This window comes from Sciurus vulgaris, assembly GCF_902686455.1.
Source record: "Sciurus vulgaris genome assembly, chromosome: 1".
Lineage (NCBI taxonomy): Eukaryota > Metazoa > Chordata > Mammalia > Rodentia > Sciuridae > Sciurus > Sciurus vulgaris.
Genome location: NC_136461.1, coordinates 53,649,817 through 53,771,712, shown reverse-complemented (window position 1 = coordinate 53,771,712; position 121,896 = coordinate 53,649,817). Strand labels below are relative to the sequence as shown.

Genomic DNA, 121,896 nt, shown 5'->3' with positions numbered 1-121,896 from the left:
GTAGAATGAAACAGACAGTATTACCCTACATATATATATGATTACATGAATGGTGTGAATATACATTGTGTACAACCATAGAAATGAAAAGCTATACCCCATTTGTATACAATGAATCAAAATGTGTCTGTAAAAATAAAAATATTTTAATAAAAAAAGGAATTAAAAAAACCCTATACACTAATTGTTTGTATCAACAGTCAAAAAGTCAAAACAACTATTAACGTGTCTATTAACTAACAAATGGATAGTCAAAATGTGGTAGAACCATACACTAAAACATTATTCAGTCATTAAGAGAAGAAAGTACTGATCCAAGCTACAACACAAATGAACCTTGAAAATATTGTATAAAGCAAAAAGAGCCAGTCACAAAGGGTCACTTATCACATATATATGAAATGTCCACAGCAGGAAAATCCATAGATAGAAAGTAGATTCATGGTTGACAGTGGCTGGGGATAGGAAAGAGGAGTTAAGAGGAACACGTAAATAGGTACAGAATTTCTTTTTTGGGTCATGAAAATGTTCTAAAATTAAATAGTAGTGATGATTGCATCCTCTTGTGAATATACTAAAGACCACTGAATAGTGCCCTTTAACAAGCTGAACTTTAGGATACATGCATTATATCTAAGAAAAAAAGAGTAGTCATACTAATGGATTAAGACACAATAAAAAATAAAAATCAATTACTCCATAGTGACACCAATTCCCATCTCTTCAAGTCTGGGAAGGGAAGTTCTTCCTTATAGAAGAATATCTAATCAATGTAGAAGGAACGTATCGTTAGAAAAAGACCATTTTGCCACTCTTCAGGTAATCATTCAGGCAAGTTATCATCAGTGGACACCAACACCTTTGAATAAAGGCTATTGGGAGAGCTGGATATTTATAACTTCTCAACATATCACCTGACAGGTGCCTCACTAATTACAAATAGGTAAACAACTTCTAAGGCAGATGTGTTTTTACGTGTGCACATACAGGAGTAGTCATACAACACATTCTGAGACAATTAGGAAAATGTAAATATGACTTGGTCAGATGATAATATTCAATTATTTTAAGCTCATTTTTCTTCATTGAGAAAATGGCATTGTGATGATATGTAATTAATAAGAAATTCATACAAAATATTTAGAAGTAAAATTTTAATTTGTCTCAGACTGGGGAACTCCTTGGACTCTGGATTTTCCTGGCTAAAATTATAGTGTTGAGCAGAGGCTTAGACATTCTAGATAAAGTGTCACGGTGTTTGTAACTTTCTTTGAAATGTTTCTCCCATAAAAGAGAAGGATGAAGACAGAAAGAAAATGCAGAAGAAATAAGTGTAGCTACTGATACTGGCTGAAGAGCCACAGGTATGATACTCTTTTAAATTTTCTGTAGATAAAAAGAAATCTAAATACTAAGTTGGGGAAAATGTCTAAGTCTAAGAAATATTATTTGATGATTTGTTAATCTCTTAAAAACATTGCAATTTCTGTACCTCGATAAATACAGTGCATGAATTCATAAAAAGATGCCTACCTTTTTAAGTCTGACACTAGACAGATGTTTGTGCTGATGTATAGATATTTATGTTTGTTATGTCCTCATTTTGGATCATGTGAAGCATGCTCCTTTATGTCAGCACTTTGGGAACCTGAATTCTACTTTCATATCAGGTTGACAACACTTTTTTTCTTACTGTTTTCATTTTCTTTGTATACTTTGCCTATCTTTCAAAATCATTTGTAGATGTGCTTGTTGCATACCTCATAGACTTGGATCTTGTTCTGAAAGACAACCTGAAAAAGCTTTCTTGCAGTAGATGATCTAAGTCCATTCACATTAATTGATAGAGTTGAGGTGCTTGGTCTTAACTCTGCTACACTGTTTTATTTTATATTTATTGTACTGATTGTATTTGGTACATTGATGTATTCTCTTTATCTCCTTTCAATTGATTTTGATATTAAGAAAGTAATATAATTTTTATTAATACTATACACAATGGCCCTATATGCTTGTTTTTACTTAGGTTTCCAGTTGGTTTGTCAGTTCTGGATGATGTCTCTCAATTTCCACTTATTACCTATGGAGCAAGTAAGTGGTTTATTCTGCTCTCTCTCCCTTCTCTAATGTTTTAATTGTGTTATTTCTACTTTTGGACATAGAACATTTGTGTACTCTTCCCATTATTCTTATTATATCTGCATTTTAGTCTCTTCAGTCAAACAAAATACCTACTCACCACAGTTCCTTGCTGTGTTTTCTTCATTTATCTGTTAGTTGGATAAGACTGGTCATCTGTACTGAAAGATTCCTAAGTAAGGGCTATCAATTAAAAGATACTCACCAGATGTGGTGGCACATATCTATAATCCCAGCTACTTGGAGGCTGAGACAGGAAGATCACAACTTTCAGGCCAGCCAGCACAACTTAGTGAGAGTATCTCAAAAATTTTTAAAAATTTTAAAAGACTGCAGATAGAACTCAGTGGTACAGTGTGCATTAAAGTTCCAATAATCCCCCCCCCCCCCCAAAATAACATACCTCAAATCTTGCATTTTTAAATTAGTTACCTATATCTTTGAAAATTGAGGACCAGCTTAGCTGGATATAAAATCCTTTGCCCATACTACCTATTCTTGAAATTATTCCTCCCCTGTTGTTTTTGATTTGTATATTCAGTCACTTGGTCCTTTGGCATAGAGGGTCAAGGAGTTTTCCTGCACATACAAGAATATGTTTACAGTTGATCATTTTAAATTAATTTTCAGAGTTCCATATTATTCTCTTCCAATATTTAGGTTCAGGATTTTTAAATAAATCTTTTGTAGGTTGTACTGAATTATAGAGTTGAATGTTAGTCTTGATTTATTTATTTTGCAGTATCAGAGATCAAACCCAAGGCCTTGTGCATGCTAGGCAAGTGCTCTACCCAGGAGCTACATTCCTAGTCCTTTTCTATTTTGAGCCACAGTCTGGCTAAGATGCTCAGACTGGACTTGAACTTACCATTCTCTTGCTTCAGCCCCCTGAGTAGCTGAGATTGTAGTTGTGTGCCCCTACTTTTTGTTTTTCTTACTTAGGGATTTCAATTATAACTCTGTTAGACCTTCTTTGTCTTCTATAGCTATTATTTCCTTTTTGAGATTTTCATTTTTTCTTTATTTTGTCTTAACTCTCTGGGAAATTTTCACTTCGCTTTTCCATGTTTTCTTTGCATATTCTATTGAATCTGTACTGTTTACTTTACAATTGAGTTTTTAGGATCACTGTCTTTCTTCACTTTCCTGTCCCCAGTGAACTCTCATTTCACATCTTGAGTGTTTTTAACAACTGAAGAATTTTGGTTCTTAATTTTTCTCCTTTTTAAAGTAATTTTTTTTTTCGTGGATATTGGCCTTTTCTGTTCATTTTCAAGACTTGAATTTTCCCAGAACCTAGTGTTTCTACAGATGTGGTTGGAAGAAGGATCAAGTAGCTCACTAGATTTCTTAGATCAAGAGCACCCTCTTCATTTGGTGCACTGAAATGCAGTTCTTAACAGTGCAGGGAGGGTAGGGAGGGAGAGTTTAATGTAATTAAGCTTCCATGAAACTTCACTAAATTCTTTTTCCCTCTTAATCACCAAATCTCCAAAAGCTGCCTCTTCCTTTTCAAGTTTCCTTGATCTCTCCGCAAAGCAGTGATTTCTCAAGACTTACCTATTAGTCAGGCATGGTGACTCAAACCTGTAATCCCAGTGACTTGGGAGGCTGAGGCAGGAGGATTACAAGTTCAAGGCCAGACTCAGCAATTTAGTGAGGCCCTAAGATACTTGGCAAGACCCTGTCTCAAAACAGAAAGTAAAAAGGACTGGCAATGTGGCTCAGGGGTAAAGCACCCTTGAGTTCAATCTCCAGTACTGAAAACAAAAAACGAAAAACAAAACAATAGTGAAAAACTATTTGAACGGATACTTCAAACTTCTTTGCTTCCCCTCCAGTGACTCCACGTCAGCATGGCTGTTCTTAGTGTTTCTCCATTTAGGGTATTGCTCTCTAGCACCTACTGTATTCTTTTATTCCCAAATAATTCCTGCCTTACTTCCATATGGGCTCCATAGCTAGTCCTACTGATTTCAGGTACATTTTGCCCACTCAAATGAAATGGGAGTTTGCAGCATTCTATTTCCTGGTTACATGGTAGATACGAGTTAATCGTAATTTTATTTACCGTCTTTGTTGATCTGCTTGGGTTTTCAGAGATGCATAGAAAGATTCAAATTTAAGTGCCCATTGTTGTCTTCAGAGTGCTCATTATCTACTCTGAATTTATAAATACCAACATTTATAAATTTTTAGATAAGACTTTCACGAGAACACTAGATAATTGACCTTTTTTATTTGTTTCATGGGAAAATGCAGAGTTTATTATACAGATCAAAAATAGAAGATGGTTCATTCAGTCTCTAGGCAACTTCCGTCAGCCTCTCTCTCTTTGACCCTGTTAGACTGACAAGCCTCCGTATTGTAGTGGATGCATATAATGAATGAATCCAAGGTGGTCGGTATGTTCAGAGTAGTCTGAGATTGTCAGTGTGGCAGGATGGTTGATGTACATGGCAGAGTGGTCAGTGCATGTGGACCAGTACTGTGAAGAGAGTGGTAAGTCTCCTCACCAATCTGGGTATGGACTATTCCCTTTGTATCCCTGATTCTTTTTGGTAAGGAAATCATATCCTCCCTCAGGGTACATGGCTCTTAATGGAGAAATGCAGGGTATTAACTCCTGATGGACTAAGAGACTGAATGTCTCCATGGGAGGTTTCCTAGGCTTTTTACAAGGACTGTCCCCAGGATAGTGGCTAGGAGAAGAGCTGAACACAAGACTGCTCAACTCCTACTCATCTCCAAGGGGCAGGGCTCCCCACCCAACTCCTTACACTCCTGACCAAGGGCTATCATATGCCAAAGTTGCTTCAATTATGATCCCTCTGGGATTGGGTAATGAAAATCAGAAGGAAAAGAACAGCTGGCTAAGCATGAGTGAGCAGTGAAGTTTTCATTCTACTGCTTACTGTGTGGGCAGTCTACACCAAATAATTTCTCTGAGTCTCAGGTTCATCATAGGTAGCTTGTGTACAATGACTGGCCTATTGTCTGACTTGAGAAAACCCTCAATAATCGTAATTATCTTTCTTTATATATGCATATGTGTATACACATGGTTTAAATACGGGATGTTTTCACTTCATTGGATGCTGACATATTCAGTGACTGACATTAATATGGGAATTACTAAATCCATTTGAACATGGAGGAAAAACTCAAGTGATTTTAAATATGAAGTGCTGATAAATTACACAGGATTCTAAAATAACTCTGCATTCTTTTGTTTTTGTCAAAGTTGGAAAATTGTCCCATCTGTAACGCTACATATCCTAACCCTTTGACTCATAGATATCTAGTCACTGAGTTTGGAAGACACAAATTGGTCTATAAGAATGTTCAGGCTTGGGGCCTGGGGTTGTGACTCAGTGGTAGAGTGCCTGTCTAGCACATGTGAGGTACTGGGTTCAATCCTCAGTATCACATAAAAATAAATAAACAAAATAAAGGTATTGTGTCAGTCTACAATTGGGAAAAAAAAAAAATTCAAAAAAAAAAATCTGTGGGATTGCCAGGTGCAGCAGCTTGGGAGGCTGAAGCAGAAGAATTGTAAGTGCAAAGCCAGCCACTGCAACTTAGTGAGGCCCTATCTCAAAATAAAAAAAATAATAAAACGGGCTGGGGATGTGGCTCAGTAGTTAAGTGCTACTGGGTTCAAAAAAAGAATCTATAGGCTTGAAGTTTAAATTACAAAATGAGATTTCACACAACACAGGTTTCTGGTTCCTCTTGGCAAACTGAATGATTGGGGCAACACTGGGTTGTCACTCCAGAGGTGGCCACTGCCAGCAGCCAGCAATGACTTGCCTTTCAGAGAAGACAGTGTGGGCCACTTGCTCACAGCCTGCCATTCCCTACTGCCTTACACTTACCTGGTCTCATCATTGTTCCTGATTTCTCTCCAGAAGGCATTTTATTTTATTTTTTACCTTCTGCTAACTTTGGCCTTCTGTTGAATTCTACCATCACAGCTTCGTTCAGATCTGTGGTAAGGCTACAATTTTGTCATGTGAATCTGATGATGTGCGTTCTGGCATGAACAAAGTTAAGACCAGGTCTTCCCCATTCAATCCTCCCTTTGTTCCCCAGTCCTGTCTCACACCAGTTGGCCTCCACTTGGCACACAAGCTCATACTTCCTTGAATGCCCCATCGCATTTGCTTAGGTTATCTTTCCAGCAGCACAGCTCAAATATCAGGTATCCCTTATTCTCTACTTGGTCAGCCAGGAGTTACTACTCTGTTGTCTCAGTGCATGGACTAATATTCAATAGTTATACACAGTTATCTAATCATACCAATCTTCCCCCAAGAGACTGAGAAAGTTAAAGGTAAAACTTGGATCTTACTTATCTTTGTATCCCTAGAGTTTAATAGGGTTTTTGAAGAGAATCAAAGCAATAACTGGAGGACAGGATCTAATGCTCCAGATGAGTGTGTTGGCCCCATGCCTATAATTCCAGTTACTTGGGAAGCTGAGGCAGGGGGATCCCAAGTTTGAGGTCAACCTGGGTAACTTACAAAGACCCCGACTCAAATATATATATGCAGCCAGGTATATAGTTCAATGGCAAAGTGGCCCTGGATTCAATCCCCAGTATCAAAAACATATACTATTCCTGAGCCTAGTTCTATCAGTCAGGTTGGACTAAATTAAGCTATGGCAACAAACTCTACCCAAATCTCAGTGCTTTATAAAATCACTTTATTTTCATACTCACTACTCCTCCATCACAGATTGGCTGCGTCTCTGCTCCAAGCCTTCATTAAGGCTCCTGATTGAAAAAGCCCATGACATTGTCAGTCTTGCTGCAGAGGTAAAGAGAATGACTGCCATGGGGCTCCTAGTGCTTCTGCTTAAAAGTGACACAATTTCAGTGCGTATTTCAATGTCCAAAGCAAATTACATATCCAAGTACAAAGCCAATGGGGCAGGGGTGTAAAATCCTCCCAAAATGGAAGAGAGTGAATGTGTGCTTTCTATTATAACATGCCCCACTACCATCAAAACCAGTTCCCCTTTTCAGGGGTGTAGAAGTTCAGAAGTCATTTCTCGGGCTCTGAGGTCAACGGACTTCTGGCTGGGTTCAGTTGATGGGAAGACCTGCCAGGGTAGAGAAAGGCCAGCGCACTCTCCCTCCCTCCCTAACTCAGGCTTCTCCTGAGTTAGGAGAAGCTGCTCATTCTGTGACTCTAGCTCCCCTATTGATCAAACCCGCATGGGTACTCTTTCTGCTGAGTAGCCCCAGAACTCTGACCTGGAGTCATAATCTGATCCCGTCTCCTATTAAAGGGATACAATCTGCTCATATCATCCAGTTGCTTCAAGAATAAAACTGAGGTATGGACACTAAAAATTGTAATGAATGAAGTGCTAGACAAACAAGGAAGTTAAGGTCATACAAATGAGGTAATATGGTATAGTAGAAAAAGAAGTGGGACTGGGAATCATAACTCTCAGTCCAGGACCTTGCCTGCCACCAACTGTGTTCCTTAATTTCCTCATTGGCAAATCGGAGATTACTGTTCATAATATGTCATGGTTGCAGAGTGGCATAAACAGAAAGCATTTGTGAAAACCAATATTGTTAAGTGTGAGCAGCTATGCAAACATTAAAGGAACTGACCAGTTATAAGCAGAAAAAAAAAAAAAAACCTTTATTTCTATCAAATTGAAAAGTATGAATCAATCTTCAAGCAAGATAACCAAAATAATCAATAGTACAATCAACAGTTAGGAGAGCATACACGGAACAGAACACAGGGTTAGATGCTCTGAGCTGAGCATAGACACCAACATTGGGGGGAACAGCTGTCACACCAAGGAGAAGCACTCTGACTCATCGTAAACACACATCTTCTGGGAAACTTGAGCTGACATTTCACCGGACAGTAAACGGAAGAGACAGGTCATTGCCGGATTAAAAACTGGCTTGAACTTGAGGGGGATCACAGTGAAATGCCATCATAACTCAACAGTCTCCCCAGAGATCTGTTCATCTCAAAAACAGGAATATATAAAAATCAGTAGTACAAATTCTCATAAAACTAGAAAAGTCCTCTGAGCCCTAATATTCCTTGGCGCATAAATAAAGACAGAGTTCATTTTTCTTCCTTCTATTCTTTTCCAAGTTAAATACACAATAGTTTGTACCCCAGGGGAATCTTCAAGGTGGGCTGCTCCTTTGAAAAATTTTTAACAGGAAACCTTTCATTTAAAGAATGACACGACACTTCCTAAAATAGCCTAATTGTTACAAGAGGAAGGAGTTCAATATGCAGGACGGGGCCTTTTTGAAAGTGTTTTCTCCTATCTCCCTCACACACATCACACACACACATACACAACAATCAAATTGAGGAATATCCTGAAGCACACTGATAATGGCATCATTCTGGCAAGAGTTGTGCAATCTGGTACAAGAAAGATAAGGTATGGCATATATGAACAATTTTACTTTTAGTATGTCTCAAATGCAGAAAACAGATGTTCTTTCATAGTTGAAATACAGCCTCACGGTTTGTCAACATCTGTGCTACATTTCTCATCTGGAAACCAGGCTGGATCAGTTACATATGGAAAGGAATGACAACTTATGACAAGACCACATTCTCATACTGAAAGAATGTCTCCATTATTGGGTTCTTTTCTGGAGACACCAAGTAGACCAGGACTTACTAAAACTGGAGGGAAAAAAGAAAGCAACTCCCAACTATGAACAGGACTTGACTTTATGAATTGCCTCTCTGGCATACACCTGCAGCAAGAAAAGACACGGTCAATTAAATGAAAGGTAAACAAATGAAATTCGTCTGGTGGACATGAATGCCTCCTGAGATCCTATAACCCAGCAGAGTACAGAGACATATGCCCTCTGCATATACAGTGTGCAACTACCGCCATGACCCACTGAGTGCAATTTTCCTGTCTCAGCATGAGAGCACCAGTATAAAACGAAGTTTCTAGGCTAGAGCATATGCATTGGTTTAGCTACTTATATGAGAATGAGGAACTTAAATTAGGGAAATGTACAGAAAAGGCCCTTTGGAATTTTCTGATAAATCTCTATAAATGTAAGTAAGCACATGTCTCAGTCTTTAAATATAAGAAGATAATCGAGATAACATGTCACATTGGGTAATTGTTGAAGATTTACTTAGATATTGCATGTAATGCACTTAGGAGGGCGGAACCGCCAAGAGTGCCTATACCCCAACACACTTGGAAATATAGTCTTTTATGATTAGCAAAGATCTCTAGTGGGTCTAAACTCTTTAGACAAATAAGTGAAGTCAAAACTGAACCCAGGTTCTAGAGAACTAAATTTTCTAAAAACTCTATCATGGATTTGTGCAGGTATCTTTTCTACCTGAAATTATGCTGTCTTAATACTACATGGCAGGAAAAACCACAATGGTAGCACCTCTAAGAAGTCATCTTTTCCCATGGCTATTCTCACCTTTTCTCCTCCCTACCAAACACAGGGGTAGGCTTTGCATGACACTGGGCCTCATTTGAGCTTCCGTGCTAGAGAGGAGCCAAAGCAGTGATCCCTGGGGAAGGAGGCCAGAACAGGATGCAAATTTCCCCTGGTTACTGCCACACTCCCTGCATGAGAAGTGGCTGACAGGCAAAGGTGTGAATTTGCATTCAGAGTCACATTAATGTGTAGCAATATAGGGATGATGGTACAAAATAGTTAAGGGTCGCCCTTAATGCTTGATCACCACTATTTCTTCCCCGAAGCACTTTCAGATGATTATTTACCATCAAGGTCTTGTTTGAGGGCAGGAGCAAGGGAGGGATTTGTTCTGATTAAAAAGAGTACATCTGGAGAGCTCCAAGGAGCTCAGGCCTGTGTGCAGGCACCATGGCCAGGGAGAGGGCTCAAGGGTGAAGGCTCCTTAGGGTCACAACACATCGGACACCAAAAGGCAGGTGAGGGCCACGAGGCTGGCTCTTCCGCCAATCAGCCTGCTTCGATCACCTTTTATTTGCACACCAGAACTCAGTGGAGTGGCCAAAGGGCTCAGACACTCCTCTGGCAGCTTCCTTTGCTTAAAAAGAAGGGTGAGGAGGAACAGCCATGCAGTCACTATAATGAATTTTACTTCTGATATAAGGCCACAAGCAGAAATCAGCAAGCTCAAGGCTCTGGGTTGCTTGGGGGCAAGACATAGGTAGCTAACATCCAGGAAAAATTTCAGACTCTCAAGTCAGGAAAATCTGGGCTTGAGTCCCTGCTAGATTGTTCACTGGCAGGGGAACATGGCAAGATGCTTCAAGCCCCTGATGCTTACCTTCTTTGTTTATAAAAGAGGGATCAGCTCTATCACATAGATTGCTAGAAAGATTCATTGAGATGTTTGTAAAGGTCCTAAAAGTGCACATTTCACTCAGTAGGACTTCAATAAATGGTACCTACTATATGTCTGCCTTCATGTTGGAAAATAAACATAGCAGCAGTTTCAGGTTCCCAGTAAGTGGGACGTCCATTGGAATAATAGAAAGCAAACTGAACTTAGAGCTGGGTAGAATCACAGAATATGGGGTCAGGTCAGGATTTTAAAGACGACTCTAACTATACAAATGTAAAGGAACTACAGGTATGGCATTGGAAGGAAATCCAAGAAAAGATGTCCCTTTAATTTTACTTTTGTCAAAATAGTTTCAACACAACTTTGATTTTATGAAATCATAGGAAAGCTAGTGCATTTATTGAAGAAAACCAGAAATAGTTGTTTTGTTGTTGTTTTAAAGGCCACTGGACATGAAACAAGCTTTGTCTTTTTAGTCTGTGGAAAATATGTTTGTCTCATTAGTCTCCCCTAGCGAAGGAACTTCAGGTACTGGGCAACCTCTCCAACAGCAAGCACTGGGGAGGCTTACTGAGCGATGGGAGAACAGCTACAACTGCCTATTTAGCTAGAAAGGAGGAAAGATAGAAGGATGGAGGAGCAGAGAACACACTCAGGGATCTCACCATTTCCAATACCTCACCCCAAACTTCTAAAGGCAATGATGACATTAGAGGGGAAGTGAAAAAAAAAAAAAAAAAAAGGGAGTTTGGAGATTTTCGTGCTTTAAGAACACCCACACTTTCCTCTTCTGAATTATCCATAACAACTTTAACTCTACTTTTCTTTTTCCTAGTTTGTGGAAATCATCTCCATGGCAAGACTAGTTTAAATTGTGCGATGTTCTCCATGTTGGACGTGTTTTTCTCTATACCTGGTTCCCCAGGAAACCTGGGCTTTACCTACATATCCAGTTTTTGCCCCTTCCCCCATCATCATCCCCAAATGCAACTCTTATAAAGTGCTCAGAGTGAACATAATAATGCACTCACATTTCATAGACCTGAACTTGGCAATTGTATTGAAGAGAAAGTAAACAATTTTATTTTTCTGTGATCAAGAGGATGAGGAGACTGGTCTGTATTTTCACTAAGGTAGCCAAGGAATATTCCTATGAAGGGACAAAAGGACACAAACCAGAAGGATTTGGGCAGTAGTATAAGGAAATGGACTAAATACCACATAGGTAGTGAACTGACTCAGGATTCACGGGACACCTTTAGAAATGACGTGTTTAAACACCAGTAAAGTGCTGGACTTAGCTTCTTTTTTTTTCCTCATCAGTATAAAGATTTAGCCAGAAGTCATTCCCAGGAATAGTAAAGGACAAGCCCTGGGAACAGGCATGGTGCATGAAGGAGGGATACACATTTTTAAGGCAGCATGAATAACTTCATTGTTCTTTCCAAAGGAGAGCAAAAATTATACAAAGTGGCCACCAAGTCTGGAAACCAGGAAAGCCTTTTAACAAAGGACTTACTGATAAAATAGTAATGTTTTTTATTTCTAGACTATATGCCCACCCCATAGACTGCATCTTTGGAATAGGGGTGGGGTACAGGGGGACTGTTTGTTTTCCCATCATTGTAAAGCTGTTAGACTTAATCTAGATACAGCTAGTGCAATATTTTCCTTAATCCCACAAGGCTCTGTTCCCTTTAAAGACTATTTATAAATCTGCTTGGATCACTCACAGGAGAAAAACACTGTCACCATCAATATTTAGCAGCATGTTCAAAATTCATTTTGTTGTCTTGAATAAAAAGCTTAACTATTCTATTAGTCCAGTAATTCCATATGGTCTTATTACTTCTATACACAAAATATGATCTTTCAACATTTCTGCAGGTTAATTTTTGAGGATTCCAAAAGATTTGATGGTGGGGTGGGGAGGGGTAATTTTTTCACAATAAAAGGAGCAGAGCCCATGAGAATCAGACCAGCATTTAAATAAGACCCTCTGCATGGCTCAGTTCCTGATGCATGAAGAGATTCAATGTAGTCCCTATCTCTCAGTTCATAGAAAGAGAAATTTGAGAGGGATAAATGCAGCAACTATCTGCATTATTTCATAATCTATATTTAATGTCCTAGGAAGAGAGAAGACAGATGTAAGAAAACAAAGTTGGTAGAAACCAAATCCTTTCATTCCAGGATGTCTGTCTGCAAAGGAGGAACTCCATGGAGCATGGCAGAACATGTATGAAAGGCATTACTCTTAGCAGAAAAAATGAATTGTGGACACACTCAAGAGAGAAACAACTACTGAGAGCAATAAAGCTTCAATTCCACTGTTACCAGGGGGAACAAAGCAGAGAACTGTGGCAAAGCCCAGATTAGAGCCCTCAGCATTCTCAGGGTTATTGGTTCTGTGTTTCAATACAGCCTTTGAAGGGGTGGGGAGAAACAGAGACCACCATCATCCCATGCAAAAAAAAAAAAAGGGCTATTATAGCAATAGCAGCTTGGCTGTCCAAACCCAGCTAGAGTGTAGGATAGACACCTGAAATCCAGCCTGTACTTGCTTGCTTGTGAAGGGCTTGACAGGTTGAGTCGCCTTCTTTTGAAAGACAGGAGGGCCTCTTCATGAGCTCTTTCTACTCACTAGTTTTTCTATCAGTTCGCCATTTAAACAGAAAAGATGCTGTAAGCTATCTCAGCTGACTTCTAATTTGGACAAAGCATCAATGCTACACACACGATTGAATGAATGACCAAATCTTCCTGGCTCTTCCACTGGGCAGGCTCAGTATGCTTCTTTGGACTCAATAGGTGTGATCTTATTGGAGAATAGTGTGTAAACATAAGGCCAGATTTTGTTAGTCTCCGTCCCAGAAAATTGGTGGAGTACCCCTCGGCTCCTGAAAAACAAAGTCCAACAAACACAAAGGCATTTTAGGATTTCTTTTAATATAATATTAACACAGATAAAGTCTGGGCATCAAAAAAAGCATGATTTTGTGGTCTTTATCACACATCACTGCCCAAGCTTCCCCGCTTCAAAATGTATGAGGCCTTTCTTGGGCAGAGCTAAACAAGGCCATTGGCTTTTGCAATTCTGGAATGTTTGGTACGATACTACCTTGTGTTTTACCCTTAAGAAAAAAAAAAAAATGTGATAGGCATAATCCCAATTTTGCCTCAAATATACTTTTCTAAAGCAGATCATGACAATCTTTGGTATTCTAAAACCCTTGCTACTTACAAAAATCAGTCATGGACCACAAAATGAATCTTAATATGATCAGAATATCCAATCTAAAGATTTGCTAAATTGGGGGGTCTACAAAGTTAAGAAATTGATTATAGCAGAAGCTGTAAACTGCTACCCCCAAAACAGTCAGCATATGGTTCAGTTTGTCTTGCAGACTGTTTTAAATTTTTTAATTTGTTCGAAGATTAAAGTTAAGATTTTTTCCCCCACACACAGAGTCATATGTCTGCTTCTTCTGAAAAATGCCACACTTGGCCTGTGTGTCCCTGTAGTGATCATTGGCTAGATCAGCCTTGGTGCTGTATAGTTCAACTGCATGGTTTGGCACATCTCCCCCGTGCTTGGGATAGAACTGAGGCCCTCACCCATGCAAGGCAAGCAGTCTATTGGTAAGCTACATCCTCATCCTTAACAAAAACCTGTCTGGCCCTTGTAGCCATCTGAATTTATAATATGGTTTTGACCTTTTTTGTTAAAAACCCTACAAACACATCTAGTCTTTATCTGGTGTCCAGATCACCTACTTCTGTGAAGGGATATCAAAGTACAGACCATTATCACAGACACTTAGAAAGGAAAATAAAAGAGCTGAGAGTGTAGCTCAGTGGCAGAATGCTTGCCTAACATGCACAGAGGCCCTGGGATCGAACCCCAGCACGGGAGCAAGGGGCGGGGGCGGGGGGGGGGGGGGTGAAAATGGGTCTTGGTACAATTTTTTTTAGTTGTATACAGACACAATACCTTTACTTTATTTCTATGTGGTACTGAGGATTGAACCCTGTGCCTCCCACATGTGAGGCAAGCACTCTACCACTGAGTTACAATCCCAGCCCCTCTAGGTGCAATTTTACAGATAGAGATGACTGAGTTTAAATTCTTGTATTATCAACAGTTCCAGGATTAAAACAACAACAACAAAAAATTCCTAGACTCTGAGACTCTATCTCCCATCTACAATTCCTGCATTGCATCCATACTCAAAGGAGACAATGGACCTTTAGAATTTATCCACCATGAGGAAACACTACTCTGTCCAGTGTCCTTTCCAGTAGTCTCCAACTACTTTTCAGTTGGTCCTTTGCCATGAAAATACTGAAGCACACTCACTTGTATAGTTCGATGACTGGTTTGGCTGCATCTTTGTACCGTCTTAGCCTGGCAGCAACCGCTTCAGGCTTATCATCCTCCTGCTGGACTAGTGGTTCACCAGTGATGTCATCAATTCCCTGAAAACACCAGAGAAACGAGTTAGTACAGTGAACCACTGGACCATTCCACAGGTCAGAATTTCCCTATGCAAAACCATGTACTCGCCTATGACTCCTACCAGACAATAAGTGGGGTTGGGAGACAGTGGGCACCGTGAAGAGAGCTGAGCGAGAGGCAGCGGATTGTACAGTGTGCTGACATTTTCTGAGAGCTGACATTGAATCTTTATTAATTGTCATATCCTTCCAAATATGGACCACTACTGTTGATAAATGGTACTTTCAATTCAATTTAAATTCCAGGCAACCTCCCCAACCAAAAAACCTTTGGACAATGTCACTCTTGCCCTCTAAATATTTAAAGTTAAGATGTCAAGTGTTGTGGTGAACTTCAGGGTTCCTTTCTGTTTCAGAACTCCTTTTTTCTTCCTACTCTAAAACTGCTTTATTTTCTAAAGCCTGAGTTTTTTTTTTTTTTTTTTTTTTTTTTTTTTTTTTTGTGGTGCTGGGGATCGAACCCAGGGCCTTGTGCTTGCAAGGCAAACACTCTACCGACTGAGCTATCTCCCCAGCCCTAAAGCCTGAGTTCTTAAAATGGAAAATAAAATGTTTTAAAGAACCAATTTGATTCATTTAGGAAAAATCCTAAATTTCTCTGAGATGACATTTTGATATCATCTCTCCCAGCTTTCAAACTACCATGGAGCCTCTCTGAAATCTATGTTGGGTTATTTTACTAGATCAAACAATGACCCAACTAAAAGCATATTAAAATAGTCATAACCCAAATAGCCAAGGTAGTCAGGTACAACATTTTTAGACCTGAAAAATTATAATTAAAAAACAAAACATTTTCAGTATTTTTAATCTCCCTAGGACACACAGCTATTTACACAGAACAAAATGGACACTTTGGAATGTTGTATGTTATGTCCATGGCTATCATTCATCAGGGGAAAGTCACAGGAAATAAATCTGTCAAAGGCAGCTGGAGCAGAACCACAAGGGTCAGGCAACTCAAATGAATAATTAGAAACTGGCCATAAATTTGAAATGCACTAAAATTCCATTACAGCTCAGGGGTTTGGGGACATGACATATGTGTATGATTTATTGGTGAGCCACATAATTATCACATGTGTATTCCATAGTTGTTAACTGACATGACAGGCGAGTTGGGGATGGGACAAGGCCGTGCATCACCCAGATGTACCCTCTTCTTCATTTTACATATAGCCACAATGCTCAAAATTCATTGAAGGATTTCAGTAAATACAACACTACTCCCAAAAAGACCAGGATGATAGTAGGTCAACAGTGTCCCTCCTTCCTGGGAATCTTGGCCATAGGGGCTGGTAGAGTTAGACAGGTTAGCACTTTACTATCTTTGGAAATATCACTGTAATAGCTTTGGAAAGTAACTCAGTGGTAAAACTGTTCACTGTTTATAGACTCTACACTAGCAGATCTGGACAAAGTTAAATGTCAAGTACTGTGGACTTCAGAGTTCATATCTGTTTCAGAACTCCTTTTTTTGTCCCACTCATTTTATTTTCCTAATTGTATGTAGGTTCTTGGAATAAAAATGAAAAATGGATCTAGCCAGGCTAGGCAGCACATGCCTATAGTCCCAGTTATTTGGGAGGCTGGGAATAGCCTGGATGATGTAGCTGGACACTTCTCTAAAATGAATGAATGCATAAGTGATGAATAAATGAAAAGGGGATCTAACAAACGAATTACAGAACTATTTACTTTTCTTTCTTTCTTTTTTTTTTTAAGAAAACTTCAAAAGGAGACTATTGCTTAACCTAAATGAACCAATTTCATTTGGGACATTACTGACACAATAGCACCCAGAAGAGGGAAAGGCATCATTAGTACCTGAAGTAATTTTCTGTAGTAATTACTACTTCCACTTATATTCAAGTCAAATCTTTTGCACAAAAATTCACCCAGTAAGACATAATGCTATTTTTTCTACCTTTGGATAATACTGTGGATAATAACAAGAAATACTACATACCAACCAAGAACAGGAGTTAGGCGCTATCAGATTGGATTAATGCATTAGTTCAATCTGTATCTGAAAGTCACATAGTTTTTAATAGAAAGATAAATTAGAAATGGTTTATATCAGGGGCTGGGGGCTTAGCTCAGTGGTAACTGTTTGCTAGCATGCAGGTGGCCCTCGGTTCAATTCCCAGTACAGAGAAGGAAAAAGTCTACATCTAAAAAATTACAGTTATGCTGGGTATGGTGGTACACACCTGTGATCCCAGAGACTTGGGGGGCCGCAGAGGGAGGATTGCAATCTCCAGGCAAAAAATAAAAAATGACCAAGTGGGGATGTAGCTCAGTGGTAAAGTGCCCCTGGGGTTCAATTCCCAGTGCAAAAAAGAGGAGGGGAGGGGAGGGGAAGAACAGGGAGGTGGGGAGAGAGAAAAAGAAGAGGAGGAGGAAGAAGAATTACTCTAAGTAAATTTGATATAGTACTATTACATTTGCCTACTTTTATACCATAGTTAATTTCAGGTAATTATATAGTAGTATATTGAGTTTCTATCAGCAGTCTTTCCATTCCTTAAGCCCTTCCCCCCTGCCCTCACACACATCAGCTTATCCCATCCCCTTATCCTGCCCACCTCCGGGCTCTTTGCCAACTTAGGGCATATCCTTCATAACTTACTCCCTGGCCTTAGAAACACAGCACATCTACACACACAGATACATGTAAACATGTAGACACAGTTTTACAAAAATGAGATCATTCTATGTGAATTTCTCATTCAATAATACTTTCAGGAAATTTCTTCCTATCAAAAAGCATAGCCAGGCATGGTGGCACATGCCTGTAATCCCAGCAGCTCAGGAGGCTGAGGCAGGAGGACCTTGAGTTCAAAGCCAATCTCAGCAATGGCGAGATGCTAAGCAACTCAGTGAGACCCTGTCCCTAAATAAAATACAAAATAGAGCAGGGTATGTGGCTCAGTGGTTGAGTGCTCCTAAATTCAATCCCTGGAACAAAAAAAGAAATATAGTGCTACTAGTTATTCTTTTGACTTTTCTTTTGGGGGGAGGGGAGACAGGGCTAGGGATCTAATTAATTCTTTTTAATGATTATTCTTTATATTCTAAGATGGTATGGATGCTTTCCAATTTATCAAACTAGTCCCCTATAGACAAACAATCTTTTTTGGGGGGTGGGGGGCACTACAAACACTGAAATAAACTTCGCTCCAAACACGACTTTACCTGTTTTAAAAAGACTTTAAAGAGTCTCTGAATATATTATCAAACAAAAAGAAAACGAGTGTTGTTTTTTCCCTGATCCCCATCAACAAGAGATGCTACTTTTTTTTTTCAATTTGCTGAGTCCAATGGATCCAAAGTGACATCCTATTTTTCACTTAAGTTTCCCGTCTCTACTACTGAATTTGAACACTCCCTTATCCCCCACCCCAGGGTACCAGGAATTTACCCAGGGGTGTTTTACCAATGAAATATATTTCTAGTCCTTGTTATTTTTTTTTATTTTGAGACATGGTCTCACTAAGTTGCCAAGGCTAGCCTCCTGCTTGCAATCCTCCTGTCTCAGCCTCCCAAGTCACTGGCAGGCACCATTACACGAGACTCATGTAGCTTTTTTAAGTTTATTCATGTCCTCTATTCACTTTTTAACTGAAAATTTTTGCCTTTTTCTTGTCATTTTGTGAAAGCACTTTGCATATTCTTACATGCACATGAGGTGGGTTGAAGTCCAAGTTATAGACCCTTCCACTAGGAGGGTGAATCCAACGTCGACTGAGTCGATCTTTAAGTGTTTCAAATGGAATGTTCAAACTGATCACTAGATCCAGGTCACAGATTTTGTTGAGGGCTTCAGCCTGTACTAATGTCCTTGGAAAACCTAAATGTTGAAAATAAAACAAATGCAAGACATGACCCACTTGGGCGTTGAAACAATGACAGAACAATCAAATCTACAAATAATCCCAAAAGGAGCTTCAACCAAGAATTTATATCTGAAAAAAAAAAAAAAAAGAATTTATATCTATCCCTATAAATTTAATATTAGAAGAAAACACACCAGTTAATGACCTCATGTCTACATAAGGAACCACATGACAAAAGTAAAAAGTGCACTAAACTAGAAATCACTAAACTAGTCTGGGCAATAGTCTCAGCTTTGCTCTTAACTACCAGTGTGACCTTAAACAAGTTATATCACCCCATTTCCTCTTCAGTTGAAGAAGAGAAAGGACAAGTGGTTATCTTGTGTCCTTTCGGCTCTAACAACCTATGTATATATTATTCTTAGGTTACCACAAAAAATTATATACATATATTCTAAAGCCTCAATCAATGAAAGTAGTGTCAGATCCTTTACCCTGACCTTAACCTGCATCTGTATTTAACCAAGGTGGGCATGTTAATGTAAAGAATGGCAATGGAGTTAAGAATTCCATATTGTATACCTGGAATATGCTGAGACCTCTTATTTTTAATTTTTTTTATTGACCTATTCTTAAGAGATGGGAATCACACTATGTTGGCCTGGCTGGCCTCAGTTTCCGGGACTCAAGTGATTCTCCTGCCATAGCTTCACAAGTAGCTGAGACAACAGACATGCCACTGCACCCATCTTATGAGAGTCATTTTAAATGTTCTCACCACACATGAAAATTGTACATACTCAAGGTTAATTATTAAGCTTCACAATGTATAACCGTAAGAAAACAATCCAGTGCATATCTTAGCTATTATTTACATTTTATTAGTCAAGTACACCTCAATAGAGCTGGGAAATGTTTTTAAATAATAATAAGAATTTAAAGTGTTATTTTTTGGGGGAAAAAAAGTAGTCTTTTAAACCATATGGAACAGGGAATGTGACTCAGTGGTGGAGCACTTGCCTAGCGTGTGAGAAGCTCTGGGTTCAATCCCCAGTACACAAAAAAGAAAAAAAACAAAAAAACTATTGAGATAACCCTTAAAGTTACAAGTCCTTCCTAACTTCCCAAATGTGGGGAAATAAGCAACAAAACTAAAATTTGGGCTCATAGACATGACTTCTTCAAATTTGGGATGAGTTATATCACATGAACCCAAACTACACTGTTGCTGCTCCTCCTTGGGATTGACTATTTCAAATGTAACTGCAGATTTGCCTGGGGTGGGAGTGCTCAGTTGTTATCCTGTATAACTCGAGTTTTCTCTAGCAAAAACCTTTCTGTATCTAATGTCACTTCTTAAAAGTCTTTGTATCCTAGTTGGGCAAAAGAACCAGATGGATGGCGAGCTGGAAGAAAATATAATAAGAGATCCAGCATCCAGCCAGGCATGGTGGCACACATCTGTAATCCCGCAACTCAGGAGGCTGAGGCAGGAGCATCACAAGTTCAAAGGCCAGTCTCAGCAATTTAGAGAGGCCCCAGTCTCAAAATAAAACATAAAAATAACCAGGGATGTAGTTCAGTGATTAAGAGTCCCTAAGTTCAATTCCCAGTAAAAAAAAAAAAAAAAAAAAAAAAAAAGACTCAATATCCAGAGAAGAAATTTCTAAATCATTTCAAATGAGGACACCAGCCCACCTCTCTAACTTTCCATCATTGGAAGTTATCAAGATTGACAACTTAAAATGGGTCCTGGTGGCTCGTGAACCACTTAAAATTCAGATAGCTCCTTTCCTTTCTGTACCAAGTTGGGTGCTCAAACATGAATATGCAGTACTCTGCACTGAAATCCCAAAGTGGTGTGAATCCAAGCTGACTTCAGAGCGCTTATTGGGCTGCATGTGACAAACGCCACACAAAGGCTGTTCCATGCCCCTGCTTTGGGCACCTGCTCTTTTGCCAGCCACTGCTGCACACTCTTTCCAATGCCCCTCCAGAGACCTCCTCACTGCCTATGAGCCATCCACACCAAGTCACGCTTTCACTGAGGGTCAGGTCCTATCTTTCCCCAGATAACCCACTCACCACTAAAACATCAAGATAACAACTGGAGCTAGAAATATGTCCACCAAAACAACCAAGATCATCTCTACACTCTTCCCAAACTCCGCCCCATCAAGGAAACATGCTTCCTAAAATAATGGCCTCAAAAGTGATCTCACATATTAGAAGTTCTATTGTAATTTTTTGTTCATTCATTCTATTTTGAGGGGTATATTTGACAGGAAATATAACACATTTGGTGACACTATGTGTACATAATTTATACCTATAATTATCCATGTATTGATCATATAAGACAAACTCATTTTTTTTAACTGGTAAGTATATATGAAGAATTTTAAAGACAACCCTTTGAAAAGATCTGAGTTCTCAACCATGGTCCCAGTCCTTTGTTCTGCTACTACTAGCTACTACCCCGACTAGAAAACATTGTTCTTTACTCCTTAGAGAGTTTGAGAGCTGAAAGGAGGTGCCAGGAAAGAATGGGAGATCTAAAAATACAGCATGACTCCCTCCGGACAAATAAAAACTCAAATCTGATTGGCTAGTCTCCCTTGTGTGAGGAAGACAGCCAGTGTCCTGCTCAGTTTCCAGTTGTTTCTGACCTCTGGGGCCCTCTGGAGGAGGAAAGCACAAGTAGGTACAAAATTAGCAGAACTCAACCCACCCAGAATTAAAAAATATGTTGAGTAGTACCTACCAATTGGGCAATGACATTCGGATCTGCTACCGACTGCAGAGAATAATTTTGAAATCTTAGAAGTCCTGTTAGGACAATGGCTCTTTATCCTGTCCTCTAAACCCAGAATAGGATTAAGTTTAAGAACAATGGGAACTACAAAAGCTTGGGAGTAGATATAATGAAAGCAACATGGAAAAGTACTGTTTTAAGATGTTAGTACCATGCAGATGCAGTATTGTAAGTATTCAGAAGGAACAACTGCAAAAACGAGTCATATTATACCTTTAAGGGTTCTCTACCTGATGGACATCAAAATCATTAGGAAAACAAATGATTATGAATGTTCACATTCTGTCCCAGGACTTCCTAGAGTGGAACACCTCAAACTGAGATAAAAACTTAAGGTATTTTTTTTTTTTTTTTTAAGTTCTTTAGGCAATTTTAATAGCTACCATTGATTGATTTAAGAAGCACCAAACTTCTCAGCAAGGCCTGGGGATATAGCTCAGTTGGTAGAGTACTTGCCTGGCATGTACAAGGCCCTGGGTCCAATTCCCAGCACCACCAAAAAAAGACAAAGAAAAAAAAAACTTTCCAGCAAGAGTACAACATTAGGGGTTGTTATCAACCCCATTTCTGGGCGGGTTGACACTAAAAAGTCTTCAGATTTACTAAGGCTCCGTTAGCTTAGTCCTGTTCAGGTCATTCCTGTCCAGAGAAACGCAAGTACTTGTGAATGCATTGCCTCTAATGAAAGCAATATAGCAGGGGAGGAGTCAAGCTAGTGAGAAGAATGAACCGGAAGTCAAAGATCTGTGAACCTGTCACTGTTTCCAACTAAGATCAGAAGATGCAGCCTTAAGCCAGACTCACTCGGGACTCAGTATGAAATGTGATTGACAGGAACAAACTTTGGAATCAGATACAGCATTCCAATCTCAGCTCTACCTGGTCCTAACTGTGAGGACTTTAGTAAGTTTCATCCCCTCTCTGATCTTTTGTGTCCTCAGATGTAAAACAAGGGTGTACCAGTTTGCTAGAGCCACCACAATAAAGTATGCCACAGAGAGGGTGGCATACAGCATGAACAGCAGAAATTTTGTTTTGCTGCAATCTGGAGGCTAAAAGTCTGAGTCCAAGGTGTGGAGGGGGTTAGTTTCTTCTGAGGTCTCCCTCCTTGACTTGCAGGCTGCTCTCATTTCCTGTATTTTCTGAATGGTCCTCTTCCCTCTGCATGTATCTGGGTCCAGATTTTCTCCTAAGGGCACCAGTCATATTGGAATGGGACCCACCCTAATGATCTCATTTTAACTGAATTACCTCTTTAAAGACCTTATCTCCAAATGTAGTCAATGGGGATAGGACTTCAACAGGAATGGGAGGAGGTGGTCCACAAAAGACCCTAACTAATGGTAATGCTGGGGGGCGCTGATGGAGTCCTGTAAAAATGTTAACCACACCACTAGTCAGCCCACAGTGAGTGCTCAGGATGTGGCTGCAGCTGCTCAGGGCAGTAGTTCTCCCAGAAGCTCACTGGGTTTCTGCATCAGTCAAAAGGTGGCAGAGGGAAAGGTCCCCATCCACCAACTCACTTATTTGATTGCTTTTCTGAGATTCTCTAAGAGTTCTGGGAATCGTCAGTGCTCTGTGCTCTCTGCCACAATTACAGCTTCACACTTGTAATCGCTGGTCAGCTCCACATTCTGGTTTCCCACCCACTTGCAAGGGAGAGCTTCGCCTGGGCACAGCATAGCTGCTACTTCCCTACGCTTCCCTCCAGAGGTTTTCTGTTTGTCCCTTTCATCCATAATTTACCTTATTTTTAAAAAGGCAAGCTCCTTGATCTCCTTTTCTGATCTAGTTCCATACCTTATCACAATGAACTTTTATTTGAATTTATCTAGACTGATAGATTCAGCACAAAGACTTTGTCCTACCTTGAGGCAACAATGTGACACAAATTCCAAGGAGTCCAAGCACATGCTTGCTGCATTAACTGTGATCAAACACCCAACTCAAGAAAGGTCCAGAGTTTTGCACTATTTTCTACTAGTAAACACCACATGTTTAGGCACATTCACACAGAGAAGTCTGCTTTGGGAGAAACTAGACTAAATTGCTTCTAAGTCCATGATTCAATAATTTAGCAGCCTTTAGGCTTCATATATATTGCAATGTCAAGACACTTCTCTCTCTTCCACCAAAAGAACACAACATCACCGTGGGATCCATATGGTCTCCGTTAACATTTGTTGAGCATCCCTGATTGTGGCAGGTACATTTTATGAAAAGGAAAGGGCCTACCCAGCAGGGCCCTGCCCATGTGACTGTGCCTTCCTGTCCATCTCTCTGTATCAGCCACGCTGATGTCCTACTGTTCTCAAACAGGCAAGCATGCTCCTGCTTGAGACATTTACAACTCATGCTTGCTCTGCTATCCACATGTCCTCAGCAACTAAATCTTGGCTCAAATGGTGGTGCCTCCTCAGTGACAGATTCTCCAACCCCCTGTCAACTGTGCCTCTAACTCCATCCAATACCTCGACAACCCTCTATTATGTTTTCTCTTTTCTTTGTAGTATTCATCATCATTTGTCAGATGATACATGATTTACTTTGTGCTTTTACTCTCACCAGAATGTAACCTAAATGAGGTCAGCACTTTTAAAGTTTTTATTTACTAGTATATCCTTTGTGGCTCATGGTGCCTGACACATAGTAGGTGGTGAATGAAGGGGTGAACAGATACTGTCCCCAAAAGTCATAATCCTAAAAGTTGGGTGTTATCCTTATTATTTCAAAACTGTGAAAACAAGGGTCAGAAAATCAAAGTGACACTTGCTCAAGATCACACATTTAATAACTGAGAGAACTAGATTTGACAAGTGCTATGGGTCTCCAGCATCACACACCATGTAGCCCACCATGCTGGCTTCCTCCTGAATAGAGGACCACAGATTGTGAGAAGCAGAGTCTCAGACAGGGAGAAATGGTCAATCCTGACTGCAGCGGTAAGCTGCAAAATGGCTTAGGAAGCTCAACTCCTGTGTGACTTCCAGGAACTGCCTGGTCCAGTGCTGTAGGCAACAACATGCCGGACCTTCCCCCGCCCTCTCACACTCACTCACACACACACACCAGACGTTCTGCACATCTAATTTGCTTCCAGACATGCTGCCGTGAATGCTACAGCACCTGACCTGGAGTACACAATTAGGGAATGTAGTTTAACAGATCAGCGTAACTGCCCAACACGGCCAGCCATGCTACTTGCTCACTTTGAGGACCCTGCCAACTTGACCTCTTAGTGCCTGTAAAACGAGGATGCTGATAGCTAATTCAAAAAGTTGTTGTAAATGGAGGATTAATATCTAGAATATATTAAAAACTCAAAACACTTTACACGAAAAAAAAAATCAAATAACTTAATTAGTAAATATGTAAATGAATTAAACAGACACTTCTCAAAAGAAAAAATACCAGTGGCCAAAAAAATATAACATCAGCAATTAGAGAAATTCAAATCAAAACTACACTGAAATTTCATTTCATACCAGTTAAAATGGCAATTGTGAAGAATACAAATAATAATAAATGCTGGAGAGGATGTGAAGGAAAAGGAACACTTTTACACTGTTGGTAGGACTGTAAATTAGTACAACCACTATGGAAATCAGTATGGAGGTTCCCCAAAAGACAAGGCATGGAACTGTCATATGACCCAGCTATCCAACTCCTGGGTGTTTATCCTGAAGAATTAAAATCATCATACTATAGTGATACATGCATACCATGTTTATAGCAGGATAATTCACAACAGCCACAAGTATGGAACCAGCTGAGGTATCCATCAATGAAAGAATGGACAAAGAAAATGTAGAATATATACACAATGAAGTTTTATTCAGTGATAAAGACAAATGAAATTGTCATCTGCAGGAAAATAGATGAAACTAGAGACCATTATATTAAGCTGAATAAGCCAAACTCAGAAGGTCAAGGGTCATGTTTTATCTTATGTGTGGAAGTTAGAGAGGAAAAAGGAAAGGTGGGGGATCTCATGAAAATCAAAGGGCGATCAGTGGGGGAAGGAGACCAAAGGGTGAGAGATTTGGAGGGAGGGAGGAAGTGCTGGGGAGTGATACTGGCCAAATTATATTATATATTGTGTGCATGTACAAATATGTAACAACAAATCCCATTCATATGTACAACTATAATGCACCAATAAAAAATTTAGCAAAAAAATAAAGGGAAGATGAAAAAAAATGTTTTGAGAAATAAGTGCATGAGTTAGTGCCAATTGTAGAATAGTGGCTAGGGCTTGGGTAAACTGCATAGGAGGGAGAAGGTACATGGGGCAGAGAGCCAATACTGGGGGAAAATGAAGGCAAAGTGAGATTAAAGGTAAAAAAGACAAACAATAGGACTGATAACCAAAAGACACAGAGTGGATAGAGACAAATTTGAGCTTTTATACAAGGACAAAAAGAGGCAGTAGGAGTCAAAACAACACCATCGCCACCATCAGGCAACATGATGTCTTATGGAAGCAGAATGAGTCTCAGTAGCCAAAGAGACAAAAAAGAAAGAAGCCTCCTAAGGGGAGATCCTGGTCTTCTTTAGGCAGATGGTACAGAGAGTGCTGAAGAGCTCTGGTCCCTGGAGAGGGGGTCTGGAAAGTTGGAAGGAAAGAGGATTCCAGCGGGCAGTGAGGGGGGGAAATCAATCAGAGAAGCAGAAGCACGTATGAGGACGCTAAGGCATGGCTTACTTAGCTTTTGGTTCATGACCAAGCATCACAAAGTCAAAAGGCAGTTAGACGTGACATGCCTTAAATAGCGTCATTTCAGGATGGGTGTGGTGTCCTGGACTCTGAATTGGTCATTAAGGCCCTGGGGGATAGGCTGGGACTCCCACTGAGGTTTGGGTTGCTGTCACAGGTCTGGGGGTTTCACAGGTCCTGGAAAGGGAGCTCTGTCACTTTGGTTGGGCATAAAGGCAAGGGCTCCAAAAGTGGGCAGCAGAATTTATCTATGAGATTCTTAAAAATATAAGAGTATTCAGCCTAGATTCTAACTTTAAAGCTTCCGGGTCTGCAATATGAAAGAGTATCCTAAATGATGGATTCTGTATGGCAATGGTGGCTTTTGCATTCTTTATGTTGATATGCTGTGTTTGAGTTGGGCTAAACAAATCACCAAAGTAGTTCACAAGTGATATTCACATCAATCAGCTGCCAAAAGCAGAATGTCAGAAAAGATGCAGCCAGACCCACACTTTTTAAACCAGTTGAGCACAGTGTCATTATCCAGCTGCTACTCCAGCTGTGGGCATGTATTGCCCTAGACATGTTGGCTTGTAGCCCCTATGAGAATTGGAAGCATTGGAGCAATATTTACTCCTGAAATACCAAGGACATAGTAAGATCCCCTGTGAGCAGGGATTAATGGCCAAGTGAAACAGATGCACACTCAAATTTTGTCAACAGGTGGCAGCATTTATAATTTTTCCATTAAGAGAGAATTATAAAGTTGTGGTGTGCTTTACATTTCTTAAAAGGACTCCTCAAAGAAAGGACTTCTATAGCACTGGGTAGCAATATTCCTTAATATTCCTTAATTAGATAGCCTATTCCAAGTAAATACACCCCATTAATAGTCCAAAAAGTGGGAAAGTCAACAGCTAAAGTAAAATAAAGACCAACTTAAACACAGAAGCTTGCCTTCCTCCCTTTAGCTGCACAGATGGGGCTGCTCCGGGGACGTCTTCATCAGAAACATGAATATCTACCTCAGGTGCCCCCATGAAGCTATCCCTATCTCTCATCCCCTAATCCAGCCTAGAAAAACTGCTCTGCCCCATCCATTCCAACAGCCAATCCAGGTTGAGAAAGCTGACATTTCATGTAGTTGAAATTTCTTCTGAATCTGTTTGCACAATTGCTAATTATGGGGTCCACTGGTTCTGTTTTATAGCTCCCCAGAGGATTTACTCAGTGCAGTAAGATGTCACTAAATTCCTGACTGGTGGTGTGTTCCCAGCAGTGCTGGCCACTGGGCCTTGGCACTTGCTCCCTCCAGCCATGCCAAAAATCTGAGGGAGGGTCAGTAAAACAGGAGGTACCACAGCAACGAACGCAGGCAGTGAGGGGAATGGAAGTGGGACGCATCTGTTTTTCTAATTTGGGACTGCATTCACTCCACGGGAAGGTGCAGAGCCAGAGTCCACTGCCACATTCCCAGGCAGCAAAACAGGCCATCCGCCTGATGGAATCAAATGGAAAAGTCCTGAAGGGCAGCATCCAACATCCGCCTGGGGTTGGCAGCTTGTGAAAAGGCCAGGCAACATCATCCCCCCTTCCTGCCTCCACTGAGGTCTGCAGCCAAAGGGCTGCTTCTGACCACCCATCTCTTCCCAGCTGTTGTGAAAGCAAGAACCAAGTTATAAATGCAAGCCAATGTTCATCACCATTAAGCACCAAACAATAAATTAAAGTTGAAAAACAGGTGGTTATTCTTCCCCATTCTTCTCTGGGCCAAGAGTTCAAACTATTCGCAACAGCCAGAATCCTTAGTTGAAGCTTAAAATTAATTGCCTCCAAACCCTGTTCATAAGGACTTTTCTCTCTCCCAACTTATCATTACCTTATCTATTTTACATGATATATTCTCATACTTGAAATTAAGACCTCCATATTCCATTTCATTCAGTTTTTATTAATAAATAGTAAAAAGAATAAGCTGCTGAGCTCTGTGGTGCCTACTGTGTGGAGTGCTCCAGGACTCACCTCCTGTTTGTTGGGAGTTTCCTGGGACATACGACCCACTCTAGGCTTTGAAACATTAGGATATGTAAGAGATTTGTAGTAAGTGAGTCCTGCCCTCGAGGAGTTTACAGGTTAATAGGAACTACTTTAAACGGGGTACAGTGGCATACATCTATAACCCCTATAATCCCAGCAACTCAACAGACTGAGACAGGAGGATTGTAAGTTCAAGGCCAGCCTAGGCAACTTAGTGAGACTTCATCTCAAAATATAAAATAAAAAGGGTTAGGGGCACAGCTCAGTGGTATAGTGCCCCCAGGGACAAATTCCTAGTACTGGGGAAAATAAAGAAAAAGTGACTCTAGATATGCATGCATGTGTACACGCTGCGTACACGCACGCATGCACACACACACACACACACACACACACACACACACACACCAGGTAGATATGACATGATCATGACTCAGTGATCAGTTGATAAACAGAAGGCAGATATCCCAGAAACTTTGATGTTCAAACCACAAGTTTGCCTCCTCAAAGTGGCTGTAAGAAATAAAGGATGAAGTCTTTGTAGGTAGGAATTCTTGAGGAGGTTCAGCACTGAGATGCCCTGGCATTGCTGTGATGACTTGTCTCTATAGGTTCAGAGATGAAATGACTACCTTACAGCTCATATTTTTAAACCAGTTACACTAGTGTCACTGCACCTTTTTCCCCATAAGGGAAGATGCACAATTCACTGAAGAAGGAGCTATTCTCTGCAAACACCTTGCTTAAAGGCTGTGGTTTAAGATTCTGCTTGCTTGTCCTTTGAACGTAAGTCTCCATTTAAAAAAACAAGGGGGGGCAGGGTGGTCCCATTGTATCTCAATTAAGATAGAAGGAATTTGCACATGATTTCACTATAGGCCCATATGTCTGCCCCAATGAAAATAATAGGCTGAGTATTTCTGGGCTTAGTTATTGGTTGGAGGTGAGATCTTTCTATAAGTGGACTACATCCATAAGCCTTTCCATGTGCCAAGTACTGCTGTAGGTACTGGCAATGCAGCCAGGAGCAAGATAGTCTTGCTTTCCTGGACCCAAGTGAGGGGTGGCAGAATGGGGGAGGGGTGTTGATCAATGTGATGTCACATGACTGCGACATTAGCATAAAGAGTGGCATGGGAAGATTAAATACTATGAGAAAGATGCTCTGAGAAGGATCTGAGTGGTGGTCTAAATCTGAAAGCAGAGCAGATGGGTGAGGAAGACCCATAGCACAGTGCATGGTACACACAGGGAGAGAATTTACGAAGTAGTTACCGAATGTAATCTTTGTTCTTTCTTGTCCTCAAGATAAAAGATCTCAATGGCTTGGGAGGCTGAGGCAGGAGGATGATGAGTTCAAAGTTAGCCTCAGAAACTTAGCAAGCCCCTAAGCAACTCAGCGAGACCCTGTCTCTAAATGAAATATTTTCTAAAAAGGGCTGGGATGTGGCTCGGTGGTTAAGCACCACTCCGTACAAAATAATAATAATAATAATAATAATAATAATAAACAATAATAATATTCTTTAAAAATAAAAGATCTAAGCATGCCTGAAGACAAAGGAAAATGAAAAACTTGAAGTATATAAAAGACAAAGAATATTCAGGTTAGTATTGAAACTAATGATGCCAATAGAATAGAAAAACTGAACAAATGGAAAACTTCCCTAAAAGCAAAGACCTGAACTTCTGATCCAAAGGACACACCATATACTGCAGAAAAATAAATAAAAAGAACCAGTATTGCGATATTCTATTTATATCAAGAATGAAGAAGCCAAGCATGGTGGTGCAGCACCTGTAATCCTAGCAGCTTGGGAGGCCAAAGCAGGCAGATTGTGAATTCAAAGCCTGACTCAGCTTAGTGAGACCCTGTCTCAAAATAAAGTATAAAAAGGGCTGGGGATGTGGCTCAGTGGGTAAGCATCCCTGGGTTCAATTCCTGGTACCCCTAACTTAATAATAATAATAATAATGAAGCAATAATTCTTCAGAAAGTCTATCGGGCGGGCACGCTGAAGGGCAGGGATCCCCTTCAACAAAGGAAAGTCAGATTGGCCTTGTGCTTCACACCAAGAACCCAGGTCAGAAAAGCAAGCAACAGTGGCCATAAAGTTCCTACAGAAACAGGACCACACAAGAATATCTGAGTCAGCGAGCTAGGCTGTTGAACGGTAAAAGACATTTCCAAACAAGAAAACTCATGAAATACCGCACTTCATCAGTGCACGGAGGGAAGGAGGAAGGGAAGCAAGGAAAATATCCAACAAAATCCAACTAACCAAGTCATGAATGGAAAAGTCATGTTAAACACTAGTGCACCTCTACTCAGATATAAAGCCCATATTGTACAAATCAACTCGTTCAGAGTGTACAGTTCAATCGTTTCTAGTATATTCAGAGATATGACCAAGAAAATAATCAAAATAAAATGAATAAGGTGGATAAAAGCACTAATACACAGAATTCATTTAAGTTTTTAAAGACGAAAAACTGGGAAATTTACTGGAAAATAATCATAATAAATTTTAACAGCAAAAGCCAACAGAAAATTCAGAGGGAGGCAGGGGAGAGGAGGTGATAGTAAGTGTAATAATCCCCTGCTATTCATTATAGAAGATACCTCCTGTCTGGGGAGTGTGTGCAGTCTGACGCCAGTACTACACATTTCTACTGGCGCTTTTCCATCATTAACATGGTTTATTTCTGGCTGGTAGGATTTCAGGAGATTGGTCACCATTCTTCGCATTTTTCCATATGAATTAAGCATTTCATTGTGATAATTTTTAGATCATTTTTATAAATACAACAGGGGAAATGATGTCAAATTACCTGCATGTGCCCACATGCTGCCTGATTCAACTGTTTCATCTCTCCAATATCTGAGTTCTCTCATATACACAGTTTTATATTGTTTTATTTTTATAGAGAAGTCTTAATGGAAGATGAGTGGTCCTATTTAGTAAGCATTGGTCCAGAGTACTTAATGAGCAGTAAATATAATAACCTTTTCATATTAGAATAATGTTTTTAAGGGCTGGGGTTATGGCTCAGTGGTAGAGCACTTGCCTAGCGTGAGGCACTGGGTTTGATTCTCAGCATCACATATACCATTGTTTTTTGGGTTTTTTTTTTCCCCCGCCGTGCTGGGGATTGAACCCAGGGCCTTGTGCTTGCGAGGCAAGCACTCTATCAACTGAGCTATCTCCCCAGCCCCATCAGCATCACATATAAATAAATAAAATAAAGGTCCATTGACAACTATAAGTATAAAAAGAATATGTTTTAAAATTTCAGTTTATAATTGGAATTTTAAATTCTAATATCTATATCAGTATCAAATTTAAATAAATTACAATAATAATAATAGCAGATCTTCCCTTTGACAATCTATATTCCAGAACTCTTAAGTTTCATACTTGTTAGCCAATCCTTGCAAACCTACAACAAAAATAGGCTTTATTTATGGATATGGGGGAAGAATCCAAAAAAGGTAACTCGGGTTCACTCAGGACAACATAGCTAGTCTACTACGGACAGATCATTTGGCTTTAATTCATGATTTTTCTTCAACATTCATGTTTTCTTATCATGGTACTTTGTGCAAAATATCTCATTATTAAACTAGTTAGGTTTGGCTCAGATGTAGCTTTGCAGTCCATTAATTAATCACATTCCCAAGATACCTGTTCCATAAATTAGGGGAGCAGGCTCCCCTAACATCTACACTTACCATTGGAAGACAGTTGTCATCCTGTGCCTTACTTTGTAGGCTCCTAATTAAGTAAGAGTGGGTTGGGAGCTTCTGAAAGTGTTTGACAGGACATGACCAAATGCAGAGAAACCATGCCCTGATGTCAAAAGTATACCTAAATTTAAAATATTTTTAAAAACCAGTTAATTTTTAAAATGTTAGTTGGAAAGAAAGTTAAAAAAATAAGTTGTTTATGCTGTCAAACCCATAAGTTTTAAAATTTTTAACTTCCTTCCAACTTAATAGTTTTTAATATTAACTCTGATGCTTATTCAACTGCCTGTTTTTGAATTTCAAGAAGTGTTTAACTTTGCCCTCACCAACTTTTCCAGCCTCCTGTGCTCATATTTTTGGCTCCAGCATTAGCCAGTGGTTAACCTGGGGTTTCCAGAACAAACAATGCTGTTTCAAGCCCCTGTAGCTTATTGTGCATGTTGCCTGTCTAAAATGTGCTTTATTTCTACCTTCAAAACATGGCTTAGTGTCGCCTTCTCCAGGAAGGCTTCCTAATTAATAGCTGTGTCCAAAAGAGAACCCCCTGCTTCCTTTTAATCCCTTCACTCAAGTCCCCACATCCTACACTGCAAGTGTTTGCACAGCCCTCCTGGACTTCACATTCAGGAAGTGTGCTATTCTTTCCTGGGACCAACCACTGCCTAGTTCATCGGGATGTACAAAAATGCATACTCGATTTGTTTCTTGATCCCTGAAACAAGCTCTTCTAGGGTGTGTTCAAATATTTGCTTAAATATGTATTCCATATGGTCCTTAATGCCTTTTTCTTGCTTTGCTTTTTTGTGCAGGAGGGGGGCAGGGGGGCAGTTCTTGGAATTGCCAGGGACACTTTACCACTGAACTACATCCCCATTCTTTTATATTTTTTATTTTGAGACAGGGTCTCCCTAAATTGCTCAGGGCCTCACTACATTGCTCAGATTGACAGGCATGCACCACTGAGACTGGCCTCTTACTACCCTTTAAAATTAAAATCTGGTAATTCTCTGAAAACACACAGAATAAACAGTCATTATTGTCCCCATTGTCCAATACTATAGTAAGATTGTACGTAGAGAGATCAATCAGAGGAAAGCCACCAGAAGTGGACACGGAGGACAGGCTGTCAGGAGAGAATTCATACCAAATGAGGAAGAAGAAGAGATCCAAGACTCTACCATGTTTTCAGTCAGCTACTCTGAGCTCATACTGCCAGCAAGGGTGCTGGCCACAGAAGAAGTCAAAAGATAAAATATGAGTTACTATGGTTTGCATTTAAATCAAAGAAATTAAAGATATTCCTTACACCTAAGGCAGTACAAAGGCTGAATCACCACTAGTACTGAATGCCAGGGAACCAAGTTCTGTCCACTGTCTTTGTTGCTCCACAGTGGTGTCCAGACACTTCACTGCACTGAGTTGGTGCTTAATGAATACTTTGTCATGCAAAAAATTACACGTATTTAGCACCAAGAAAAATTCACCGGAGCTGGGGATGGTGGTACATGCATGTAATCCCAGTGACTTAGGAGGCTAAGGCAGGAGGATTACAAGTTCATGGCCAGCCTTGGAAACTTAGCAACTACCAAGTACCTGTCTCAAAATACAAAGTAAAAAGTACTGGGAATATAGATCAGTAGTAGAGAACCCCTGAATTTAATTCCCATTACCACACACAAAAAAGGAAATTCACACAAGCACTTGCAGTCGTGAATAAGGGAACTGCAACAGCTTCAATGGAATCGGCAGCTAGATAGAAACCTTTTTAACAGTAATGCTGAAGATTGAACCCTGGCCCTTATACGTGCTAGGCAAGTGATCTACCACTGAGCTCTGCTCACAATTCTACATGCAAAATCTTCACAGGTTATACACTTTGAATAAAATATATCATAAGATAGAAGTGAACTAAAACTTTAAGTCAGGGGTCAACCAAAATATCTCTTTATAACCCCACTGAATCATGATCTATCCTGTGTAATTCTACCAACATTATTTAAAAACACAGATTAAAAGACGTACCATTATAGGGAACAGTATTTTGGCTACCTGGCTACAAAAGTATATATTTTTAATCAATAATACCCAGCTAGAGGGGCTGAGGCTGTAGCTTAGTGGCAGAGCACTTGCCTAGCATGTGTGAGGCACTGGGTTTGATCCTTATTACAAAATAAAAATAAACAAAATAAAGGCATTCTGTCCATTTACCAAAAAAAAAAAAAAAAAAAAAAAAAGAACAACAACAACAAAAAAAAAAAACAGCTAGAAGTTGCTGATCCTTCATGAAAATCAACCATATCCTAAAGAACTTAAAGAAATACCTTGATCGAACTCAACCTTCAAAGTACAAAAACAAAAACAACAATTAAAAACCATGTGCCCATAAAGAAAATGAGCTAGGCAACATTCATTTAAGGGTCATTAACAGAATTTCTTACTCAAATCACAATTCTGGATGCAGAAAAAAGTTGTCAGATATATATTTGCATTGTCTTGGGGCATGGGTGAGGTACCTGGAAATGTGGCACTAAGACTAATCTAAACACACACCCATCTTTTTTCATGCAGGTCATTTTGACTAAAAATGCCACTCCTTGCTTGTAAAAACCATTCCATTTACCTCCCAGAGCACAGATGTCACTTCACCTAACCATGGTTGGCTGCACACACATCTCCCGCCCTTCCTGTGTCTGGAGGAACTTAGTGAGCTTCCACTCCTTTTCAACAGATTTCTCCTTTCTCCTTCACTGTCAGTCAGTGTAAAGTCAGTCAGATCTGTGCTTTATTCACTATAGCAATATATCCAGGACAACTGGGCGTGGTGTTGCCCACGTGTAATCCCAGCAACTCGGGAGGCTGAGGCAGGAGGATCACAAGTTCAAAGCCAACCTCAGTAATTTAGCAAGGTCCTGTCTCAAAATAAAAAATAAAAAGGGCTGGAGATGTGGTTCGGTAGTTAGGCACCCTGGGTTCAATCCCCAGTACCAAAACAACAAGAAGTGAGACCCTTCTCAAAATAAAAAGGGCTAATAATGCAATTCAGTGGTAGCAATTCTTAGTATTGAAAAGAGAAAGAGAGAGAGATGTCTAGGACCCTCATACACACATACCCACGCACACATACAGTGGGATGAGCCTGATTCTTTTCTTTGGTGCTGGGGATAGAATTTAGGGCCTTGAGCATGCTAAGTATACCACTGAGCTACAAAGTTCTTCTCCTTTTCTTTCCTTTCCTTTTTCTTTTTAAATTTTGCAACCGGGTCTCACAAAGTTGCTAAAGATGACCTCGAACTTGCCATCCTCCTCCTTCAGCCTCCGGAGTAGCTTGGGATTATAAGTGTGTGCCACCATGCCCAGTTCTGATTCTTTTTTGCTTTTTGCTTCTTGTTGTTGTTGTTCGTTTGTTTTGTACGAGGGATTGAACCCAAGGACATTCAATCACTGACCCACATCCCCAGCTCTTTTTGTTTTATTTTGAGACAGGGTCTGGCTGGGTTGCTTAGGACCTCACTAAATTGCTGAGGGTGGCCTTGAACTTGCAATCCTCCTGCCTCAGCCTCTTGAGCCACTAAAATTATAAGTATGCACCACCACGCCTGGCTCATTTTTACTTCAAGAGAACTCTTCAGTGACCTTCCAAACATTTCTATTATACATTTTATTCTTGAAACATAACCTATGCTCACAAGGATAACAGAAAAAATGTTGCCCTTGGCATTCCGAAGAGATGCAATTCAGAATATACTGGGGTTGTTTTTTTTTTTTTCCCCTCCAGTAGACATATGCTGCCCAGTGGGATAGGACACACTTCAGAGGTCAGCTTCACAAAGAAAAATAGGAGGAGATAAGGTCAGAGCAGTTATGCAGTCTAGTATGGTAAAGCACATCTGCAAGATCAGGGCAAAATTCCTAATTCCTCATCTGTAATTTACATCCTGGATAGAGACCTCCAATGTGGAGACCAAAAGCTGACTGAACATGTACCCTGGAATATCTGATCTAAAATCTTTAACTCTCAAGGAAAACAAACACAAACACTGCATGCATTTAAGCAGTGTTAACTTCTGCATTAAAAGAAATAAAAAGAAAATTTAATTCCCTTCAGAAAGCATCAGTGAGTGTTCAATACTGTTCACACAGAAACAAAAAGATCATGGTCTAAATAAAACTACAGACCAAATGATGACTATCATACTGAAGTTATCTTTATCTCCAATTAAAAGAGTTACATTCCACTTTTAATTCCTAGTTTTAAAGCTGCTATCCATGAAACCAAATACTGATCAGGATATGGTTTTATGTGTCCTCCCAAAGGTTCACGTGTTTTAAGTTTGGTTCCCCAATGTGGCCATGTGGGAGGTGATGGTACCTTCCCAAAGGTGAAACCTAGTGGGAGGTCACTGGGAATGCTGCCCTTGGGAGGAAATAGTGTGTCCTTTTGGGGCTCCAGTTAATTCCCATGAGAGTGACTTATGAAGGGTAAAACAACAAGACTGACCCCATTCTCTGGCTTCCAGTCTCACCAGGGAATCTCCTTCTCACATGTGCTCTTGTCGTGGTGTCAACTGCGATGATATGATGTGGCCATGGTGGCCAGTACCATGCTCTTGGGCCCTCAAATCTTCAAGTTAACTAAACCTTTTCTTTTTATAAGTTAGACAGCCTTAGGTATTGTGTTACAGCAATGGAAGTGGACTAATATACCAAATTTAAAATATTTTGATGCCTTCACCTAAAAAGTTAGGGCTAAGGAGAGCACTTGCAAGTTCCTCTTTAAATGCACTGGTTGGCAGTCAAATTGAGAAATGAAGACCTGTTGAAATATACTTCCCCACTGACCTAACCTCAGTGACCTCATTTTTTAACTTTCTTTTTTGGGTACTGGTGAGTGAACCCAGGGGTGATTTACCATTGTGCTACGCCTCCAGCCTTTTTTATTATTTATTTTTGAGAGTCTCACCAAATTGCTTGGGGCCTTGTTAAATAGCTGAGGCTAGGGTTGAAGTTACAATCCTCCTCCCTCTGACTCTTGAGTTGCTAATATTACAGATGTGAGCCACTGAGCTCACTGACCACACTTTTTAAAATAAGTGAAAACCTTTCCACATTCATATTTGTTTTACTTCATGTTACTTTTATATGGTACTGGGAATGAACCCAGGACCTTGCGCATGCCAGGCGAGGGCTCTACTACTGAGCTATAACTCCAGCCATACATACATTTTAAATAGCTGATGGTTTCCTAGTTATCATTTCACCCCAGGAGTACCTAGTCAAAAATACCCTATCCGTAGAAGAAAAAGATTTTATAACAAAATTGCAAGGCTCATATATTACATCCTTTGGTAGAATGATTGAAAAAAAAAAAAAAAAAGAAGAAGAAAACTCTCCCTCCTCCTCCTCCTGTCCCTTCACCTCTCTCTCCCCCATACACACTAATAATAGATTATTTCTCCTCCAACTACTGTGAAGACAAGGTAGTGCTGAGTCCCTTAGCAAGGACAGAGCTGTCCCAACCCCAGAGCACTCGCCACCTCCCCAGCCCTGCAGTGTTCCACTGGCTTGGTTCCACTCTCCTCCTTCCACCCACCCTTAGCACAATGCCTCTCCAGCCATATGGACCTGATGATGAGTCACCCGCCACCCAGAATTCCTTCCCTGACCTTCCCACATTCAATCACCTTTAGCACGCTCAACAGGCACGTTCTCCGCGGCGCACGAGCACATGCCCTGTAACATAAGGAGTTTAAAGCCGAACGGAGAACTAGTCATTCTTCACACTCCTCACTTGGCCAAATGGATGGCTTCCAGAGCTTTAAAGAAAAATCATAACTGAAAGTGACCAGATGGGCTTTCAAAGAGAAAGAAGCAAACTAAATCAGTTAGGAGACTGACGCACTCCACTAAAAACAGGGCCGTGATGTAGAAGAACTTCAGTTATTCACCCTGAGAGGCACAAGCAAGCACTGGAAGGAGATGCAGAACTTTCCAGGGCTGTATCTGACTTTTTGACTGAATGGCTAAATATTTTTAAAATTATTTTTGAGATAATACTTCAAGTCATCACTCCCCATTCCCCCCAGAAAAATTCTGGACCTGCACACGAGCCAGTGCAGATAATAATAATGACAGATCTCATGGCACCAACTGTATGGCAAGCACCCTGCTAAGCACTTAATGTATATTCACTCACTTCATCCTTAGAACTCTTTCTTGATCCATTTTCTATGAGGAATCTGATGCACGGGTGAGGTGACCTGCCCAAGGTCAAACACAACCAGGAAAAGGCAGAGTTGGGATTCAAATTGTGCAGCCTGGTACCAGGACCCACGTGCCATGATCATCTCCAAACAAAGGTGATCACAGATGATCCTTTGCTAACATAGATCTTTAAGTTCACTGACACTACCTAAGTTCAGTTATAAGAAGAAAAGCCTAACAAAGAATTTAAACTATGGAAATGACCGTGAGGTGATGACAAAGACAGAATTCATCAGTGGTGACAAACGTTCACACAGAAAGCATTGGGGAGCTCGCCTTAGTGAGTCAAAGGCATGGCGTCTGGATAAATGAGCGTGACTTTTCAGAGGATAATGACAGCCAGACCTCAAAAAGCCCAGATGACAATGAAGAATGCCCCATAATACCACTCAGGACTCCTGTCCATCTCCCTCCTCAGTCCATTTGCCCATGTGGTGCTTCCTTTCCATCCCACGACCACTGCTTAAATTCAGGCCTAGAATATCCACTAGTCCTGCGACTCTAAGGATCTTATTTGCCTTCTAGTTGCCACTCTCCCTCCTGCTCCAGCACCCCATCTCTCCTGCACAGCTCAACAGCAAATGAACCTGATCATGTTGTACCCCTACTTAGCAACTCTTCAGTGATCACTGTGACCAGAAATTCCCGGTCCCACCCTTTTTGTACAGAATCAAAGATTTAGACTCCTGAAGATTTCCCCTGCCTCGTTCTGCTGGTAGGCTTAGGAAAATACTAGACACACACTTGTGGCCCTCTTAAACTGTACACATTGACTCTATGCAAAAAAAAAAAAAAAAAAAAAAAAAAAATCTGTTTTCCCCAACTCCCAATCACCCACCTGAGGACACTACTCATGGCTCTTTTCATAAAGTTGTTCCATATGATTTGCTTAGGAACTAATTCTTTGAACTTCTTTATACAACTGACTTCCCTCCTGGGATATAAGCCTCCCAAGAGCAGGGACAGCGTGTTACTATTTGCCAATAATGCTGAAATAAACAACCTTGAAGATGCATCTTTAGGCAGAAATACAGAACAGAGCTGTAGGATGGAAAAGGACACATGTCGCTAAACTGCCTTCCGAAGGCTGCTCATGGGATGCTCGACAGTACTTGTTTCCTACATACTCAGTACAAGGTTTGCAGATGTTCTCTCTCTGTTAATCCGCCAGGTGAAAACTAGTGACTCATAGCTGTGATTTGTGCAGCTCCTGGTAAATGAAAGAACCTCGAATTTAAGATGAGGTATACTTAAGGTGACTGAGTCATGGAAACAGAGCACCATGGAAACTGAAACAATACTAACAATCCCACAAAAGGTTGCTTCAAGTCAGGACTCTGATGACAGGGGTCTGGAAACAGAGAACTAAGAGGATTCACAGTGGGTTTCTATGTTGCCAAAATTCTAACGCTAAATGCATGACAGAAAGTTTAGAAGGAAGGAAAGCACTTTCCAATATATTCAAAATTATGGGAACATGCAAAGAAACCATAACCAGGAAATCTAGCTCACCCCCAGTCCACTCACCATCCAGTAGCCAGTGTTGGCTGCTCCTGAGCTCCAGCTCTGACATCATTAGGCGTGTGATCACATGGTCTGGAACCAAAAGACCTTTCTCCAGGTACTGCCTTGCCACGTCACCAACTTCTGTTAAAAGACAGTTAAAGAGACAGTAAGAAGGCTTCTAGAGGGGGAAAGAGCTTATGAATTCTTTTCTGACAGCTTCACCTTCTCGCTCACCCTTCCTGATATGGAGGGAAAGTTGAAGGCAATTGCTATAGTTTTCAAATCTTGGCTTCAAGAATGGCAGCCCAGTTGCTTATTTTGAACCATTTGTCTCCTGACGAATTATAAAAAGCAACTTCTAGAAATAGGCACAGCCAGAAAAAGTAGGACAAAAAGGAAAAATATGAATTGGCCAAGATAAAAAATAAGAGTAGAAAACAAAGTTGGAGTCAAGAGGGAGGATGGTACAAGAAGGCTACAGAGATGTCAGAGAGACTTCCCAGGGGTGAGGCACACACTGGACCTCGGGCCTCCCAGCACTTTGTGGTAACAAAGACAAATGATCAACCACATGGGGTATGAAGACTGAAAGAAGCTGAGAAGCTCAACCATTCTTAGAAAGACCAAAGGGAAAAATTTCTACTGGTCTTCAAAAAGATGCTGCATGACGTAACATAAACAGGTTTATTTCCTTTCATGAGCCTCAAATACGCAGATGGCACCTTGATGACGCAGTTGTAAAAGCAACTCAGCATTAGTGGGATGTCAAGCTCATAAATGGATGTGAATTTTTAAAAAACCACTTTCAGAGGAAAAAGTGCTTCCAATTGAATATGATATAAAATAACAATTTTGTATATGTAGAAACTGTGGCTTGACTTGGGCAGGACAAATTATCAGTTGAAATCTGCGTATTTCTCAGAACCAAATGTTTTTAACAAAAATTAAGACCTCCAGGGAATTGATAATGAACATTTAAGAACCACATTCTCACAAGCTAATTAAGTTCTTATAACAACACAAAGCAGAATTATATCGCTGGGAAAAAGTCCAAGAATCATCTTGACCCCACTTTTACCTTGATATTTGGTAGAGCCTTTGCTTTGCTTCCCCCAGACTGAACCTATGTTTCCTCACCAAGTTAAGTGCTGAAATATGTTCAGTAAAGGACTCCAAATCACTGAATTGCTACCACTGGACAGGCAGCTCAAAACAAGGCCAACTATACACATTCAGTAACATGCTGCAAGAAGGAGAACCCTGTATAGGAGAAAGTAGCTGAACTGGAATTTTAAGGAGCCACTTTCATTCAAAAGTATTGTTGACTGCATAGTGTGTTATCAGGTAATATTCTGGAGATGTAGCTGTGGACAAAAGTTCCAGCTTACAGATATTAAGACAGTGTAACTTGGACTAAAAGCAACAATAACCACCGTTAACTGAGCACACACTATGTCCCAGGCACTATGCTTTGGGTACTTTATAAATGTTATTTCCTTGAATCCTGGCAAGATAGTCACCTTCAGACAGCTTTTTTCACACACCATAACATTTCCATTTTAAAATGTACAACTTAGTGACTTTTAGTACATTCTCAATGCCCTGTAACATCATCGCTCCCTAATTTCAGAATATTTTTATACCCTAGGAAAAAAACTTCCTACCCATTGAGCAGGCACTCCCCTTCACCCCTCCTCCAGCACACACCTCCCTCTAAAACTACTACTTGACTTTCTACCTTTATTTGCCTATTGTGAGCATTTCTTATAAATAGAATCATATAATGCATGGTCTTTTGTTTCTGGATTCCTTCACTTATCATAATGTCTTCAAAGTTCATTCATTCTTACCAGCCATGCTGGGCTAGTATCAGTAGCGCCTTCCTTTTTAAGGTTGAATAATAGTACAAAGTCTGACTCTGCCATATTTTATACATAACAGTTAATGCACATTCGGGTTGTTTTTACTTTTTTTTTTTAATGGTGCTGGGGATCAAATTGAGGGCCTCACGATGCTAGGTAAATATGCTACCACTAAGCTACATCCTGAGCCCTTCTACTTTTTAGCTATTATGAATAATGCTCCAGTGAATGTTTACATACAGGCTTTTATGTGAACATAATACCTTTGTGATATTCACATTCCTGGACTAAACAATCACTAGCAGAAAAAAACACAGAATAACTGACAAGTTTTGTGCTGTCCTACACTGCAGTGGTCAGGCCAGTCCTTTTTTTAGTCCCATTCACCCAAGTTCAAGGTGAATATAAACAATACGTATACATCTGAGGTGAGCAACTAAGATATTAGTCCATGGTTACAGAAAGCTGCCCAGACCCCTGCCATAAAAGATTTGTTTTAAGAAAGGTGGGATCGAGACCTTAAAAAAGTCCACTGTAATCAGGCAAAATACATTAACCGGAAAGAAAGTCTTTTGGGATCAAATGTTATTAACAATTTAAGGGTCTTTTTTTTTTTTTTTTTTTTTTTTTTGCAGTGTTGGGGATTGAACCCAGGGCCTTGTGCTTGCAAGGCAAGCACTCTACTGACTGAGTTATCTCCCCAGCCCTTAAGGGTTTTTTTTTTTTTAATTTCATTTGAATATTTATCTGTCTTATCTCTCCCTTTACATTTTTCAATACTAACTCAGAAATTGCCAGCACAAAGATGACAATGTTGTGTGGCATAAAAGCAAGGACTATCACAAGCCAGAAATCAGCTTGCAATCATCCTTGCCAGCACCCCATGAGAGCTCCTGTGTCACCAGACCACTGTCTCCATCCCAAGTTGCTGCCATCACTCAGAACCACAGGCAAAACTCCTCTGAACATATCATATGTCCACACTTTTCTGCTCGACCACTGTGTGCCAGGCACCATGCAGGGCACTGCAGGTGCAAATGAGAGCATCCTCAAGAAGGTCACCAAGGAGGCGAACAGACCTGAGGATTAAGCACACACAAGTTCAATTCAGAAAATAAGCAGTTTCAAAAAGAGGGTTCCTAATCAGGCTACTGGAATCCTAAATGTCATTCTGCCTCTCTTATAAATCGCAAGACAATTTTCCCATTAAGGCTAAGCTTCAAAAGATAAGACTTAGTATTCAGTGGCTTCCTTTTAACATGATCTCTCTCCCCTCCTCCCCATCTCAAGACCTCATTTCTACCCTGGAGTCAGAGTGGTCTCACTTGCACATCTGATTACATCACACCCCTGCTTCAAAGCATTCCACAGTCCATGCAGTGGCTTCCAAGTCCCTCCAAGATCTGTCCCTGGGTACATCCACAGGGTTATTTCCTTTAGTCACATCTCCACTCTCCAGCACGAGGGCCATTCCTTCCTCTTCAGCTTCCACAAGCCCTAGGGCATCTTGCCCTCCAACCTACAGCTCTCGGCACATTTGCATTTTATTTCTCATGTCAGTCTTCCCCACCACACAGTAGGGATGGTGTCTCTCTTGTGCATCACTAATGTAGGGTGAAGAGGGTCGGATACAAAGCAGATGTGCAATAAGCACTTAAAGACTGGGCCATTCCTTCCAATTCCATTCACTTCCCCACAGGACCAGGCTAACTGGGTCTTTTATCGCCAAGGCAGCTAATCATAACAGAAAACTAGATTCATTTACAAATACTACAACCACTAACGTGTAAGCTAAATTAAAATATCACATTGGGATATGTCTTCCCCAGCTAGTACTTCATTTTCAGTTCCACTACAAAGACATATCAAAAACAATGACAAGGATGCTGTCATGACAAATGAGATTCATTGGTCTTGCTATTACAATTAAGTCATTGATTCAAAAAATATTTACTGAGCTGGGTGCTGTGGCACACGCCTGCAATCTCAGCAACTCAGAAGGATGAGGTAGGAGGATCATGAGTTCAAGCCAGCCTCAGCAACTTAGCGAGGCCCTAAGTAACTTAGACCCTGTCTCAAAATAAAATATATATTTTTTAAAAAAAGGGCTGAGAATGTGGCTCAATGGTTCAATCCTAGGTACAAAAAAAAAAAAAAAAAAAAAAAAAAAAAGACAGAAAAAAAGAAAGAGAAAGAAAGGAAGGAAGGGAGGAAGGAAGGAAGGAAGAAAAACTTACTAAGCAAATACTCTGTGCCTGGCTATGGCACATTTTGCTAAGGTCAGAGAAACCAAACCAGGGAGCATCAGAAGTTGTTACCTGTTTGTTTGTTTTTGCGGTACTGGGGATTGAACCGAGGGGCCTTGTGCTTGCAAGGCAAGCACTCTACCAACTGAGCTATACTCCCAGTCCTTTTACCTGTTTTTTGATGACTCTGGCAGGCATCAAAAATTGACAACCTGGCCTACTTTCAAATCAAAGTCAAGATAAAGTAATACGCTCCTATCCTTTACTGACACACCCAAATAAAAACAATGAAAATTCAATTCTATTTTTCTGCCTAAAAAATATACCTATTCACCAGGCACTGGGGTGCACACCTGTAATCCCAGCAGCTTAGGAGACTAAGGCAGAAGGATCACAAGTTCAAAGCCAGCCTCAGCAGCTTATTGAGGCCCTAAGCAACTTAGTGAGACCCTGTCTCTAAATAAAATATTTTAAAAGGGATGGGGATGTGACTCAGTGGTTAAGCACTCCTGGGTTCAATCCCCAGTACCCCCCCCCAAAAAAAAAAAAAAATATATATATACACACACACACACACACACATATATATCCATTCATATAAAATTCTAGAACAGACTAATTTAGTGTTATGTTGAGGGAAACACACATGTGACAAAGTATACAGTAAAGCAAGAGAACAATTACCACATGATGTAAGATGATTGGCCTGAGTGGGGAGAAGGAGAAAGGACAGATGGGGCTTCAAAGATACTGGTAATGTTTTATTTCTTGGCTGGGTGGTGGATACACAGCTGCTATCCTTTAAATCACACAAATACAAACCCATATCCTCTTTTTGTTCTGATCAAGTGAGGGTAAATTGAATATAGACGACAGAGCTAGACCATTATTCATAGAACAGCAAATTCCCAAGATGCCTGTCTAAGTGACCAGAAACAGATAATTACTCAATGTTCTTTTCATTGTTGAAGCTAGAAAATGCTGAGTGAAAGACCCCTGTAATAGAGCCCGATTCCCTCATAAGGCAGCCCTACCCTACCTATCAGACATTGTGGAGGGAATAGAGTAAAGAGAAACTGTTTCCCCAGTACCACCTCTTTTCCAAAAAGTGTTGATCATGTCAAAACACACACATACACACACCAAAAAAAAAAAAAAAAAAAAAATCAAAACCCAAGAGGCCTGATCAACAATGAACTACAGCTTTGTGATTCTGAACTGTAAGTTCTTTATTCCCCAGTCTGCGAGAATATTTTAGCACTGAAGAAATTACTTGGAAAAAAATTTTTTCCCAAGGAAAAATTCATCCTATAAACTGTTTATCCTTAATATCACTTTGATGAATCTCTCCTCATAAGAAAATATGCTTTTAAAAATCTTGGTTAAAAAACAGATGACAGGTGTGTTGGTGCACGCCTATAAACTCAGCAACTCAGAAGACTGAGGCAGGAGGATCACAAGTTCCAGGCCAGTGGAAGCAACTTTGTGATTCTCTCAGCAACTTTGGGGACCCTGTCTCAAAATAAAATAGAAAAGACCGGGGATGTCATTTAGTGGTAAAGCACCTCTTGGTTCAATTTCCAGGACAAAAATTATATATATATGAAATTATATAAATGAAATTCTTAAATTCAAGGCATTTTGGCACTTATGCAAATGAGTCATTTCAGATGTCCAAGAGCCGCCCTTCAATTGGCCTTGCTCAAAGCCAGGCTCTTTTCCTTCACACCAAAAAGGCAGTTTTAAATCTCTCCCTGACACTTACTACTGGTAATTGTGAAGGAAATTCTCAAGCTAGAGTAGTGGCTAAGAACATACATGTTAGCCTGGTGCAGTGGCACACACTTGTAATCCCAAGATTATGGAGGCTGAGCATCATTGCAAGTTTGAGGCCAGCATCACCAACTTAGCGAGGCCAATTTCATGAGACCCTGTCTCAAAATAAAAGAATTAAAAGGGCTAGGGGTGTAGCCCTGTGGTAAAGAGTCCCTGAGTTTAATCTCTGGTATCAAAAAACAAACAAACAAATAACAGACATCTTAGAGCTAGGAAGCGTGGGTTCAAATTCCAGTTCAGCCATGTAAAGGTTGAAGACTTTGGTCATATTGTAAATTTTTTGCCTCCTTCAAGATGGTACCTCAGTTTCCTTGTCTATAAAATAGGAATGATACTACCTAGTGTTGTCTTGATAGTTGTACATATGTATTCATATGTATTCGGGACTTGGAATGATGCTGCTTTGCAAATTCCTTTCAAGGACATAGAGATAATAAGTATTTCTCCTACGTGCCAAGGGCTGTTTTGGGCAGTTTATATAAATGAAGTCATTTAATCTTCACAAGCATGGATTAGGCCAGTGCTACTCATTCCCCACCTCTGAGAGGAGAAAACTAAAGCACACAGAGGTCACGTAGTTTGCCCAAATTAATTCCATAAGTGATAGAGCTGTACTTGAACTCAAGCAGTTTCGCAGAGTGTTTTCTTAACTTATTCTGCACTGTCCAAGGGGTGTGAGCGTGTCCCTGGACACAAACATTCCAAAAGTGAGTGCACTCTTCTGGGAGGCTTTGAAGCAAACACCTGTAAGGAAGGGACGGGGGTGCGGTGAGCAGTGAGCCTCCATGTGAACTGAGTATTACTGGTGGTGAAGTGCCCTGTGGGGAAATATCCGTCCTTCTCAGGTCCCTGCAGTACTGGCTCTCTGGCTTAATAAATAAGAAACTTACAGCACGTGTTCCTGGCAGCTGTGTCCTTCCAAACTAAGCACCCTGCAATCTTGCACCACCTATCGAGTCAGCCTCCTCTACTCCCTTCAAGGGTCTCTCCCTCGTCCCTGTCCACATATCTCCAACGGGGATCACAGGGATCTTCCCACAATATAAGTTGGCACAAATTACTTCTTTCCCAATACCAATGTGTTCCATAGCCTACAAAAACGACATGTCCTAGGGATGGCATTCAGAATCTCTCGGGGTTAGCCCAGAACTATTCTCAAATCTCATCTCCCATCAGTTCCTGTATGGACAACCTATGACCCTGTCTCTACCAAGTGGAAAGTCAAGCCTGCTACAGACTCAGAGGAAAGACAGAGAAGAGAAGGAGGCAGGGCTACCTGTAAGTGTGCTCCAGGCAGGGAAATAATCTGACCTCAGGTCCCAAGAAAGCTTCCAGGCCTGGAGTTGGGCTTTTGAAGAGCTAGCAAAAACATTGACTGAAGAACTACCCTTCAAGTAGGACGTGCACCAGCCCCTCATGGGCATGCATCCTCCCACCTACACACACCCACTCAGTCTCCCATTTCCCATTGGTCAGTATCACCTATGTACTCCAAGGTCATGACTGAAAAACAGCTAAGAAGCTTTCCCTGATGATTCCCTGATGACTCCTCTCCTCTTACCACAGAGCAGGAGGAATCCCTTCTTCTCCATGATCCACCAGCAACCAGGCTGAAGTTAGTGCACGCGATATATCTGTTCAGACCAGAAAGAGACTTCCCCTTGGGTAGAGAAGGCCTAGGGCGCCCCACTGGACAAGTGTGCTGTGCCCACACACACATGTCCAGAAGATGCTGTTCTTCCAGGCAGACACAGCTCTGTCCCAGAGAACACAGCTCAGTGGGCAAGACAGAACTGGCTGCAATCCCTACAATCCTGTCAGTCAAATGTTCCAACAGGTCACACATCTGCACAACCACCTGGGGAGGCACTGAACTTTCACTGGACATGTCACTCTTGTTGAATGGAGTTGTTCACAAACCCTCCATGCCATATTATACTCCCCCTGGGGCCAGAGACTACCTTATTTTAACAATCAATAAGAGCCACTCTACTTGACAGCTCTAAACTCTACACCCTTCCATTCACAGGGCCCACAAATTACTAAATGAAATTTCTTCTCATTATACCCCTTGCCATATCTATCGTATGGTCCAATAGACCTGAGGACTGACTAGTCATGACTTTAAGACAATTAAGACTCTTAAAAAGTCTTCACATTCACAAAATAAGAATCAAACATTACCTGAATAGTTTCTTTAAATGTTACATTACAGGCTAATTCTATAAGAAGCCTGGAATAACTGAGAAAAACAGGTTATTGAATTAAGCAAAGCATTCTATTACCTGATTAGACTACACACATGGACAGTTAGCACATGTTGGGCAGTGGTTCTCACAAAGACTGCTTCAGTCTATTCAAATCAATTTAGAAAGATCATTACCACTCATTGCATTTGGATATCAAGCCTGAACTCTAAACAAGAAAGGATCTGTCCCTACAAGTAGGTGCTTGCTCTTCCTAAAGTTATCTGACGTTCTTAAACACCCCAAAAATGCATATGAGTCAACCTAAAAGATTGGTGATTAAGACTCCAAAGTATTCTCCATCAGAACAGGAAGTTTAGTGTTAAGGAAGCAACTTACCATTTTCAAACTAACATGCAGCTGCCCCAAGTGAGAGTTATACTAGGTAAGAACACCAAAAAGAAGACAGCCTTTCTTCAAGCTGTCTCTTCCAGCTGCCTGTGACAGATAAACTCTATCCTAAGAGTTTCCTAATAAATCACAAATTGATAAGGACTTGTAATCTTTTTCCGCATAAAAGTTATGCATAACTTTCAAAATAACTTAAGATTTTTGGAACCATAAAGACTTTTGATTATTCACTTTTGTTCATAAGACTAAGATGCCCACGAGATCAAGACACTCACTGACCACAGGCCCCAATATCTCTCCATTAGCATTTTGCTCCACTGTAGCTCATGATGGGAAAAATTATTCTTGGCATTTAAATTTTTAATAATTTAAAAATTATTCTGAAAGTTGTTCAAATCTGCTGTGTAATTGATTATCCCCTGGGATATTCAAATATTATCTAGATCTTTGTAATCATTTATCCCCCATTTCAAAATAAGTAAAAAAATATTTTTTAACCTATGAGCCCAAATTTATGTCAAGTTCAAACATGCATCTCTTTATCACTAATCTTAAGAACTTGTGGTGTGATTCACTTTTCAACATCAGCACCTTTTCAAAAGACAATACCTTTTAACATCGGAATGGCTTTTTTTGGTTTTTTTTTTTGTTTTTTTTTGTTCCTCGACCTGCATTGGAATGGCTTTATAAGGAGGCAAAGAGCAAACATGACATGAGGAATGGCCACCAGATTGGGAGTCGGGACCTCTGGGGTATAACTCTGCTTCCAACTCACTGCTCACATGACTAAGCACATCCACGTGCTTCACTTATCACCGCTTCAAGTTCCACATCTTCATGAGAGTTGGACCCTTCTGCCTACTACCTTAGTGTGAATCTCAATTCTCTATACCTGGCCTTGGGTTCTCATATGAAAGGGTAGGGGACTATTCCCCCAGCATGCATCAAACCACAGCAATTGCTTTTCATCCACTGAGGTTCCACCTACCCTGAGAAGAGGACCATTAAAGGCTAAACAGAGTACTGGTTTTCATGAGCAGTCAACACACTGATTATGCACATCTGCGTGTCAAGTAGTCAGGACCAGAACTCAAGCCTGAACCACCTGCCTAGAGGAGTTAAGGGCCAGTGCTTCATTAGGTCTCTTTCCTCTTATCTCCCTAGCCAGACCGGCTGTTTACATTCACTTACTTTAATTTTGTATTCTGGGTCCAAAAATGTGCTGGCAGTGGGTATGTTCCTATAATAGCCAAGGTACAAAGATGCATGGACAACAGCCATAACTGTGGGCGGGGGAGGGGCTGGCGTGACTGAGAAGGAAGGTGATCCAACATCCAAGCACCAAGGATATCCAAGAGATTGTTGGAGTTTCATAAGCCAACACATTTTAGATGTCCTATGTCAGGAGTATTTTCTTGGCCCAGAATCAGAACACAAGCAGTTATAAACACACCATGAACATCTGGCGTAGTACCACACACTGCCTTACATAATCAGCAGGGGACAGAAAGGCAGATTGGGATGGAAGCAGCAGAAGTTGGGCAAAGGAACAAGTAGGGAAAAGGCAAGTAATCTGAAAGGGTTGCCAAAACTCAGAAGAATTTCAGACCCAGAGTATTTAACCATCTTTTCAGGATCACGGTCTGCAAATCGGCCGTGGTATCCACCATACCAGGCACTGGCAGCCCTGAGGAGTAGGATTACACTTCAAATCTCCTGGGCTCTCTAGATTTTCTCTGCAAAAAAAAAAAAAAAAAAAAAAAAAAACACAGAATAGCCTCCCTGTAACCTGATCACAGTCCAATTACCAGCCCTACTCAGAAGACAGGAATTTCACTTTTAAAGCAACACAAAAAGCCATCCCTCTCTGTCACAGAAGGCCCGGAGCGTGGAGCAGATGCGCCCTGCACCTTGTGGCTGCCTCCCCGAGCAGGATCTTGGCTGCAGATCAGCCGCTGTTCTCCTCCAGTGCCATCTGCTCAGACAGGATGGATGGCTGTTGCTGCCCATGACACAGCCTTTCTCTCGCTCTCATTTTCCCCTCCCTTCCCTGAACTTTCTGGCAAGGTTCTCTTGGAGAACTATATCAAGAGGACCACAAATGTGTCCGGCACCAGCCTCCCAGAGGGAGTGGGTAGTATGGAGAGCAGAGGCTGCCACACCTCCCACAGGCCTCCTCAGCTGCACCCTCCAGCCCTCAGCAAGAACAGCCACAATATCAACACTGAGGACCACAGTCACCAATCACTTAAGCAACGGAGAAGTAATTGTCAGAACCATGATGAAAGGCTATTTTTCTTGAAACTGAAGTGTTTTGTACACAAAAAGGGAAAAAATTAATCAACTTTAAAATGTGCCCGTTTTACATATTATGTATAGACTTATGTGCATAGAATGTATACGTTATGTATGTATGTAAGTATATATACTTAAGCACAAGGTTAAGCTAATTCCTGCTGTGTGGCACATTAAAAACAAACTGCTGTGCCAAGTCTTTTTCTAATCCCTAGTATGAATCGTTTCATTTAATTCTTACAGCAACCCAATAAGGAAGTGCCATTATTATTCTTAGTTTTTAGTTGCAGAAATGGAGATAGAAAATGTCTGAGTAACTTAGTTGGATGCCTTCCCAAGCAATGGGATTAAGAGTCTGTACTCTGCCCACCCTTCCCCACCATCATGATACTGGGGACTGAACCCAAGGGTGCCCCACCACTGAACCACATCCCCAGTCCTTTTTCTTTTTTATTTTGAGACAGGGTCTCGCTAAATTGTGGAATCTGAGATTCTTCTATCCCTGTCCCTGTCTCTGTCTCTGTCTCTGTGGCAGCTGGGATTACAACCCAGAGTCTATATTCTTTCAACACATGTCCTGGAGCAACTGGCTTCTCTGGCCCTGTCTCCAAGGACTTCCTAACTTCCTCAAGCAATTAGTCTCTTCCAGCTCTTCCCACGCAAGAATTCATCTATTCTTTAACTGCCTACTCTTATTTTCTAAATCAAAACACCTGAAGGGCAGGATTTGTTCAGTTGAGTGCCTTAAAGACTCACAGAGCAAAGTATTTCATCAACAGTTTTGAAGATGGAATAAACAAAAAAGAGAAAAGAAAAAAGGAAAAAAGTGTAAAATATATGAAGCAGGAAAAAAATAATAAACCCTAGCACTTGAGGACCTGGCCTAGTCAAAAGGAAATAAAATTCTATAATGATCTTCTTTCTTAGACTTGGGAGAGAATAAACTTCATCTATAATTTTAATCAGGTTAAAATAAAAAAAAACAAACCTGACGTGTCAAAGCTTTGGCCCTTGTTTTGCTCTGGGCAGGGAAAGCAACTCAATAAGTTTTCTGACCGGTAAGGATAGGATTAGGGCTGGGAATGGTGGCACTTGCCTGTAGTTCCAGTGACTCTGTCACTGAGGCAGGAGGATCTCAAGTTCAAGGCCAGCTTCAGCAACTTAGTGAAACCCTAAGCAACTGAGTCAGACCCTGTCTCAAAATTTTAAAAAAAGGGCTGGGGATGTGTCTCAGTGGTTAAGCGTTCCTGGGTTCCACCCTCAATTAAAAAAAAAAAAAAAAAAGATAAAATTGTGGTTTATTTGAGGGGTTAATAATGAAAAGAGAAATGTCTGGGTAAGAAAGTAACAGATATTGGAGGACTGAAAGATGGAGATAGTCACCAGAAGGGTGAGCAGGAAGGCCACATGCTGAGCTGGAAGCCAGGGGAGAACAGGCAGTGGCTGCAGGGTGCCCAGGGAAGGGCTGGTTCTAAGACAAAGTAGTGTCTGCTGGGCCATGCCATGATGCGGCTCATGCCAGACCGGACCCTCATCACCTCAAACCTTCAGCGCAACTTCATTATATAAATTCTTTGGGAAAAGAAGAGTAAGGGTAGTGTCTAGCACAGGATGAAGCCATGTAGAAAAGGAAAGGCCTTGCTCACAAGGAATGATCAAAAAGCAGAAGAGAATTCCAGAAGAGCGTGAAATCTGAGGACGAGGTGAGTCACGCTGTAGGTGGTGGCATGAACAGCTTTGTGACCCCAGCTTCAGGTTTCTATTTGAGAGAGTACTGGTGGACTTGGGGAGAACTGACACCCCGTTTAGCCATTATGTCCCACTGACCTACATGACAGACAAAAATTGCCCAATCTAAGTTTTTATAGGTGTTACATCTATCTATCTATATCTATGAATAGATGATGGGGCATAATGGATTACAGAAAAAAGATGTTTGTGATAAGAAAGCATCGCAGACTTAACAGGGTCACCAAACACCCCCACTGTGAGAACACATCTATTCCCACACAGCACCGTGACTATATAATACGTCACACCATGCCGCGTATCATAATGACTCAACACACTCAAATAGATTTGTGGCATGGTTTGAAAACTCAGTCCAGGCTGGCTCAGAAGCAGAAAAAGAGAGGAAGGAAAAAGGAAGCACTAGAACTCTGGAAGGATTACTTCACTAACTAATCTAAAGATGAGCTAGAACATTACCAAGAGAAAACACTGAACTCTGCCAGTTTGCTGGGTAGGACAATCTATTCCCAGTTATTTCGATCCTGATGGAGTTTTATATATCTGAGGGTGTTTCCCTAATTTAAAAAAAAAAAAAAAAAAAAACTGCCTACAAGGTAAGAGCCCCTTGATTTCAAATATTAAGCTTATTCTATGGAAATGAAGCTGAATGCTCCATCAGCTAAACCAGTTTTGGAGTAACTTCAAAATATATTCACTTTCCCACTCTGCCAAATGGAAGGAGCAAAGCAAAGCAGGTATGTAGTTCACACAGTGGCCACAGCTGTTCTCTCCTAGGTGGTATAGGAAGGTGACTTTCTCTCTCTCTCTCGTTCTCTCTCTCTCTCTCTCTCTCTCTCTCTCTCTCTCTGTGTGTACCAGAGATTGAATCCAGGGGTGCTTAACCACTGAGCCACATCCCTAGCCTTTTTTTATATTTTTATCTGGAGACAGAATCTTGTGACATTGCTGAAACTGGCTTTGAACTCGTGATCCTTCTGCTTCAGCCCCGAGCCACTGGCATTATTATAGGCATGTGCCACCCTGACATCCCTCCCGTTTTATTACAAACCAGAAGACACCTGGAGTCTCTAAAGATGATGAGTCCACTACAATAGGGCCACCTTACTGTAGGACAATGACTGACCGAAGCCAAAAAAGTAATGTTACATTTTAAATTCATTCCACCTCAAGTACATAATTAGATTCCACTACTTTGCAACTTAAAAACAAAACGTCAGAACCGTCAGGTAAATTTAAACCTAATCAAATCAGATGATAACTTCTACAGGGACCATTCATCTACTCAGCCTTATTAAGCGCAGCAATATTCAATTTATATGACTGTTTCTCCAGTATTGAGGATTGAACCCAGGGCACTCCAGCACTAAGCCAGATCCACAGCCCTTTTTATTCATTTTGAGACAGAGTCTTACTAAATTGGCCTGACTGGCCTCAACCTTATTGTCCTCCTGCCTCAGCTTCCCCAGTAGCTGGGATTATAGGCATGTACCACCACTGTGCCCAGCTCTATGACTTTTAATATTTTTTTTTTTAGTTGTCAATGGACTTTTATTTTATTTATTTATATGCAGTGCTAAGAACTGAACCCAGGTGCCTCATACATGCTAGGCATGCATTCTACCACTGAGCTACAACCCCAGTCCTACGTGACTTTTTAAGAGCAACCATATCAATGATTTTGTGCAGACAGCAACATCAGATAAATCTGTAGGAAAAATAAAAAGGAAAGACAAGACAGGAGACCACACAAAAGGGGTGACTCCTTACAGGGAGCTGCCTTGGTGGAAGCCTAAACAGAGGGCAGTTTTGCCTCTCCTTATGTGGCACTTTAACCATCAGGGCACAGCCTTAAGTTTTCATTTGTTCTTTGTTTTTATTTTTGTTTTGTATCCTGGGGACAGGACCCAGGGGTGTTTTACCACTGAGCTACATCCCCAGTTCTTTTTATTTCTTATTTTGTTACAGGGTCTCAATAAGTTGCTTAGGGCCTCGCTGAGATGCTGAGGCTGGCCTCAAACTTGTAATACTCCTGTCTCAATCTCCCAAATAGCTGGGATTACAGAGGTGAGCCACCATGCCCGGCTCTGTATCTTTTTAAAAAAATTTTTTAGACTTTCATTAAAGATGAAAGAGCCTTAAGATACCTAAAAGCAAAAAGCAGAACCAGAATTACAGAAAGAGTCTATCATCATAACTTAACTTCTAGAAGCACCACTTGCCAGCCAGTGAGTTCCTAGCTCCTATCACTTAGAACATTTCACGCCACCAGCAGCAGTTCCAGCGAGGGCGTAGCGACCGTCTCTGGCTTGTCTGTCACAATCCCAGCTAGAGAAGAAGAGCAGTGTTTTGGTGCTGCTGGGCTTGGCTAGGCTTCTCTACCCTGCTCGTGCACACATTTTTTTTATTTTCTGGGGTTTGTGCTCCTGGAGTGTTTCAAATGTGACATTAAAAACACCTCTAGTAGAAGACAAGGAAGAACACCCTCCAATATCCCAAAACTGATCCTGGATTATGAAATTTGGATTTGCTTTCTGAGTCAACTTAACAGAAATATGTATCTGGCCTTGTGTGGGGTGGGGGTTCTAGGAGGCTCTTAAAATTCATTTCCTCCAAAAAACAAATGTAAATTCATTACTAACAACAAACACCAACACAGTGACCTGGGACTAGCATGAGTTACAGGGAGATGAACTCAAAAAAGCTGAAACAAACACTAATCAAAATGTATTTTACTGCTTTTTTTTTTTTTTTTTTTTTTTTTTTTTGGACATTTGATCTCCCCATTTTGCCCAGGCTGGCTTGAGCTCCTGGGCTCAAATGATCCTTCTGCCTCAGTATCCTGAGTACCAGGGACCATAGGTATGCCCACCATACTTAGCTAGAACAGTATGTCTAAATTTTTAAAAAAAGACAAAAATTTCAAATTCAAAACAGGATCCAATCCTGCATTTGCCCAACACACTCTCTCACCCCACTCTAATCCCAATTCTGTTGCATCTGGTCTTCATTCATTTTTATAGTACTGGAGATTTGAACTCAGTGGTGCTTTACCACTGAGCTCTATCCCCAGTCCTTTTTATTTTGAGACAGGGTCTTGCTAAATTACAGAGGCTGGCCTCAAACTTATAATCCTCCTGCCTTAGCTTCTCAAGTATCTGGCATTATAGGCTTGCACACCTGGCTGGATCTGGTCTTTAAAAGTTTGGCATTTTGAACCAGGTACAGTGGTACACACCTGTAGTTCCAGCAACTCTGCACACCGAGGAGGCAGGATTGCTTGAGTTTAGAACTTTCAGACTGCCTAGGGTGCTAATGCCAGTCTGGTGTCTGGACTAAGTATCAGTTGTGGGATCACCACTGTGATTAGTACTACACTCCAGTCTAGGAAAGATATCAGATCCAGCTCTTAAAATAAAAAATAGTGCATAATGGAACACATTCCAGCTACTCGAGAGGCTGAGACAGGAGGATAGTAAGTTCCAGACCAACCTGGAACTTTTTTTTATTTTGAGATCCAATCTCAAAATAAAAAATAAAGGCTGGGGATGTAGCTCAGTTGTATAGCTCCCCTGGGTTCAATCCCTAGTACCAAAAATAAACAAAATTAATTAATTTCTGGCATTTTGTTCTTTTTTTTTTTTTTCATTAAACAACTATCTTGATTGCTGAGGTTTCTGTGCCCCCTTAGGTTTTTCACTGGGGGAGTGCCTCACTGCCTCACTCTGGTCTCAAGCCTGCCAACAACACACACTAACTTGCTTAACACTCACCAGGAAGACCTGAGGCAGCTCGGCCATAACCATCATTTATACTAGGAAACAAAATGGTTGGCTGCCTTGCCCAAGGTCGTGGAGCTATGGCGACAATTTCAGATTCCACTTCAAGCTCCAGAGTCTACATTCTTAAAGCCACACTAAACTGGCAGCTCTCATCATTTGCATCACGGAGACGCTGAACACAAATCAATATAGTTTTGGATTTAGAAAACAGCTATGTGGGAAACGACCCAAATAAACTATAATTGAAGGCAATTTGGGCAAATGTTGTGATGAATTGTTTATTGCTGACCAATCTCCTACAAAATTGAGGCTGAATGATAATTCCACCATGTTCCCAGCAGTTCCTGCCATCAATTCCACACGCCGTCCTAAGCCTCAGCATGGCGGTAGCAAAGGGTTTCTGGCCCCTGACTCAAAGGACAGAACTATAGATTCAAATAGCCCAGACTTGACAGCATCTATACTTAGGTTCTGAGGTGACACCAGTATGCACCCTTAGACATCATAGGCTTTTACAAGACTGAGTTAATGTGCACCGCAGGACAACATTCAGAAATACTACCCAAATAATGTACTGATTTAGAAAAAGCAGAAAATGGAGAGTGAACTTGCAACATGTACAGGGAGCCAGTTTGTGGGGCCCATCCTGGTGGGGTCATGGTGACTAGCTGAAAAGGAATCTAGAAACGTGATCATGGGACCAAGAGTGCATGCAACTAGGGCTGCTATTCTTGGTGGGGGAAAAAAGGCAACTTAAATTGGCAAAGTGGTGCCTTGAAACTATTTTCAATGATCTAAAGAGCTAATGGATTTAATTTATGTGACACTCACGACTGAATTGGACAAATGGATGGCAGTTTACTGAGGACAGTTTCAAAGAGTTGGCTTTCATCTCATTACAAGGGGGAAAAAATCTTCTAACAATTAGACCTGACCAGGAATAAAAGAGCCTGCTTCCAGAGGCAGCGAGTTAACTGTCGGCTGCCACAGAAGAAATCCAGGACAGAATGGCCACTTGGACAGAATGACTTGAAATCCTTTTCAATTCTAAGATGCTGAGAAATGGAAGAATTAAAACCACATTCATTGTTATGCATAGTGTTTAGTCCAAAAGAACCCTGAAAAAACAAAACTCTTGAGCTCAATGGAAATGGAGATCTTGCACCTGATCCAAGCTAGAGACTTTGTGTGGTGGGGGCGGGTAGGGTTGCAGAGGTTCCTGGGGATTGAACCCACAAGTGCTCTCCTATAGAGCTATATCCCCACACTTTTGGGGGCCTGAACTTGCAGTCCTCCCGTCTCAGCTTCCTGAGCCACTGGGATTACAGGCATGTGCCAACCACTGCCTCCTGACTCTTGATTTTTTGAAAACTAAGTTATTGGAGTTAATCCAAGTAAAAAATAAGTTCATCTTTTGAAAAAACTAAATATGTCCTGAGATAGCACTTACAGTCATCATTTAAGAAAACTGAAAAACTATACTCATATATGTAATCAATATTTTATAGCTGTCATGCAAGAACATTGGCTACTCCCATCAAGATCTTTCATCTAAGGGGAAAAAATAACAGAATGAATCAAACAACATTGCCCTATGTAAATTTATGATTTTTAATAAAAAAATTAAATTAAATTAAAAAAAAGATCTTTCATCTAAAAACTATTCAGTCAGGTACCATGGTATATGCCTGGAGGCTGAGGCAAGAGGATCATAAATTGGAGGCCAATCTCAGCAATTTAGCAAGGTCCTAAGCAACTTAGTGAGATCCTGTCTCAAAATTTAAAAATAAAAAAGGACTGATAAAAAAGGAATTGTAGTTCAGTGGTAAAGTGCCCCTGGGTTCAATCCCCAGTAACCCCCAACACCACACACACACACACACAAAGTATCAAACACTGGCTGTGTGTTAAACATTAGAGGTTTTAGGCAATGCTAGGCAAGCACTCTACCACTGAGCTATGACCCCAGTCCCTGTTCTGTGCATTTTTAAAGGATAAAATTTTACTGTGTGCAATTATACTTCAGTAAAGCTGGTATACATTAAAAAAAAAAAAAAAGCCCCCCCCCCCCCCCAAAAGAAAAAGGAACCAATGGATTTCCATCCAGTTTTAATAAAGTCCAAACTCCTGGCCATGCCTCACAAGGCCTGGTGCCTACCTAAATTTTTTTTTTTTCTTGGTATGGGGGATTGATACCAGGAGCACTTAACCTCTGAGCCACATCCCCAATCCTCTCTTACACTTTATTTAGAGACATGGTCTCACTGAGTTGCTCAGGGCCTCGCTAAATTGCTGAGGCTGGCTATGAACTCGAGATCCTCTTTCCTTCTGCTGCCCCACTCTCCCAAGCCACTGGGATTTCAGGCATGTGCCAGCACCAAGCCTGGCTCCTACCTTACTTTTACAGACTGCTGTTCTACCACCTGCTCCACATGCACAGAACTCCAAGGGGGTCTCCCAGTCTCCTCTCATTTCTGCACTTAAAGTTCCACCCCTATTACCCCTAGCTCAGCAGTGATACATACCTGTAATCTCAGCTATTCAGGAGGCTAAGGCAGGAGGATCACAAGTTCAAGGACAAGTTCATCAACTAAGCCAGACCTTGTTTCAAAATACAAAAAGGCTGGGAGTATAGCTCAGCACTAGAGCACATGCCTAGTATGTGCAAGGCTCGGGTTCAATCCCCAGTACAGGAGGGAAGGAAAGGTTGGTTCAGCACCACTTGAGGGTCTTTCCACATGCTATTCCTTCTGCCCCCAAAATGTCTGCACACCTGGTTCCTACCCTCATTCAGAGATCAGCTTAAACATCACCTCTGCAGAGAGATCTGACTTCACAATCTAAAACTAGTCTTCCTTTGGGCTGGGGACATGGCTCACTGGTTAAAGCACCCCCCCACCCCCGAGTTCATTCCCAGAAACAAAAAGAAAAACAAAACAACCTTTAGCTGCAACAGTTTTGGAAAAGCTTCATGGAAGTGAAGAAGCTGAACAGACTCCAAGAGTCACAGAAGTGTGAAAAGGCATTCCAGGCGAAAGGTACCTCAGAACAGTGTCTGCCGCCCACCTTGTGGGTGACGTCAACACACATCCCCATGGGAGCACAATGAAAACTAGAATGTGCACCCTGGGTTGTAAGTGCCTCAAGGGCAGAGAGCAAGTTTTACATCTGCATGCCTCCCTGAACCTAACGCAGGCTCAGAAACATCTGTCGAATGACTAATGAGGTAACTCGAAGCTCAGGCACTATTCCAGAACTCATGCCATCATGATGAGAAGAAATTTCTACCTCCTCACAACCACAGATGGTTTCTATTTTAGAACAGTATAAGTCCTTTTTTTGGGGGGGTGTCAATGCTTCCCTTTTTAATAGATTTGGTGTTTTTCTTAATGTTTTTGGGACAGAAGAAAAAAATAAAAACCCACATTTCACTAGCCTACCCTTAAAAAGTCTTCTGAACCTCAGCTTGGAGTTCCAAGCTGCAATGATCCTCTTCCCCGCCGTGCTCCGGCCTGAATGTGTACCCTTACAATTCAAAGGTTGGAAGTTTCCTGCCTATAATCTCAGCAACTTGGGAGGCTAAAGCAGGAGGACAGCAAGTTCAAGAGCAGCCTCAATAACTTAGTAAGGCCCTAAGCAACTCAGTGAGACCTTGTCTCAAAATAATTTTTTTTTAAAAAAGGGAGGCCAGGACCTGGGGATGTGGCTCAGTGGTTAAATGCCCCTGGGTTCAGTCCCTGGTACCAAAAATAAATAAATAAATAAATAAATAAATAAATAAATAAATAAATAAATAAATAAATAAATAAATAAATAAATAAATGTTTAAAGCCGGGGCATGAAGGTTTGTCTGTAATCCCAGCTACTCAGATGGCTGAAGCACATAGAGCACAAGCTCAAGGCCAGCTTGAGCACTTAGAGCAATCCTGTCTCAAAATTAAAAAAAAATAAAAGTGCTGGAGATGAGCTCAGCAGTAAAGCACTTACCTATCATGTGGGATGACCCTGGGTTTGATCCCCAATACTACAATTAAATAAATGAAACAGGTCAGGGGCAGTGGTGAACACCTGTAATCCTAGCAACTACAGAGGCTAAAGCAGGAAGATTTCAAGTTTGAGGCCAGCCTCAGCAAATTCGTTGAGGCCCTAAGCCACTTAGCAAGACCCTATCTAAGAAATAAAAAAAAGGCTGGGAATGTTGCTAAGTGGTAAAGGGTCCCTGGGTTCAATCACCAGTACCAAAAAAATAAAAGAACAGAAGAAAGTGGGAAAAGCTTCAAGAGGCATTTTGCCCACTCCATAATTCCCCAGGTGCCATCTGGGAAGCAAAGACCTGGCAATACCTTGATCTTGGATTCCCAAAAGCTCCCACAACCGTGAAAAATAAATTTGCTGTGTAATGACCCAGTCTTAGGCATTTTATTATAGTTGCACAAATGAACTAAGACAAACTGTATCAGTATGGCATTCGCAAGACATGAAATCAGTGTTTCAGTAGTTCCTACAGTGCCAGGAAGGGAGCAGGGAATATAGGAAGTTTAACCCTAGTTATGATTTATGGATTTCCAATCCATAAATCCTCTCACAGCATAGACCAATATACAGATATACTAGCATAATATAATGTCATTTACTTGGTAGACTTTGAAAACAACAGGCCATTCAATATGCCCTTCATAATAGACGAATTTATAACTAATATTCTGAAGCCAAATGTGCGTGAATGCTAGCTTCTGTTTAAATAACTCGTTGAGCCAGGCGCAGTGGCACACGCACCTGTAATCCCAGAGACTCAGGAGGCTAAGGCAGGAGGTTCGCAAGTTCGAGGCCAGTCTCAGAAACTTAGGCAAGGCCCTAAGCAACTTAGTGAGACGCTGTCTCAAAATAAAAAATAAAAAGTGCTAGGGTTGTGGCTCAGTGGTAAAGCACCCCTGGGTTTAACCCCTGGTACAGAAAAATAAATAAAATAAAATAACTGGTTGACATAGGACAGTGCTTAGGATTACAAAATAGTTGATGTCTAGCTTCTTAAGAATGATGATCAAGAGTAACTTTGCATTATTTCAATATCTCTCTGGCTAAGTAAGGAATGCCTGTGGTCAAACATGTTTAATAGAAGTACTCTCAGGGCTTGGAGGTCAAGCTGCTAAAATAAAACATCAACCTTCTAAACTGGACTTGGTGAAGGTGTACAAACAGGACCTTTTGTACTGTCTTAAAGGCCAACCTGAGAATTACACGTCAAGAGCAGGGTGTAGAGAGCACAGGGTAATCCTTAAAAGCCTCTACTAACTACTTACCCTTTCAAAAAATTTTAGTTTGGCAGAGCATGGTGGCACATGCCTGTAATCCCACCAGGAGGCTGAGACAGGAGGATCACAAAATTTGAGGCCAGCGACTTAGTGAGGCCCTAAGCAACTTAGCACGATCTGTCTCAAAATTAAAAAATGAAAAGGGCTGGGAATGGGGTTCAGTGGTAGAGTGCCCCTGGATTCAATCCCCAGTGGTGAAACAAAATTTCCATTTGGGTTGGGGATGTAGAGCACTTACCTAGCATGTCCAAGTAGTAGAGCACTTACCTAGCATGTCCAAGTTCAAAACCACAGAACCTGGGTTCAATCCTCAGTATCACCAAAAATAAAAATAAAAATAAAAGTTTGCCAAAGGAAATACATGGTTGAGATGTGAGACCCAATGTAAAAGAACACTATCTAAAACTCTACAAGGAAAACAATTTCCAATCCATAAATCCTCTCACAGCATAGACCAATATACAGATATACTAGCATAATATAATGCCATTTACTTGGTAGACTTTGAAAACAACAGGCCATTCAATATGCCCTTCACAATAGATGAATTTGTAACTAATATTCTGAAGCCAAATGTAAGCTTCGTGAATGATTTTGACATTACTTGACTTCTAGATAGTTTGAAGCAGAAATTTAAAACCTTCATAAATTACAATAACATTATATTTATGTGTACCTTAAAAGAAAGCACAAGCAAAGGGAGCTGACAGAGGTGACATAGAACACAGATAACAACCCTCTCCTTGGGCTAGGGGAAGTCTAGGCGGGTATAGTTCAATGTGCTTAACATTTTACAAGATCCTGGATTCAACCTTGAACACCATACACAAAAAAAAATTATAATAATAATATTCAAATAAGGTAATCCTTTCCTTTGAGAGTATAATTGGGATGAGTGAAATCTAAAATGATAATATGTAAGGTGTGCCATGACCACTAGTGTACCACAAACAGCTCTAGAGGAGGAGTTGCAGGAGACAGGAAAACCCCTAACCCTGTGGGACCAGGGGTCCTCCAACCCCCTCTTTCTCTAACTACATATCTAAGGCCAGATAATCTTCAAAACTTCGACCAGCCCAGCATTGTGGTTCATGCCTATAATCCCAGCAGCTTGGGAGGCTGAGGCAGGAGGATTGCAAGTTCAAAGTCAGCCTCAGCAACTTAGCAAGGTCCTAGGCAAGTTAGTAGACCCTGTCTCTAAACTCTAAATTAAAAAAAAAAAAAAACAAAAAAAACTTCCAAAAAAAGGACAAACTTCAAAGCCTTGTGAAGTGGCTGGCTAATGGCTACAATCACAACTACTTGGGAAGCTGAGGCAGGAGGCAGGAGAATCCTAAATCTGAGGAAAGCCCAGGCAAATTAGTGGGAACCTGTCTTGAAAGAAATATATGTTTTAAAAAGAGCCAGGAATGTAGCTCAGTGGTAGGGTGTACCCAGGCTCAATCACCAGTACTGAAAAAAAACAAAAAAAAAAAACAAAAAAAAAAAGAAAGAAAGGAAAACTAGACAAAATAATATAACACCACTGATTGAATGAAGAACCAATGAAAACCACTTTCTTCTATTAAGCCAACCATTAATGAAACTGACAATTGTACAAAAATAGCATTACTCTTCTCATTAAACTTTATTTTGGAAAAGTTTTTTCTTCTTGGGGGAGTGGTGAGGAGGGACCGGAGATGGACTCAGGAGCACTCAGCCACTGAGCCACAACCCCAGCCCTATTTTTTTTTTTTTTTTTTTTTTGGTGCTAGGAATCGAACCCATGGCCTTGTGCTTGCAAGGCAAGCACTTTACCAACTGAGCTATCTCCCCAGCCCTATTTTGTATTTTATTTAGAGACAGGGTCACTGAGTTGCTTAGCACCTCACTTTTGCTGAGGCTGGCGTTGAACTCACAATCTTTCTGCCTCAGCCTCCCATGCCTCTGGGATTACAGGCCTGTGCCACCACACTCGGCTAGAAAAGTTAGTTTTCATAGCAACACGATAACATGCTGGGTGCAGTGAGGCAGGCCTATAACTCCAGCAACTCAGGATGTAGAGGCAAGAAGATTGCAAGCTCAAGGCCAGCATCAGCAATTTAGCAAGACCCCGTCTCAAAATAAAAAACAAAAAGGAACAAGCCAGTGGTAAAAAATCTCTGGGTTCAATCCCCCAAACCAAAAAATAATAATAATAATAATTAATAACTTTATTAGTGTTATTACTGATGAATACTTTAAATTTCTCAGTTTGAATTTCTAATACATTTAGTATCTATAGGTATAACTCGTACAAACAAAATCTCTGGAATTCTTAGTTTTTAAATGTGTTAAAAGGTCCTGGGACAAAAACATTTGGGAATAGCTATTTCAAGTAACTATGGTACAATAAGAGAATGTAGTTGCCTTTTAAAAAGAAAGAATTTGATAGAAATCAATCTCTATGCTAAACTGCTAAATTTTGTTTTTGGGGTTTTGTTTTGTTTTTTTTAAGTGCAAAACAGCTGCACACTGTAGAACATTCCTATAATCCCAGGGGCTCAGGAAGATGAAGCAGGCTCGTAAGTTGAAGAATAGCCTGGGCAACTAGGGGAGACCCTGTCTCAAAATAAAAAATAAGGAGCTGAGGTGTAACTCAGTGGTTGAACACCTCTAGGTTCAATCACTAGTACCACACACACGCACAAAGTGCAAAACAAAGAATAAATTCGTACTTTTTGTTTGTATGTGTGTGTAGTGCCAAGATCAAACCCAGGACCTCCAACATGCTAGGCAAGTGCTCCCCGACTAAGTTACATTCCCAGCCTCAGTATTTTCTTCAAATAGAAAAATTGATGCTCTACCCTGAGAAAAGGATATCACTTCTATGGTATCATTTTTATTTTTCCCCATATTGGAGATTGAACCCAGGAATGCTACCACTGACCTACATCCCCAGTCCTTTTTACTTTTTACTTGAGACGGGGTCTCACTAAATTTTTCAGGCTGCACTCAAACCTGCAATCCTCCTCCCTCAGTCTCCCAACAGCTGGGATTACAGGCACGTGCCACTGTGCCCAACACGTCTATGCTATTCTTACCAGAAAAGACAATCTCAATCTAATCATGAGAAAACACCTGATAACCCAAATTGTGGCTCATTCTACAAAGAAATAAAGTAAAAATGAAAATATAAAATAAGAAACTTTTTAAAACGGTCAAAGTTATATAAGATAAAAGTAAGTTTTTTGGAGAAATTTTCACAGATTGAACATGAGAAGGACATGACACCAAATGTAATGTGGAATCCTAAATTGGATCCTGGGCAAGAAACATTGGTGGAAAAACCGGTGATGTCCAAATAATGCCAGTAGATTAGTTAATAAAATTGTATCAATGTTAATCTTATTGAATTAAGTAGTTATGAAAATAACCTATGGAAACATTTTAAACAACACAGAAAAGTGTACCATACAAGCACCCCTCCCAAAGGGGAAACTCCTCTAGGTATCCACTATCAACAGTTTCCTGTTTTTTTAAATATTTGTATAAATACTAATTGTAAAACAAAAAAATATATATTCATTTATATGAATGCAAATTCTTGGGATGAATATCCAGTAAAAGAAAAAAAGAGGTTCTTAAGAGGAACAAGAGACAAGGGTCAGAGATGGGAGGGAAACTTTCTACTTTATCCCTTGTATACTTGAAAATTTTATCATTTGCATGTATTAACCTTTTCAAAAATGAAATAACAAGTCCTATTAGAATAGCACCCAGGCATTAAGTCCATATTAAAGAATAGCACTTAATGGCTTTGGAAAATGTTAAATGTTATATTGTTAAATAAAGCAAGCAATTTTCAAAATTTACATACTGTATATAGGTGTGTGTGTGTGTTGTGTATTTCTGAAAGTCTGTAATGATACACTGTATACAAAAGTATTAGTAATTAATTGTTTATAGCAAGTTAGTGGGATACAACTGTCTTCATCTTTCCTAGTTTTTTAAATCTTTAATAACTACCAGGCACAGTGGCTCACACCTGTAATCCCAAAAACTGGGGAAGCTGAGGCAGGAGGATCCCAAGTTTAGGGTCGATCTTGGCAACTTAGTAAGAACCTGTCTCAAAATAAAAAATAAAAAGGGCTGGGGATATAGGCCAGTGATTAAGCACCCCGGGTTCAATTCCAGGTTTCTCCCCCACCTCCTCTGTGGTTTAGACCAGTAGTTAGGAATATTCCAAAGAAAGTATATGTATTCAGTAATTTACATAAAATGACATTCCTAAGAGCATTCTTTGTTGTTGTTTTGGAACCAGGGATTGAACTCAGGGTCACTCCACCACTGAGCCACATCCCCAGTTTATTTTGAATTTTATTTAGAGACAAGGTCTTACTGAGTTGCTTAGGACCTCACCAAGTTGCTGAGGCTGGCTTTGAACTCGCAATCCTTCTGCCTCGGCCTCTTAAGTCGCTGGGATTACAAGCATGTGCCACGGCTCCCGGCCATAAGAGCATTCTTAAACAGCAAATACTGCAAACACTCCATACAGAATTGATTAGACACACTCCTGTTCAACCCCCTAAGGTATATTTACCCAGGCAGATACTCAAGCCAATATCCTGGGACTCCCTCTAGACTTCTTTCTATCATCTCTCACAGTCAATTTACTGTGACCACTGGGCACTATTTCTCTCTGCCTTTGCCACAGTCCACTCTACCCATTTACACTGGGCTCCCTGGTACCACTCTTGCTCACTTGGGGTCACTTCTCTACAAAGCATTAAAAAAAGTCAACTCATTCTTATCAAAAGTCACTTCATACATCGCACTGACTTTAAACATTTCAATGGCTTTCCACTGCCCTTAGAATAAAATCCAGTCCTTACCAGGATCCCCAAAGCTCTACCACTTGCTCAAGTCTCTGATCTGACCCACTCCTGAATCCCTTCTGCTCATAAGTCTCCTTTCTCTCTGCATATTCTCATCTAAGGGCCTTTGCACTTGCTGTTCTTTCTCTCTGGAACACTCTGCTCCTACATCATCCCATGTTGGTATGAAGGGAGACATTAACCCCCTGGAGAGGCCTTCCTCAATCACACAATCTAAGACAGCCCCCCTAACCCTAGTCATTAATTCACCACCATTCCGCTTCCTTCATAACACACACCTCACCTCTCATACTACCCTATGTATTTCACAGGTACTTCTATTCCCCTTATAGATTCTCACCTCTTAAGAACAATGAGATATTTGAATAGGTAATATCTACTGAATGAATGAAATATTATAAAAACATTAAAAAGTCTTTGGACTTGGGAGGATGAGGCAAAAGGATCGCCAATTTCAAAGTCAGCCTACACAATTTAGCCAGACCCTGTCTCAAAAAAAGAAAGGGCTGGGGTGTGTGTGTGGAGTAGGGGGTTGGCTCAGAGGTAAAGCATCCTGGGCTTCAATTCCCAGTACTATACCACAAGAAAAGAAATCAAAAGCCTGGCTGAATGAAACAAGGCTATAATCCCAGCAGCTTGGGAGGCTGAGGCAGGAGGATCACAAGCTCAAAGCCAGCCTCAGCAACTTAGCAAGGCCCTAAGCAACACAGTGAGGCTCTGTCTCAAAATAAAAAGGGGGTAGAGATATGGCTCAGTGGTTAAGTGCACTTGGGTTCAATCCCCATTACCAAAAAAAAGAAAGAAAAAAGAAAAAGAAAAAGGAAAGAAAAAAAAAAAAAAAGGCTGCTTTAAAAAAATGATAATTCTGGAAGAATACAAAGATTCAGATGTGCATGAGGCTAAGGCAGACTTATTGTTTTGAAGTCAGAAATAGTCCTCTCCAAATTCTTGTGAAAATACTCAAAGAAACTAAAAATAATAAGCCAAAGTAGAGTGAGCCTGTGGACTAGAGAGAATGCTTCAAAACTGGACCAGGTCCTTGCTGGACCTGGGCTTTGTTCAGGTCTTTCCAAACTAGAAGGAAAAATGAAATACAGATAGCATGCTCCAGAGATTCTGTAATGAGCCAAGACCCTGAAGGATCTGCAAAAAGGTTAATCATTTAAAGTTAATTTAGATGCACTTTTGAACTCTGACTCTCAAGTCTAATACAACCTCTCTATTCTTCACTTCTCAGAAATTTTCACTCTTACATAACACACATTCACACTTAATAAGTACCCAAAAATCCTGAGCCCTTTGAACGAGGTCATCTTTTCAGAGAGACTCAGCCCATAGTCTAATTTGACATGTGGGTCCCATCTGCTAAACCCCAGTAAAAGCTGTAGTTAATATTAATTAAGAGCAGAAACAGGTTTGAATATCTTTTCTCTCAATCCAGTCCAACATGCTCCCAAATGGAAATCTGCCAGCTTCCCTGCACTTGAGATAGCAGATTCAGTATATAACAATGGGACTTTCTTTAGTACCACTATTTGTCCAACACCTAAACCAAGATTCTCATATCCTTCAGATACAGCAAAAGAAGTTATTGTTAAATGTCAGAATTTTTAATGATAGTCATTTTATAGTCACACCAGCCTCATGTGTCTATGTACTCATTACACGTACAACACACAAGGGGGAAAAAAAAGTAATATTCCTTGTGACAGAGAATAGGATCCAGTCCCTGGCAATCTAAGATAACTCTCCCTTTTACTTACTCATGCAGTGTGCTAAAGAAAATTCAGGTGAGCCAAAGACTGGGGGTGGGCCTCCAAAGAAGGTATTTGATAAGCCTCAGCCTGCACTGCTCCAGGCAGCCTAAGAAGGGACAGCTATCAGGAAGCTAATCTCAGATCCATCTAAGTACAAACTTTTACCATAGATCAGAGATAATTAAACAGGATGGACTCTTGCTATTTGACTTCTGGGGAAGATGTAGACAGAGTTAGTGACCCATACCTTCAACACAGATTTACTGAACCCCTTTTAGTGCACTGGGGAGTTTGCCAAACTCCAGTTTCAGAGTGGGAACTGGAACCTGGTATAGGTGGAAGTGGTGACAAGGAGCACAGGGTTATCTTGAGCTTGGGTTGGAAGTATAGTTCAGTAGTAGAAAGCTTGCCTAGCATGCAAAAGGCCTTGGTTTAGATCTCCAGCACTTGCAAAAGAAAACAATACTATTGCCCCCAGCAACCTGAACACTGTTTGACACATTCAGGCACTAAGTAAATATCTACTGGATGAATTAGTCATTTATTATGCTACCTTATAACTATATGCAGCAGCAGCAACAGAATCAACAGGTTACATATGTATAAAGGGAAGAGACGATTCTGCCAGAGCAGGTGAGGGAAGGTTTACTTCCAGAAGCAATGTCACAGTGGCCCTTTCCTGAAGAGCAGGCTTTCATCAGGGAGGGGCTGAAGGAGGAGAAAGCTATGTAGCCTGGAGTCTGCTTGAATCCAGGCTACAGCAGATGGCCTGAGCTACTTTCCAATTCAAATTCCAACAAGGTTCTATTTCCTGGGGTTTGTTGTGTTTCATCATCTCCTTCAAACCTTCAACTACAAAAGCATACATATACACAGGTTGTTGTGCTTCTCTACCAGGAAATTAGCTAAAAAGCAAACAGCAGGTAACAGAAAAATAAATACCTTGGAATGCTTTCTTATTTACCGGGTAGTGGGTCCCTAGGATTCTTAATCATCCAACCACTCAGCCTCAAGTGCTGGGACTAATAGGCATATGCCACTATGCCCAGCCTCACGTAAACCTTCTGAGTGTGAAAAATAATCTCAGGCCACAGAACCCAAGCCCACTAGAATAAGTCACTTCATAACAAATTGCTGGCCTTTATTTCTCTTCTTTCCTGGTAGTTTTTGAATGGTTTCATTAAAAAAAAAAAAAAAAAAAAAAAAACAGTACCCAGGAAAAGAAAATCTGAATTTCAAAGTCACTTCTTATTCCAAAGGAAAACAGGATTGGGGGGGGGGGGGGCAGTGTAAGAATGAATAATGAAGGTATCTGAAAGAATAAAATTCAAAAGAGAGGGAAGTTAAAATGGTATTTTTTTTACAAAAGGGAAAACAACAAGTGGAAAGTTTTCCAAACCCTTCAGAAAGCACAGAAAGAAGCCATTTCTCATCAAATGCGCTTTTAAAAAGGAAGGCCACTAGCCCAGCCCCAGGGGGTACAGTGAGAAGACCTTCATGCCAGAATGAGAAAGTCAGGTACAGCGGGTGCTCTGAATGGGCTCCGGATCACTGTGTGGTCCCTCACTCTTCTCCCCACCAAGGAGAAGCCTCACACAAAACCCTCAGGCTACTCTCCCCCCAAACCACATTCCAAATACGGAAAGAATAAGAAACATCTGAATGTGGTATTAAAATTAAAATAGGCCCGCTTGAGGTAACAATACCCACAGGAGAACATTCAAAGTGTAATCTGGTGCTCATAACGCTTCCATCGCAAACACGGGGGTGAGGGGAAGAGTGTTCTTGGGAATAAAGGCTTACTTTTACAGCCTATTTAAGAAGTAATGAATAAACTGCCTTGCAGATCCTTCTCAATTCCTTGCTTTTAAGCGTTCCTTCTGTTTTCCAGCATTGTCCTCCACCTCCTCTTCACAGTAATCTCTGCTTCTGAAATGCAGATCCCTGGATAATTAACCCATAATGGGCAATAACCGCCGAGGACGGGATGAGAACAGCCGCTATAGGACCCCGTCTGCAATAACACGTTTTCAGGAGAGTGGCTAATTATGAGTAGCGTGTATCCCAGAATGGCTGTGTACCTCGCAGCACCTCCAGCGCTCCCTCTCGTCTTTGAATGCCCATTTGTTTGGAACTGGTATGAACGTGGAGTGGGAGAAGGCAAAAGGGATGAGCTGAACCCTGTCAGTCTACCATAGGAGAGAGGTGATCGGTATCCCTAGCTCCACCACGCCAGCCGAGGGAGGCATCTCAAGAAGCCATTTCCAAGAAGGCTGGATTCAAAATGTAATTTATCAGAACGAGTCTCTCTCCAGTCTCCTGGCGGCCAGGCCCCGCTTAGCGGGTGGGGGGTGGGGAGTTGGTGGGGAGAGTTTAGCTCAGGGGGAGCGAACAGATAAGCCTTTCAAAGCCACCAAGGACTCTGCCCCGAGGCCAAGACGCCGCCGAAGGGCTGAAAGGGAGCGCGGTAGCAAGCACCGCGGTGCCAAGGGCTCCCCAGCGCGCAGCGGGGCAGGACTCCCACAGGTGGGCGGCGCTGGGCCCCAGGAGCTCGGGCTGGGGAAGCAGACGCGCGGCTCACTAGGGACCTGGGGGATGGGTCGGAGGGGGCCAAGGGGCTGGGGGACCGCTTCGCCCAAGGAGGCAGCGTGAGAGTGAAGCTCGGGGTTTTCTGCTGCCTGGCTCTGATTCCCGGAGCCCCGTAGTCACAGGCTTTTTCCCCCAAGCAGGAGGAGCCAGGAGAAAAGATGAGCTGCGGGTCCCTCCCACTATCCTCCCCAGAGCCTGTGCCTCCTCCCCGGGCGCGGTTAAGCCGCGCGGCCGCGGGCAGCCACTGCATGCTCTCCTGCACGTACGAGCCTGCACCGCCACACGCGGGCGGGGGAAGGGCGCCGGGGACCGAGAAGCCCCGGCCCCTCTCAGGCTGTGTCTCTTCCCCGCCTAATCCGATCCCGCTCGGCTCACCCCCGCCCCTCGCCCCCACAGCCCCTCACCCGTGTTGGCTTTGAGGTTCTCCCGCAATAAGTGGCCACTGGAGAGATGCTGGAGGCCAAAGTTCTGAGCGATCCTCTGGCACACGGTGCCCTTGCCCGAGCCAGGCGGCCCTAGGATGACCGCGCGCAGGAGTTTGGAAGCCATGGCCTTCGCGAGGAGGCGGGCGGCCCAACAGGCAGCCCAGACAGCGGCCCCGGAGGCAGCCCCGGGAACTTTGTTTCTTGGCCCCTGCCTCAGGCACCCTCTGCTCACGCGGGGACTCTCCAGCCGCCCCTACTGGGGAAAGGAGAGACTTTTAAGACAACCCCTCCCCTCGGCCCCGCCCTCCGCCACCTCCTCGCCCCCAGGCAGCAGTTATGGAGAACTCCAGTGCCCCCGCCCAGCTAGTCAGCCTTCGGGGCCGCGGAGGTCGGCCGGCCAGCCTCGACCCCTTCCTGTCTCACTCCCACGCCTTGTCCAAGGAGGGAGTCGTGCGGCCGGGCATCCCCAAGCCAGCCTCGGGCGAGCTAGGGAAACGGAGATAGGGGGTGACTCGAAGCGCGCCCCCGCCGCCCGACGCTCAGGCCCCTGCGCGATTCCCGCACGTGGGCAGCCTGTAGTCCGCGACTGGGCCCCTCCCGGCGGCTGTCACATTCTCTAGTCACTGTGGCCGCCGCTGCTGCCCGCCGCCCGCGCGCAATCGGACTGGCCCACCTCCGCCCAGGGTGGGCAGATGCGCTCCCCAGCCAAGGGCCCTGCGAGGAGCTGGAGCCCCGCGCCGCTCCGCCCAAAGCAAATAAACACACACCTCCGCTGAAAGTAGCGCAACCGGAGACTCCCAGCCCGGATCCCGAAGGGCGGCGCCGCCTCCGCCTGCACAGTCTCCGAGCCCCCGCCGGCCGCGCCGGACTCGCTCCTTACGTAAGCCGGGGAGACCTGCTCAGCTCTAACCACCGGCCCGCGCCCCCTCCACTTCCCCACCCCGCCTTCCCGGGCCCACGTGCTCCCCGCGACCCAGTGGGGGCTGCGGGGGCGAAGAGAGGTGGAGACCACGCAAGAGAAAGAAATCCCCTTTTTTTTGTATTGCCCAGGATCTATTGTGAAGGGAAAGGAAAAATACAACTTGTTGAGCGTCTCTTGTATGTCAAGTTCGAAGGTATGTGATTTCATTATTCAACAACCTTTCAGATACAGATGAGAAAAGGAGTCTTAGAGTGGTACCATTCATTCCTTTATTCATAATTCAGCAGAGTTTTGGTGAGCGCCTATTATGTGCCAGACACTTTTCTGGGCACTTGGGATAGAGCCATGAACCACTGAACCAATCGCTGCGCGCATAGCAATTATGTTCCAGAAGCAATTTTGAACCCTTGTCATACTCCAAAGCCCGGGAGCCTTGGGAAAGAAGGACGGAGGGGCTGTCACTCACGTGTGCTCAGGAACTTTAGAGTAATGTCAACTGATTCCAGGATTTCCGTCTAAGATGTTGGCCCCGCACCCACAACTCGCCTAGTGCAAATGGAAGCTGTCTCTGCCCGCCGCGCCCCGCACATCCCAACCCGTATTTTCTTCATTCTGCACTCGGCTTACCCAGAGCCCTCCAATTTCCCACCCCAACTAGTGCCATAAGCCCTTAAGTCTCCGTCTTTGGCGCCATTCTGTTTTCCATATAGTTGCTGGAAATATTGCTGAAGTAAAAAAATCAATGTTATATTTCCCCACTGCAGGATAAAGTTAAAAAAAAAAAAAAAAAAAAAAAAAAAAAAAACCTACAGCAAGGGCGCAGGTTCCTTCCACACGCCTTTCCATTCCGCCTAGACTCCCTCCTTCCCCTTACTTCCACAGGCTGCCTGCTCCTTGGGAATCCATTGCAGAGTTCTGTGGGCCACTACCTGTAACAGCGTGAAGAAGAACCTCCTCTAAATTCCTGGCTGCTCTGTTTCTGTTGTGGAGCAAGGGGTAGAGCTTGACCTAGTATCCTACCACATAGTCCCTCTCTTCCAAAGCACAGAATTGGCCAGACCCCATACCCAGGAAACCAACCTTTACACGAGCATTTATACCATAGACCAAAGTCCTAACATAGCTCAGAGTGTGTTGCAGACCATATACTGAGCGCCTTCAGCCCTTCACTGCATCAAAGAAAAAGAAGGGCTTCTGGGGGAGAAGGCATTGCTTACATTTTCCCTCTTCTTTCTGCTATATATAGTATAATATGTAGCAGATACTTCTGTGCACCTGTCAGACATGAGCATGCATCTGAATCACCTGGAGGGCTTGCTAACACGTTTTTGCTGCCAGAGGTGGTGGCATAAGCCGGTATTTGTAGAGATCCTGGAGGCTGAGGCAAGAGGATCCCAAGTTTGAGGCCAACCTCAGCTATTTAGCAAAGGCCCTAAGCAATTAATGACAGCCTGTCTCAAAATAAAAAATAGAAAGGCTTGGGGACCTGGGGATGTAGTCAGTGGTGAAGCACCCCTGGGTTCAATCTTTGGTACCAAAAAAACAAACAAACAAACAAACAAAAAAAAAAAAAAAAAAGAATTGATTCTGAATCAGGTACAGTGGTCCAGACCTTGCGATCCAATGATGTTGGAGATTGAAGAAGGAGAATTACAAGCTTGCAGCTAGCCTCAGCAATTTAGGAAGACCTTCAGCACCTTAGGGAGACCCTTAAAACAAATTAAAAAAGGACTGGGGTGAGGATATAGTTCAGTGGTAAAGTGTCCCTGGGTTAAATTCTCAGTACCAATAATAATAATAATAATAATAATAATAATAATAATAATTGGTTTTGGTGGAGCCTGGAACTGGTTTGGAATTTCAGCAATTTGGGAGAGTAAAGTAGGAGGATCCCAAGTTTAAGGTCAGTATGGGCAATTTAGCAAGATCCTGTCTCAAAATAAAAATATAAAGGTCTGGGGATGTAGCTCAGTGGTAGAAAACCCCCGGGTTCAATTCCATAGCACCTCCACAAACAAAATAAAACAAAAAACTTACTTTTAGCCCACGTAAACTAGATGAATCATAGCCCCTACCCTGTGCTATGACCTGGTTCTTTTGCCTGCTTTTGAAATGTCTTTATCAACATCACTTTATAATATGATGGAGCAGTACTAGCTACCTACAAGGTCCTAGGAACTTATATTTTAGGAACTTAAATTATGAAACAGAAAGAATAGTAACACATCAGAGAAACCCAGCTGACACTGGAACCTACTATCACAAAAAGGCCCTCAATGGACCACTGTGTACATAGTCACCTCTAGGTTCCTCAGCTCCACGACTGACTTGGGAGTACAGAAGAGGAAGAAACAGGCTTCTGTATCAAACACAGGTATAGGATCAAATCACTACAGCAGCCAGGCACAGTGGCGCACACCTGTATTCCCAGTGGTTTGGGAGGCTGAGGCAGGAGGATCATGAGTTCAAAGACAACCTCAGCAAAAGTGAGGCCCTAAGCAACTCAGTGAGACCCTGTCTCAAAGTACAATAAAAAAAGGGGGCGGGGGGTGTGCTGGGGATGTGGTTCAGTGGTTAAGTCCCCTGAGTTCAATCCTTGGTGCAAGAAAAAAAAAATCACTACAGCAACATTCACTAACTCCGCAAGCCTCTTGATATCTGTGAGTTTTAGTTGGCTTATCTGTAAAAGGAGAAAATATCCACATCAAAGACTTGTAGTAAGGCTTAAATGAAACCACTATATGAAGGACTAAGCAAAGTGCTGAGCATATAATCAGCATTCAATTATAAACATCATCATCACCATTAACCATGGGCCAATTATTTGACCTCTCTGAGTTTAGTTCATGAAATTCAAAAAATAAATCAGATAATAACATAACAAAGCACCCAATAGGCTCCCTGGTGCTTGGAAGGTACTTAGTAAATGAAAAGTTTTGTTTTTGTTTTTGTTTTTTGTACTGGAGATTGAACCCAGCCATGCTCTACCATTAAGCTATATACCCAGCCCTTTTTATTCTTATTTTGAGACAGGATCTCCCTAAGTCGCTGAGGCTGGTCTTGACCTTGGGATCCTCCTGCTTCAACGTTTGAAGTAGCTGGGATCACAGGCCTGAACCACTACTATGCCCAGATATCTCAATTATTTATTACAGTAAGGGAAATCTGAAAACACTCCTGTTCACACTGACTTCATCTCACTGTCTGTGGCCTCCACCAGCATGGGTAGAATGCAGGGTGTGGTGAGCTTTGAAGAGCTGGCTGCCTGCTGAACGAAGGAGGGAAGATCTTTCTCTCTTTGTTTTCCGTGAAACTTCTCAGGACAGGTAAGAGAAAGGCCAGTGACTGAAGATGCCAAAATTAAGGAAAAAAAATAATAACAATGGAATGAAGGCTGGGCACCCTGACACATCTTTAATTTCTGAGACTCCAGAGGTGGAAGCAGGAGGACAGCAAGTTCAAGGCCAGCCTGGGCAATTTAGCAAGACCCTGACTCAAAAATAAAAATAGCTGGGGATGTAACTAAATGGTGGAGTATTTTCCTAGCATGTGTGAAGAGAATTTTTTTTTTTTTTTTTTTTTTTTACGGTGGTGCTTGGGATTCAAACCCCGGACCTTGTGCATGCTAGGCAAGCCATCTACAGTATGAGCTTTATGATCTGCACCAATCACCAGTACCTCAAAAAAAAAAAAAAGGAAAAAAGGAAAAGAAAGGAGATCTGTCCTAGTGTGTGCCCATGCTCCTTCCTCCCTGTAGGCAATTAACAAATATTCAAAAACCCAAAAGGTGGTAATGAGAAGAATAAATGGTAGATAAAGGACTGATGCCTGACTTGTATTATTTGTGACCACAGTACCACAGTATGTTCTTTTCTTTCTTTCTTTTTCTTTTTTTTTGTACTGGGCATTGAACCCAGGGGCACTTCACTACTGAGCCATATTCCTAGTCTTTTTTAAAATTTGTTTTCATTTCATTTAAAAATATTTTTTAGTAGTCAGTGGACCTTTATTTATATGTGGTGCTGAGGATTGAATCCAGTGCCTCACACATGCTAGGCAAGCACTATTCCACTGAGTCACAATGCCAGATCCTTTTTTTTTTATTTTTTAAGACAGGGTCTCACTAAGTTCTTAGGACCTCACTAAATTGCTAAGGCTGGCTTTGAACTTTTGATCCTCCTGCCTCAGCCTCCCGAGTCACTGGGATTACAGGTATTTGCCACCATACCTGGTTTATAGTACATTCTTTTTTCTCTTTTAAGTTTTTGATTTGTTCTTTTTAGTTATAATATGACAGTAGAGTGTATTTTGAAATAATATACATATCACAGTACATTTTTAAAGGTAAATCATTAGCCCCAAATTTTATCAACCCATATGGTTATTAACCTACAATATCTTAGCAGTATTGAAAACAAGCAACAGCATTTATTTTACAAGTTTGTTCTCTCAGGCCAAAAACAGGAAAAAAAGTTTTTAAAAAGAACTGGGAGGAAAGAAATAAGCATTCCTCCTCATATTTACCTGGTATGGCCCATTATTCTGCATGAATAACAGACTATTTGCAAATCTTTTCAAGAAGCCAGGCACCAGTGGCATATGCCTCATCCCAGCAAGTAGGAAGGTTGAGGAGAAGGATAATAAGTTTGAAGCCAGCCTCAGAAACTTAGATAGAACCTGTCTCAATATAAAAAGTTAAAAAAAAAAAAAGTGGGGCTGGGAATGCAGCTCAGTGGTAGAGTGCCCTGGGTTTAACCCCCATTATTGAAAAAGAAAAAAGGGAGAAAGAGAGAAGAGGGGGACCCCTTCCTATACTAACTACTTGAAAGGTGCACTCTCTAAGGAACTGAAGAAGTTGAATGCCCACATTCATTCTTTTCACTGTGAAACGCTAAAAAAAAAAAAAAACTTACACATTCTTCACTCATCTTTCCAACCACGATCAATAGCAGAACTCTTTCTAGAAGTCACCTTGAGTTAGTAGACTTGCCAGGAAATCAGAGGTGTCTAGACATGTCTTTCCTCTGTGCAAAGTTAACTGCCAGGAGAAATGCAGCTTTCTTACTATCCAAGCTGGATGGAGGGACTGGAACTGAATACGAGTTTATTCTGCACAAGTCAAGCTCATTAGGGCTGGGTTGGTAAAGGAAATCCCACCTGCGGGAACCTCCTTTTAAGTTTGGCCTTCAAAAAAGGCAGTGAAAATTAAAATTAGCATTTTATCATCAATCCATCTATGGGACTCTGCCTCAACACAACAGTAATTGAATTTCTTTTTTTCCTTTTTTCATTTTTTTTTGGGGGAGGGGGGTACTGGGAATTGAACCCAGAAGGGCTCTACTACCAAGCTACTTTCCCAGGGTCTCAGTAAGTTGCCTGGAGCCAGTGCTAAATGATTGAGGCTGGCCTCTAACTTGTAATCCTCCTGCCTCAGCCTCCCAAATTTCTGAAATTATAGACATTCACCACCATACCTGGCTACCATGATTGATTTGAATTGGCTTTATTTTTTCATTCTAGAATCTGTCATCACTTCATTCCATAAAGTAGAATAGTGATCTGTTGAGCCAGATGGGTGGCCCACACTAGTAATCCTGGTGACCCCTGGGACTGGGACTGAGGGCCAGCCCTCACCAACTTTGTTGAGAGCCTAAGCAACTTAGTGGAACTCTGTCTCAAAAGAGAAATATAAAAAGGGCTAGGGGTTCAGCTCAGTGGTAAAGTGCCCCTGGGTTCAGTTCTCAGTACCAATAAAATGAAATAAAAAGGACTGGGTTTGTGCTCAGTGGAGACCACCCTTGGATTTGATCCCCAGTTTTGAGGGATGGGAGAACAGGGCTCCGATGAGCTCAGCAGAAGAGATCAATTTCGTACAAAAGAGCTGAAGAAAGCAGAAACAAAGTCAAAAACAAAAAGGAATTTGGTCATTTCAAAGTTACTTTCTTTGTATAGTGGGGACAGGAAAATAAGACAATAGGGAAAAAATAATTAATGAACATCAGATTATTTCAGGTTACTCTTTTTGTGTAAAGATTATAGCAGAAGGAACTTTATTATCATGTCAGTAGAAATTGGTTTGGCTCCTCTGGAGACTGAGGCCGTAGGATTATAAGTTCAAAGCCACACTCAGCAATTTAGTGACACCTGTGTTAAAATAAAAAGTATGCCAGTCGGGTCTGGTGGAGCATTCCTCTCATCCCAGGGACTTGGGAGGTTGAGGCGGGAGAATCACAAGTTTGAGGCCAGACTGGGCAATTTAACCAGACCCTGCCTCAAAATAAATAATAAAAAGGATTAGAGATGTAGCTCAGGAGTAAAGCATCCCTGAGTTCAGGCCTCAGTATCAGAAAAACAAAACAACAATGACAAAAAGTCCCTTCTTCTGGATCCATTCCTTGTATGGCAGATTAGTGTTTTCCATTTTTCACCCCATGATTCTCCTCCTCCTTCATGCAGCAGCTAAGAAATTTATGATTGTAACAAGGACTTAGACTATTTTTGCTTGCAAATGTCTGATGGGTAGCTAAAAACAGGATTAGGACTTGGGTCGGGAGAGGTAGTACATGCCTATAATATTATTAGCTTAGGAGGCTGAGGCAAGAGGATCATGAGTTCAAAGCCAGCCTCAGCAACTTAGTGAGGCCCCAAACAACTCAGCGAGACCCTGTCTCTTACTAGAATATTTTTTAAAAAGTTGGGTACGTGGCTCAGTGATTCAGCGCCCCTGGGTTCAATCCCCAGTGTCAAAAAAAAAAAAAAAAACGGGACTTACCTACTTCGCTTTCTTCCTCAATTTTGCATCCATCTTCTTTGCTCCCAGAAGAATCCCAGAACCTTGGTTTCTAGGAACAAGGTCTGATTTGATAAACATCTTGTGTTGAGTGCAAGTTACCCCTCAGGCAACCGGAAACTTTCTTTTCAGGGTTGGAGCCTGCCTGACCAATCTGGAGATAATGACGGATGGATCACACCCTGTCCAGATCACCTTCTGGGGCAGCTGTGCAATCCCTCCAGCTATGCAGACCACTCCCCCCACACCTTTGCCCCCATTTCTCTTTCTCCAGGACCTCAAAGTCATTGTCAGCCCCATGATAACAGCTCTAAGGATGTGGGTCCCCTTGTCTTCCAAGTGTAGCTTGCTGCTTAAACTTCCTTTCAGGTTTTTTTTTTTTTTTTTAATAGTTTTTTTCAGATGTTGACAAACCTTTATTTTATTTATTTATTTATATGCGGTGCTGCTGAGACTTGAACCCAGTGCCTCGCACGTGCCAGGCAAGTGCTCTACCACTGAGCCACAACCCCAGCCCTCCTTTCATGTTTTTCACCATTACCTTTTCCGTTTGGTTTTTGGGGCGAGTGACTAGACCTTATTTGTGGGATCTCTTCTGGCCTCTGGCCTCGAACTCTGGTAATAGGTCCATTTGCTTAAGGACAAGATAACACAGCAGAAAGAAAGAAACCAAAAGTCTATTCTTGGTTTTTAGTTTTCGACTAGGCCCATAGGAGAAGTGGGGAAAATGTGGTATTTGGACAATACAATTGACCTGGCAGCTTGCAAATGGTTTAAGGCTCTCTGCTCCTTACCTCCTTGACTTGGAAAAATCCCCTGACTAGGGAGAAGGGACAGGGAAGAGAACTTAAGTGGAAGTGACTCCCTGAAAAAAAAAAGAAAAAGAAAAAAAGAATTTGAGTGCCTATTTATAAGATAGGAATTTGAGGATATAAAAAAACTAAGACATATTGAGTGTCAAAAGAGAAGTGCCAGATGAGCTGTTGAACCGCAGGAAACACCCAGGAACCTTTGAAATGCAAAACAAGCATTCCTGAGCAACCCAGCCCACAACCATACCCTCACCCTTGACCCTTGCCCTTGACCCATGCCCTTGTCTGCAAAAGAGTAACAGGATGGCAATGTCTAAGTCATAGAAAAACTGGGGCAAAATGACATTACTTCATCCCGGCTCCACCTCTAGTCCAGTTCCTAACTACTGTCCCTCTGCAAACATTGACAACCCGTACTGTAACAGTGTTCCTCTTTGTGCTTTGAAGAAACCCTTGCTGCTCTGCCACTGCAACTTATTTTTAAAATGGACAGTCTCTTTCTGTTCCTCTTTCCCTGCTCCTCCCTAATCTCTCCTGCCCTAATCTTAGAGGAAACAGGATTACCTTTCTTCCCATCCTAGGCATAGTTATCCATCCTTGAACACACACACACCATAGGAACAAAGTAATTCAGACATGGGGATGGCACCAGAAGATCTCAGAAATGAGTACCTCCCAAATTAACAAGTGAATTACAACTCCAACAGAGAAAATGTGGAATGTAGCTTTTGCTTTTTTTTTTTTTTTAACTGATCTCCCTGTGTACCTTTATTCCTTCTCAAATTCATTCCCAGAGTGATCATCCTGAAATATAATCATATTAATTCTATGCTCAAAGTTTCCAGGTGTCTCTGTAGGCTGAAGGTTGTAGTTCAGATTCCTCATTTGTCGTATAAAACCTCTTCTAATTCAACTCTGACCACCTTTCCCCAAATTTGCCAATGCTTCTCACCTTCTTTTATACATTGACCATTTGGAAATTCTTTTTTTTTTTTTTTTTATTGTAAACAAATGGGATACATGTTGTTTCTCTGTTTGTACATGGAGTCAATGTGGCATATTATATACAATGGAATATTACTCCGCCATAAAGAATGTAGCTTTTGAGTCACCTCTTTAAAAGCCCCCTGTTCCTGTTGATGAGCAGAATCACAGCCTCTGGGACAGGGGTCCCCTGTGTTTCTCCTTTGCTAGTAAAGCAATAAGACTTCTTTTATCTTTTTCTCAAAACCGTGTCCTTGTTATTGGATTGGCAGCAGGGACAAGGACCAAGCTTTGGGCAACAACACCATGGCATTGCTGTCTCTCCCTCTTGAGATGGCCTGCATCTTCCCTGAACTGTGTGTCCATGCTTTACTCCAAAAGTTTCTCACTCTCAAGATGACCCGCAATCTGAGTGTGTATTTTTACTTTACTCCAAAAGATGTCTTTTCCTTAAATAGTCCATATTCTCCCTTAAATGTGTATTTTCTTTCCTAACTAAATCTCTCACTGATTGACATATACTGAAATTCTTTTTTGTCACATATGCCAAGGACCACCCTTGTCCTGTGACATTTACACTCCAGGACTGAGACTCCACAGGAAGGCAGAAACAGTACCTGAGTTGGGAAGTTCCAAATACAGAGAAGGATTGGATCCCTTTCCAGGTAGGACCTAGAGAAGTAGCAAGACCCCTGAATGGAGCATATCACAAGAATGGATCCGGTGTACCAACAAGTCTTTTTGGGCAAGCAGAGACTTTTTTCTTTTTTGGTGTGGGGTCTCCCTATGCTGCTCAGGCTGACTTCCACCTCCCAGGCTTATCCTCCTTCCTTAGCCTACCAAGGGGCTAGGATTATAGGCATCCCTGCTTCTGAGTAGGCTTTTTAGACAGAAACGGACTGAAGAAAGCAGAAGTAAAAACAAAAATATTTTGGTTATTTTAAAGGTGGGGACAGGGAGACAGGAAAATAGGAAATAAATGATTAGTAACAATGGGGTTGTTTCAGGCTACTTTTTTTGTGTAAGGATTAAAGAGGGCACTTGGTTATCATGTGCATACAAACTGTCCCATCTGAAAACTTGGCTGTATGTATATAATCCTGATTTCTCAGAAGTTCAGATAAATCGTTTAGTTCCAGCACGGTGACATAGAACTTTAGTATGAGTGACTCCATTTGATTTTTTGCCTGGTCTCTAGGGACCTAGTGCAGGGGAGCAATCCAAGACAATGACCTCCTGCAATTTTTGGTCAACAGTAAATTAGTTATTAGGTTCGCCATAAAAACAACTACAGCAACAACAACTTGAATTTGAATTATTTAAAAGTCAAGCAAAAAGAATCTTAGTCCTTCTGAGTATAGTGATGCATGCCTATTATCCCAGTTACTCAGGAGGTTAAGGCAGGAGGATTGCAAGTTCAAGGTCATCCAGGACGGCTTTAGTGAAGCCCTGTCTCAGAATAAAAATTAAAAAAGGATTGAGCCATAGTTCACTGGAAGAGCACCCCTGGGTTTAATCCGAGTACCACACGCGCACACACGCACACACACACACACACACACACACACACATAAAGGAGAAGAAATGAATGAAAAAAAAATAACTTTTCAACTATGATGTATAAAAATTGTAACTAAAATTTTTCTATAGCTAAGATTAATTTTTATTGTGAGCCTATATCAGGATGCTTTACCTGCAAACAATAGAAAATTCAACAGAAACCAATTTAAGCAATAAAGAATTTATTGTCTAAAGTAAAAGGAAATCCACAGATAAGGAAGCATTCAGGACTGGTGTAGAGGCTGAGCCACCTCAAGGCTAATCTCTGGAAACTAGACGAATCCCAGTATCTGGTTTTGCCTCATTCATTCGACAGTATTCATTGAGCACTGAGTCAGTCCTGAAGACAGAAAGGTGGTCAAGAGTCTTTGATTTCATTGACTTACGTGTACATTATCAGATACAAAGAATTCGGGATCAGAAGTAGTGTAAGTGGCTCTGCCAGGACAGGTGTGGTGGCACTTGGGAGACTGAAGCAGAAGGATCTCAAGTTCCAAGGCCCACCTCAGCGACTTATTAAGGTTCTAAGCAATTTAGCAAGATCCTGACTCAAAATTAAAAATTAAAATAAAGGGTTGGGAATGTAGCTCAGTGGCAAAGCACATCTGGGTTCAATCCCCAACAAACACACACCCCCACACACACACACACACACACACACACACACACACACACACACACTCTGCCAGGAAACTGTTCAACAGAAACAGAAGAGGGAGTTCCAAATTAACTAGGGTTTGAGAATAAAATGTATGCTTCAGATTCCATGAGATTTTCATACTAAACTTGTTTCTTCCACATTAAAAAAGTATAAATATATGCAAATACATAAAAAAAGAAAGACAGCTGGGAGTGGCAGCACACTCCTGTAACACCAGTGACTCAGGAGGCTGAGGCAGGAGGATCACAAGTTCAAAGCCAATCTCAGCAATTTAGCCAGGCCCTAAGCAACGTAGTGAGACCCCCATATCAAAATAAAAAATAAGAAGAGCTAAGGATGTAGCTCAGTGGTAAAGCGCCCCTGGATTCAATCTCTAGTGAGAGAGAGAGAGAGAGAGAGAGAGAGAGAGAGAGAAAAGGAAGTTAGGATCTTTTTTGCTACTGAGGATTGAACCACGGGTGCTTTACCACTGAGCTACATCCCTAGTCCTTTTTATTTTTTATTTTGAGATGGGATCTGGCTAAGGTGCTGAGACTGGCCTCAAATTTTCGATCCTCCTGCTTCAGCCCCTCCAATTACTGGTATGACGGGGCATGGTGGCAAACACCTGCAATCTCAGCAGCTAGAGGAAGGCTGAGGTAGGAGGATCCCAAGGTCAAGACCAGCCTCAGTAATTTAGCAAGACTCTGTCCCAAAATAAAAAAAACAAAAAGAAGGGCTAAGGATGTAGCTTAGTGGTAAAGTGTTTGCCTAGCATGTGCAAGGCCCTGGGTTTGATCCCCAGCCCACGATAACTACCTCAGTGTAAAGCCTCTCTGGGTTCAATCCCCAATACCATCCCCTGGCCCCTCCCCCAAAAAACTGTCTAAATTGCTGGTATTACAGATGTGCACCACCATACCAGGTCACAAAGTTTTCAACACATAACACAGTGGCAGGGGAGTTGAAAGAGAAGAAATGAATATAAGGCTTACCCAGGATATAGAATAAATTGGTCAGATCTTAGGTAAAAAGCAAGTAAGGATGATACACCAGTTTCCAGCCTTTATTACTAAAGCAGGAGGAGGAAGAGGAATTCTTTTCACATATATATCAGGGGACTTTCAAGCTTTTTTTCCATCCCCACCCCCTCCCACCCCTTTTACCTCTATACCATCCAAAGTTCCTTCATTCTTCTTTTCTTCCCACAACTCCCCCTCATTATATATTGCCATCCACTTATCAGAGAAAACATTCAGCCTTTGGTTTTTTTGGGCTTGGCCTATTTCACTTAGCATGATATTTTCCAACTTCATCCATTTACCAGAAAATGCCATAATTTTATTCTACTTTATGGCTAATATTCCATTGTGTATATATACCACAGTTTCTTTATCCACTCATCTATTGAAGGGCATCTAGGTTGATTCCACAATCTAGCTATTGTGAATTGAGCTACTATGAACATTGATGTGGCTGCATCACTGTAGTATGCTGATTGTAAGTCCTTTGGGTATAAACCAAGGAGTGGGATAGCTGGGTCAAATGGTGGGTCCATTCCAAACTCTCTGAGGAATCTCCATACTGCTTTCCAGAGTGGCTGCACCAATTTGAATTCCATCAGCAATGTATGAGTGTACCTTTTTCCCCATATCCACACCAACACTTATTGTTGCTCCTGTTCTTCATAATAGCCATTCTAATTGGAGTTAGATGAAATCTTAGGGTGGTTTTAATTTGCATTTCTCTAATTACTAGGGATGATGAGTACTTTTTCATATATTTGTTGATCACTTGTATATCTTCTGTGAAGTGTCTGCCCATTTCCTTAGCCCATTTATAGATTGGGTTCTTTGTATTTTAGGTGTAAAGTTTTTTAAGTTCTTTATAAACTTTGGAGATTAGTGCTCTATCTGAAGTGTGTGTGGAAAAGATTTTCTCCCTCTCTGTAGGCTCTCTTTTCACATTATTAATTGTTTCCTGTGCTGAGAAAAAGCTTTTTCGTTTGAATCTATCCCATTTATTGATTCTTGCTTTTATTTCTTGTGCTATGGGGGTCTTGTTAAGGAAATCTGGTCCTAAGCCAACACGATGGAGACTCAGGCCTACTTTTTCTTCTATATGGTGAAGGGTCTTAGGTCTAATTCCCAGATCCTTGATCCATTTTAAGTTGAATTTTGTACAGGGTGAGAGATAGGGGTTTAATCTCATTTTACTGCATATGGATTTCCAGTTTTCCCAACACCATTTGTTGAGACTGTCTTTCCTCCATTGTAAGTTTTTGGCACCCTTGTGTAGTATGAGGTTACTGTACTTATGTGAGTATGTCTCCATGTCTTCTATCATGTACCATTGATCTACCTGTCTATTTTGGTGTCAATACCATGCCGTTTTTATTACTATTGCTCTATAGTAAAGTTTAAGGTCTGGTATAGTGATACCCCCTGCATCTCTCTTCCTGCCCGGGATTGCTTTGGCTATTTTGGGTCTTTGTCCTTCCAGATGAATTTCATGATTGCTTTTTCTGTTGCTATGAGAAATGTCACAGGGATTTTAGTTGGAATTGTGTTAAATCTGTATAGCGCCTTTGGAAGTATGGCCATTTTGACAATATTAATTCTGCCTGTCCAAGAACATGGGAGATCATTCTATCTTCTAAGGTCTTCCTCAATTTCTTTCTTCAATGTTTTGTAGTTTTCATTGTAGAGATCTTTTACCTCTTTGGTTAGATTGATTCCCAAGTATTTTATTTTTTGTGAGGCTATTGCGAATGAAGTTTTTTCCCTCGTTTCCCTTTCAGATGTTTCATCACTTAAGTATAAAAATGCTTTAGATTTATGCGTGTTGATTGTATAGCCTGCTATTTTGCTGAATTCATTGATGAGGTCTAGAAGTTTTCTGGAGGAGTTTTTTGGATCCTCTAAATAGAGAATCATGTCATCAGCAAATAGTGACAGCTTAAGTTCCTCTTTTCCTATTTGTATCCCTTTAATTTCTTTAGTCTAATTGCTCTGGCTAGTATTTCCAGGATGATGTTGAATAGAAGTGGTGAAAGAGGACATCCCTGTCCTGTTCCTGTTTTTAAAAGGAATGCTTTTAGTTTTTCTCCATTAAGAATGATGTTGGCCGTGGGCTTAGCATAAATAGCCTCTACAATGTCAGGTATGTTCCTACTATTCCTATTTTTTCTAGTGTTTTGAGCATAAAGGGGTGTTGTATTTTATTGAATGCTTTTTCTATATCAATGGAAATAACCATATGATTCTTATCCTTAAGTCTATTGACATGATGGATTACATTTATTGATTTACGGATGTTGAACCAAACTTGCATTCCCGGGATGAACCCCACTTGATCGTAGTGCACTGTCTTCTGAATATGTTTTTGGATACAGTTTGTCAGTATTTTGTTAAGGAGCTTTGCATCTATATTCATTAGAGATATTGGTCTAACATTTTCTTTCCTTGATGTGTCTTTTTCTGGTTTGGGTATGAGGGTGATATTAGCTTCAAAGAATGAGTTTGGTAGGGTTCCCTCCTTTTCTATTTCTAGTATTTTCTATACTTTGAGAAGTATTGGAATGAGTTCTTCTTTGAAGGTCTTGTAGACCTCAGCTGAGAATCTGTCTGGTCCTGGGCTTTTCTTGGATGGTAGGCTTTTGATGGCTTCTTCTATTTCATTGCTTGATATTGATCTGTTTAAATTGTGTATGTCCTCCTGGTTCAGTTTGGGAGGAGCATATGTCTCTAGAAATTTGTTGATGTCTTCGGTATTTCCTATTTTGTTGGAATATAGATTTTCAAAGTAGCTTCTCATTATGATATGTATTTCAGTGGTGTCTGTCATGATATTCCCTTTTTCATCATGAATTTTAGTAATTTGAGTTTTCTCTCTCCTTCTCTTTGTTAGTGTGGTTAAGGTTTGTCTATTTTGTTCACTTTTTCCAAGTCAATTTTTGTTTTGTCAATTTTTTTGAATTGTTTCTTTTGTTTCAATTTCATTGATTTCAGCTCTGATTTTAATTATTTTCTGTCTTCTACTACTTTTGGTATTGTTGTCTTCTTTTTCTAGGGCTTTGAGTTGTAATGTTAGGTCATTTAGTTCTTGACTTTTTATTCTTTTCTTGAATGCACTGTATGCAATGAATTTTCCTCTTAGTACTGCTTTCATAGTTTCCCAGAGATTTTGATATGTTGTATCCATTCTCATTTATCTCTAAGAATTTTTTTTTTTATCTCCTCCTTGATGTTTTCTGTTATCCATGCTTCATTCAATAGCATATTATTTAGTCTCCAGGTGTTGGAGTAATTTCTGTTTTTTATTTTGTCATTGATTTCTACTCTCAGTACATTATGATCTGATAGAACACAAGGCAGTATCTCTATTTTTTTGCATTTCCTAAGGGCTGCTTTATGGCATAACATATGGTCTATTTTCCAGAAGGTTCCATGTGCTGCTGAGAAGAAAGTGAATTTGCTCATTGATGGATAGAATATTCTATATATGTCTGTGAAGTCTAGGTTATTGATTGTGTTATTGAGTTCTATGGTTTCTTTGTTTAGTTTTTGTTTGGAAGATCTATCCAGAGGTGACAGCAGTGTGTTAAAGTCACCCAGAATTATTGTGTTGTGGTCTCTTTGATTCCTGGAATTGAGAAGGATTTGTTTGATGTACATGGATGCACTGTTGTTTGGGGCAGAAATATTTATGATCATTATGTCTTCCTGATTTATGGTTCCCTTAAGCGGTATGAAATGTCCTTTTTTATCCCTTCTGACTAACTTTGGCTTGAAGTCCACTTTATCTGATATAAGGATGGAAATCCCCACTTTTTTACTGAGTCCGTGTGCGTGGTAGGTTTTTTCCCATCCTTTCACCTTTAGTCTGTGGATGTCTTTTTCTATGAGATGAGTCTCTTGAAGGCAGCATATTGTTGGGTCTTTTTTTTTTTTAATCCATTCTGCCAGTCTATGTCTTTTGATTGACGAGTTTAGGCCATTAACATTCAGGGTTATTATTGAGATATTGTTTGTATTCCCAGTCATTTGGGCTTATTTTTGGTTTTTAACTTGACTTGGTATCTCCTTTGAATGGTTTTTCCTTTAAGGTAGTTCCTCCCTTTGCTGACCTACATTGTTGTTTTTCATTTCCTCCTCATGGAATATTTTGCTGAAACTATTCTGTAGTTCAGGCTTTCCATTTGTAAATTCTTTTAACTTTTGTTTATCATGGAAGGATTTTGTCTTCAAATCTGAAGGTTAGTTTTGCTGGGTATTGGATTCTTGGTTGGCAACCATGTTCTTTCAGAGCTTGAAATATGTTGTTCCAGGCCCTTCTAGCTTTTAGGGTCTGGGCTGAGAAATCTGCTGATATTCATATTGGTGTTCCCCTATATGTAATCCGATGCTTTTCTCTCGAAGCGTTCCAAATCCTATCTTTATTTTGTATGTTAGTCATTTTTCATTATAATGTGCCTTGGTGTGGATCTGTTGTGATTTTGTGCATTTTGTGTTCTGTAAGCCTCTTGTATTTGATTTTCTTTTTTTTTTTTGGAGGGGGGGTACGGGGGATTGAACCCAGGGCCTTGTGCTTGCCAGGCAAGCACTCTACCAACTGAGCTATATCCCCAGCCCCTTGTATTTGAGTTTCCATTTCATTCTTCAGGTTTGGGAAATTTTCTCTATTATTTCATTGAATAGGCTATTCATTCCTTTGGTTTGTATCTCTGTGCCTTCCTCAATCCCATTAATTCTTAAATTTGGTCTTTTCATGATGTTCCATAGTTCTTGGAGGTTCTGTTCATGATTTCTTACCCTCTTCTCTGTTTGGGCAACTTTATTTTTAAGATTAAATATTTTGTCTTCATTATCTCAGGTTCTATCTTCCAAGTCTAATCTGTTGGTGATGCTTTCCATTGAGTTTTTTATTTGGTTTATTGTTTCCTTCATTTTCAAGGATTTCAGTTTGGGTTTTGTTTTGTTTTTTTTTTTGAGGAGGTCAGTCTGCTGACTGCTGTCAGACGATTGGGAGGTGAACTTCCAGCAGTGGGTGATGGGTAGGTGAAAGGCAGGAGATGGACAGGCAAGTGGCAGGCAAATGGCAATGGTAGGAACCAGACAGTGAGCAATCTGCACTCAAAAAGGTGTCGATATGCCGGCGGACTGCAGGTGATCGCAGTAGACAAATGGGGTAAACAGCAGGGGATGGATAAGCAGCAAAGACTGCCTCACCAAGAAACAGATGTCCTCTACTCGAAACCCAAGTTATGGAGTGACAAGGAACGCAGCCTCCCTCTAGTCCACCCGACTTTGAAGTCTTGTGCCTCAGTGCCTCCTAAAACAATTTTAAATCATGTAACCCTGACATGTTTTGACATTGTTAAAATTGTACATTACAAATATAAAATATTGCAAGGGGTATAATTCCCAGCCACACTATAAACTCTAACATTCTAAAATAAAACTTCAATCACTCCTGTAAATTTCATCGGCATAGTCATCCCTTAATATCTATGAAAAGTCCTGGCACAAAAATCAGAAGATTCTCAAGTCCCTTATATAAAATGGTAGAAAGGTTGGAGGTATACTCAGTGGTAGAGCAGTTACCTAGCATTCATGAGGCCCTGGGGTCAATTCCTCATATGGGGAAAAAAAAGAAACAAGAAAAAAGAATTCCTCATTCTACTCATGGGCTACTACTACTTGTCTCTTGCATCTCAAGGGGTAGCTTGCATGGGCAGGTAATCATGGATCAGGTAATGCAGTTTGTTGAGCCAAGTTGGCAGTTTGTGGACTCAATTGACTGGTTAAAAGATGTAGCAAACATATGTGAATACATAACTAGTATAACTCGACATCATGCACGACCACGAGAATGGGAAGCTATACTCCATGTATGTATGATATGTCAAAATACCCTCTACTGTCATGTATAACTAAAAGAATAACAACAAAAAAGATGTAGCAGGACTGGGGAAGCACTCAGTTGGTAGAGTGCTTGCCTGTCAAACACAAGGCCTTGGGTTCAATCTCCAGCACAGCACCACAAAAAAAAAAAAAAAAAAGCAAGCTTGATAGAAAAGGGGTGGCTGAATATTTTTGACAAAGTTTTTTATTCTGTGGATTAGTGAACAAGTGAGGATTTGAGAAGGTCCTGAAGTAAAAACTTGGCTATGTACTTTTTTGTGTGATTTTTAAAATTTGTTCTTTTTAATTACACATGACAGAAGAATTTATCTTGATATATTTAAACAAGCATGAAATATATCTTATTCTAATTAGGATCCCAGTCTTGTGGATGTACATAATGGTGAGATTCACTGTGGTGAATTCATACATGTATATAGAAGCCTGTATACTTTTTTTTCTTCCAATATATTTTCTATTCCTTTCTTTTTGGTACTGGGTATTAAATTTACTGGGCATTGAACTCAGGGGCACTTGAATACTGTGCTATATCCCCAGCCCTATTTTGTATTTTTATTTAGAGAGACAGGATCTTACTGAGATGCTTAGTGCCTTGCCATTGCTGAGGCTGGCTTTGAATTCCCAATCCTCCTGCCTCAGCCTCCTGAGCCCCTGGGATTACAGGCATGCCCACTGCATCTGGTTTATTTTTTAAATTTTTTATACAGGGTCTTGATAAGTTCCTTAGGGCCTTACCAAGTTTCTGAGGCTGGTCTCGAACTCGAGATCCTCCTACTTCAACTTCCCAAGTTGCTAGGATTATAGGCCTGTGCCACCATGCCCAGCAATATTTTCTATTTATAAATTTAAAAAATTTCAAAATAAACATAAAATGCTAGAGTATTTGCATAACCTATGCACATCCTCCCATATACTCCCATATACTTTAAATGTCTCTAGATTACTTATAATATCTAATACAATGTACATACTGTGTAAATATTTATTGTACTAGACTGTTTAGAAAATAATGACCAAAAAATTCTGTATGTGTTGAGTACAGATGAAACTTTAAGAAAATATTTTCCATCTGAGGTTGCTTGAATCCATGAATGCAAAAACCCACAGGTATGAAAGATTGCAAACTGATAGCCATCATCATCCTCTTGAAAATCACATGAGCAGGGTCTGAGGATGTAGCTCAGTGGTAGAGCGCTGGCCAAGCGCTGGGTTTGGTCCCAGCATCCAAAAATCAATCAGTCAATCAATCACTCAATCAAAGAAGAAAATTACATGAGCAAGTTCTTCTACGACAGCCAAATTTTTACATCAATGCATTTTCACACTGAACCAACATTTCTACTTTTACTTTCCCTCATTTTTTTATGGTATATATATATATATATATATATATATTTTTTTTTTTTTTTTTTTTTTTTGCAGTGCTGGGGATCGAACCCAGGGCCTTGTGCTTGCAAGGCAAGCACTCTACCAACTGAGCTATCTCCCCAGCCCTATATTTTTGTTTTTAGAAGACTTTTAGAAGACTAATGTACTCAGCAATCCTCCTGCTTCAACCTCTCTGTTTCTGGAATTGTAGATGTGTGCCACCATACACAGCTTAATTCTACTCTAATTTCTATTTTCATAGTTATGAGTGTTGAGAAAACTTGCTCATGAAAATCAGAGGATGGAAATACAAGTTTTGTTACAACAATTCCAAAAACTTCAGAGTGATCTAACATTAAAATTCATTTATCACTGTGTGTGGTGAGTATGCCTCTAATTCCAGTAACTCCGGAGGCTGAGACAGGAGGATCACAACTTTGAGGCCAGCCTCAACAACTCAAATAATAAGCAATTTAGTGAGACCTTTCTTTTAAGAAAAATGGCGTGGGGGGGGTGTTGGGGATGTGCCTCAGTGGTGGTAAAGCACCCCAGGGTTCAATCCCCCATACCAAAAATTAATTAATTAATTAAGTAAATTCATTTATCAATGGTCTTTTGGTCAAAACTTTAATATTTCAAGAATTCTGAATTCTGTTGTAAAGAACTAGAAAGCATTTTAGAAAAGGATTCATTGTCCAGTTGTGAGTGAGAATCATTTACTTTCTGAATTTCATTTCAATCAAAAAAGCTTTCTTTGAATCAGATAGAGTGGCCCATGCCTGTAATCTCTGTAACTCAGGAGGCTGAGGCAGGAGAGTCATAAGTTTGAGGCTAACCTCAGCAATTAAGTGAGGCTCAAAATTAAAAATAAAAAGGGCTGGGGATGTAGCAAAGTAGTAGAGCACTTCTGAGTTCAATTCCCAGTACTACACACACACACACACACACACACACACACACAAACACACACGTTTCTCAAGAATTATCAGGCAATTATTAAATCATACCTGTTACTTTTTCACCTTGAAGCAGTTTGATTAGCTGCTCTATTCAGAAAGAGTAAGAATATTAAAATATTATCAATTTCAAAATGTCTTAGGTAATAAAATTCTTGACTAGGCATTTTCCTTCCATTGTAATTTGAATATATTTTATTTAAATGTTGGTGCTGTATTTTTAGCTCATTTGACTTATGGAAGATGTTCACCTAACACACACCTAACAGGCAAAGTCAGCCCTCACTGTCAAACCAATGGGCCAAATCAAACTTTTTTTTTTTTCCATCAGAAAAGACCTGACTACATTTTTCTATTCAAATAAACATGTTAAACCACATCTCCATGGCAACTATCTCACTTCTGATTTCAAATGGGGTGGGGGGAACCTTGATGAGAATTTGTTTCCAAATGAAATAAAGTGGTATTATTCTCTTTAATATGTTCAACCAGTTTCAATCCCTGTGTGTGTGTGTGTGTGTGTGTGTGTGTGTGTGTGTGTCCTCATAAGACTCAGAAGTGACAGTTCCGTTTCCTTGACAATAGTCAGGGGTTAGAAAGACTGAGAGTGTTAAATAAAAATTGTCATCATGTCTCTGCCCTACTCTAGGATGTAACTGAGTCTGGAGCCAGCAGGGGCCAGCATGTTCTGGATGTCCCCTCCCTTCTTTCACAGGGTGTGTACAAGTCAGCAGAAAATACGAGCTGTCCTTTGGGTGCACATGGGCTGGACTAGAAGAGGCTTCATCTATTCTAAGTATTTTTGAAGAATCTGTTTGGAGCAGGGAAGGTGGTTTGCACCTGATGCAAGTTACCAGAATGAGATTGGGGTGCAGATGCTTTTTTTCTTATCAAATGGGAAAAGAGTGTTTATGAAAGAGGAATTGGGAAAGGAAAACTGGAATGACTCTCTGCACACCCAGCCTTTCCTCCTTTTTAGAAGGATTGCATCTGAAAACTGACATCTGAAAAACTACTGATTCCCTTAAAATCATTCATGCCACCATACCTCTTGGAAAGTCTTTGTATAGCATATATTTTTGGTTTTGTTTTTGTGTTGCAGTATTAGGAATTGGACCCAGGGGCACTTGACCATTGAGCTACAGTCCCCAGTCTTTTTATTTTAGGATAGAATCTCACTAAATTGCCAAAGCTGGTCTCAAACTTGTGCTCTTCCTGCCTCAGCTTGCTAAGTTTCAGGGATTACAGGGGAAAGCAACCGCACTCCACAGCTATACAGCGTAAGTCTCAGAATAACTGTGTGATGGTGGCCCAGGATGTGGCTCTGTGGCAGAAAATTTGCCTAGCAGGTGCCAGGCCCTAGGTTCAATCCCCAGCACTGCAAAAAACAGAACAAAACAAAATAAAACCACTACCATCTCAACAAAGACATTTGATTTATACGATCTGCTCTTCACAATGGCTTTGAGTTTGATACTTTGAATAGCTATTATTGAGCCCTACTCAGTGATGCATGTCTTTAATTCCAGCTACTCTGGAGGCTGGGGCAGGAGGATCACAAGTTTGAGGCAACTTCAGCAAATTAGCAAGACCCTAAGCAAAATTAAAAAGGGCAGGGGATGTAGCTCAATGGTAAAGTGCCCCTGGGTTCAATTCCTAGTACCAAAAAAACCAAAACAAAACAAAAAAAAAACGGAAAAAAAAAATATGACTAATGACTTCTACCAATATGCAGAGACAGTATACCAATCTCCTAAGTCAATTAAACCCGGTTGAACCCACATCCTGGCTCTGCCAGCAAAGTCCCCTGCTTCTTCTCTGGAGCTGACCAACACACTGCTTCCAGAACCATTGGCCTGCCTGGAATTCCTCTCCTGCCTCCCTCTGCCTCCTCTTAGAACAATGGACTAAATGACAGTCAGATTTATATCCACTTCTCTTTGAGATTCAATTAGCATGATTTATCCCTGACTCAAGCTCATGTTCTCCCACCATTTTATTAAGAAAATACTCAAAGATACATCTTAATTGAAAAAATCATATATGTCCATCTCTATACTTAGCAAATAGATGCTGTTAATAGTTTTCTACCTGCCAGGGTTATTTTAAAATAAATCTTTGATAGTTCACATTATATCCTCCTCCCCACAATAAAACAGGAAAATGTCACTTCATTTGAGGTTTTCAAAGAGTATGGTCGGGGCTGGGAATATAGCTCAGTTGGTTGAGTTCTTGCCTAGCATACACAAGCCCTGGGTTCAACAGCAATGCAAAAAAAAAAAAAAAAAAGAAGAGTATGGTCACCTGACTCAACAGAAAACTATAAATCTAAGACCCGGCCCCTCCTCTCTCATCTGCTTCCTATGCCCAGGTGTGCTCGCACATGCCCAAATATGCTGACGTGGCAACTCCTGCTTCCACCAAGATGTGCTGTCCTCACCTGATGCCCGATCCAATGCAGTTGCCTGATCTTGGACTTGAACCTCCAGAACAGTCAGCCATAATAAACCTATCTTTACTTCATAAGAGCCTTTTCCCTACAGTGACACAGAGCTAATCCCTAGACCTACTGAATCAGTCTCATGGGGAAGATGCAAGATTTTACTGTTCAATTAGCCAGCAAGTAGTCCCTGGGGGTTAGCTGGGCACAGGTGCAGGCATCCAATTGAAGAAGAGTCCCTGCCTCCTGGGAGCTTCTCCTTCTGGCCTGCCACAGAGTTCCTTCCTGCACAGCATGTCCCAAACCCTGATCTAGCTCTCTTTCCTTCTCAGACCTCCAGAGCTTTACTCAGGCCCTAGGTAATTTGCTTTCCCTTCTCTGGCTACAGAGGGCCTACTTGTCCCTCACCGTCCAGCTTGCTCCTCACTCTCTCTTGAGTCTTGTTTGGTCTTAGAGAGAAACCTATGGCTGGTTTTTCTTTTTCTTGTGTGTGACTCTACTAACTGAAGAGACAGAGACCATTGTATTTGACCTGATAGTCTCATCCCAAAAAAGTGCCCAGAGCATAAAAACTTAAAACCAACCAACAACCCAGCACCGCAAAAAAAGAAAAAAAAAAAAAACCAACCAACAAAAGACCCATTTGTATTGTGTTGAAGCTAAGGCAAACACGGCCTGCCTACATGATGTTTCCTAGGACTCATTTTTAGTTCCTTCCAGATGACACAATTGAGTTTTGTCTTTCTTTGAGACAGGAGCTCATCATGTTGCCCAGGCTGGTTTTGAACTCCCAGACTCGGACTCTGAGTGCTGGGATGACAGGCATGCCACCACACCCAGCTCAGATGACTGGTTTGATGAGGCGAGAGATGCTCTCTTTTATCCAAAGGGACAGAAACTGGACTTCCCCATGTACAGACTGAAGATAGTGAAGGGCTCTGGAGAGTTATAAAATGCATTCTTACAATTTTTTCTAAGTCTTCCAATAAAAACCTTTTTAAAAACTCTGCCCCACACCAACAGGATTTTGTCATGGAAAATGCACTTGAGAAAAAGTGCCATGAAATAGCCTGCTCAGTTTGGCAGAGACAGTGGCCTTGAGGTCAATTGGGACAGAGGACAAAGTCTCACCTCTATCCTACTATCTATTTGACTTAGGAAGTTTACTTAACCTTTCTGAACCTCGGTTTCTTTACCTGTAAAATGCAGACAAATATTCTTATCCGTTTCTCCCCACACTGGACTGTAAGTTCTGTGAAGAATCCAAAACAAATTTTTTTTTGTACTTGGAATTGAACCCAGGGGTGCTTTACCACTAAGTTACATCCCCAGACCTTTTTATTTTTTATTTGAGACAGGGTCCTGCTAAGTTGCTTAGGGTCTCACTAAATTGCTTGGGCTGACCTGGAACTTTCGATCCTCTGGCTTGGGTCTCCTGAGTCACTGGGGTTAGAGGTGTGTGCCATTATGCTGGGCAAGAATCGCATTAAAACCTAACATTCACTGAGCACTGCCCCTTCACAAATCAACACACAAACCTTTCAATGTACTATTATTATCTCTGTTTTACAGGTCACAGAATGGAGACACATTGAATTGTCAGTAATTATACACCTAGTAAAGAGAGGATTCAAGACAGGCAGTCTGGCTCTAATTGCCTGCTCTTATTCATCTCCAAGGGACTGTGTTTGCCTTATTCATCCTGTATCCCTGGGTCCTAGAACAGTGACTGACACATGACTGCCAAAATTAATGATTGGATGAATGAGTCCATAACTTCTTGCAGCATTATTGGAGCAAGAAAAGAAGTAATATTTATAGCGTGTTCTATTTTCAGGTTCTTTTATGTGTACATTCTAGCTTCAGTTTTCAATTCTGCAAATTGACACAGGTGCATAAAATAGGTTGGAAGTCATAATCTAGAAATTATATATTCTATATATTATATACACAACATGTATATATTCCATATGGAAATGTACATGTTTTCAAATACTGTAATCATTCACCTATCACTTGTCAATAGAACTTTAAAAACAAAATTTGCTTTGCTCTCGCACTCGCCTTTGAGGCAGCAGGTGCGCTTCAACATGCAGAACGACGCCGGCGAGTTCGTGGACCTTTATGTGCCGCGGAAATGCTCCGCCAGCAACCGCATCATGGGTCCCAAGGACCATGCGTCCATCCAGATGAACGTGGCCGAGGTAGACAAGGTCACTGGCAGGTTTAATGGCCAGTTTAAAACCTACACTATCTGCCGGGCCATTCGCAGGATCGGTGAGTCAGATGACTCCATTCTCCGATTGGCCAAGGCAGACGGCATCGTCTCAAAGAATTTTTGACTGGAGAGAATTGTGGATGCGGAACATTTGTCATAAATAAATATTGAAAAGTAAAAAAAAAAAAAAAAAAAAAAAAAAAAAAAAAAAAAAAAAAAAAAATTTTAAAATGATCATAAGTGATTTATTTGTGACTCTTTTAAAGTTGTATTTTTTGTTTTTGTTTCGCACTGGGAATTGAACTTAGGGATGCTTTACCACTGAGCTACAACCCCAGCCCTTTTCATTTTTTATTTTGAAACAGTGTCTCGCTAAATTGCTTTGGACCTTGCTAAGATGCTGAGGCTGGTCACAAACTTGTTTAATTCTCCTGCTTCAGCCTGAGTCACTGAGATTACAGACATGCATCACTGCAAGCAGCTCAACTTCAAGTTTTTAAAATATAAACTATATATAAGAAGATGGAACCTAATGGGTCAATCCTTCCTGTAAAGTGTGTGCTGTGCCATTCATTTTTTTTTTCTTTTTTGCCTTTGTGTGTGTTGTGTTGGGGGGGGGGCGGGTGTTGGGGATTGAACTAAGAGGCACTTTATCATTGAACTACACTACCAGTCCTTTGTATTTTATATTTTGAAACAGGGTCTCTCTAAGTTTCCCAGGCTGACCTTGAGTTTGCAATTCTTCTGCCTCAGGCACCCAAGTTGCTGGAATTACAGGCATGAGCCATGGAGTCAGCCCCCCACTCCGTGTGTGTGTGTGTGTGTGTGTGTGTGTGTGTGTAAGTGTATGATAATATACACAATTTTTTGGCATCACCTTTTATTTAAAAAGTTAAAAACTCCTTAATTTAAACAATAAGACCTTAATTGTTTAGCCCTGATATCAGCACCATAACTTACAGGGCAACATGTCTAATGCAACAAATGAAAAAGGAAAAAGGAATGGCAGATAAAAGACCTCAGAAACCAGGTGCAGTGGCACACACCTATAATACCAACTTCTTGGGAGGCTGAGACAGGATTCCAAGTTCGAGGCCAGCCTGGGAAACTCAGTGAAACCCTTTCTCAACATTAGGAATAAATTAAGACTGAGGATATAGTTCACTGGTATAGCACTTGCCTAGTAAGCCTGAGGCCCAGTTTCAATCCCAAGTACCACGAAAAGACAAAGACAAAGGGAAAAAACCCCTCTGGATTATATATCTAATTGACACTAGATTTCATTAGTTAATAGTGGTACTTTTGTGGGAGGGGTTAGTGTTAGGGTTAGAGTTAGGGTTAGGGAGGGGGGCAAGAATGGAGGAAGGAAGGACTGTTTAGAGAGAAAAGAGGGGTGGGAAGGGTGGGGGGGAAGGGAAAAAATAACAATGAATCAAACAACATTACCCTATGTAAATTTATGATTACACAAATGGTATGCCTTTACGCCATGTACAAACAGAGAAACAACATGTATCCCATTTGTTTACAATAAAAAAAAAATAGTTGTACTTTTGCAATCTGTGGCTGTGAGACCTGAAAAAGAAGGGTTTGTTGTTTAAACTGCAATCACCTTTCTAGCTATAGATAATCATCATTCTTTCATGGCAGATTTTAATAGTTCCTCTAAAGAATTTGGGATGACTATCTCAAAGTAATTTGAAACTTTCCTTACTATTCCTTATTTTCTCTCCTGATAAGACCTATAGCCCTTTTCTACTGAGTTTCATTTTGTTTGGTTTGGTACCAGGGATTGAACCCAGGAGCATTTTACCACTGAGCTACATCCCCAGTTTATTTTATTTTAATTTTTTTGTGGTGCTGTGAATTGAACCCAAGACCTTGTGCATGTGAGACAAGCACTCTACCAACTGAACTATATCTCCAGCCCTTATTTTTTTATTTTTGAAGCAGGGTCTCACTAAGTTTGGTTAGGGCCTCACTAAGTTGCTGAGGCTGGCTTTGAACTTGTGATCTTCCTGCCTCAGCCTTCTGAGTCGCTGGTATTACAGGTATACACTACCCCATCCTGCTCAGTCACTTAGTCTTCAATTGTGTATACTGAATGCTTTCTCTGTGCAGTGCACTGAGAATATAGCCATAAATGAAAGCAAACCCCTGTTCTTACAGACCTTCTGTTCTAGTAGAGGTGGTAAGAAAATCAATCGCCTAGTAATAAATAGTATAAAATCAAGTAATGTAAATGTCATGATGAGAAATTCATCTAAATAAGGGAATAGTGAGAGAATGGTGGTTGTTTTATATAAAACGGTCTGGCTACTCCTCTACACCCCTGTATTTCAATGGCAGACTGTGTGATTAGTATGCCCAAGGCTCTGGGTTTGATCCCCAGCACCACTAAAAAGTAAAAATAAATAAATAAATAAATAAATAAAGGAGGGCCTCTTTGCAAAGGTGACATTTGAGCAGACATTCCCATTAAAGTTACTGTGTGAAACAAGCAAATATTGGGCAGGGGGGTGGTTAAGCAGAGAAAACTACAAGCACAAAGATATTGAGATAAAGAGCCAAATCCAAATTCAAAGGGAGAACAGACTTGAATTTAGTCACTTAAAGTTAAACTAGGTTTGACTGCAACATATAACAACTGTTGACTTCTATCTCCATTTGAAAAGGACTTTTTTGGTTTTTTGTACTTAATGATCCACATCCCCAGCTCTTTCTTTCTCCCTTCCTTTCTTCCTTCCCTCCCTCCCTCCTTTCTCTTTCTCTCTTTCTCTCTCTCTTTCTTTCTCTCTTTGATTTTTAATTTTAAATTTTGAGATAGGGCCTCACTAGTTGCTTAGGGCTTCACTAAGTTATAGAGACTGGCTCTGAACCTGCAATCCTCCTGCCTCAGACACCCAAGCTGGTGGCATGTGCCACCACAATGCCGGGCTCTACTGACTTCTACCATAACATCCTCCTCAGTTTTCCTGCTTTTTCTCCCTCTTGCTTTTTCTTCCATCTCACTTTTCTTCTTGAACTTCTCATCTGACACCCAATTCTTAAACATGGGTAGTATTTCCCCCTGGCTTTGCCTCTGGCCTGCTTCCTCACCTTGGGTACTGGGGATTGAACCCAAGGGCGCTCCACCACTGAGCTAATCCCTGCTTCACCACTGAGCTAATCCCCAGTCCTTTTTATTTTATTTTGAGACAGGGTCTTGCTAAGTTGTCCAGGCTAGCATTGAACTTGCTGTCCTCGAATCAGCCTCCTCAGTAGCTGGGATTAGAGGTGCCACCATCCCCAGCTTTTTATACACCTCCATTAGGAAGCATCCCAGGAAGTCCAAACTCAATATGTCCAAAGATGAGCTCATGGTGTTCCCTCCTAAATCAGCTTCTTACATAGTATTCCAGATCTAAAATGGAGTGATCACCTATTCCCAAACCAGAAACCTAAAGTCTCCAAGAATTCTTCCACTTCCTTTCCATGTTTGAAGAGTCACGGGACCAGTTTTTCCATCCACTCTCAAGTTCCCCTGTCTAGTGCCCTGTGCCACACTGTCTCATGTAGATCCTCCTCCAAAACATTCTCCTTAGCTTCCCAACAGGTCCCTGCTTCCCTTCTCTCACCCCAGCTTTATCTTCTGCATGGATCCCAGAATAAGCTTTATGAAATGTACCTCTGATCTTGTCATTTGTATACTTAAAAATATCCCTATTTTCATTAGGATAGAACCCAAATTTCTTTGCAAGGAGCTCATGGTCCTTTAAGATCTGACCCTGCCTAATCGCTTTCCAACCTCACATTCCCATCATATTTTTGCTACTCCAAGTCCCTTATAACCACAACTTTCATACCATGTTCTTAGCGATCTCCCTTCTGTACTTCTGTACATTCAGTGCTGGCAAAATTCTGTCTTAAGTTCACCACTTCATCTTTCTAGCCTCTTCTCAGTGCTCATTTGCCCTGGTTGTTGCTGTTAGGCTACCCTCCTCCATGTTCTATGTTGCCCTAGGACCTGTACACATTTCTCTCATTCCCCTGTAAATTTAAGTCTACTTATTTTTCTTCCCCCTTATTTATAAGCTCTTTGAGGCCAGGATTTTTTTTTTTTTTTTTTTTTTTTTTTTTTTTTTTTTTGGTGGTGGTGCTGGGATTGAACCCAGGGCCGTGTGCATCCTAGGCAAGCACTCTACCAACTGAGCTTTATCCCCAGCCTCCCAGGATGTGTGTCTTTTATCTTTGTCCCCAGAGCCTCGCTTGGTGTCTAGCACACAGGAAGCATTATATTAATGAACTGCTGAAGGAAAGAAGAAAGAAACCAACACAGCTGTGTTAAGGAGAGATATGTGGAAGCTAGGAACAAGATGAGACCAGACACAAAGGGCAGAACAGATCAGATGACCCTAGGACACTTCCACCCTTCAGCTTTGATGAATCCCTGGGTCGGAAAAACTCAAAATTTATAATGAAAAAAAGACTTTTAATGTGATCTCACCTCATTCCTCTGGCTCCCTCTCTTTGGTCTGCAAAGAGAAGAAAGACATATTCAAAACATAGGCAAGGCATAAGCCAAAGGTTTTGCAGGTGCCATCATTAAATTATTTTACTATTAAAGCCCAACAATGTATAATCCATTTTTTTCTTTCTCTTTCTTATTATCTGCCTTTTCATGAAGAAAAAGGAAAAAAAAAGCAACAAAAACTCACTGGAGGAATATGTGGTTGTTTAATTTGGGCTTCTCTGGTGTCCTCTAGTAACCCAGCTCACTGATAATTCTTATTCCTTGCTGTATTACAAAGGATATATTATCCCTGCCTATTCTACTGCCAGAGAATAATGGTGTGGGGAAGGAAGAGAAGGGACATTATAGAAAGGGACATTATTTTTCCAGGCCTGTTTCCCAACAAAGAGGAAAAAGCTGTCGCCAGAGGGCTATGTGTTTTGCTAAGGCACTGAACTCTCCCTCTGGTGGTATCCAGAATCCTCAGATAAACCCAGAAGTCCTTGTTCTAAAACTTTCTTCTAAAATAACACTATGAATGAATAAGAGCATAGATACATGAATCTTCAATGCAATGTTGTTTGAAGTATCAGAAGACAAAACACTAGACACCACTTAGATATTTATTATAGGAGAATATATTTTTAAAATATGGTGTCTAAATTATAGGTATTATGCAGTTACTAAAAATAGTAACTTAGGGGTTGAGGCTGTAGTTCAGTGGTAGAGTGCTCGCCTTGCATGTACAAGGTTCTGGGTTCTATCCCCAGCACCATCACCAAAAATAATAATGTGTTAAAATCATATTCATTTACCTGGGACCGAAGGTATAGTTCAGTGGTAGAGTGCTTGCCTCACATGTACAAGGTACTAGATCCCCTGGACTGCAAAAATAAAATAAAATAAATAAAAATTAAACAATGACAATAAATATTGTGTGTGTGTGTGTGTGTGTGTGTGTGTGTATCTAGAGGGGTTTGAACAAAATATAGGTGGAAAAAGCAAGTTATTTTTTATGAGTGCCAATGGTCCCATTTTAAGATTACTTTATTCAATCAGGGATTGAAAAGAAAATCGTTGATTGTTTTACACAATGGTATGGTTTAGTTCATTGCACCTAGCTGGTGTTGCTTTTGAGCTTCAAAAAGGAAAACCCAGGGGCTGGAGACGTAGCTCAGTGGTATAGTACTTTTCTGGCACTGGTGAGGCCCTGGGTTCAATTTCACACTGCAAAGATGAGAAAACAAGGAAAATCTGAATTTAAGAAATGTACTGCATTCACATACTTTTCCTCTTCTCTCCCTCCCCCCCCCCCCCCCTCTCTCTCTCTTTCTTCTTTTTTGGACTGAGAATTGAACCCAGAGTGCTTTACCATTGATCTATACCCCAGCATTTTTCATAGTTTTTTTTTCTTTTTGGTACCAGGGATTGAACCCAGAAGCACTTAACCACTGAGCCACATCCACAGCCCTTTTTAATATTTCGTTTTTATTTAGAGACAGGGTCTTGATGGATTGCTCCTAAGATGGATTGCTCCTCACCGTTGAGTCTGGCTTTGAACTCGTGATCCTCCTGCCTCAGCCTTTGGGATTACAGGTGTGTGCCATCGCACCCAGCTCACAAACAGATTTTGAAGATAAAAGCCCTCAGCTGGTGCTTTGACCCTTCCTAAAGGCTCCCCTGGTTAGCTCGTTCTAATAGTATGCCTCTAGAAAAAAAAGGCAGGGAAAGAGGCCGAAAATCTCTGCTGGGCTACATCATCTTTCCTTGAACTGACCAGCCTGCCGAGTGACTGCAGTGAGGGGCCAGAGGAGCCCCAGCTCTGGAGTGGCCCATCAGGCCTCTGTGTTCTAGGGAAGGAGCAAAGTAGAAAAAGAGCTACTTTCTCTGCCGCCTCCTGGCCCTTAGCCAAAGAGTTGCTAGTGGTGGGAGTGGAATTTTTCCATGGCAAAGGAAGAGGAAAAATCAGATCACATTTCCCACTGGCAGAGCCCTATTTATTCAGGAAGATCTTGGGGCCTTCGCTATTCATAACAGAAGCGTTCACTGGGTCAGGCTTTGGTTAGAGATCTTTTCTTTCGTCTTTTTCTTTTCTTTCCTTTCTTTCTTTTTTTAGGTTCGAAGGTGTTTCTCACTAAAATCCAAGCACTATAAATGCAAGCACTCTGGAGAAGTGCCATTATTAGATGATGTGCCAAAGGACATCAGGGCAAAACAAACATGGAAAGTCTTTTCTTTTTCTTTGTGGTGCTGGGGATTGAACCCAGGGCCTTAGTGCTTAAAGCACTCTACCAACTGAGCTGTCTCCCCAGCCCAGAAAGTCTTTAGCTGAGTGAAGAGAGGCACATCTTCCAGAAGAGTCTGATATTTCTCTTTCGTCTCACAAGTTCACTATACTGGCAGTTTTGGGGGCCTCAAAAGCCCACAGGAAGATGTTCCTCTCCTTGAACTCTTCTTCTGCCCTCCCTCAGCCAGGGTACTTGGATAGGAATCATGCACAATCAAAAAGCATTTGTAAAAGTTCACTTGGGAGCAAAGTGACTAAGTGTAGAACACAGAATCGTGTATTTGAAGAGAATTAAATCCACCTCAACCTCTATGAAATGCACTAATAATATTTGGTGGCATTTTCTGAGGATTACCAGCTATGTGTTCCATCATATCATGCAACCCATAACATCCTTTTTCCCCCCGAGTTACAGATGAAGAAACAGACTTAGTTACTTGACTAAAGTCAAGATAGAAACTTCTGGCGCACAGCCTTGAGATTTCATATTTTTTTGCCCCATGTACATGATCTTTCTATAAGATGTCATTGAAAAGTGATCACAATATCTGCTTGGACACCTCCAGTAATTTTAGAGGCAATCCATTGGTAACTATGACAAAATTCTTTTTTTATGTTGCCTGCTTTCTGGCATTGATCTTTGTGCAAGATTTTTGTCACTATGAAAAAGTACCTGAGAAAATCAACCTAGAGGAAGAAAAATTTATTTTGGCCCACAATTTCAGAAATTTCAGTTCATAGTTGTTTAGCATCATGACATGGGCTTGTAGTGAGGCAGAAAATCATGGAAGGGAGGGGGCAGATGAAATTCACTCTCCTCCTGGTAGCCAGGAAGCAGAGAGAGGGAGAGAAAATGCAGGTAGGGAGACAGAAAGAATGGGACTGGGAACAAGATATACCCTTCCAGGGCACATCCCCAGGGATGACTTATTTCTCCCAACTAGACCCTCTCTCCTACAGTTTCCACTTCCTCCCAATAGTCCATTCAATTATGAATCCGTCTATGGGTTGATCCATTGATGCGGTCAGAGTCCTGGTTATCCAATCACTTCCAAAAGCCCATTGCAATACATGAGCCTTTGGGGGACATTCAAGGTCAAACTATATCAGTCATACTTATAATTTAAAGTGCCCAATGTATCTAATCTCTAGGTATTCCCTTTTATCTGTTCTTAGTTCTTCCAGCTGTTCCTTCCCATATTTCCACCAGATGGTCCTCCTTCTCAATGTGCTGTCCAGTTTGCCAGCGTCCCAAATTAATTGTCTTGGCTATAACTGAAAAGAATAACTACTCAAATGTAAGCACCCTGAGAGTAGAGAAAGTATCTGTCATGTTCACCAAATTCCTAGTACTTGCCCTGGCATAAAGTAGGCACTTGATATATTTGCTGAATGAATGAACAGTTCTGGATGTGGAAGGCTCAGGAGAATAGAAAACAAACTCCCACTTCCTCTTTCTGGGTGGTTTTAAAGTTGGCTAATGCAGCCTGGCTCACTGAGAGCTATATTGGCAGCCCCGCCCTGACCCAGCCCGACACCCAGGACTCACTCAGAGTTTGCTGTCACTCAAGTTGATAAGACTTTGCTAGAATAAAACAAAACAAAACAAAAAATCTGGTAGATCTGAGAGCAGTGGTACACACCTGTACCCAGAGATAGAAGGCTGAGGTAGGGAGATCACAAGTTCAAGGCCAGCCTTAGCAAGTTAGTGAGACTGTCTCAAAGTAAAAAAAAAAAAAAAGGGGGGGGGGGGACTCAGGGTGTAACTCAGTGGTAGAACACCCCTGAGTTCAATCCCCAGTACTTGAGGTGGGGGGCATGAATACTGCACATAGGCAGATCCTCTCCAATCTGTTTTTGTAAAATGGACTTTAAAACAAAACAAAACATTTTGCCCTTACAGGCAGTATGTATAATGAAAGAGCATAATCTTTGGCCATACACACCTGGGTAAGAATCTTGGCTCTACCATTTATTGGCTGCATAACTTTGCACCAATCACTTAGCCTCACTCACCTTCCATTTTCAGCATCCATGAAATGGGAGATAGTAACTCCGTCTCACAGGGGTATTTTGAAGCCAAAAAGAGATAATAGGAGTAAGGTACCTAACACATAAAAACTGCTTAATACATTGTTGATTTTATAATCCCAGCTGCTTGGGAGGCTGAGGCCGGCGAATCACAAGTTCAAAGTCATCCTTAACAAAAAGGACTGGGGATGTGGCTCAGTGGTTAAGCACTTCTGGATTCAGTCCCCAGTGCCCACAAACAAATAAACAAAAAAAGAAAGAGGAAAGGACAGGAAAGGAAAGAAAAGGAAAAGGGAGACTAGTAGAGTAGAGGAAAAGAGTGGAGGGTAGGGGAGGGATGGGAAAGGGAGGAACTACAGAAGGAAATTGACCAAATTATTCTATGTGCATGTGTGAATCATGGCAATGAATTCTACTTTTTAAAAAAAAGTATATAAACTTTATTAACAAAGGATAATAAATATATAAACTATTTATTAACAAAGAAGGACTACAGTTGAGCACAGTGGTGCACGACTATAATCCCAGTGATTCAATAGGCTGAGGCAAGAGAATCTTAAGTTTGTGACCAGCCCTTAGCAATTTAGTGAGTCCCTAACAGCTTAGTGAGACCCTGTCTCAAAATAAAAAATAAAAAAGGGTTGGGAATGTGGCTCGATGGTTAAGGGCCTCTAGGTTCAATCCCCAGTACCAGAAAAAAAGAAAAAGTAAAAGAAAAAGAAAACAAAAGAATGAAAGAAATAAAGAAAAGGAAAGAAAAAAAGGCTTGAATGGAGTTTAATGATAGAGTGTTTGCCATGTGTGAGGTGCTGGGTTCAATTCCCAGAACTATAATAATAATAATAATCTTATGATTTCAATCCACATAAATGATCCTTCCTATATCCAGATCCCTTTACTATTTCCTACCTGAAAAACTCATGTGCATGAGTCACACTTTAAATACTATCATTTTAACTTTTAACAGAATACAGTTTATTTTCACTTATTTAGGGAGTTCCCACTAATTCTTAGTTTATACAGAGCTATTTATAAAATATAGATTTTTGAATATACCTTCAGTTTTCCTTATAACTCAATGAGTCATAAAGCAATAGGAAAACAGAGATAATTATATATTAAGTGAATCAATTCCATTCCTAAAACAAGCATGTTTTATTTTTTATGTTTCTTAGTTGAAGTCACAGTTCTTGGAAATTAAACAGGTAGGTTGTTTGTTTTTAATGAATGGATGGGATGGAGAGAGACTTTATACTGAGTACCTCAAAAGAATCTATGTAAGTTTCAAGAAAGTTCTGATTCATTGGTTGCTTGATTATTTTGGTACTGGGGATTGAACCCAGGGGCCCTTAACCACCAAGTCACACCTACAGCCCTTTTATTTATTTATTTATTTTTATTTTGAGACAGGGTCTTGCTAAGTTGTTTAGGGATGAGGCTGGCCTTGAATTTGTGATCCTCCTGCCTCAGCCTCCCTTGTGCCACCATGCCCACCTTCCTGGTTTCAAGAAAGGTGTGAATTTATTATGGCAAGAGACAGAAAAATCTGTTAAAATGTAAATAAGGCCCTTTCTTCCCTTCTAAATCCCCCCTCCGCAACTATTTACCAAGTTCATAAAAGATGCCTCTGCCCCCTCTTCTTGTCTGCACCAGTCTCTTCATTTTCCATTGCAGAATTCTGGGAGTCGGGCCACAGAGTCCTACAGCCACCTAGACAGGGAACTGCAGTCTTTGCTGGAGTCTGGGGTTAGCTGCTTCTGTAGTCCTCAGGGCTGTCCTGAGGACAGTGATGTGCAACAGATAGGCATAGACACAGACAGCCCTATAGACGAATGTGAATATTCAAGAAGGGTGAGCTCTGACCTACCTTCCCCCAGCTCAGCTTCCGACGTCACAGTCAGAGCCTCAGGTTCCCCATGCCATTGCACACGCTGTCCTGAGGGTCTACCATGCCGTCCCCTCTCATTCACCTGCCTCCCTGGCCTGCACCCCTACGTCTATGCGTGCCCTGCACCACAGCTGAGCCAGCTGAGCTCATAACAGATCCAAGAGCTGAGAGCACCTTTCCTCCTTTTTTTGTACTGGAGATTGAACCCAGGAGCACTTAACCTCTAAGCCACATCCCCAGCCTTTTTTTTTATATTTTATTTTGAGACAGGGTCTCACTGAGTTGCTGGGGCTGGCTTTGAACTTGGGATCCTTCTGCCTCAGCCTCTCAGCCGTGCCACCATGCTGGTTTAGATGGCCTTCCCTCCCTCATTTCTTCTTCCCAGCACTCATACAACCAAACATCCTTGGTACTCAAAGTCTGGTCTGAGGGTGAGCAGCAGCAGAATCACCCAGAAGCTTGTGAGCAAGGCAGAATGTGGAGAGAGAAGGCCATATGAAGATGGAGGCAAAGATCAGAGTGGTAACTAGCATAGGGATTAGGCAGGAGGGGTTTAGAATTGTTTCATTTTGAAGCCACACACTCCAGGAGCTGTTAGGGTTTCAAACTAAATCTAATATCACAGACGATCGAATCTTTAAGATTCCTGAATGTGTTCCCCTTAGCTGATGCAGGGATATTTGTTGATACTTGATTTAAATAAAAATTGAATCTGACAAAAAAAATTAGAATTGTCCTGGCACCATCAAAGAAATGCAGCTGAATGAATGAATGAAATCCGATTGTAATGTAACAAAAACTATGAATTCTAAATGGTATTGTGCAACGTTAGGTCATATAAATTACTTTTTGGTATTTAAAATGGGAGAAGAGGAGCTTGGGGATGTAGCTCAGGGGTAGAGTGCAGATGTGGGGCCCTGGGCTCTGTCACAGCACTGCCAAAAAGAAAAAAAAAGAAATGCAGAAGGGGCATAGACCTAGAGATCATGTGTGGTTGTTTTGTTTTGTTGTGTTTTGTTTTGGTACTGTGGGTTGAACCCAGGGACACTTAACCACTGAGCCACATCCCAGCCCTTCTTATTTTTCATTTTGAGACGAGGTCTTGCTAAGTTGCTTAGGGACTGGCTAAGTTGCTGAGGCTGGTCTTGGACTTGCAATCCTGTCTCATCCTCTGGAGTGCTGGGATTGCAGACATGTGCCATGCCATGCTGCTGAAGATTGTACATTTTAACAAGATCCATAGATGATTCCTAAGTACATCACAGTTTGAAAAGCACAGCACTAGATGACTCTATAGGGTTCAACAAAAAGTCAACACTCTGTGAAAGTTTTACTGATCCTCTTATTCAAACTTGTCCACTCACCTCCTTTTGAACACTGTTATTTATTCTCTCCTCTATCCATTTACCCACTCACCCATCCTTCCATCCATCCACCCATCCATCCATCCTGCAAACACTTAGCAATAACTGGACAAGACACCGCCCATTGATGGAGATAAAAAGATGAATCCTACACACTCTTTTTCTTCAGACAGCTCACAGTCTTGTGGAGGAAGAAACTTGTTTACAGAAAATGGCAACATATTGATGAGCGCTATTTATTCAGCTTCCACAAATATTTATTTCTGCCAGGATAAAGGTTTGGGTAGGGGGTTAAGGAGCACAAAAGCAGCATATCCCGCTCATCCAATGAAGTCAGGAAAATTAACCAGACAGTGACATCCAAGCCAGTTATTAATCCTTTGAGTCTCAGTTTACACATTCCTCTTTCAGGAAGCCTTCTCTGAACTCCCCGTGTTAGGTTAGGGACTTTGATATTAAGATGGATTCCACAGGAATCAGCATGCCAGAGAGCCAAGAAAACACATTCCTGTCCTTGGGAGTAGCATGTACAAGTCTCCAGGCTAAAAATATCATGGAGCATGTGGCATATGTATTAATCTATCCTGCACAGTGTACCGAGTTATGTACATAACTGTGTCTCCTACTAGTCTGTGAGTTCCTTAAGGATAAGAGCGCTGTCTTGTTGATCTCTTTGTTTCTGGCACCTACCACAGTGCTTGGCATATAATAGGTGTTCAATAAGTACACAGAGGACAGCAACAAGATTGGTATGGAGAGGGATTTTTTGGGGGGGTGGGACTGAGGATAGAACCCAGAGGTGCTTTACCACTGAGTAATATTCTAAGCAAATCCCCCCACCTTTTTTGGAGACAGGGTCTTACTATATTGCTTAGGGCCTTGCTATATTGCTGAGGCTAGCCTTTAACTTGTGATCTCCTGACTCAAGATGTGGATTTCTTCTGTGTCTCGTTGATTGTTCAGTAAACTGGTATCTTGGACTCCTTTCTAGAGCAGTAGGATCAGACACTAAGAGAAAACAATTTTGCTTTAAACTGCAGAAAGACATATGATGGCAGTTGATGAGTCCTCTGTAAGCTGAAATTATTCTTTAAAAAGTATCTATCTCAGGCCAGGTGCAGTGATACACAATGAATCCCAGCTATTGGGGAGGCTGAGGGAGGAGGATCATAGGTGTGAGGTTAGCCTGGGCAACTTAGTGAGACCCTGTCTCAAAATAAAAAATAAAAAGCATTGGGGGTATAGCTTAGTGGTAGAGCAACCCGGGGTCCAATCCCCAGGACTAAAAAACAAAAAAATCTTTCTCCTTCATCGCTAACAGTCAAAATGTGGGAGGAAGCCTTCAGAGGTGGCTGAATAGTAACATGCAAGCATGTGTGTCTGGTTTCACCACTCTCCAGGTCTAACTCCCAAGGCACATGGGTCTTTCTCCAGACTCAAGTGACAGTTGAAGTCCCTGGACTACATTTCTTTAGCATGTTCAGCATACAGGCAGTTGCCTCTTCTGCTCAGTCCTGAAAAGCAAGCCAGTGGTAACAGGTGGCTTAGACCTCCTGAAGTTAAGAGAGATCTAATTCCCATCACCTTTGAAAAAAAAATGTTGGAAAAAACAACAATGACAAAACTCTATTGAGATTTTTAATTTCAGAGCAAAAACAGATATTTAAAAATCCTTCTAGTCCAAAATAATGAGGCACACTTGTAATCCCAGCTGAGACAGGAGGCTGAGGCAGGAGAATTGAAAGTTCAAGGCCAGCCTCTGCAACTTAGGGAGAACCTGACTCAAAAATATAAAGGGAAAATACAAAGGGCTGGGGATGTAGCTGGGTGGTAGAGTACCCCTGGGTTCAATCCCTAGTCCTGGGGTGGGTGAGGGGAGGAAAGAGAAAGGAAGAAAGAGAAAGAAGGAAAGAAAGAAGAGAAAGACAAAAGAGAGAGAGAGCAAGGGAGAGAGAGAGAGAGCAAAGAATCCCCTAGTCCACCAGTTTCCAACTTGCAGCCCTTGGCTGTTAGAGTCATTGCAAGAGGTCCACAGATCTATATTGGCTCCCTGGGTATAGACGGAATAAAGGTTATGCCTTGCACGATAGTTCTGTTCTTCAAGTCTTAGCACAGAGACTCGGAACACTGATTCTGCAACCAGACTGCCTGTGTTTGAATTTCAGCTCCATCAATACCAGCTGTGTGCCTGTAGACAAAAAGCTTTCTATGCCTCAGTTTCCCCATCTGTAAAATGAGAACAAAGTCAGAGTGATGGTGAAGCCTGCAATGCCAGCAATTAGGAGGCTGAGGCAGGAGAATCACAAGTTCAAAGCCAGCCTCAGCAACTTAGAGAGACACTGTCTTAACACAAACAAGAAAAAAAAGGGAGAGCATAGGGACATCACCCAGTTGCAGAGCACCCCTAAGTTCAATCCCCAGTACCAAAATTTAATTCATTAGTTAAGGATAATAATTATATACCCGTCTCATAGAAATAGGGGAGCTAATATTCATATAGGTCTCAATAGCATCTGGAACATAACAAGCACTATAATTGTTGATTAAACAAAACAAATAAAAATAAACTTAGTTGTAGCATATATGACAACTTTAATATATAATTATACATCTATTTAACATTATCTCTAGCCGGAAGGGCTTAGGCAGGCCTTGAGGTTATTGATATCTACAGCCAAAATTTCTGGCATGGTGTTTGGTGGGTACTACTATGTAGGGTAGACTGTTCACCTCCTTTCTTCCACCTACTTCTGCTCAAGAACCTACTATGGCTCCCTATTGTTTACTCCACCAAATCAAGTTTCTCTGTCAGAATTGTAAGGTAACCTGACCATATTGCAGTCTCAACATGGGCAATATCGCCCCCAAGGGGGTAAATATGGCTCTTGGGGGGGTCAGAAAAATATTATTTTTTACAAATACAGAGCATAAATAAATGGATCATACATAACAGATAACAATATATCTGTGGAATAAGGTTTCATTCACGTTGACTTAGGACCAGACTTCCTTAACAAGACCCCCATAGCGCAAGAAATAAAAGCAAGAATCAATAAATGGGATAGACTCAAACTAACAAGCTTTTTCTCAGCACAGGAAACAATTAATAATGTGAAAAGAGAGCCTACAGAGTGGGAGAAAATATTTTCCACACACACTTCAGAAAAAGCACTCATTTCCAAAGTTTATGAAGAACTTAAAAAAATTTACACCCAAAATACAAAGAACCTGATCAATAAATGGGCCAAGGAAATGGGCAGACACTTCACAGAAGAAGATATACAGGTGATCAACGAATATTTGAAAAAGCGTTCATCATCCCTAGTAATTAGAGAAATGCAAATTAAAACCACCCTAAGATTTCATCTAACTCCAATTAGAATGGCTATTATCAAGAACACAAGCAATAATAAATGCTGGTGTGGATGTGAGGGAAAAGGCACACTCATACATTGCTGGTGGAGTTGCAAATTGGTGCAGCCACTCTGGAAAGCAGTATGGAGATTTCTCAAAAAGCTTGGAATGGACCCATCATTTGAGCCAGTTATGGTCTATACCCAAAGAACTTAAAATCAGCATACTACAGTGATGCAGCCACATCAACGTTCACAGCAGCTCAATTCTCAATAGCTAGATTGTGGAACCAACCTAGATGCCCTTCAATTGATGAATGGATAAAGAAGCTGTAGTATATATACATAATGGAATATTACTCAGCCATAAAGTACAATAAAATTATGGCATTTGCTGATAAATGGATGAAGTTGGAAAATATCGTGCTAAGTGAAATACATCAAGCCCCAAAAACCAAAGGCGGAATGTTTTCTCTGGTAAGTGCATGACAATATACAATGATGGGGGGTGGCGGGGGGAGGGGAGAGAAGAATGAAGGAACTTTGGATGGTGTAGAGGAAAAAGGGGTGGGAAGGGGTGGGGATGGAAAAACAGTAGAGTGAAACAGACAGTATTACCCTATATATATGTTAAAAAAAAAAAAAAAGGTTTCATTGGAAGGGGTCATGAGGAATAATGTCTAAAAAGGTTCCTGAGGCCAGGAGAAATCATGTAAAAAACTTTAACAAACACTGAGCCAGCCTTCAAGAGAAAGAGCATTCATAGCATAAGGGATGGAGGAAATCATTTCACTTTTTTTTTTTGGTCCTTGGATTCCTCAGAAATAAAATGAAGGATATTTGCCTGTGGCCTCTGAGGCCCTTTCCTGCCGTGACAGTCGACCCCCCAGTACTCAGGGGCTCCCTAAGAGCACACATAGGAACTGACACGGAGCCTTTGCTCCTTGCCTCTGTGAATCCCACCCCTCTGCTGGGGTGCACTTGCCCATGTCTTCTCTCGTCACACGCTCCTGGAAGAGCTGTCTTTTCTCCGTTGGAGAAAAGCCTCCCTAAAAACATTCCCACCTCCAATTCATGCAGTACCTGCTGAGGGAAGCCAGCTGAAATCGGAATGAGGGGTGGTTCCTGGGAGCCCAGGGAGGTGGGGTTGCTGGGTAGCACCTCCTGCCCTGCTGGTCATGAAACAGTTGCTTAGTAAGTCTTTGCTGGGTGAAGAATATGAGTATGAATGGATACATTTGATTTCTGAATTTCATTCCATGCGGAGACATTGTTCTAGTTTGGGTTTCCCCAGAAGCAAACCATGAGACAAGGAATGGAGTGCTAGTCACCTATTTGGGAAGTGACCCAGGCACAGCCTGGGGATGTGGAAAAGAGAAGAAAGAAAATACATCAGTCAAAATTGTCTTACCGAGCATGTCGCATTATGGGCAAGCAGAGCTTAATTCTGCTGGAGAACTCTGGGAACCAATGTGGTCACCCACAAAGGAGGAAGGAGTCAGGGTACTTATCCCCCAAATCTCATTAGATGATGGTTGAGGGCCACTCCTCTAGGGGGAATGAACTACAGCCTGCAGCAGGTGAGGGCATTGAGGTCTCTGGAATTCAGAGAATGTCCTTGGGCAAAGATACCAAGTAACAGGAAAAGGCTATGGAGGGACACCTCCAACATTAAGTGAGGTGAAAAGAACTACCACAAACCTTCCTTTCTCTTCTTCCCCAGTCAGTCCCAAACAGATAAGACCATGATCTTGCCACCAAGCACAATGTCACACGCCTGTAGTCCCATTGACACAGGAGGCTAAGGCAGAAGGATTGCAAGTTCAAGACTAGTTTGGCAACTTAACAAGACCCTGTCTCAAAAAACAAAACACAAATACAGGGGCTGGGGCTGTAGCCCAGTGGGTAGAGCGCCCCTGCTACAATCTCCTACCACACACACACAAAAAGTACTATCTTGCATTTTTTTAGGTTTGGGAAATTTTCTGATGTTATTTCATTGAAAAGGTTGTTCATTCCTCTGGTTTGTATCTCTGTGCCTTCCTCAGTCCTGATAATTCTTAAATTTGGGCTTTTCATGATGTCCCATAGTTCTTGGAGGTTTCATTCATGATATCTTACCATCTCCTCTGTTTGGGCAACTTTATTTTCAAGAGTAAATATTTTGTCTTCATTGTCTGAGGTTCTGTCTTCCAAGTGATCTAGTCTGTTCATGATGCTTTTCATTGAGTTTTTTAAATTTTGTTTATTGTTTCCTTCATTTCAAGGATTTCTGTTTTGTTTGTTTATTTGTTTGTTTTGTTTGTTTTGAGAATCTCTATCTCTTTGTTGAAATGATCTTTTGCTTCCTGCGGTTGCTCTTTCAACTGCTTATTGGTATGATTATTCATTGCCTGCATTTACTCTCTTAACTCATCCTTTGCTTCGTGAATCATCTTAATCATGTATAATCTGAAGTCCTTTTCTGACATTTCTTCTATCATACTGTCACTGGATTCTATTAATATAGAATCTAGATTTGTTTGGATCATTTTTTTCCCTTGTTTTTTCATGTTGTTCATATATCTTCCCCTCTACCAGTGCAGATCTGGGGTATTGCAGATTTCCCCCTATAGGCTTCTAGTGACCCTATAGGTTTCCAAAACCTCTTCTTTAATGGGGAGATCAATATTAGCAGCATCCAGTACAGACAATATGCAGCCCTAAACCAAATAGCCCTTATGAGGACATTAACAATATTGTCATAATAAACAGAATGAATCTTCAGTATAACAAATAGATTTGCAATAAGGTCTGCAGTTTCTAGTGGAGGATAGAGAGGATGGGGAGGGGTGTAGGATGTAGCTGTCAGTGGAATAGGAAAAGAGGATATAGATGTTCTAGATCATAGAAAGAGTGAAAGTGTAATCAAAAGAAGTTGGTTGTTAGCATGAGAAAAGGGAGAAAGAGACTCTGAGGAAACAGGTAAACAAAAGGAAAATAGAACAAGAAAAGTAAAGAAATAAAAACTTAAATTTTTTCAAAAAGGAGAAAAAAAAGAAAAAAGAAAAAAAAATCTACACTATAAGAGTCATGTAGTATTCAGATCTCCCAGTCTTCAGTAGCCTGATGATGAGAGGTACCTGACAATGAGCTTCTAGTCTCCAGTAGGCATCTCAGGATGGGATTTGCCCCACCTAAACATGGGAGCTACTGCTTCCAGGATAATCCAAGATGGCCACTCTGGCTTCCAAATTTGTTGGCAAACGGGGAGCTGCAGCTGGGGGAAGTGGGGGCATGGCCAGCCAGGGGTCCTGGAAGCAGGGTGTGGTCAATCTGTTGAGAGGTCCTGGAGGCAGGGTGCAGTCAGTCCAGTCGGGGGTCCTACAGGTCCGGGCTGTTATCTTAAAATGGTGGCAGCCACGTGTAACCAAACCTGCAGGTACTGTGACAGTGGACTTCCAGGCAACAGTAGGCATCTGTAAATCCACTGGTGGTCTGCAGTCAGTCTGCTGGTTACCGGCAAATGACCGGCGGATGATCGGCAGGTGGACCTTGGGCGGTGGGTGATGGGTAGGTGAAAGGCAGGCAATGGGCAGGCAAGAGGCAGGCAAATGGCAGATAGGTGCCAGTCAGTGAGCAATCTGCACTCAAAAAGTAGTCAATATGCTGGCAGACTGTAGGTGATCGCAGTAGACAAATGGGGTATGGCAAGGAATTGAAAAACAGCAAAGACTGCCTCACTGAGAAAGAGATATCTTCTGCTTGAAACACGAGTTATGGAGTGCCAAGGAACACAGCCTCCTCTAGTCTGCCATCTTGGGTCTCCTGTATTTTTTTTTTTTTAATTTTATTTGTTCTTTTTAGTTCTACATGACAGTAGAATGTATTTTGACATATCATAAATACATAGAGTATAACTTCCCATTTTTGTGGTTGTACATGGTATGGAGTTACACTGGTTGTGTATTCATACATGAATATAGGAATGTTATGTACAATTCATTCTGTCTTTCCCATTCCCATCCCCCTGTCCAATCCAGTGAACCTCCACTCCTCCCCAGCCCCCTGCCTATTGTGAGTGAGCATCCGCATATCAGAGAGAATATTTGACCTTTGTTCTCTGGGATTGGTTTATTTCACTTAGCATGATAGTCTAGGTCCATCCATTTACTGGCAAATGCCATAATTTTATTCTTTTTAATGGCTGAGTAATATTCCATTTTGTATATATACCACCTTTCTTTATCCATTCATATGTTGAAGAGCACCTAGGTTGTATCCATAGCTTGGCTATTATGAATTGAGCTACTATAAATGTTGATGTGGACACAGCACCATAGTATGCTGATTTTAAGTCTTTGGGGTATATGCTGAGGAGTGGGATAACTGGGTCAAATGGTGGGTCCATACCAAGTTTTCTGAGGAATCTCCACACTGCTTTCCAGAGTGGTTGAACCAATTTGCAGTCTCACTGGCAATATACCTTTTTCCCCACATCCTCTCCAACATTTATTGTTACTTATAACACCTTATATATATTTTTTAATTAAATTTTTTTTTATTTTTACAGACACATTTTGATTCATTGTATACAAATGGGGTAAACTTTTCACTCCTGTGGTTGTACACAATGTAGATTCACACCATTCGTGTAATCATACATATACATAGGGTAACACTGTCCGTTTCATTGTACTATCTTTCCTTCCCCCAACCCCTTTCACCCCTTTTTCCTCTACACCATCGAAAGTTCTTTCATTCTTCTCTTCCCCCCATTACCCCCCCTGGTTATATATTGTCATGCACTTATCAGAGAAAGCATTCGGCCTTTGAACACCTTATATTTTTATTTATTTGTTTTGGAGCTGGGGTTTGAACCCAGAGCCTTGCACATGCTAAGCACGATCCTCCCACTGACCTACTCTGCCAACCTATAAAAATTAACCACATTGTAGTGCTGTTTTTGTTTTTGTTTTCATTTTTGCAGTGCTGGGTATTGAACTCAGGAAGCCCTCTACCATGGAGCTAAACACTTCCAGCTCTTTTCAAAATATTATTTTGAGACAGCATTTCGCTAAGTTGCCTGGGCTGACCTCAAACTTGAGATCCATCTGCCTCAGCCTCCAAGTACCTGGGATTACAGGCATGTGCCACTGTGCCCAGCGCCACCTCCTAGTTTTAAAATCTTTCACATTTTCATCACATTTACCCTGAAGCCATGCCCCTGCAATCAGCATGGGTACCCATCCCTGGATGGGGCTCCCTGAAGTTAGAAGCAGGGAGGCCAGGAGTATGGTTGGCAGTGGTGTTACTGCTGACTCTATTCGACAGAAGAAACCTGGCTGATGATGACTTTAAATGTCCTCTAATTAGGGACACAATGAATTAGAAGATAAGGACTTGGCAGAGGCCAGAACTCTTTTCACAGAGACATTCTTTTGAGGACACTGGTCTTATGAAGGGTATCTACTTCTCCAGCTCCTTCCTGTCTGATGTAAAGCAACCAACCCAAGCCATTCCTGTCCCCGGGCCAACCTGGGGCAGCAATCTGAACTCAGTGAGAGACAAGGAAACACAGCTGAGGTTGACAAAGGGCGCTCAACACTCCATCCACTCTGAAATGGGAAGAAGGGTCCTGAGCTTTAGACTCAACTTGGCCACTAACTTCCTGTTGGGCTGTGGCCAAGCCCGTTAGCCTCTGGACCCTCATTTGCCTTATCTATGCCATGCTGAAACCCTGAGATGAGATAAGAGATGAGAATGTGTTTTGTCAGACTGTAAAGTTAAGATACTATTGTTAATAACGTCTCTTTCCCTGAACTAACTGGTGCCTTTTCTCTCTCTCTCTCTCTCTCTCTCTCTCTCTCTCTCTCTCTCCTCCTCTCTCTCTCTCTCTCTCTCTCTCTCTCTCACACACACACACACACACACACACCGCGCTTGAGCTTCCAAGACCGCCCTTCCCTGCAGGTGCTGCTTGCTTCCAGACCTGCACAGGTGCGCTTCCCTCTGTCTCTGGTTGGGCTTTCTCCCAGTCGCCTCTTGCTTGTCCTTCAGGAATTCTCTGCTGACCCCGCCCTCTGTAGTGGGAGCAGGATGTCCCACCCCTCTCCATCCCTAATTCCTTAGGCTCCCTGTGTTGCTTTTTGCCTCATTTCCTTCTTCAAAACCATGAACCCCTGCAAAGCAGGAGACCTTGCTTTTATGTCTCTATACACACATCTCTGTGCTGACACATAGTACTCCATACATGCTTGTTGAGTGACCAGATAGTGAACAGGTGTAAGTTACGTCCTTCCAACCCAAATGTAAACTGCTCAAAGACAATGAAAGGAAACTAGGTCTGGAATAAGGGGACCTGGATTGTTCTTCTATGCTTTGTGTTAGTATTGGAGGAGAACACTTTTTAAAAAGTTTTAAATTCTTTAATTTAATTAATTTATTTATATGCAGTGCTGAAGGTTGAACCCAACAACTCACATGTGCTAGGCAAGCGCTCTACCACTGAGCCACAACTTCAGCCCCTAAAATTTTTATTAATTTATTTACCTTTGTACTGGGAATTGGACCCAGGGAGTGCTTTGTCACTGAGCTACATCTCCAGCTTTTTATCTTTCTATTTTCTACTTTAAAAACTTTCAGACAGGGTCTCACTAAGTTGGATAGAATCTCGATAAGTTCCCCAAGCTGGCCTCGAATTTGCAATCCTCCTGCTTCAGCCTCCCAAGTCACTTGTATTATAGGCAAGTGGTACCACACCTGACTTGGAGAAACTTTTAGCATTAGTATCAAAAGATACCTCTTAACCTGAATCTAACATAATTTGGAGGACTTGTTTTCAATGGCTAGAGCACTTGCCCCAAAGTTGAAGTCAAGTTCTAGACTGTAGACTCCTACAAATTCAACCTAAGAAAATACCATTTGCTGCTCAAACATTTCTGGTGTTTTACTGCCTTTGCCTGCTGCTTCTTTTCCAATGTGAAACCATGTTTCCCTCCTTATCAGGTGGTTCTTCCGAAGCCACTTAGTAATCACTGGAGGGTCTATTGTTTTTACTATGATGGCTTAATTAGACATTAGTGTTTGTTCAGCCTAAATGTTCTGGACACTGCACATGCATTACAGAATTTGGAATTAGAAGAAGCATTAGAAATCTTAGACTTTGTAGCCCTCAACTTGAGTTTGAACCCTGCTTCCTTAGATAAACCTTAGTATCTTCATCTGTCAAATGAGGATAGATTCAGAGTTATTCTGAGTATTAAAGAGTATAAATGACCTTTCATTAGTGATATTATTAGTATATAGTGCCTGACATAATAATAACAAATATATATTATATATACATACGAGAATGAATTATATGTATACATGAGAATGAATATGTACATATATATTCATTCCTTCTTCATATATATAAGAATGTACATATAGAATATATATATCTCTTCCCTGTTTTACAAATCAGCAGATTACCAAGAAAATGAATGGAACTTGAGAACATTATGTTAAGTGAAATAAACCAAACTCAGAAAGTCAAGATTATATGTGTGGAAGAGGAAAAAGGAAAAGAAAGGTGGGCTTGGGGAAATCTCATGAACATGAAAGGGAGATGGATAGAGTAGAGGAAGGGGACCAAGGGGAGGGAAAAGGGAAGAGAAAGGGAAAATACTGGGGAATGATATTGGCCAAATTTTAATATTATACTAATGTTGCAATCTATAATTTTGTAAAATTACAATGCACTGACCAGCTTGTTGTGGTGGCTCATGCCCTTAATCCCAGCAGTATAGGAGTTTAAGGCAGGAGGATCACAAGTTCCAGGCCAGCCTCAGCAACTTAGTGAGGCCCTAAGGAACTTAGTAAGACCCTGTCTCAAAATTTAAAAAAAATTAAAAGGGATGTAGCTCGGTGGTTAAGTGCCCTGGGTTAAGTATTCCCCCAAATTAGAATGCACCAATAGAAAATACAAAAAACAGGGCTGGGGAGCTAGCTCAGTCTGTAGAGTGCTTGCCTTGCAAGCACAAGGCCCTGGGCTCGATCCCCAGCACCGCAAAAAAAAAAAAAAAAAAAAAAAAGAAAGAAAGAAAGAAAAATAAATTAAGTCCAGAAACACAAATAAGTTAAGTCCACAAACACAAAAATGCTTCTAATCAGTAGCAGATCATTACAAAACACCAAGTTTAAACTCTGATTCTTCAAGTCCAAAACTATTTCTTTTGCCCATTTGCTGGATTGTGCGTGTGTGTTTGTTGTTTATTTTTTATTTTTTAGTTTTTGTTTCTTTATTTTGTGGTGCTAGAGATCAAACCCAGGGCGTGCATGCTAAGCAAGCTCTCTACCACTAAGTCATACCCCCAGCCCCACATGCTGCTGGCTTTATAAAATCTTTTAACTATCTACTAAGGAAGTAATTTTTTTCTTTTTCTTTTTCTTTTCTTTTCTTTGTGTGTGTGTGTGTGTGTGTGTGTGTGTGTGTGTGTGTGTGTGTGTGTGTGTGTGAGATACTGAGTTTGAACCCAGGGACATGCTATCACTGAGCTACACCCCCAGTCCTTTTCATGTTTTACTGTGGGACAGAGTCTCCCTAAATTGCCAAGGCTGACCTGGACCTTGCAATCATCCTGCCTTAGCCTCCTGAGTAGCTGGGATTACAGATGGGTACCGCCAAACCTAGCCCAAATTAAATATTTTTTCCTAGACAACAGGTAGATATCTCAGTCTGCAGATGACTGAGTAAAGACAGCAAATGTTTGAAAAAAAAGCACATGGCTCTCTAATTTAAAAAGAGACTGGCATCCAACACCAGATTTCCTGGACAAGCAAAACCAGCTTCCTTCAAGCCCTTTGCCACCAAGCCTGGTCTTGCTGGTGGTAGATGTTTAAAATTCAGGCCCACGTGCAAAATTGTGCAAAATGCATCTCCTAAGGTAAACCCAATTATGTCCCACTATTCTCAGCACTGCCTTCTAGCTACTTCTAGGCTTTGCACAGGGTTTTGGTGCTTCCACTTGAGGGCAGCAGCCTCCTCATTAGATTTCCTGCCCTTAGTCTCTCCACCTTTCCAATTCATTTTCTTGGTTGACATCAAAATTCTTTTTCTAACATACAGGTTGTCCTATCACTCCTCTCTCAAAGATTCATAGGGGCTCCTGGGATGATGACTTTTCCTCCTCTTCCTCTGCTTCCTCCCTTTCTTCCTCCCCCCCCTTCTTCTTTTTTTTTTTTTTTTTTTTTTTTTTTTTGATTGAACCCAGGAGTGCTTAACCACTGAGCTACATCTCCAGTCCTTTTTTTCTTTTTCTTTTTTGGGTACTGGGGATTGAACTCAGGGGCACTCAACCATGGAGCCATATCTGCAGCCTTATTTTGAATTTTATTCAAAGGGTCTCACTGAGTTGCTTAGCTCCTTGCTTTTTCTAAGGCTGGCTTTGAACTTTCTATCCTCCTGCCTCAGACTCCTGAACTGCTGGGATTACAGGTATGTGCCACCATGCCTGGACCCTTTTAATTTTTTAAATTTTGAGTCTCACTAAGTTGCTTAAGGCCTCACTAAGTTGCTGAAACTGGCCTCAATCTTGTGATCCTGTTGCATTAGCCTCCTGAGTCTCTGAGATTACAGGAATCAATCTCAGAGATCACCGCACCCAGTAAGACTTTTTAACATAAGAAAAATATGAGTATTTTTTAAAAT

The 121,896-nt window shown here is 41.2% G+C and overlaps 2 protein-coding genes and 1 long non-coding RNA gene across 11 annotated transcripts; 2 read left to right on the top strand and 1 right to left on the bottom strand.

The window, feature by feature from the left end:
- Positions 1-7,782: 7,782 nt before the first annotated feature.
- On the bottom strand, positions 7,783-72,082 carry AK4 (adenylate kinase 4). 9 transcript variants are annotated; one of them, XM_079134970.1, is made up of 6 exons: positions 71,960-72,082; positions 71,172-71,448; positions 39,893-40,027; positions 18,662-18,834; positions 14,824-14,942; positions 7,783-13,363 (listed from the first exon to the last, which is right to left on the bottom strand). In XM_079134970.1, the coding sequence occupies exons 2-6, from the start codon at positions 71,314-71,316 to the stop codon at positions 13,249-13,251; spliced, it is 687 nt and encodes a 228-aa protein (XP_078991096.1). In that variant the 5' UTR covers positions 71,317-71,448; positions 71,960-72,082; the 3' UTR covers positions 7,783-13,248. The 9 variants fall into 9 exon arrangements, 8 of the variants coding, with proteins under 8 accessions (XP_078991096.1, XP_078991102.1, XP_078991098.1 ...); XM_079134976.1 differs by having other exon boundaries at positions 39,908-40,027; XM_079134972.1 differs by having other exon boundaries at positions 71,172-71,445; positions 71,960-72,075.
- An 88-nt stretch (positions 72,083-72,170) lies between these two features.
- LOC306659504 lies at positions 72,171-96,130 on the top strand. Its single transcript, XR_013763323.1, has 3 exons — positions 72,171-72,307; positions 75,335-75,440; positions 94,522-96,130. It is a non-coding gene; the product is annotated as an uncharacterized lncRNA (long non-coding RNA).
- Positions 96,131-96,628: 498 nt separating this feature from the next.
- LOC306658981 (small ribosomal subunit protein eS21-like) lies at positions 96,629-97,004 on the top strand. Its single transcript, XM_079136243.1, has one exon. It carries the CDS (start codon positions 96,681-96,683, stop codon positions 96,930-96,932), a length of 252 nt encoding a protein of 83 aa, XP_078992369.1. The 5' UTR covers positions 96,629-96,680; the 3' UTR covers positions 96,933-97,004.
- The last annotated feature ends 24,892 nt before the right edge of the window (positions 97,005-121,896 follow it).

Excerpts from the sequence above, each read along its gene's own strand:
- LOC306658981 (XM_079136243.1), top strand. The coding sequence starts at position 96,681 with ATGCAGAACGACGCCGGCGAGTTCGTGGACCTTTATGTGCCGCGGAAA.
- AK4 (XM_079134970.1), bottom strand. The coding sequence starts at position 71,316 with ATGGCTTCCAAACTCCTGCGCGCGGTCATCCTAGGGCCGCCTGGCTCG. Across the intron at positions 18,835-39,892 it reads GGATGGTGAGTGGACTGGGG|GTTTTCCAAGGACATTAGTA; the intron begins GTGAGCTAGATT and ends TTCAACATTTAG. Across the intron at positions 13,364-14,823 it reads CCAGTCATCGAACTATACAA|GAGCCGAGGGGTACTCCACC; the intron begins GTGAGTGTGCTT and ends TTTGTTTTTCAG.